Source organism: Ruditapes philippinarum, unplaced genomic scaffold (assembly GCF_026571515.1).
Source record: "Ruditapes philippinarum isolate M1 unplaced genomic scaffold, ASM2657151v2 ctg703_1_1_1_1, whole genome shotgun sequence".
NCBI lineage: Eukaryota > Metazoa > Mollusca > Bivalvia > Venerida > Veneridae > Ruditapes > Ruditapes philippinarum.
The window spans coordinates 28,059-136,980 of NW_026864166.1; the positions used below are offsets into that span (position 1 = coordinate 28,059).

Consider the following 108,922-nt stretch of genomic DNA (forward strand, 5'->3'; position numbering starts at 1 on the left):
ATAAGAAGCCGATGATATGCACAACTAGACTTGGTACTGATCCTTCCTGTAAAGTTTGGATGAAATTGTACCACAAAAAACACCTTTTTTTCAAGGGCCATAACACTCATTCAACCTGAAAACCCATGCAATATGCTCAAGGACTTGAGCTTCAGATCAATTGTGTTAAGTTTAAAAAATCCGGATAAACTTTAAAAATAAAAATTATACAAGAGCTGTCGGTAGGACAGCAACGCTCGACTATTTTAAGTGCTTGATAGTAAAGGAGCCTTGATAATGTAAAAAAATTTAAGTTTACAAAAGGGCAAAATTTTTCTTTAATTCCATGTTACAGTTATAGGCCTTGGAGAGAGTCCTATAATGCTCTCAAAGAAGAGTTTGATATTTCAACTTGTTTCAAAGCCAGATGTTAATAGAATATGAAAATAATCTGGGGTGGTATGCAAATTTGTACATAAATTCTAAGTTGAAAAAGGGCATAATTCTGTCTAAATACTTAATACAGTTACCTCCCTCTGTCTACAGATTGGGGTCATGATGGTGAACAAGTGTGCAAAGTTTCAAAGCCATATGTCAATGGACTTTGAAAATATTTGACGTATTACAAAAACTTTAACATAAGTGGTTACGCCGACGCGGACACCTACGCTCGGGTGACTACAATAGCTCTACTTATTCTTATCGAATAGTTGAGCTAAAAAGGGCAATAATCATTGGACCGGAAAATGCTAACAATATGCACAACTAGACTTGGTACTGATCATTCCTGTAAAGTTTGGATGAAATTGCACCAGTAGTTTATGAGGAGTAGTCTGGACAAGTTTTGTGACAGACAGACGGACAGACAACGGAATAATGATCCCTGTATGTCGCCACTACCAAAATAAAAACAAAACAAGGTATAGGCGGCAACAATTCTTTATTTCGCGTAGGCTGAAACAGGTCTCGTATGCAAGTAAAATGGATATTATAAAGAATTTCCTGAAAAACACATGTGAAGCGAAGTTTTTAGTTCGCCATATTGTCTGTACGCGTAACCGTAAAAGTCACGTGATTCCCTACCCTGAATATAAACGTCACGATTATCCAATGAAAAATGACGTTACAAACGTGCAGTATTATAAAGTCTTTTTATAATACTGCACGTTTGTAACGTCGCTTTTCATTGAATAATCGTGACGTTTATAGAGAATAATAGGTTGGTGCCGTGGATGGAGAAAGTTTATCTGGCGAGGCGGAGGAATTTATTGGGTGAGCCAATAAATAATAATGTGATGATGCACATTTTTTTACTTGAAGCTTATTCACCAAAAAAACGTAAATGACTTTTGTGAACCAATAATATTGAAAAATCTTGCTTTTGGAAAATATGCAAGGGGCTTTCGTCTTGTTTTTGCCCGTATCACCTTCATCACCTGACTGTATCTTGGAAGACGAGATAGTCTTCTCAAACAAAATGAATGAACACTATTTAATTATTCTATTTATTTTTGTAGCTACCCAAATTCCCCAACTCTCATACCAAAGCCCAATACCAGAATTTCTGTCACACTTTTCTTGCCAAATAATGTACATGTAGCATGCTTCAAAGTTTTGTTGTGGCCGTGTTAAACGATATTTGACTAAAATATTTTTAAGTACAAGAACACAATTATTTATCTTTTTTTCATTTATCTATTTAATTTTACAAATTCCAAATAGAAAAGAAAGTGTATCCGAAATTCATTTCAGCATCCTTTGCCGGGCAATACGCATCCTGTAAAATAATAATAAAATATTTGTAAACATGACCAAGATTATCTGATACCTACATAATTGTATAATTCAATATTAAAGCAGGAACAATGTTGAAATATCTTCTGGCAAATACTTATGTATATTGTTTAGAGATATATGCATATTAATTTTTTATGTTTATTTATATAATTATGCAGAGATATAGTTTTTCAAATGTTTTTATTTTATTTTTGGAGTTCTTTTTGTATGGAAGTCAAACTACTGATTTGTTTACATTTACCTCCTTTTATGACAAATAATTTCACAAACAGTATTACTTTCATTAGGTAATAGATAAGCATCTGTTTTAACTTGCCCTAAAAACCATTATTTGAACGTTATAAAACTGATTTTTGCCATTTCTAAAGACGCAATAATTTATTCCTTTTTGAGTCGTTATGTACCTTTAAACATATGTTTTTCTTCTTCTTTTATTCTCCACTATAAAAACAAAGCATGTATCAAATATTCCTAAATTAAGAGCTACAAGACTATACACGTGATATTCGGCTTTAAAATTGTCAATTATACAATATTATCAAATATGCCATGATTGACAACCAGTTTTTTAAGCAACACCATACACACAACACTACACGACAAACATTATTTTTTTTTACAATTTTATCTTATTTTTACTGAAAAAAGAGAGAAAACAAATTGTGTTAATAAACACTTAAAAAGTGTAATGCATACCTTATCAATTGAACTGTGAAGTTCACTTGCAGCGTAGATAGACAATATACCAAATGAACTCTCGGCGCCGAAGTCCTCAGCTTCCACAGTTACGTTTCCATTAGAAACTGCTTCAACGGATTTAGCCTGGATTTCTTCTTCATTCTCCTGGAGTTGAGCATTGTCGATGGGTTCCGAAAGCTGCTCGGCATAGGTCAAAGTAATTGACCTTGGTACAAATTCCTCTGCCTCTGCTCTTAAGTTAGAAACAATTGGTAATGGGACGTGTTGATGCGTGCCATAGATAGCCATAGCAACTTCCTGCCTGTTTCTAACATTCATTTTCTTCTCTATACTTTTCTTTTCACGATATTTCATCCATCTCTCCAACTGTTTCTGAGAATACTTCCTTTTCCGCTTTTTCTTTCCAATTTCATTCTTTCCGTTGTCTGTCACCTCGGGAACGGTATTGAAGTGTTCTTCGTCTGTAATAAGCTTTGTTTCATCCATATTTTAGCACATATCGCTTAAAAATTCTTTGCTGTTTAACTATGTATCACAAACTCGTTGCTAAGACGCAATTACTGCGCAGCGACGTCAATACAAACGTCACATGACGTCTACAATAACGAATCAAAGTTACCGTAACGTCCGAAGCTATTTGAAGTTAGTCAGTCAGAAAAAAAACGAGAACATCAGTGATATGATCCTGATTATTTCATTATTATTTTTAATATTACTGTTATTGTTGAAAAATATTATACAATTATACAGAGCCATATTATGTATTTCATAAAGAGATTTTAATTCCAGAAATACAAAATGCCCTGGTATTAGTACCAAACTTGCATTTGCATTTATTATTATTTTTATTGTTGTTGTTCTGTTACAAGAGCTTATTTGACTACATGTATTATATTCCCAGTGTTGTAACTCCGTTACAGCTTTAACCATATGTCGTCTTGATAGCTAATGAGAGCTCGGAGTAACATTTGCAACAAGCACAAGCACGCATTACACCTTAATTAGCTGCCTTGTTTTAAACATCTTTATTTAAGCCCGATTGCGAAACAAGTTCTTGCAACTTATATGAGTCCGCTTCCTGGAAGCAACCAGTATTGGTGTCATATGAAGAAACATGGTCGAACACCCGAATAGGACTCGAACCCATGATCTCTGGGTCCTAACCACTAGGCCACCACTCCCCTTAATTAGCTGCATTGGACATGAATTCAATAGAAATAGATAGTTTGGAAAATAATGCCGCCTTTCATAAAAAAGGATTTCTCAATCCAACGAGAGGCTTTAGTGCGCCAAAGACCGGGCGCAGTGAATTACTTAACAACACAATGTAATACAGCTGAACTCCAGTCAATTGGCATAAGTGTATCAGAGTAACGTCCCATGTGCTATGCAGCAGGCAGGAGATATACTGAAATGCACGTGTACATTGTGCTCAATATTATGTGAAAATTAGCTTGATCAAATGTATTTTGCCTTGAAAATATTTACACCACGTAATTCCATGTGGAAATATAATTATCATAAATTCCCGCGGAATTGACTTAAATATTAGGTGGATAATGTTGACTAACGATTGTCAACTTGATGAAATCACTCAAACGGCAAATATACCCCCTCTATACTATAAATAAACACAAGAAATGCAACGCCTTTTGCACACTCGATACAAATTTTATCTAATTACACACGTAGAAAATCAATGTAAACAAACAGGAGATTGACATTCTATCAATAATTGAAAAATATAAGCAAATTATTAAAAAATAACGGCAAATGTACCCCTCTATAATATCAGCGGTTTAAAATTTAATAAATGGAGGGCACTGTCCAAGGCTCTAGCAATGGACTTTGACAGAATTATGGCCCTTTCTGAACTTAGAAAATATTTGATTGAACATCAATATGAAAAAAATAGAGGTTATTCCTTTGAGACTTAAAACATGTTTTTGAGATCATAACAAGGTCACCCAATGTCCATGACTCTAGCACTGACTTTAACAAATTCTTGGTTGAGTTGTAGGCATCATTGATCTTCAAAACAATGTTTGCGCATTCATAATTGCAGCTCATTATCCAAGGCCCATAATCTAGTATGTATTTTGACTGAAATTATAGCACCACTTTTTGAGCTTCTTGGTTGAAGTATTGCATGCAACATCAATCTGCAAAATTTCAGAATGTATTCACATGAAACTTAACACTATATAATGCCCATATCTCTGACAGGGATTTTAACTGAATTATGCATGAAATCCCCAAAAGAGGCCATATAAAACATGAATTTGATTCAGTCTTGTAATAATTCTATAAAGATGGCCAAATCTTTCAGGTCAGTATGACACAGTGCACATTGTGTTTTTTTTCACCTCAAATATTAAATATAACAAGATCATAATTTATGGTTATTTATTTTGCATTTTTAATGAATAACAGTTTATTAAACATAATTGTGGAAAAATAATATTTGTTTTGGTTTATGCTAAGTCAATGTAGATAGATTCTCTTTCTATCAGCATATTAGAATGGAAATTATCAGATATCAATACTAAAATAATGCATGTTTTATTGTTCAAGTAATTTGTTTTTTTATCATTCAGGCCTACAAGTCTTCAAAATTATGTTAGTGTGCATTTTAACAATAAATCGGCATTAATCTGAAAAAAGCAACAAAAAAACAAGGACCGGTTGAACCGGGCGATGCTCCCCGAGAAGGTTCTGGACACAGGAAAGTATAAAAACAAGAGGGCCATGATGGCCCTGAGGTCGCTCACCTGTATATAGGCCCCCCCCCAACGTTGCAGGGCCAATTTAACCCAAGGGCTTTTATTTGCACAAACTTGGTAGACACCCATAAGAAGATGTTTCATGCTAAACATCTATGGCTGAGCTCTAGCTCATTGGGCTTTTTAAAAGAAGATTTTTTTAAAGTTTTTACTATATACATATAGTTAAAAACAATGACATCCCTGGGGCCGGGCCAGTTTTGACCCCAGGGCTTTTATTTGAACAAACTTTGTAGACACTTACTAGAAGATGTTTCATGCTTAATATCTAAACTCTACCTATTTGGGTTTTTTCAAAGAAGATTTTTTATGCTTTTGCCATACACATATAAAGAAAATCAATGACCCCCGGGGCGGGGCTAATTTTGACCCAAGGTCTTTTATTTGAACAAACTTTGTAGACACTCACTAAAAGATGTTTCATGCTTAATATCTTAACTCTAGCTATTTGGGTTTTTTCAAAGAAGATTTTTTATGTTTTTGCTATACACAACAACAAACTTTGTAGACACCTATTAGAACATGTTTGATGCTAAATATCTTAGCCATAGCTCTTTGAGTTCTTTAAAAGAAGATTTTTTAAGTTTTTTCTATATGCATATAGGGAAAATCAATGACCCCCTGGGGCGGGGCCAATTTTGACCCCAGGGCTTTTATTTGAACAAACTTGGTAGACACCTATTAGAACATGTTTGATGCTCAATATCTTAGCCATAGCTCTTTGAGTTCCTTAAAAGAAGATTTTTTAAGTTTTTACTATATGCATATAGGGAAAATCAATGACCCCCCGGGGCGGGGCCAATTTTGACCCCAGGGCTTTTATTTGAACAAACTTGGTAGACACCCATTAGAACATGTTTCATGCTAAATATCTTAGCTCTAGCTCTTTGGGTTCTTTAAAAGAAGATTTTTTAAGTTTTTACTATATGCATATAGGGAAAATCAATGACCCCCCGGGGCGGGGCCAATTTTGACCCCAGGGCTTTTATTTGAACAAACTTGGTAGACACTCAATAGAAGATGTTTCATGCCAAATATCTAAGCTCTAGCTCTTATGGTTTTTTAAAAGAAGATATTTAAAGTTTTTTCTTTCGGTTGCCATGGCAACCAGAGTTCTGAATTAAATTCTTTGAACAATTTTTAAAGGTGACCACCAAAGGAACATTCCTGTGAAGTTTGGATGAAATTGGCTTAGTGGTTTATGAGGAGATGTCATTTAAAGTAAAAGTTTACGGACGGACGATGGACGGACGCCGGACGAAAAGCGATCACAAAAACTCACCCTGTCACTTTGTGACAGGTGAGCTAAAAATGAACAAAGGGCAAAAAACTCCAAAATTAGGCAAAGTGGAGTTATGTTTTTTTGCACTGCACTTCTATTCAATGAGATCTATCTATCTATAAAGTTTCCTGATGATATCACAGTTATGTCCCGGGTAAAATTCAAAGTGTCAAAATGAACAAAGGGCAATAACTCCAAAATTAGACCAGGCTATGTTTAGGTTCTTTAAGCATTGCAGTTCTATCCAATTATATCTAGCTACCTACAAAGTTTCACTTTTAAAGTTATGTCACGGACAAAAGTCAAAAAAGTAAAAATAAACAAAGGGCAATTACTTCAAAATAAGGCAAGGCAGAGTAATGATTCTTAAGCACTGCACTTCCACCCAATGAGACCTATCTATCTACAAAGTTTCATGTTGATATCTCTTATAATTTTAGAGTAATGTCCCGGACAAAGTTCAAAGTGTCAAAATGAGCAAAGGGCAATAACTCCAAAAGTAGGCAAGACAGTGTTACAGTTCTTGTGCACTGCAAACTTACTCAATGAGATCTATCTTCCTACAAAGTTTCATGTTGATATCTTTTATACATTTAGAGTTATGTCCCGGACAAAGTTCAAAGTGTAAAAATAAACAAAGGGGGATAATTCAAAAATTAGGCAAGGCAGAGTTAAGGTTCTTGTTCACTGCACACCTAATCAATGAGATCTATCTACCTACAAAGTTTCATGTTGATACCTATTATAGTTTTAGAGTTATGTCCTGGACAAAGTTCAAAGTGTAAAATAAACAAAGGGGGATAATTCAAAAATTAGGCAATGCAGAGTTACGGTTCTTGTGCACTGCACACCTACTCAATGAGCTCTATCTACCTACAAAGTTTCATGTTGATACCTCTTATACTTTTAGAGTTATGTCCCGGACAAACTTCAAAGTGTAAAATAAACAAAGGGGGATAATTCAAAAATTAGGCAATGCAGAGTTACGGTTCTTGTGCACTGCACACCTACTCAATGAGATCTATCTACCTACAAAGTTTCATGTTGATACCTCTTATACTTTTAGAGTTATGTCCCGGACAAAGTTCAAAGTGTAAAAATAAACAAAGGGGAATAATTCAAAAATTAGGCAAGGCAGAGTTACGGTTCTTGTGCACTGCACACCTACTCAATGAGATCTATCTACCTACAAAGTTTCATGTTGATACCTCTTGTTGTTTCAAAGTTATGTCCCGGACAAGAAAAGGGGACGGACGGACGGACAAGGCGGCGACTATATGCTCCCCCGAAATTTTTTCGGGGAGCATAAAAACACTTGAAAATTGATATCTATTTGTGAAATCAAAAACTAATACCTATATCTTTTACAATTCACTTGGCCAAATGATCAAATTTTCACCTATTTTTATATCCCCTCTTACAGAGCAGTGACAACAATATAGGGATCACTTTGTCATCTGTCTGTCACAAAACATGTTTTGACTACTCCTCAGAAACTGCTGGTGCAATTTCATCCAAACTTTACAGCAATTATCATTATCAAGTCTAGTTTTGCATATCATCAGCATTTTCTGGTTCAATGATTTATATCAAAGTTATGGCTCTTTAAAGTTTTTTTATTTAATTTTTTGTTGCCAGCTCACATCTTTTCCATGCTACTCCTGAGAAAACTACTGGTGCAGTTTCAAGGATTTTTCTACAAATAGATTCACTGACAAGAAGTGCACATAGCAACAGTTCCTGGTCAGATCTGACCTGTTACCAGTTCCAAAGAATTTATGTTACTTTCAGTGTGAAGCCAATGAAAAATTTAAAGTTTGAATAAATTCTACAGAATATACATATGAAATGTTAACTATAACATAAATGCTCTGGATGGGGTATGCCCATTATTGAGAGATCAATATGTGTGACTTGAAGAGTATTCTAATTTATTTAAAACTTTTTTTTAAATAACTCCTACATTTGGTTATTTAAAAAAAAAAATTCAGTCTTTCTTGACATTAAAGACAGGAATAAAACTCACATGAATATCCAATAATAATTGCCTTATTACTCTTGTACAGAAATATTATTTCTAGCAGTAAATATCTTACTTTGTGGAATTATGGAATATACATGTAATAATGAAACCAGTTTCAAAACTTAAACTTGTACAGTGAAATGACCCTGTGTGCTGTTTTAGTATTTTTGCATAAGCCTAAATAATTAATACTGTTGAAACACTTGATTAGATCATATGAAATACAATTGTTTTTACATTAAAACATTATTTATTTCCACATTTTTATTATTTCAAAATATGAATTTTGTAATTAAACTAATGTGAACAAAAGCCCAAGACAATCTCCCAGGAAAGACAAAGAAAGGTCTGAAGCAGACTTTGTAAAATGAAATTGTTATTTAAGTAATCAGATAGATTTAAAACAAATTTATGATTTGAACAGTTTCTCTATTCATCAACAATACAAAGTGAACAATTCCAGGAAAAGCAGTACCTACATAAACTTGCTTTTTGGAGTTGAACTGATTGTGTTAAAATGAATGTAGGATATTGGTAGGTTTTGTGTTTGGACTTATGGAATCAAAATGTGTACACAATTTTGTGAAGGAAAATAAAATGTGATTCATTTTGTGAAAGAAAATAAAATGCAATTTATTTATTTTCTTAATATTATGAGCAACAGTCCACAAATTTGTGATGTTTTATCTATGGAAATTCCATCCAAAATTCCTGCCTTGGGGAGAATTGAAATTTCCATGTGGAATTTGCACATTAAATTCTGCCCCTTTTCTGTAAGGAAATTGTCATAAAGTTTTTTTTTCCCTTTTCTTATTTGATAACACCATTGAAAACACATGACACTTAAAATATATGTGTAAAGTTGATTTCTAACCAATGCAAAAAGCATGAAATATTAGAAAAATTATTGTTTTATTTTGCATGTAAGATTCAATTATGTTTTACATCTAGTGTTCACTCTGTGAAATATATCAAAATATGTTCCTTATGTCTGTATCATTTCATGGTAAAATCTGTTTATTAATATTTTTTTTATAGACCTCACCTGAAAATTGAGTACACATATAATTCAATTTGTCAATTATTGTCCACTGATTAAAACATTCATTACAAAATAAAATTGATTAAAAGATATAATTTTTATTACTTGGTCTATTAATTCTTAAAAACCCCAAGGGTACATTTTCTTAAAAACCCCAAGGGTACATATTTTGGTTGAATGGACCTTAGATGGAATTATTTCCTACTTTGCAGATTTCTGCTATTTTAACCACAATGTGCCTTAATAAGAGGAAAAATTTGCATATTTTAAGCTCTATTCTCCGTTAGGCCAGAAATACGCTTTATATTATACCAAGGCAGAAAGTGCTTATTCAATATTGAGAGGTCATCAAACAATTATGATTTATGTGAATTCACCTTTATACCAATATCATATCACAGAATAAACAAACTTAACATTTGTACATTGTATCAAGTATAACATTTTCAATCAAATATAACACATTATAACCTACTTTAATATTAAGCAATTAAAACAAGTCTTAAAGAATAAAATAACATTCATATATTGAAATGATAAACAAAGATAAACTCGAAATGTGTCCATAGGACACGGATGCCCCCACACACCACTGTTCTCTCAATCTTATGACTCTAGGTCAAATATTTTTTGGACTACATGTGCCAAAAGTTGAAAACTAAAAATCAACAAAGGGCCATAATTCTGTTAAATTTGGTTGCAGCAAAAATTCCTTCCTTTACTACCATCTACACATTAAGGTTGTTCATCCCTGGAAGTTTAAGCAAAATCTGCCATCCGGTTTAAGAGGAGTTGCGTTCACAAAATTTCCACATAGTATATAGTGAAAAAATCAACAAAGGGCCATAATTCTGTTAAATTTGGTGGCAGCAAAAATTCCTCCCTTTACTACCATCTGCACATTAAGGTTGTTCATCCCTGGAAGTTTAAGCCAAATCTGCCATCCGGTTTAAGAGGAGTTGCGTACACAAAATTTCTACATAGTATATAGTGAAAAAATCAACAAAGGGCCATAATTCTGTTAAATTTGGTTGCAGCAAAAATTCCTTCCTTTACTACCATCTACACATTAAGGTTGTTCATCCCTGGAAGTTTAAGCAAAATCTGCCATCCGGTTTAAGAGGAGTTGTGTTCACAAGATTTCGGGACGTACGGATGGACGGACAGACGGACAAGTGCAACGCTATATGCTCCCACTCTGTGGGGGCATAAAAATAGCTTGTAACATTATTTAAAGATGCTTATGATCATACAAATATAATTATTTATCACATGAACCGCAGTGCAGGAGTGTTATAAAGCCATCTTTTGAAAACGATATTACACTAGTGTAATAATGCTTTGATGAGACGTCATTTGCGTTATATATAAACAAAGCGTTAAGGTGCGCTAATGTTTAGTGTCACACTACAGGCATGTCAATGAAGAGTGACTTTTTTTACAGTTTATCATTCTTATTTATATATCTGATAAATAGAATATTATATTTGTGTAGATTCAATACTATATTTATTAAACTCGTTGAATAAAACAATTTGAAACAATGATTTTATTCAACTCATTTAATAAATTTTTGAGCATTAAATCTACACATATTCAATATCCTCTATATATTGTATGCACAATAATAGAACTCAAGTCTGACTTTCCATTAAATGTTAATAAAGCCTAAAGAATAGTTTCACATCTATAACAATTTAAATACAAGTTCTTTTTTTTTTAAGAACAACTAAATATTGAATGTATGGTTGCATTGTTACAATACAGTTCACAATCAAAACAAGAAACATGGCAATGCCATGAAACCAGGTTTTCAATTATCACCATTGTAGATAAATATGTTGTATTTGAAATACAAATACAAGCAACAAACAATGTAACTATGTGCAATGTAAAACATGAATAATGTAGGAGGAATTGCGCACAGAAGAAGTGTTCACTATATATATTCTGTATAAGGAAAAAAAACAAAGGGCCATAATTAGGTAAACAAGAACCGGTTGAACCGGGTGATGCTCCCCGAGAAGGTTCTGGACACAGGAAAGTATAAAAAAGTATAAAAAAAATGAACAAAGGGCAAAAACTCCAAAATTAGGCAAAGCGGAGTTATGTTTTTTTGCACTGCACTTCTATTCAATGAGATCTATCTATCTATAAAGTTTCCTGATGATATCAGAATTATGTCCCAGGTAAAAGTCAAAGTGTAAAAATGAACAAAGGGCAATAACTCCAAAATTAGACCAGGCTTTGTTTAGGTTCTTTAAGCATTGCAATTCTATCCAAATTATATCTAGCTACCTACAAAGTTTCATGTTGATATCTCTAATAGTTTTAAAGTATTGTCCAGGACAAAGTCAAAAAGTAAAAATAAACAAAGGGCAATTACTTCAAAATACGGCAAGGCAGAGTTACGGTTCTTGTGCATTGCACTTCCACCCAATGAGACCTATCTATCTACAAAGTTTCATGTTGATATCTCTTATAATTTTAGAGTAATGTCCCAGACAAAGTCAAAGTGTCAAAATGAACAAAGGGCAATAACTCCAAAAGTAGGCAAGGCAGAGTTACCGTTCTTGTGCACTGCACACCTACTCAATGAGATCTATCTACCTACAAAGTTTCATGTTGATACCTCTTATACTTTTAGAGTTATGTCCCGGACAAAGATCAAAGTGTAAAATAAACAAACGGGGATAATTCAAAAATAAGACAAGGCAGAGTTACCGTTCTTGTGCACTGCACACCTACTCACTGAGATCTATCTACCTACAAAGTTTCATGTTGATACCTCTTATACTTTTAGAGTTATGTCCCGGACAAATTTCAAAGTGTAAAATAAACAAAGGGGGGTAATTCAAAAATTAGGCAAGGCAGAGTTACAGTTCTTGTGCACTGCACACCTACTCAATGAGATCTATCTACCTACAAAGTTTCATGTTGATACCTCTTATACTTTTAAAGTTATGTCCCGGACAAAGTTCAAAGTGTAAAATAAACAAAGGGGGATAATTCAAAAATTAGGCAAGGCAGAGTTATGGTTCTTGTGCATTGCACACCTACTCAATGAGATCTATCTACCTACAAAGTTTCATGTTGATACCTCTTATACTTTTAGAGTTATGTCCCAGACAAAGTTCAAAGTGTAACAAGTTAAAATCATGTAAACAGGATTTTCAATGTTAATGTCACTGTGACCTTGACCTTGGAGCCAGCCATGCGGAACATGCGTTCTGCACGTCATCTTGATGTGCTAAACATTTGTCTGAAGTTTCATCAAAATTCTTCAAAGGGTTGAAGAGTTACAGAGCGGACAGGATTTTCAATGTTAATGTCACTGTGACCTTGACCTTGGAGCCAGCCATGCGGAACATGCGTTCTGCACGTCATCTTGATGTGGTAAACATTTGTCTGAAGTTTCATTAAAATTCTTCAAAGGGTTGAAGAGTTACAGAGCGGACACAATTTCGTTTGACGCCCGCCCGCCCATCCGCCCAGCCGCCCATCCGCCCATCCGCCCGCCATACCCCAATCTAATAACCAGGATTTTCAAAATTGAAAACCTGGTTAATAACCAACAGCATATTATCTGAACAAAACTGGTTCAATGCAGTAATTACATGGTTCAATAAAGTTGTGACATAAAATGTAATACTAAAACAACAAGACTATGACTTTTTTTCAGCAATAATAGATGGCTTTCCAACAATAGATAATGATAAAGAACAGTAACATTTCAACAGGAAAATGTATGACTTTAGTAACAAAATTACTGAACCTTTGGCAGTAAATAATTTCTGAGCAGCAGGTTTATTTTCATTCTGAATGTCAGTTCTATTAATTAGCCAGAAGAAAATCTACCACTGACTAACAAGTTAACAACAGAGAAACATTTCACCTAAGTATGAGCAGCAAGAAAATTGTTTATACTTCACAAACATTATCACAACAAAGTTAAATTTTCAAGATGTTTATCTATATTTAACGTTACAGTTAAAAATAAAGCAACATCACATTATCATAAGACACAAAAATGTACCATATTGATGGTTGAAAACTGAAATATTGAATGTAAACAATCTTTACTGTTCTTCTAACTGTCAGACCATATATATTACATGGAGCATATACTATCATAAACTTTAAATTAAGAAGAACACTTGACTAAATTTCTATCGATGACAGTCAATATTACAAAATTATTTGCGTATAGACTGCAAAATATTGCTTTTAATTAAGATAAGCTGTTCATTGATGCATTCTTAGCTTGTAGACACTTAGGTAATGAATGCTGGACAGGGGAAAAAAGGTGTGTGTTCTGTGTGCTTATCCATATATTCTGCAAAATGAATATATTCAATTCTCAAAGTCATAAAATTTTCTCTTTCCAGCAACTCGGTTTAGTGGACGAACATCCTGAAAGGAAACAGATGTATACAATGAAAATTAAAAAAAAAATCTTTTAGGAATAACTGGTTATTAAACATAATACTACCGATTTAAGTTTGTTACTTAAAGATTAATAACCACTTGCCCCTCACCGCTGTGGGTTTGAATCTCGACAGGGACTTTGCATTTGTTCATGTGAGGAAGCTATCCAGCTAGCTTACGGAATGTCGGTGGTTCTACTTGGGTACCATTTCGTGCCGGAAATAATGCACGAAAGGGCACCTGAGGTATTCCTCCACCAGTAAAGCTGGAACTGATATACTGATGGCTGAAAATAACAAAGGGCAATAACTGAAAAATAATTCAGGGTAGAGTTATCATTCTTGTGTGCTTCACTCCTCCTCAATGAGATCTATCCACCTATGAAGTTTCAAGTTGATACCTCTAACACTTTTTCAGATAAGCTCCTAACTTAAAGTATGAAAAATAACAAAGGGCAATAACTCAAAAATTATAAAGGATAGAGTTATCAATCTTGCGTACAGCATGCCTCCACAATAGGGCAATAACTGGAAAATTATGCAAGGTAGTGCAGTCATTCTTGTGCGCTGCACTCCTCCTCAATTAGATCTCTCCACCTATGAAGTTTCAAGTTGATACCTGTTAAGCTCCGAACAAAAAGTATGAAAAAAAAAACCCACAAAAACAGTCTATGCGAAAGACTTCAGAGTTTTACTGGACAGTAGGTCCTGTAAACTGAAAATTTTTACTGGACCAAACATGATTTTACTGGACCGAAAAAAAAACCTGACTGGTATAGCATTTTGAGTCACTTGATAAGTGTCAGCAGTCAAAAAATTTGTGTACAAAAAGAAAATTATATTATCAACGAAGTGAAGTTATCTTTTTTCACCGCAATCAAATTGTAAACATAAATATTGTTATACATGTATTCAATGGATTTTGCTATTTAAACTTTAATTCCATACAGACTATATACTAGCAAAATGAGAGGGTAAATTTCAGCAACAGTCTGGCATAATGTATGTAAACATAATTATATATATCGGTAATTTAGTTAAGTTGACAGATTTAATAATTGTTCAATGATTTTGGCACCTTCACAGTATAGTTTAATTTTTGTCAACATCTTGGACGATCTTTCATATCCGTAATTGGCTGCTAAACACCAGTTGAGCACATGTGTAATTTAGCATTACTCTAAGTCTGTGGATTAAAGACATAAATTGTTTCAATTAATACACTGACACTTTGAACTGTGTAAACAAGCTAATAGCGGGTGACCTTTCACATCTGGGCCGCTTATGTAATTTACGCAGCCGCTTATTGACTTTTAATTGTACTAGTTGTCGGATATTTTTATCTTACCTTGTTACATAAATTAGTTTGCATTATGAGAATGCATAACAGTTGACAAGCATTGCATGAGCTTACATTATCTAATGACAACATTTTGAATTTAGGTAAATGATCGGCCTTTGCAAAATGTTGACTGTAAGGTTTTTATAAAACCTTAATTTTTTACCGGACCGTTGGGCCGTCAATACATATATTTTTATCGGACCTTCTGATTTTTTACCGGTCAGGGCCGACGGTCCGACGGTCTTTCGGAAAGACTGCAAAAAGCGCAATAACTCAAAAATTATAAAGGGTAGAGTTATCATTCTTGTGCACAGCATTCCTCCTTATTAGATCTATCCACCTATGAAGTTTCATGTCGTGACATCTCAAAGTTTTTTGAGTTATGCTCCATTTAGGAAAAAAATAAGTATGAAAAATAACAAAGGGCAATAACTCAAACATTATGAAGGGTAGAGTAATCATTCTTGTGCACTGCACACCTGAGATCTATCCACCTATAAAGTTTCATGTTGGCATCTCAAATGCTTTTCAGTTATGCTCTGGACAAATATTAAGTTTGAAAAATAACAAAGAGCAATAACTGAAAAAAAAATTGCAAGGTAGAGTTATCACTCTTGTGTGTTGCACTCCTCAATGAGATCTATCCACCTATGAAGTTTCAAGTTGATAACTCTAACACTTTCTGAGATAAGCTCCTAACAAAAAGAATGAAAAATAACAAAGGGCAATAACGCAAAAATTATAAAAGGTAGAGTTATCATTCTTACACAAATCATTCCTTCTCAATAAGATCTATCCACCTATGAAGTTTCATGTTGACATCTCAAAGACTTTTGAATTATGCTCCACTCAGGTGAAAAATTAAGAATGAAAAATACAAAACAAAGGGCAATAACTCAAAAATTATGAAGAGTTGACTTATCATTCTTGTGCACTGCACTCCTCCTGAGTGAGATCTATCCAGATAAGAAGTTTCATGTTGATATCTCAAAGGCTTTTTGAGTTATGCTCTGGACAAAAATTAAGTTTGAAAAATAACAAAGGGGAAATAACTGAAAAATTATACAGGGTAAAGTTATCATTCTTGAGCACTGCACTCCTCAATATAATCTCTCCACCTATGAAGTTTCAAGTTGATACCTCAAATACTTTTTGAGATATGCTCCGAACAAAAATGTGGGACAGACAGACAGACGGAGACTATTTCTATATCCCCACCGAAAAGATTGCAGGCTCTTTGGAAAGAAAATTTATCAGGAACAGGAGGTGTCAGAATACAGCTTGATGTGTTATAAAAATTTTATATTACAAACTTGAAATTGCCATAAAGATAATCAGATTAGGTATTTAAAAAACAAAATTGTTGTGGAATCAAAATCATTTATTCTGGCCGACCTTGACCTCAGTGACATCAAACTCTATATGGTTATAAAAGGTTTGTGCAAGTTACCAATCTAAACAGTTTCTAAGATGTCAGCCAATGAATGGAGAATATGAGAAACCAGTAGAAGTTAAATCTATTTTATATAATAACCACATTGACCATGACCATGGCTGTAGAGATTGTTAGAGGTTCATGTAAGGTATATTTATAGCAAATACTTAAATATCTTTTGATATATAAAGTCTTTATGGTGGAAAGTAGAAATAACCTATTTCAACTCTTTCCTAGTATGTGTAAGCCTATGTACAACAAAGGACCCTTGGATCATACTTTTAATAATCTTGGTACAACAATGCCAAATATCTATTCTTTAGGCTTAAATGTTCTTGATAAGAAAATTTTTCATATTTCTTTTTCAATTTATTGCCAAGACAACCAAAGTTCTTCAAATAATGTAATGACATATTTAAAGATCTAGGACACATGGCTTCATGCATTGGAAACATTTTTCCCACAATCAGTATTTTATGCTGTTTCCATAGTTTAAAGGAATATACCTTGTATTAAAATATATTTTTTAATATCTTGTAAAACAATGCAATAATGGATTGAAAGACTGATCTATTGCTTCCTTATATACACTGACTCTCATGTTTGTTTAAAATAAATCTTTACCAAAAATGTTGACGGAAGAAAAGAATATTAAAAAAAACAAACTTACTTGAAACATTCTTTTAGAACTGACAAACTGATTATCCATATCTGCAAACATCTCAGTCAGATTTGAACTACAGTAAATATTTGACATCTCATATGTAGATTGATTATCTGAAAAATAAATCAAAATAGCACATGACATAATTATCACTGTGAAAGGTATAACAGTCATGACATAAGAAGAGATTTTGTAAAACATGAATGTCCCCTTAGTCAGAATGTCCCCAAGTTGCATGCAATGTTGTTTGTACACTGTTAAGGCATACAAGGTCAAAGTGACCTTGATCTTTGAGCCCCCTCACCCAAAATTCGAAAGGGGTCCTCTACTGCACAAAACTAATGCACCTGTGAAGTTTGTTTGAGCACCAAGGGCTCATTGGTTGGCAAGTAATTGGTCAAAAAAACATAATGACACTCACGGTCAATGTAACCTTGACTTTTGTTCCTGAGACAAATGAGGCCTAAGGACCACTGAAATTGTTGATTTATTGTTCAAACACCATTTTGACATATAAGGTAAATGTGACCTTGACCATTGACCCTGCAACCCCAAAATCAATAGGGGTTATCTTTTATGCACCTATGAATATTTGCACTTTCCTTCATTTATAATTTAAGCCATCAGAGCCACAGATGAATAGCTCTCAATATGATTATCATCCTGCAAAAAAATGATCAAAATAGAAAAATACATGAACATTTACATGACTACTGTTCTACAGAACAATTTTTTAAATTGTCAAATCAAAAATGATTTGACAATTTGAACAAGATACCTGACATTACTTATATAAACAAAGAAAAATATACATATATTATAAATAGTCATATATAGAAAACGAGCCTGAACTTTTCTATAACAAACTAATAAGTAAAACTGTAAACCGATTGTTAAAAAGTAATGAAATACTGATAGTTGTACATAAAATCTATAAAATAATGTAAACTGAGAGCGAAAAAGACAGGTTAAGAAACAATTGACAGTTACTGAAAATTCACAGTTCCAATCTACAAATATTCTTGTTTACTTATCTATTTCTTTGAAAGTATTTCATTGATTAAATTTATTTGGAAATCTATTACTCTGAAAGTATTTCAATGTTTAAATCTTAGTGTCTCAAAAATGTAAAATACTGACTAAAGTCACCTCTTCTTTCTGTTGATCTCCTCTGAGCATGAACTTGTCTTTGAATAAATATATCCGTAACAGAAAGTGAGGGTGATGAGTTAACACTGCTGTCATCTGACTGTAAGATTAAATGATCTTATTGTAGATATTGCAAATGCATCAAACATTACAATTATATGAAGATGATAAACATGGCAAAAAATTGTATTCAACTCTTTACAAGAGGAAAATAACAACATAGATTTTCAATCTATCTGACTCCAACTCAATTTTGTACAGATAATAAATGAAATGTGAATATTTTGGCTACTACTGATTATTTTCTATGTCACAAAAAGTTTTCGAATGTCCAAAAACAGAATTTTTCGTGCTGAAATATTTGCCAAAGTACCCTTTCCGGAACTCCCGTAATACATATATTAGCAAGCTTGTGATAACATATTTTGTTTCATCGTAGTCATTTTAAAAAATCATCATACGCTGACAGTATTTGCATTTGAAAATCTATGAAAATGTCAATACGGTGAGAGGTTTTCATCGATTGTCACATGATAATACCTGTATGAAAATAATTCTTTTGTTTTTGGTGATGTTATTGACATTATGGTTACTTTTAATAAATATAACAAACACATAACAAATCTGTTAGTGAAATAGATCTTAGAACAATCGCAATCAAACCATTTCACGCTCATTGGTAAATGAAATCTGTTGAAAAATTATAAAAAAAAAAAAAAAAAATTGATGAGAGTCAGAGATGTCAAACAATCTTTTCTCAATTGTGGCATTTAGGTAGTGAGCGTTACAGAGCGTATAAATGTACTTAGTGAATTCCTACATAGTGTAGTGTGTAAAATATAGACATGCTTAATGAAGCATATTGTATTTCTTTAGAAATATTATGTAAATGTTCAGTTCGACAATTTATTAGGAGTCTTTTTTCGATATTATTTGTGTGAAATATTAAAAGAACACTAAATCATGTTATATGTTTGTTTGTATTTAGCGAGATGTTATTTTCTAACTAGATATATTTACTAAGTAGCCAGTACACCGGTGTAATAGTAAAATGATGAATGGCCACCAAAGACTTTTACTCAAGTTGATGTATCTTTTGCGGGCCCAATTATTTGCGAATAATTTTGATTTGCAAAAATTGCAAATATTTCCACATCGCAAAATTTACCACCTAAAAAGTATTAAGTTAGTGATCTCTTCATGAGCTATTTATTCTTCAACCTTCAGAACAGCTAGTCTACCTTGATCCTGTATCTTAGCAACATAGGGATTCTTACCAATTTTTGTTTATCTATTGATAAAAACATATTCAAATCAAGTAAACTAAGTGATCCAAGGATGACACCAGTTTTGACCCTCATTTTTGAATTACATATATATTTGTTTTAATGTATCTCTTTTAGAGGGACATATCATGCCAAATATCTAAACTCTACAGACTTTTAAGAAGATTTATAAATGTTTTCTAACATGCCTTAAGTGTATGTTTTTTTAAAGAAGTGACCTGCTAGTCAGAGTCAAGAGAAGAATGATTTATCTAATTTTTAAAGAGGGCCTTAATGTGATGCTATATGCTCACCTCTGAGCACTGTATGCTCAGCAAAATGCATAACTTGTCTTCAGTAAACAGGTATATCTGCACTTATTGATGAACAAACAAAACTTAAATAAATTTTGCCTCATTTAGGGGAAAACAAAATACAAACTTACTCTTGAATCAGAAGCTGCCAACCACCTGCCTTTGGTTTCACTGAAAGCAAAAATCATCACAAAGGTTAAAGTGTCAATATAATTTCTAAAGATGAAAATGATCTAAAATTTGCGCTTACATTTTGAAGATGGGTGACTTTATTGGTGAAAAATGCACATATTTTAATTTAGATAATTTTCTTCTATGTGGATTTGTAGAGGCCTTGAAACACTGTTCATGATGATTTAAGTGCTATAATTCCATGACACCAGGGGTGGGCCAATTTTGACCTCAGTAGAATGCTTTACACAATTGTTTGGAGACATCAATTAAAGAAAGAAACTGATACATGCCAATATTAAAGGAGCTTGATCATGCTGTTTCACACATGAAGACAAGGGTCAGTTTTTATCTAAGAGGCATACTTTGACCAAGGTTATTATGCAGGTTAAAATAATATTTCTATCAAAAATAAATCTTTTAACCAAAGGTATCTTCAGTCCTATTATAAAGCTTATAAATTGAAATTTTATGACCAAGACTAAACTTACTTGAAGATAAAAAATTAAATAGGAAGAAAAACCCACTGAATACACAGAAAGACAACAAGCCCCTGATGTGTGTGGGTATATAAAATCTGTCCTATGTGTTTTATTTAACATACCTATGACTATCTTTCTGTTTCATGGATGATGTACTTTTCTCCTGCACTCTAAACCCTGGTCCCATAGAAGTTTCATCATGAAAATCAAAGATATCCTTTCTGCTCAAATTACTACACACATTTTTGGTTTCAGAAGAATTTGTCCATTCTTTACTACCACCTGATGTTATTTTTTCTACATGTTCAATTTCATTACCATGACTTTTCTCATTCAAAACAGTCTTCTCTTTGTTCTGTTTCATTGTGTTTCTTTTACCTTTATTTACTTTCATCTTTTTTCTTCCTGTTTTCTTTGTATCAGCTTTTACCTTCTTGCCAGACTGCTTCCTTGTCTTCTTCCTATTCACATACTGCAGACATTTATTGTTCCCAGAGTCACTTATAACTGAACTGATATCACCCGATACTTGAGGCATGTTATTGATACCCACTGATCTATTTCTAAGCACTCTTGCATTCACATTTTGATTATCTACTGCATTTACTGTATTGGTGACTGGTGTAAAACTACTTGAGCAAACTAAATCTTCATTTGTCTGTTTTCGCTGTGGAAGTACTGTTGCTATAGGAGAGGGATTAGTTCTACCGAACAATGCCCTACTGTTCCATGAAGTCCCTTTTGGAGGACGAGGTGACAACAAGCCTGGGCCATTCTTAAACATGGATGTGAAGCTTTTCTTTGAACAAGAATTGTTTTCTAGTGTACCACTGCCATTTTGTTGGAGATTAAAAACGTTCTGTAAAATGTAATTTACTGCATTCTCAGCATCATTCTTCGAGTTATTTTCTTTCTCCTGTGTTTCCTTATTCTTCTTTTGAATTTCAATTTCAGCTTCAAGTCTTTTTATCTCAGCCTGGTGATAATTGTGTAAATCATCTAATTTATCTTGTACAACTTTAGGAACAGTTTCATTCTGCCAGGGTCTTTTGTCTTCATTTCTAAGAGAATGTTCAATCTCTTTTAGGCAGTTTATGTTTTCTTTCTTTTGTCCAGCTTTGAAATCTTTCAAGGAGTCACATATTTCTTTATGGATTCTTTTTTGTTGTCTACCATAGGTATCCTAAAACAAAATATACATGTAAGAAGGTGAAAAAATAGCAATAAAATAATATCAATGATCATAACAAAGTAATCCTATGTTTTCCTAGATTACCAATGCAAGAAATCATGGTAGATGAGGTCAGGTCAAATTAAATTAATTTCATATACAGTCAAACGTAAGGGAAACTTATAATAAAGCATGATAAAAAAGTCAAAATTTATACATGACATCTTTCTTTTTCGGTGGGAATGTTTTTCAACTTCATTAATTATATAATGTATAATAATTAGAACGTTCTGATCATCTAAATGGATGCTAATATAAAAAATAACTTTCTGATATTTATTGAAAAACAGTTTTGATCCATTACGTACATGTCTGACATTTTTCCAGAATTTTTAAAGTTCTCCGTTGTTTTTCCTTGTCTACCACACAAAAACCCTAATAAGTGAAGATGCTTTTTGTTGTGCATTTTCATTTGAAATAAAGCAACTACATCTAATAGTAATAATTAAATTAATTGCTGATCAAGTTCAAGGTCAATTCAATGCAGTCTAAATATCAACAGCGAAGCGTATACACCATCTCAGTAGGGGCAGAGGGTTGCATTGTTTTATTGATATTGTTGGATAATACATGTCACGCGTATACTTTACTTCATTTGCATATGCTAAAACGGTTTGGGAAATAGAATTTTTCACACATTTATATATTGTGTTTTGATTGTTGACACTTGTGACATCACGAGGCGGAGTTCTCTAAAAACACAATTACTAAGTGACAGGTAAAAGTGGTCGTTTAATGAAAAGATTGATCTCAATTAGTTGACTAATTAGCGGTCTCTGGTCGCGTTGAGCAAAAGTCTCTTTATACATTATAAAGATATAGAGAGAAAATGATCGGGGGGAATTTTAAGTGGTCGTTTAAGACAAAAGTCGCTTAATACACATGGTCGCATGGGCAAGTTAGACTGTATAAATATATGTAGAATTAAATGACCACTGAAATTGAAATAATTCAAGCGCTGTTTCTTCCTATCTTCCTATGTAAGTAATTATATAAAACCAATCCTAAGAGTACCTTGACAATGGGCTAAAATTGACACAAATACACAGTAACTTGTTATCTCATCATCTTTCATACACTAACATACTGTTTCCAATAAAGTAAAACAACATATGTTAAATAATGCTTATATTCTCCAAAGTACCACAAAACATGAATTTGTAACAGAGTTACCAACGTCCCCCGCCTTGGGGAAGTTTTATATGAAGCGTAAAATTGTGCTATTTCAAAAGATTGAGGTATGGAGTCCAAAATTATGATCAATGCTTTATCTGCAAATGCAACAATAAATTTATGAAAGAAATAATAATGAAACACGATATTTAAAAATCTATCATGTTAAGTTTTGACCTCTAAGTGTGACCTTGACCTTGGAGGTAGGGATGCAGGTGTTGTGCATGACATATCGTCTTATTATTGTAACTATTTGTGCCAAGTATTTTCAAAATTCCTTGAACTATGACGAAGTTATAGATCAGACGCAAAATATACCCTATGACAGACTATGTTAATCTTTGACGTCTAAGTGCGACCTTGGAGGTAGGGACCCATGTTTTGTGCCTGACATATCGTCTTATTATCGTGATTATTTGTGCAAAGTATTTTTAAAATCCCTTGATCTATGAAAAAAGTATGGACTGGACACAAAATATACACTATAACAGACTATGTAAATCTTTGACCTCTAAGTGTGATCTTGACCTTGGAGGTAAGGACACAGGTGTTACACATGACGTATTATCTTATCACTGTGACTATTTGTGCCTAGCAGTGTTCGAAATTAGCAGTAGTCCTATAGCCCCTGACTACTAAATTTCTCCTCGGGCTACCAACTTGTCACTGTAACAAGCCCGACCAGGCTACTGTATTTTCAGAGGCAATATAAACAACTGTTTTGAACAAATGAATTATGCTAGTGAAATGTATTTTGGGCTAGTGAATATTCCAATCTGGTAGTCCGACCAGCCTAGTGGATTCAAATCCTAATTTCTTACACTGGCCTAGTATATTCAAAATCCCTTGATCTATGAAGAAGTTACGTACGGGACACAAAATATACCATATAACAGATTCTGTTAACATTTGACCTCTAAGTGTGACCTTGACCTTGGAGGTAGAGGTGCAGGTGTTGTACTTGACATATCCTCTTATTATTATGACAATTTGTTCCATAATCAGGAAGAAGTTCTAGATCGGACACAAAATATACCCTAAAACAGACTATGTTAATTTTTTACCTCTAAGTGTGACCTTGAACTTGGAGGTAGGAATGCAGGTGTTAAACATGACACATCATCTTATTATAGTGACTATTTGTGGCAAGTATTTACAAAATCCTTTGATCTATGAAAAAGTTATGGACTGGACACAAAATATACCTTTTAACAGACTATGTTAATCTTTGACCTCCAAATGTGACCTTGACCTTGGAGGTAGGTGACCGATTATTGCGCATGATACATTGTCTCATTATTGTGAACAATTGTGGCAAGTATTTACAAAATCCCTTCAAAGATAAGAAAGTTATAGACCGGACACGACATATACCCTCAAACAGACAATGTTGGCCTTGAATGAGCAAGTGCAACCTTGACCCTAGAGGTAGGGGTCTGAATGTTGTGCACGACACATTGTCTTATTATAACAAACATTTGTGCCAAGTTATTTCAGATTCCTTTGATAAATGACAAAGTTATGGACCGGACACGAAAGTGTGACAGACGGATGGACGGACAGAGCCTATTTCTATATCCCCCTTTTTTCTTCGAAAAGGCGGGGGACAACAAAGATAACCAAATTAGTTTTAGTTTCATCCATGGCTTAAAAAAAGAATGTTTAAACAATTGTTAAACCTGAGTCTCCTTTAGAATTTGTTTTGTCTGTTCTGTAGTCTGGAATTGTATGTAATTTTCTATATCTCTTTGCTGAGATTTACAGAAGGCTTTCAAGTCTGACTGCCATTTGCCAATAATTTCATCACTCTTGTGTGGAACTTGTCTCAATCCCTGCATCATACCTGCAAACATTATATCAAAAACTGTCAGAGGAGATAACCAGAGTATTCCCAAGTAAATACCCCAAGTCATGGCCGAGTGGTTAACACGTTGAACTAACAATCTAATGATTGCTAGCTGCATGGGTTTGTTTCCTTGAGCAAGAAACTTACTCAGTACTGAACGGATTCGTAAAGTGTGTCTATAAGCTTATAGCTTCCTACACAATCCAACTAAAATAAATTTCTATATAAACAAAGTCCTTTGGAGACAGATATTGCATTTTAAACATTAAGGGACTCCACTGAGGTTATCTTTTTACATAAAGGGATTGGAAATAATTTTTTTTTCAAGGCTTGGGTACCATTTGATGTAGGTTTGGACTTATAACTTGTGACAGTGTGCATATTTACAGATGATTTTCTAACTTTTTTTCCCCAGAAAAATTGTTTATATTGTGCCAAATGACAAAAAATTGCAACGTTTTTCACTCACATACCATACTAAAAATGGTAAAAAAAAAAAAAAAAATTCCATGTCCACACTGAATAGATTTCTTTTGCAGATTTTTTTCCATTTCAAGTGCATCATTTGATTCTATGTACAGGTTTAAAATTGTATGTTTTTTAGGCACTTTGTCCTCAGTGGAGCTCCTTCAGATACATTCCCAATTGGTCATAAAATTCAGTTAAAATTTATTTTAAGTTTGATGCTCAAAGACAGTGTGAAGTCATTCAAGTGAATGTTTTATGTGACCTATCAGATATGAATTTGTTTGCAAGATCTAAACCAAGTTCTATGCTGAGTCACAAGTAAACAGGACAGTCAAACTATTCTTTAAATAGTTATGATATGCGTTATTACAAATATTTCTTAGCTACTAAACCAAACTAAACCAAACTTCATATTATGATTTAATATGGAGATAAACAACTCATTCAAAAATTTGCAAACAGAAAATTCACAGAACAAGAGAACAAAACCTTTTTTCACACAATTTTACTTTAAAACAACTTAATTTGCTCCATGAAAAGAAACAAAAGGTGTGCATTCTTATGTTCTAGAAAGAAAAATAATGTACTTGGTATACAAGCTCTGAGATCTTACCTCTTTCAACATGTTGCTCAAGTGCAATTAAATGATCCGTATGAGCAGTGAGAATCTGATTTTTAAAGAAATCTTCAAAATCACATCTTTGGCGATCTAGGTCTTTCCTTATTCTACTAAGTTCATCAAGAAGCCTGACAAAAGAATATATTGGAACAAAGATTAGATTCTTATACATGTATATTTATTAATGCCAAATTTTATATATTACACTTAAAACTAGAGGTATCACTAATTTCTAAATGTGATTAATATCGCAAGACTGCTTCGGAAATGAGGAAGTTACTAGTAACAGAATACCTTGTAAAAAAACTGAAATAGAGTTAGGGTTGAGGGCAATTAGAGTTATGGTTGTGGGCAATTAAAGATAGTTGTGGTTCTTATATGCTGTATTTCCTTTCACTGTGGTTGACCATTGATACAGTTTTATTGAATTACTCTGTAATAAGTCATGATAGAGTTACGGTTCTTGAGCACTGTACTTCCTCTCATTGCACTTAACCATTGTATGAAGTTGCATTGAATTCCAACCATTAATTTTCCAAGGTATGCACTGGGCAATAAAATGAAACAAAGGGCAAAAAATCTAAAATGAGTCAAGAAAGAGTTATGATTCCTATGCATTGCGCTTCCTCTCAATATACTTAACCATTGTACAAACTTGTATTGAATTCCAACCTGTACATTCCATGTTATGCTCTGCGACAAGGAAAAGAAACAAACGGCAATCACTCTATAAATACTCTGGATATAGTTATGGTTCTTGTGCACTGCACTTTCTCATATTGTGCTTGACCATTGTATGAAGTTGTTTTGAATTCCAACCAGTAGTTATAAAGTTATGCTCCGGAAAAGGGAAAGTAACAAAGGGCAATAACTCTGTAATTAGTCAAAATGGAGTTATGGTTCTTGTGCACTGCACTTCCTCTCAATGTGCTTGATCATTGTATGAAGTTTTATTGACTTCCAGCCATAAGTCTTCAAGTTTTGCCCTGGACAAAGAAAATGCAACAGACCACTGGACCGACAGACCACTGGGCGACTCCTATATATCCCCAAAAACTTTGTTTCGGGGGTATAATGAGATTCAATTGAATATTTGAGCAACAGTACAAAAACAAGAAATGTGTTAAAATATTTTTTTTTTTCAGGATTCGTTACTGTCAGGTAAAACATATTGCTGAACTGTATCAAGATACATAAATAGATGTTTATCCACTTTGAAATTGAAAAGCTATCATTGGTTCATAATCAAGTCATAATAAGGAATTTTTACTAAATAAAGAAATAAAATTAAAATAGTTATAGGAAAAAAAATTGTTTAACAAAAAAACAACTAAACCTTTTCTCAACCGCCTGAGATTGCTGAGCATTAGCGTATTTGACATCTTTGTAATTTTTACTATTTACTTCATAAAAAAGCCTGTGACTGTTTCCTAGTTCTTCTGTTACTTTAAGCTGCTCTTGTGTACTTTCCTGGATTTTCTAATAACACATATATGAAGGTTTGAATTTTAACAATCCTCGCTAAAAATGAATAATACATTTTATCCACCTATGAATTGAGAAAAGTTATTCAAGATATTTGTTCCATCTACCGATTTTCAGGGAGATTGGTCTATACCATGTTTGTAAAACTAAAATTCAGCCAACTTGAATTTCAGAACAATCATTGACTTTGTATCCCAAACTCATGTTTTATTGAAAATAAGGACCTTTAGAAAAAAAAATATAGCATCAGAGGCAGGAACACAATTTCATACTGATTACTACCAAAATGTTTTTCAAAGTGAAAATATTGACATGTTTTCATTAATCAAATGTATTCCATACTGAACTTATTTATGTACATTTTACACTATTGTTTTCTGTATGAAGACAAGTCACTCTGGTACTCTTTGTTGAGCTTGTATTTTCTTTCAGAGATATTTCAAAGGAATTTAAGTCCTCAATTTTTCTGACAGCAAATAAATTTTTGAGAGATGAAAAAACATCAGAAAATAACCTGCTTAAGAACGTTTTCGGGAGTTTTCATACAGACAATATTATAGGCAAAATTAAAACTGTTCAATAGAATTTCTTTAAACTTGGCATGTTGTTAGATTATAATAACAGAAACATTTAAACAGAAAAAAAATTGGGGTCACCGTTCTCATTTTTGAGTTATCTGCCTTTGAATTGGACTTTTTCGTTAAATTCAAGGGCAGATAATTTACAACAAAGGGAAAAAAATAACAACTTTTTTTTCTTATTTTCATAAAGCTTACCTTTGTTTTAGTTGATATACAAAATTTCAAGAATGAATTTAGAGTGGATAGGTTTTTTTTCCACTTCTTTTAACAATGTGCATTTTTTCTTAAAAAATGGCCTATTTTTAAGTACCTTTATTTTCATTGAAAAAAATTAACAGGAGCAATATAAGCATGTTATTATGTATTGTACTCAACAATAAAAAGAAAAACATTATCCAGGAGTAAAAACTAGAATTCATTTAAGTATGTATAAATTTAAAACTGCCCTTAAAATGACCTCAAATAAGTAGAAAATTCTGATTCAGGGGCAGATAACTAAAAAATGAGAACGGTGACCCCAATTTTTTTTCCGCTTAAAATGTTGCTGTTATCATATTCTAACAACATGCCAAGTTTAGATAAAATCTATTTAACAGTTTTCATTTTGTCTATGTCTTTACGAAAACGTTCTTAATCTCATTATTGCAACTTATTACACATACATATTATACATATTTCATTATGATGACAGGACTGCTTAGGACAAACCTTTAGCTGTCTACAGTATAAATGCAAGGGGACTGATAACTGAAGGAAGGGTAAATTAAATAACTGCATGTAATACCATTCATAAAAGAATCTTACAAGTATTTTCAGTTCAGTTTCAGACTGTTGATCCAAGATAAATGTTTTCAAAGAATCAAGCATACTGCGTAAATCTCCATCACAATTTTGTTTCATCTGTAACAACTCCTGAATTCTTTCATCTCTCTGCATTTATTAAATAAAAAATAACAGTTATTAAGCAACATAGCATTACAAATATAAAGCCTTTATGCACATCAACAATACATGGGTATCAAATAACAAATATCAACGATACACCGATTCATCAATAATTACTTGTCTGTCATTCACTTTAAATGATTTCACTAAAATACATGTTCTGTTCAGTGTCTTGTTTATAAATGCCCATTGCATGATGATTTTCCTGGCCATTTTTTTTTCGTCATCATTGCTATGAAATATTTCCACTATGAAACATTACAACAGCATAGACACAGATGTCCGATTCCTTTAATGTTTTAGGTGAATTTTCATAATTTCTAAACATCTAATTAATTAGTCAAAATCATTGATTTTATGAAATGTGTATTGATTATTGATCAACAGAAAAATATCAATGATACATTGACATTGTTTCTATTGATGACAGCTCTACCTCTATGCCTAATATGGTTTCTGAAAGAGATTTTTAAGAATTTTTCTTTATAAATCTTTGTAAAAACAAGGGAAGGTTAAGACAAATGATAAATTTCTAATTTCAGAAAGAAAAGAATCATTTACCTGTTCAAGTTTTCTCTGTAGGGATGAAATAATACTTGAGTGTTCATCCTTCACTTCTATTGCTTTCAGAATATTTTTACTTGATTCTTGCAAGGACTCTGAAACTATATCATGAAAGGTATTTGTAAAGTAGAGCATTACATGTGCAACAAGACTTCACCAATGTTATCAAGGGTAGGCAAGATGAAAACCATCAAGGCATCCAATCTGTTGTTTGTGGATAGATTATAGACTACTTCCGCTCTTCAAAATGTATCTTTTACAATTTTGTAAAGGTAGGCATAAAAAACGAACTGGACATAATGACCCTTCATCTCTCACAAGAGTAATTAATGCTGGAATTAAATTTCAAACTTTATCTTTAATAGTTTCAGACCATTTTTTAGAACCTTTCATAAAATTTTCTACATTTACAAAAGGACACAATTTGTCACATTGCAATGAGTTGTGAAACCAGGGCCGGCAAAATCTGATTTTGACTTACTTGTCCGTTTTTATGTGAAACATTTTTTAACTTGTTCGTATGATATTAACATTGTTTATTCCTGAAAATTTTCACTTGTTCGTACAGGCTGTGGGACAACCTGGGCAATACGGACAATTGATTTTGCCGGCCCTGGAAACATGACAATGCTGATCTTAATGACCCTGCATATATATAAATTTCCGGAATAAGTTTCCAGACATAAAATTCCAGACAATTTCTGGGTTAAAAAGGCACATTACAAAGTCAAAATACATAAATTTTCAAGTTAGGAAACTTTCCCTGCTTCAGTGATCTGTCATATATCAAGTTAGAAATTAATGCCTGTACTGGTTTCAGAGATATTTAAGTAAATGTAAAATTTCAGGACATTTTCTTGGTAAAAAAAGGGGGGCTTAACATTGTGAAATGTAACAAACAGTTATGAAACTGAATTGCCAACTGAGCAATTTAGTGATTTTATTTGCATAGAATAAACATACATGCTCTAATAGATGACTGCAAAACATCTGCATTATCTGCTCCATTTGAACTTATACTTTTCATGCTTTGTTTCACCTGAAAATATAACATTGAAACTAGTCAATAAAAACCATCAACAAAAATCCTGTCAAATTTCAACATATTGAGAAACTTTAACTATCAAATTTAGATTTTAACCCTAACCCTACTTGACTCAAATAGTCTTTGCCTGAAGCATAGAGAAAGGCAAGCCTGCTTATCACTGCACTCTATGATTGGCTGATTGACTTCAAATTTTCATCTTGATATCCCCAAAATTGATAATGGACACTTCTAAAAATGGAAGCTAAGGAAAAGTTAATTTACAAAATTCAGCAGGTTAATAAGTAATAGAAAGAGCACCGAAACACGAGGCTATCTGATTTGTACGAGGGGGCGTAGCCCCCCCCCCCCCTGTATAAATCAGATTGCCGAGTGTTTTGGTGTTCTTTCTCTTTTGTATCATAGTCAAACATAAAAACACGTTCCCTGTTGTCACATTTTTAAACCCCGGGAAAAAGTAACCAATGATCGAGCATCTGAATATGATATTTCTGCCACTTTCCCTTCTCTGCCGTCACAATATGGAAACCCCAGCAAAAATGAGCCAATCAACGGGCATGACCTGGAGTGCGGGTAACTGATACCTGCACTCCAGTTACCGCACTGTGCATGTATATGTATACGATTTAACTCTGACACTTTTTCAAAGAAAGGTCCCCAAACTATGATACAAGGGTTAATATGTATGAACTAAAGTAGAAGAACTGAAAGAATACATCTTAAACACAGAGTAATATAATGTAATTTGGTTGTGGCATGGCAATTATGATAGTTTGATATGACCCTTGTCATAAGAAAAAGACTTTATTATCAATATTAAAAACTTACCTCCTCAGTGCATTCCTTAACCATACACACTATACTGTTAAGCAAGTCCCTGTAATTAGAAGAAAGAAAATATCAATAAATCCTTGTGAAACAATTTACTGACAAGTTGTTTTAAAAAGATAAGACCTACAATTGAAATTTGCTTTGACATTGCTCCAAATCAATGTGAGGTAGGGCTGTCACTGATCAAAATTTTGTATCGATATATTGAGAGACAAATATCAACGATCTATCGATATAACAACTTTGACAGTAGATACAATGCAAAATATGTATTATAAATTAGAATCATGGTGTTTTCCATGCTTGTATTAGACATAACAAGAGCGATCAGTGATCACATGTGTCGCCTCATAATGGCCAATTTCATGTTCGGACAAGTTTTGTGACAGACGGACAGTGCACAACTAGACTTGGTACTGATCATTCCTGTAAAGTTTGGATGAAATTGCACCAGTAGTTTATGAGGAGTAGTGGGGACAAACTTTTGTGTATCTGGCAACACATAGAAAAAAACACCTTTTTATCAAAGGGCCATAACTCAGCCAAACATCATTCAACCGGAAAACCCGTGCAATATGCGCAAGGACTTGAGCTACAGATCAATCCTGTAAAGTTTCATTGAAATTGCATTAGTGGTATAAGAGAACTAGTCCGGACAAACTTTAAAAATAAAAATTATTAAAGGGCCATAACTCTGACAAAAATCATTGAACCGGAAAATTCTGATAATATGCACAACTAGACTTGGTACTGATCATTCCTGTAAAGTTTGGATGAAATTGCACCAGTAGTTTATGAGGAGTAGTCCGGACAAGCTTTTGTGTATCTGGCAACACACAGAAAAAAACACCTTTTTATCAAAGGGCCATAACTCGGCCAAAAATCATTCAACCGGAAAACCCGTGCAATATGCACAAAGACTTGAGCTACAGATCAATCCTGTAAAGTTTCATTGAAATTGCATTAGTGGTATAAGAGAAGTAGTCCGGACAAACTTTAAAAATAAAAATTATTAAAGGGCCATATTTCTGACAAAAATCATTGAACCGGAAAATGCTGACAATATGCACAACTAGACTTGGTACTGATCATTCCTGTAAAGTTTGGATGAAATTGCACCAGTAGTTTATGAAGAGTAGTGGGGACAAGCTTTTGTGTATCTGGCAACACACAGAAAAAAACACCTTTTTATCAAAGGGCCATAACTCGGCCAAAAATCATTCAACCGGAAAACCCGTGCAATATGCGCAAGGACTTGAGTTACAGATAAATCCTGTAAAGTTTCATTGAAATTGCATTAGTGGTATAAGAGAACTAGTCCGGACAAACTTTAAAAATAAAAATTATTAAAGGGCCATAACTCTGACAAAAATCATTGAACCGGAAAATTCTGATAATATGCACAACTAGACTTGGTACTGATCATTCCTGTAAAGTTTGGATGAAATTGCACCAGTAGTTTATGAGGAGTAGTCCGGACAAGCTTTTGTGTATCTGGCAACACACAGAAAAAAACACCTTTTTTATCAAAGGGCCATAACTCGGCCAAAAATCATTCAACCGGAAAACCCGTGCAATATGCGCAAGGACTTGAGCTACAGATCAATCCTGTAAAATTTCATTGAAATTGCATTAGTGGTATAAGAGAAGTAGTCCGGACAAACTTTAAAAATAAAAATTATTAAAGGGCCATAACTCTGACAAAAATCATTGAACCGGAAAATGCTGACAATATGCACAACTAGACTTGGTACTGATCATTCCTGTAAAGTTTGGATGAAATTGCACCAGTAGTTTATGAGGAGTAGTCCGGACAAGTTTTGTGACGGACAGACAGAGACAGACAGACGGAGAAGTGATCCCTATATGTCGCCACTACTCCGTAGAGGCGACACAATAAAAACACCACAAACTAAGTTTGTTTTTTTCCTGCTTTTTTTGTCACTGACATTTGAAAACCGAGTTTAAAGTTCAAGTTAGCCAAGAAAACTGAAAAAGTGACTTCTCTTATTTGGCAAAATAGAGAGGTATATTCACAAAAAGATATAAATAAATTTAAGCTTGTATTGATATTTGAAAGTATGAATTGATATTGTATCGGATGATGAATATCAATGATTTATAGATATTGCGATAAGATTCAAGTCAAATTAAAAACCAATATTATTAACAAATTGTCTTAGTTGGAAACAAAACTAAGACAAAAAACTGCACCTTATCTTACAACTGCCTTGTGATGAAAATTAAGTATTCCAAGTTTCATGTTGACATCTTGATAGATTTCAAATCATTCTACTCAAAAAGCAATTTTGACAAAATTTCTAAGTTAAAAAAGGGGCATAACTCCAGAATAATGGCCAATTGTCTTACAACTGTGCCTTGTCATGGGCTACATCAAAAATCTTAATACAATGACCCGGGAAACATATAGTTCGACTTCTACTTTGAGTTAGTTTATGCATATTTATTATTTAAAGAAAAAAGAACAAAAACCTTTTTATGAGTTTACCTTTCATCTCTCTCTTTTGACTTAATCTTCTGTTTGGAAAGTTGTTGGGCATCATAAGATGCTAAAATGTTTGATCTGGTAGCATTTCTTATTTGATTCTCTTCTGGCTCTGTCCTGCTCAGCGCAGATATCCTACTCTGACTTTGATTTCGGAACAATGATGGTTTAAGTGGCATGTACTTGTCTATTGCAGGAGCTCTGATGCTTTGTGACTTAGGAAGACAGAAAAAATATTAGTTAAAACTACAAATAATCATAAATGCCTTTTCAACTATTTAATGTGAAATTATTTTCTGCTGAGGTTCAATCATCAGTAATTAAAACAGAGTGGTCATGACAACCTTAGTAAGAAATTAAGAATTAAGTTCTTTACCTTTAAACATTCAGATTAAATATTCACGTTTATATTAAATGGTTGCAGAGAATTCCATATTGAAAAACTCAGATTATTTCTCATTTGTTTTTAATTTTTAAGTTTTAACTACAAAGTTTCTTTCATTCAATAAAAGCAATAACCATATGTAGTTTGAATGCTTTGTACTCCAGTTGTACAGCAGATATGGTTTTCACATGCAATGACTATATGTGACATTAACTCTACATAGCTAAAAACTTAAAGGGGTTTTCCACTGAATGCTAAGAGGCTCTGTGTTGAATGATACACTAGTTATTGAGCAGAAAAAAAGGTGCTGTATCAGATGATAATCCACCAAACCAGGCAACTATCATTTACCAAACAATATACCCCTCTTCTTCAAACACAATCAAATGTTGAGCCAAAATGTAAAATAATGAGAAAAACCTAACCGGAACTCCTAGGATTTTTAAATTACTTTTCTATGCAACTGCGTCAAATAAATTTGCAATGCATGGACACCTGTATTCCCCATTATGCTTTGAAATAATAAACTTGTTTACCTGAGAATTAGAGCTTACTGAATTCTGCTCTTGAGAAAAGAAATCCTGAGAATGGGGCTGTGACATGTCAAACTGTGTGAACTGAACATGCTGAAGTTGGGAAAAGTCATTTTGGTGACTTTGCTCTTGTATACTGAAAATTAAAAAATAAAAAGATACAATATGCATCCTTAATTATGCATAGATCCCTGATCCGTGTCTTATTCTAATTATCAGATTAGTGGATACAACAAGAATTTCACCGCAACATACTCCTTATCAAAAGAGCACATGTCAATGTTTGTGGAGAAATCTATTGTTATTCAAATTAAAGGTCACACTAGGGATCATCTATGTGATGTTTGCTGACAATAAAGAATGCATTGAGTATTCTAACAAGAGCAAGGTTTGAGAAGCAAAACAGGAAGCCGCTGAATGTATCATATTAGCAACAGTTAGTGATGAGGAAAGTTTGTTTGTTGGGTTTTAAGTCACAACGACACTGTAGTGGTCATATGGTGACTTTCAAGCATAATGGGTAGAGAAAGCCCTCAGGTGCCTGACTTAGTGCATTGTTAATGGCACAAGCAGTAACTAACTTACTTGAGCAGAACCACTGATCTACCAGATGGGGAGAATACCTCCACTTCTGCAAAAATGGGCTGAATTAAAGATACATTTACTGACAACAAAAGCACATAGCCTATATACTAGAATCTGAAAAAAGATACACTGGACTACATGTATGTAACATTTATGTAATGACTTTGAAATTATAAACCAAATAATATTATACATGTAAATACAAATCAATGTTAAATCAGGTACAATGTCCATCTATTCTTTTAAATACTGGTGCAAAAATGAAATAAAAGACACAAATAAGAAAGAAAAAAGAAAACAAAATATTTTTAATATTCAAAAGAACAGATAAAAAAATACATTACAAAAAAAGGACAATTAGATAAAACATTACCAAAAAGAATAAAATTAACAAATATATGGTATTAAAAAATGCAGTGTTTAAAGCTTTAAAAGAGAGAAATTCACAAATATACAATGTACATACATTGTAACTGTTGTTAATTCATTCAATAATAATGCAAAATAACCCTTTATTTATGTTTCCCCAAGTCAGTAAGTACCATATGACCAAATTGTTATCATATCACAGTACATTTACAAGTTTTCAAAATTTCTAGAAAAACTAATAGCATGGCTCTTTAATTTTAAAGTGGATGCTACTGTATTGGAAATAAATGTCTTATTTAAGAATATTTGATCAATATATCATTAACTACCATTCAGAAATTTATTATTTGAATCTCACCTCTGACTCCCACTGAATAGTTCTCGGGTAACTATTTGATTAGGAAACATTTCACGTCTTGAAAGTGTCTTGTCTGAAAAAGATAAGAAGACTGTGATGGCCCTTATATTGCTCACTCAAGGTAAGATTGAGCACACCTTCTGGGGGTATTTTTACCATATCACCTGGGGCTAATAAAAAGCCCATTCCCACTCAAAAATAAGCCTATGCCTAAAAAAAAGCAAAAAGAGTAGCTGAAAAGTAAACTAGAAATGTGTCCATAGAACACAGTTTCCCCAACATTTCACTGTTTTGTCAATCTACTGACTCTAGGTCAAATTTTTTGGGCTACACATGACACAAGTTTATAGCTGAAAATCTTTTACTTAGTCAATGACAAAACTCTACAAATACTGAATAAATCCACAAGCCTACTGGGATCCTACATGTTTACCGGACAATCAGTTTACCGGACAAAATCTATTCCTGCCAAGTAAGGCTTTATTTTTGCTTTGATTAAAAAATCATATGGTCTGAATCGTACACACACTTTCTATTTCGAAGTAAATAACAACAAAACCACTCTCAGGCAAATATTGTTGATTCAGTTCTTTATTAACTAACATACCCTTTTGTTTACTAGTTATTCCATGACCTGGTCATGCGGGGGAATAATCTGTTCTGCGCATTCCCGAATATTGAGGCCCTAAATGGGTTATTTTAGATAGGTTTTACTTTTAATTCTTCTCAACAGACAATCGTCACATATTTTAATGATAAAAAGTAATTCTAAATTTCGTTCAAACAATATCTCGTTGTTGTCTTTTACAAAGAAATGCAAATTAAAAACATATAAGGAAACGGAACGCCCATGGGAGGAAACTCTACATGAAATGTACAAAAAAGAGATTTTATGGTTTTTGCAACATGCTACATGACGACCAAAAGGAAACTGTATGAGAAAGAACAGAATTCCATTTGAAAATGAAAATGTGTCATACGTTTAAGGATCATGAAGAATCAATATGTTAATTGAGTTAAAAGTGTTAATTTCAATTACACCCCTATATTGGCCTCTACGTTACAAGCATGGCTGCCGTGTCTATTTTAATGACACACTGTTTTTTTTTCCAGTATCTTAACATTGCCATTCAATAGTCGTAGTTTCCTTGCTTAATTTCAATTTATTATCAGACTTTAAAAACTAGAAATGTGTCATCATGCCACGGATGCCCCCGCATGCAGCCAAAATTTCAGATGGTGCATTAATTATTTTTTTCATTTTAAGTTCAAAGCCCTTAAAACTTTTCAATGTTAACACAAACCATTTTCATACAATGTTCAAGGCACTGAAATTATTCAGTCTAAACCTTTTAAAAATAGCATATTGCATATTTGTAGCCAAAATAATGGCTAAAAGTAAGAGTGCTGAAACTGAAAGTTCAAAATTTTTCCAACATTCAGGAAAGATAAGTTTGTCTTAAATCATTGAACTACAACCAAATTCAAACTTAAACTGCTTATTCCTAAGATGTATCTATATTATTTTCAAAGTGAAAGGGACATAACTCTGCCAAAAAATCATCAAACCATGACCAAATTCCAACTTGACCTGCCCATTTGTTTGACATATCCATATGTCAAATTTAAGTTGAATATGTAACACTGTTGGGTAGATAATGAACAGAAACTGTAAATTTCATATTATTTTCAAAGTAAAAGGGGCATTACTCTGCCAAAAATCATTGAACCATGACCAAACTCGAACTTGGCCTGGGCATTCCAAAAACATATCCATATGTCAAATTTGAGTTGAATGTGTTGCACCATTGGGGAGATAATAAACGGAAAATGAAAATTTCATATTACTTTCAAAGTGAAAGGGGCATAACTCTGACATTAATCATTGAACCATGACCAAATTTGAACTTGACCTGCACATTCCTTTGACGTATCAATATGTCAAGTTTGAGTTGAATGTGTTGTACCTTTGGGGAGATAATGAACGGAAACTGAAAATTTCATATTATTTTCAAAGTAAAAGGGGCATAACTCTGCCAAAAATCATCGAACCACGACCAAATTCGAACTTGACCTGTATTTTCTCATGACATATCCATATGTCAAGTTTGAGTTGAATGTGTTGTACCGTTGGGGAGATAATGAACGGAAACTGAAAATTTCATATTATTTTCAAAGTAAAAGGGGCATAACTCTGCCAAAAATCATCGAACCATGACCAAATTCGAACTTGACCTGTATTTTCTCATGACATATCCATATGTCAAATTTGAGTTGAATGTGTGCAACCGTTCTTAAGATAATGAACGGAAACTGATGATGACGGAATGACAGAATGACGGAAGGACGGAAGGACGGAAGGACGGAAGGATGGAAGGACGGAAGGACGGAAGGACGGAATGACGGAACAGGGTAACACTATATGCCCCGGCCATTACATGGCGGGGGCATAAAAATTGAAACACAATCTCTGAATGTCCGGTAAATTGAGTTGTCTACACGATTTTTTCCCTCTTTTAATGTCCTACTTTAAAGACACATCTCTACGGTCAAATGTTTAATTTTATGTTTGATAAAGGAATGTTTAGGTATATTAAGAACCCACAATTATTTGGGTAAAAGTTCATTCCTTTTTATTATTTTAATTAAAAGTTACAGCGAAAAAACATCATATTTTGTCCGGTAATATGTAGGATCCCAGTAAGGTGCATAACTACACATGCTGACCTGAACATTCTTGTATACTACGAGTCAAATACTTTTTGAGCTATGCATAAACAAGTCTATTATTTATATTAAGTCAAGGGCAATAACTATTAAAACTAAAAAAAATCTACATGCAAAACCCCAGCCTGTGCACAGCTTAATAGTGATGTTGATCATCATTACCCTGGTGCAAAACTACATATGCTGACGAACATACCTATAAAGTTTTATGACTCTAGGTCAAATACTTCCTGAGCCAAGTGTGACACAAATTGAAAATAAGAAAATTTTACTAAGTCAAGGGCAAATAACTCTGACAAAGCATAATTAATCCACAAGCAAAACACCAGGTGCATAACATCACAAACTGACCAACATTTTTTTAAGTTTCATGACTCTAGGTCAAATACTTTTTGAGCTTCGCAAGACACAGATTGAAAAATTTGCAATTCAGGGGCCATAACTCTGACAAAACAGAATTAATCCACAAGCAGAACATTAGGTGCACAACTTAACATCCTGAGCAACATTCCTGTAAAGTTTCATGACCCTAGGTCATATACTTTTGAGCCACATGCGACAAAGGTTGAAAATTGCAAATTTTTACAAAGTCAAGGGCAATAATTCTACAAAAACTGCATAAATTCATCTGTAAACACCCAGGCTAATGCTTAATCCTTTAAAGTTTCATGACTATTAGTCAAATACTTTTTGCGCTATGTGCGACACAAGTTGAAAATTGTAAATTTTCACTAAGTCAAGGGCAATAACACTACAAATACTTAAAAAATCCACATGCAAACACCCATGCGCACAACTTCACATGCTGACCAATATTCATGTAAAGTTTCATGGCTCTAGGTCAAATACTTTTGAGCTACGTGTGACACAAATGAGAACGGAAAGACAGATGGATGGATGGACGGACGGACATGCCACTTAAATGGACTAAAGGGCCATTTCTTTTGTTATTTTCTTTTGTTTAATAAAGGGCCATGGCCCCTTATTCTATTGTTACGGAATGAACTCTATTGTTCTCTTTTGTTCTGTTTACTGTTAGATGGCCCCCTTACCCTATTTGGTTGCTCCGATGGACGTTCTCACAGGACAGTAATTATGTGGCTACTCTATTGTTCTCTCTATTGTTCTTTTTCAGCCACACAAAAGAAAATAGCCACATAAAAGCATTACGGAATGAATGACATCAAAGAGAAAGAACAGTTACCTATTGTCCCTCTAGCCACATAATTACTGTCCTGTGAGTGCGGATGGATGGACAAGGGTAAATCTAGTCATGCCCCATGTTTTACAATGTTTTATACATACGCATTCGGAAAAGTTTTAACCTTTGCAATAAGGCCGATTCTGTAGCAAATTGCGCTTGAATTTGAATGAAATCAGTCAAAGATTATAATTTATATTAAAAGTATATAGATATTAAATAAAGCCAGTTATACTGATATAGAGCGGTAAATATTAAATTTAAGTCATGTGGTTTGCTTTTAAACTATTTTTGTCCATCAAAATGCAGGGCAAGGACATTTTGTGAAGACGGTCGGTGAGTAAATTTATAGGTCACTCGCACTGCAACCCTTGAAAAATTCTTCGAAGACTGCAAACCATACCGAGTTATCATATACTGAGATATGTTCAATTGTTTTTAAGGGTTTAGTCTGGAACCCCATTATCAGACTTCCTGAAAGTTGAAAAAAATTGTCAGACATTCGGTCTGACAAATCATGAAAATCTGTCGGACCGAAACGAAATCTGTCAGACCGAATAAATTGATCAAAATCAAAGAAAACTTGTGTTTTAATTTCTAAGACACTTTTTGGTTTTAATTTTTTCGCCGTAAAAATCGGCACATTCCGTACAGCCCATTTTGATCTCCTCCCTTTCATACACCAACGATTCATGGTCCTGCTTCCATTTTTCATTAAATTTTTTCTCAGGTCTATTCTTTTCATCCTTTTATTGCTGTTCTACGGGCTCCTCTGACGTAGATTTTCGTTATTTCCCAGGTTTGGCACCTTTAGCGACGTAATTTTGTATACATGCGGCATGGATAAAAGCCGGACAGTCGGACTGATCCGGAATAAAAAATTGTCGGACCTGATCAAAATTTATCGGACATGTCCGTCGGACCGTTGTATTTTGGGAAGTCTGTTGTATCAAGCTATTTACCCATACATGTAAATCACAACTGCAGTTAAAAAAATTAAATCTCCCTGAATCTTTATTTTGTATCATTTATTTTGATTCTTTTGTCATAATATTTACATGCAAAACATCACTGATATATAGTTTTTAGCATTGGAATATACAGATATTTACAGACATGTCAAACAGGTTGAAGAATTAGGTCACGCCATTATATTGATGCATAATGTGAGAATTGCTTAGTTAGTCAAAGATTGGAAAGCCTGACCCATCTTTATGCTGATTTATCAGTCAATTAGAATCAAAGATGTCAGTTTTAAAATGTCAGCATACATTTAGGAACTTTCAACAGACAGTTAATGTACTTTTAATAAGAACACACTACAGTTAAACTTTGTTCGCTCGAACTCGGATCGCTCGAATACCTCCTTTTGCTCGAACTCATCGTCCAGTCCCGGCAAAATTCCTATATAATATATATTGTTCTACCTCGGATCGCTCGAACACCTATCGCTCGAACTATCGAACATGATCTCTGGTAATATAGTGTAAATCACACCTTTTCGGTCAAACACAAACAGACAACAAAAGTTGCAGGTCGACATGTTCTAAATAATTGACAGTCGGTGACACATGTTTTTAACACATCGTGATCGTGACAAAGGCAATTAAGGTTAATTGATACAAAATAAAAGGTGTTGTAACCGATTTGTTTGTTATGATAAAATTGTATATTTGCCGTCTTTAGTAACGATAAAAAGAAAACAACTGAAATTCGCAAAAGTCAATAAATAAATGACGTTTACCCAGACGACTTTGATAACAACAGTGGTTCATGTATCGTGAATTGTCAGTGTAATCTATTTATAGAATGATACTTGTACGTGTTTATTTTAGTAAATGACTACAAATATATGCTGCTGTAAAATGTTATTTTTTATATTTAATTAATTCATTGTTTAAAATAAAATAAATTCCATAATAGACATATAAATATATTTTGAACATTGTTCACAGTTTGGATAATGATCGCCCAATCGAACTCAACAAATTACAATATGCATAAATATAGATTAACACACTTGTACCATTAATATTGTTTTCAATAGGATCATAATTCTTTATATGACGTATTCGACAAACAGATGTTCTAACAACAATTATATTGACATATTTATCATTTGACCTATGTAAGCTGGAAAACCTTTAGATATGTTTTCTATGTAATCGGTTGGCTCGAACTACCGATCTCTCGAACAAATTTTCACAGACCCTCCGAGTTCGAGCGAACGAAGTTCGACTGTATTTATAAGTCTATTTATATTTATTATTATGTACAAACGTAACAAAGTCTGACGGTGCTGGAAACATGTTTTTGATCATTTTTACGGCACAAAACAAATGTGAAAGATTTTCGTGGCACTGTTGTAAATGTAAACAATCAGTAGCTAGTGCATTTTGCAAAAAAATCGTAAGATTTGTAAGTAGATCAAAACAATGAATAGCACGATACAATGACCGGAGTTCCACTATACATAGTGTTTCCAGATCCACCGTGGGCGAAGTGATCAATAAACATCATCCGAACACAAATGACAATAACCATTATTTAGGGTTCAAAGTTTTTTCTCACTTTTTTAAAAGTTGATTTTGCGGGACATTATCGCTAAAATTTCTAATTTGGAAAGGAATAACCTGGTGAAAGTTTAGAATAGATTCTTTACTTTACTTTACTTTATCCAGCGTAGGGTCGCGAGATCAGAAATCTCTTATAACCCCCTCGAGGTCTGACACCCAATGATTATTATCCGGTATAACACCCAGCAGGCACATCAACGTTGTTTCAACGTTGAATTATGGTCAGATTTCAACGTTGAAATAAGGTTGGATTTATATTCGGATTTGAAAGTTGAAACAATGTTAAAATTTCAACGTTGATAAAACGTTGCAGCTTCAACGTTGGCACAACGTTGAAGTTTCAATGTCATTTCAACGTTGAAAACCCACCATACATTAATTTTAGGATATAAAGCAAAGTAACCAAGTTTAACAAAATATCAAGACAATATTAAATACTTCAGGTATTTTATTTCAAAAATACATTTCAAGTGCACCTTAAATTCACTTTAATAGTTTTAAAATTAAACTACAATATGTTCCAATCTTTTCTTCTAGATCTTTCTGGGTATGTCAAGTGTTTGAGTACTTCTTTGGCTGTCTCTTACTGCTTCTGCAAATAAAAATAAGAAGTTTGTAGTTAAAAGTGACTTGGTCAATCTCAAATTATACATATAATTACTCAACTTAGTGATTTGTTTTTATCTTAAAATGCTTTTCTCTAAGATTTACATCATAAAACAGCATAAAAATTGAAACATAGCTAAGTTTCATGTTGACAGCAAATACTGTATATATAAGACAACAAAATCTTCTAAAAAGAAGCTATTTAAAAGTCTCACCTATGATTGGTAAGACAAACTGCTCCCCGTCAGTTCCTTGCAGCATATTCCGAAGAAATTAACATTCTATGCTCTAGCTAAGACTATTTTATGCAGCATCCTGAAATCAACAAACATGTAAATTTTATATAAATAATGTTAAATTTTCCGAAAATAATATTTTTTAAGTCAAGATAAATATCCAGTAGAATCTAGATGAAAAATTTATACTTTGTATTTTAAAGAAATTCAAATATATAAATTAATAAGAATAAATTTCAATTTAACAAACCTGACAGTCCTTTTCATGTTGAATGTATGGTATACAGGCTACAGCTGCAATACTCTAAATTTCAACCAGGATCAGGATCTAGAATATAAAATTATATATAATAAAATAGAAATAGATTTATTATTCCCCATAAATTTACGACTATTAAACTTTAACACTCAATTTGTTATTTAACTTATTAATAATGTTTTTTTTTTCAAACTAATTAACACTGTATTATACTTTCACTAAAATATAAACATAATTATATATATTGACGAATCGTCTTGGGACGTAAATTATGTGGGCCAAACTACTTTATAGGTTTCAATTTTATAATTGATTAAATTCTATTTAGGATATAGTACAGACAATTGTTTAATAATATGAAAAATAAATTAAAGACAGACAATATTTGTAAAATCATAAATTGCCAAAGACATCAATATTTAACTTCATGCTTACAAGGCCTACCGAACCCAAATCTTTCAATTAGGTCGCGAAAACGTGTCAAATCAACTCAATCATGTGTTTTCATTTCTCATTTATATCATAAAGTAAATTAAAGTAGAATTTTAAGAATAAATAATAATATTTTAGAAAATAATCAGTAAACTAAAGTAAAACATTACAGTAATACCTTCGAAATCCAAATAAATTGCCAATCGTGTTGTTTTCAAATTTTCCAAACAGCGCCACCATTTGCACGAACGATAATCATAGACAACAAACAAAATCATAGACCGCAACAATTATTTCCCCTGACCAGCGTTATTTTATAAACGGGGTTTTGACTATAATATCAATTTATTAATTAATATTATTCATAAAGAACTAAAAAATAAAACAACAAACAATAAAACATATTAACTAATATTTAAAGCGTTAATTAAGAAAGTGAAAAATTATTTCCAACTTTATTTGTTTCAACACTAATTTTGAATATACGGAAAAAGATTGCAACGCAAATTTTTCTGACAAAAATCACTTACAGACTAATTCAATAAAGGAATAATAACACAAAATTAGTGGTATAAAGGTTTATATAATGATTAAACTAAATGTAAAACTTCGACCATAATCAACGTTGAATCAACGTTGTATATACATTCAAATGGCTATATATCCGTATGATCGTCCATAGTTGAATATTGGTTGAACAACGTCACGACCATATTTCAACGTTGTTTCAACGTTGAAACAACGTCGTGTGCCTGCTGGGCAGTATATAATTTGTTTATCATTACCTTATCAAGTCTGTTTTTTAGCGAATTCAGCATTGGTGAACATACTACAGTATCTGGTAATCTATTCCATTCTGGTACTACTCTTAATGAAAAAAAATGTTTTCTTATTTCCTTTTTACATGATTTAATTTTCAACCTCATGGAATTTCCTCTGATGTGATGATTATCAAGTTGTGCTTTTTCAAAAAATACATTATATTCTATATCTTCCTTCCCATTTAATAATTTCCATACTTGTATGATATCACCTCTAAATCTTCTGTAAGCCAAAGTAGGAATTTCCAGAATTTTTAATCTTTCTACATATGATAAATTTCTGATACATTGAACCATTTTTGTTGCTCTTTTTTGAACTCTTTCGACTGCTTCAATATCTTACTCCAAATTCAAGATGTGGTCTTATCAGTGTTTTATAAAGTTTTCGTTTGGAAAACTTAAAAACAAATCACTGGTTATAGGTGGGGGGAAAATCCCAGGATCACCTATAGAAAAGCCGGGACCCGGGATCGTATTAAACATAAAGTAATCCCAGGAATTGACCACCTACTCTAGAATTATTATTATTATTATTATCATCATAATTTGAATGTTTTTAATAAGTTTGATTTGTAGTAGTTATGAAAAATCTTTAAAAATAACGTATTTTTTCACGATTTTTGGGATAGTATTAAAAAAAAAGGATTCCGGAACTTATCCAGTCTAAGAAGATATTTTTCAGATAAGCCGGGATCGTATTAAAGCATATAGGGATCCCGGAAATTGGCCAGTTCAAGAATATTCTAAGTTTTCAGAAAAGCTGGGATCGTATTAAAACATAAAGGGATCCCGGGATTTGAACAATTCAAGAATATAGTCTTTAATTTTTCCAATTAATTAGGCATATAATTATAAGTATTGTGATTTCTGCATTTTAAGTTTGTTAATGAATAGCACTAAATATTTTTATATCCTAAGTTAATTTTATTTAACGTTCATAACATACAATAAAAATAAAAACTTAACGTTTAATCGCCTTTCATTACAAGAATAATCAACACAAATATAGTTCATTAGTTTTTCCTCTATATCTAATGATACGATCCCGGGCGTCCCGGATCCCGGGATTTTCCCCCCACCCTGGTTATAGGAATGTCTTTGAGAAATTATTGTTATAGTGGAACCCCATTGTATCGTGCTATTCATTGTATCAATCTATTTACAAATCTTTAGATTTTTTGCAAAATACGTCACGTCCTACTGATTGTTAACATTTACAACAGTGTCACGAAAATCTTTCGCATTTGTTTTTGTGCAGTAAAATGATCAAAAACATATTTCCAGTACCGTAAGACGTTGTAGATAATAAATAGACTTATAAATAATGTGTTCTTATTAAAAGTATATTTGCTGTCTGTTAAAAGTTCCTAAATTTATTCTGACATTTTAAAACAGACATCAATGTTTCTAATTGACTGAAATATCTAAAATAAAGATAAATAAGGCTTCCCAAACTTTGGCTAACTGAGCAATTCTCACAATGCATCGATATAATGGCGTGACCTAATTCATCAACCTGTTTGACATGTCTGTGAATATTCGTATGTTCCAAAGCTAAAAACTATATATCAGTGGTGTTTGCCATGTAAATATTATGGCAAAAGAATCAAAATAAATGATACAAAATAAATATTCAAGGAGATTTGAATTTTTTTAAAAGCAGTTGTGATTTATGGGTAAATAGATCGATACAACGGGGTTCCAGGCTAAAATAACAGTTAAAAAAAAAAGGGTTTTTGTTACAACTGACATGTCATAACAAAGCTATTTGAATTCCAACGAAAAAAATATCGATACAGTATACTGGTGCCTCATATTTCCGTGGTACTTAACTGTTTAACACAGACAACAAAAGTTAAGCGGATAAAATTCTGGAAAACAAAGTGAATATTGTAGGATAGACATGTCAATTGCATCATAGTTTATTCCATTTAATGTTTGCATGTAAGCAATTATGTATACAACATTGTAATTAACACCCATCTGCAGCCTAGTGAGTAAATTTGTGTTCTCATATTTCCAAGGCAATTACATTTTAACAGTTTCAAAAGCAAAACCAATAGAGCGGGTGTGGGTATTACCGAACACTTAAGGTGAAATAAGTAGTATTCGGTAATACACGCAGTAATCACGATTTTCAATTGACATTTGACGAATATGAGTTTTCCTTTACATTTACATGCAAGAAACACTTATCTACGCACATTATCTAAAGAGTTATGACATTTCATATATTAGACCTGACTGCTTCTATTACCGACCATATGCGTGTAATACCGAACACACATGCGTGTATTTCCGAACACTGCCAACTTTTTAAAAAAAAAACGTTAATCTTCACCTGAAATATAGATAAATTAAAAACAAATCATTTCACTATTGATGTAAGCATTAATGTTTCGCAAGTATTCACTATTGAACAATGTATTACCAGAGACATAGATAACATGTTATATTACGTGTTCAAATGTGTAAATATTAAATAATTTAAAGACAAATTAATTTTCATTCAATAACAGCTGACCATGTGATCTTAACAATATTTGTACTCAAAAGAGGTACTTGTCAGATACTCAGGTAATGTGAAATCTACGTAAATCTGTATCTTTTAACTCCTCCCTAAGGTAGTGTTTGAACTCAGAAAACAATCTTTTAATCTTTTCTGGGAAACAATCGATCTCTCTCTCTCTCTCTCTCCCCCTTTCTCTTTTCCAAGCATCAGTTCAGGGTTGCGGCGAAAGTAACCCTCCAGCCAAGATCTGCTAGGTTTGTTTTCACGAAAGCTGTTCAGGGACTTTCACCATAAAGTATTTTCAAGTTCAAGTGTGTGCAAGCTCTTGTCTTGTGCCTCCATAGCCGATAATTGAGACATGACGTGCATGACCAATTCTACAATACGTCTATCCTCAGACTTTAGTTAGAACTGGCCAACTTATGACCGGGACAGTATTGTGAGGGGTGGACTATGGAATCCCATCCTTTTTTTGATGCTTGGTTTCAACTAACAGAGTTTAAACGATCTAATTCAGCTACATGGTCAAGCATTTTAATTCTGCTCAATTACGCTCTCGTTTTGCGTTTTTCTCCCTGCTCATTCATAAAAAGAAATTGTCTATGTCTGTCTGATCATTTTTTTCTTTCTCTAGAGCTATTTATTTGTTTATCTATTCATTTGTTATTCTATTTTTATATTTACTTATTCATTTATTTATCTTTCTATATATCTTTTTGATTGGTTGAATGAAAGCATTAATTAATTAATTAATTAATTAATTAATTTATTTATTTATTTTAATCAATTGATTGATAATTGCTTAATTAATTAATTTATTTTATTTATTTAGATGTATGAAATTATTTATTTTGTATTTAGATAAATTTATAACGCTATAATAATGATAACTGTGTTGTTTTAATCAGTGTGAGCATTGCGTTCGGTAATACACACATGACAAAATTTAACTGCTTGTAATTCCGAACATGCAAATAACTCAGTAAATAAATATCTAAGTGACATTGAGTTATTTCCCATATCACAGTACATGTATTAGTTTCACAAATAACAAGAAACATGTGACTTATCAAAATCACGTGACCAGATAACCTTATGACGTCAAGTATCTAAAATTAGAATATTTGTAACGGAGTACATATCCTCGATTGATGTATATTCGCGGTATTAGGCACATTTGTGAGAAATAATGTGGAAAAAAGATATATAATAAATTATACACATAATGTTTGCTTACAATTGGCCTTTTTCAATTTCAAGTCAGTTCAAGTTTCACCAACTTACACTCGTATTTGTCAGTGGTAACTTTAAATAATAAGCGTCTGTCATGACCGCCGCCATATTGGAACTGTATGTTAATTCGCGGACGACTACAAATACGTCATTGTAGGTCAAATCAGTGCACATGACAAAAATTCCAGTCACTTTAAACTGAGAAAATATCAATTTTTCAGAATAATGTTAATTTTTTATATCTATTTCTTATTTGCAGTTTTATTTTGTAAACATGTAAGAAGTAGTAAAAAAACTAAAACAGCCGATAAATTCGATTTTCACCTCCCCATATGACCCTCATTTCTGGCAAAACATTTAAGTAGGTCAAGTGCTTGCACATTGTAATCTAAACAAGTGATTACATCTTAAAGTTTGATGATGACATAAAAGTTATTCTGTCAATTATATTTTGGTCAAATAGGCTTAAAGTTAGACCTAATTAATTTTTAAATGAAGGAAATGACTCTTTTTGCGTTAGCTGATATGGGTATCCAAAATCGGTCAGTAAATATATTCATAGCCTCGGTTTGGGAAAAAAAGCATGGCCGACTGACCTTCACATCTTGAAGAAATTTCCGGAACTGGGAATTGTTTGACAAACTTTTCTAATTTATATAAATGGATTACTTATAAGGTAGATAAGTGGGCATAAGTAAAATCATGTTTTTTTATACTTATTAGAAAATAAACAATAAACTGCCCATTTTTGTGTGATTTGTGATGGTTTGATACACGAAACATATGTAGACACATTTTGCGAGAAATATTACGTCATTGTGGGGCAGGTGCGACGAGATTTTACGAGATTATCCAAGTGTAAACAAAATCCGCGAATTTATATACACCGCGATTTTACATACATCGACGATATTTGTCAAGCGTAGTAGTAAATTAGTCTTGGAAATCTTTGCTTTGTCAAGTATCATGTTGGCAATATTACAGATATGTCGGGAAAGGAAGTGACATCATGTTTCTGATGTCACTGCCTTATAAGAAGAACATTAAGAAGGTTATGGTGGAAAAAAAATTGTGTTCGGAAATACACGCACGTTCGGTAATACCCACACCCGCTCTAGTAAACTTTATTTATTTGTACACCTATACCTAGGCTCATCTGTAAGGGGCGATTTTCTCTTTGGCATTTATCAAATACCTCAATGGTTCTTTAAGAAAGAAGATTTTTTTAAAAGGTATGAAATCTAAAAGAAAAATGGTGAAATATTAAATAACTTTGCTCTTAATCTGAATAAAATAATTTTTTTTAGTTCTAGATCTATATGTTACATTTCGATAAAAATACAATGAAATAGTAAAAGTAAAACTACTGGCAGGTTCATTAAGTCTAGGAGGCACTTTAAACTGTTTAAGCCATATACCTTGGAAATATGGGTACCTTGGAAATATGAGGCACCAGTAGCTTATATACCTTTAAAGCAGAACCGGCATTGCTTTGCAGACGACTCGTTTGATGATAGAAACAGGTTCGCAAATTTGACCGCAATGAGTTATATATGGTCCCAGTTATAATAATAGATTGAATTATTATACGGTACGTGATAAACAATTTCAAGCATATTTCATTTGTAAATCATGTTTATATAACATGAACACAGTATTACAATGAAACCATAAAGAGCACAAAATTTAGTTAAGAATAATCGGCTTTCCTTCATTCAAATACATCAAGTAAAGTATTTAGAATGTGTTACGGTCTGTAGATAAAGAGTTGTCGTTTGCGAATAATAAAATACAGACAGTCCAGTCATCATTCTGATTGGATACACTCAATAACTACGGTAAACAAATGTTGTGTACACAGACCAAATTTCATTTACATGGATACTATGACTTTTTGAAGCAGGATGTCAACTAAAATTCAAGGCAGTTGGGTTAGAATTTCAGATATATTTTTCACTGATGTGTGTTATGTTTAACTAGGTATCCCATGATGCATGGAATTAACGTCAATAATATTTGTTTTTTCAACGCCCAAAGTGGTGGGGCCATTGGTGGTCTACTTTATCATGTGAGCTAATTAATTATGAGAACTTTCCTTAAATCCACTTTCCATTATTCAGTAGCAGCAATAAATTATATATATAATTGGTTCATACATTTTATTACCCGAGTCAGACAACTACAGTATCCTAATTTAGGCCAAACCAAACATACAGATTTATGCATATACATGTACATGTAAATGATATATTTGCATGTACATATATAATATGAAAATAGGCAAAGCCTATAAACGGGGAAGTCGTTTAAAAAAATCCTTTTAATCTTTCCGTTTTAAAGTTGTCATTCGGTATTACATGCACCGCTTCCGTTTTCACTCGGAACACTCGACAATTATCATTTATCCGAAAAGTTGAGATTTGTTCCGTTATCGGAATACCCCGCCTATTATCATTGAGTTGCATTGTAAATGGCGGCGCACGACTAGAACTGACACTGAAAATTTCATTGATAGGTATAGAATTCTATATATTTTTTTAATTGTTTTTTATTTGATTTTCTTTTAAATATACACGTGTAGTCTATAGCCGGGCAAGCCAAAGCCCGGACCCGCTTCGCGGGCCCGGTCTTTGACTTCCCCGTATAACTTAAAAGCCATTATGTACATACAATCTACCTGGTATACATTGTCCTTAAATTTGTCCCTGTCTAAGAGTAAACAACATTTCTGTTTATTTCAGTTGTTCATTAAAAAAAGGAAACAATTGAATTGAACATTTTGCAAAGCCAATATAGAGTGGCCAGTCCAATGCTCGGCATAGACCCATGCTTCATGTAGTTCATGCAGTATTTCAGGCCGGAACATCGTCAAGGATGCTAAGCTGAGCTTCTTAGGCCATTTTGGAAGTGTTTTCCCTTCTTGTAAATTACATCCACTTCTTTTGTGACTCATATATTTTCAATGTTATTGAGAATGTTTAGCTCTATATCCTCAATTAGTTATATGCACTATATCAGTTTCTTTACATTTTTACTTAGATTTCATTTTATTTACACATAAAATATCTTTTAAAAACTACTATATGTGTATCTGTTAATTTATTATTTACCTATCATTTTAACTTCACTGGGTTTGGTAACAATTTACATGAAACTTATTCTGGCAATTTCACAGTTTATTTATCTTGTCTTAAATGAATTCAATGATGTAGCCTCAGGACTTAACGCATTCCAAGCATCCACAACTCTATGGCTGAAAGTCTTTTTCCTTGTGTTATTTCTTGCCATTGGCTTAAATATTTTAGACTTGTGACCTCTGGTTGTGGTTGTGGTGCAAACATAATGATTGAAAGAATATCTTACTATAAATTAAAAGATACTACAAAAAAAACAACATTTTACTTTCAGTTTATTATCCTTTCATCTGAAAGTTCATAACTTCATATTTATAATATGAAATTAGGCAAAGCCTATGAACGTTTTTCCGTTTAAAAGGTGTCATTAACATTCAGTATTATATGTACCCGCTTCCATTCAATCTCCTACGCAGTGATCTCCCCTTATCAGTGCAATTCTGCCGAGGGTGGTAATCACACTGAGAAGTTTGGCTTCTGATTTCACTCGGAACACTTGATGATAAGTAATAATCCTGTTTTAACAGGCACAGATAAAGCCTTATTTAGGTTATTAATTAAAAAAGTTTTAAAGAAATGTTGATAAATTTTTGAGTTTGTGAATTTGGTTAAAACCTTAAATTTTATAAATATTTTAATCTTAGATACAAGCAGTCCATTTCAGATGGCCTATGGTGCGCCAAGCATTGGTTTAGCTATACCTTAACATACCTAATTACAATGTTTCTTGTGTGTCATATGCAGGTATGAAGAATCGACTAGCAATCAATTAGACAGAAAGTACTGGGACTGTGCTTCTAACAAATCCTTTAGAGTCTTAAAGGGACTCCACTGAGGTTTTTTGACATGACGGGACTGGAAATACTTTTTTGAGATTATTACTCTATCTGATGAAGGTTTATACCAACAATTTATGTGCAAATTTTCAGATCATTAGCTCGCTCCGTTTTTCCAGAATAATTGTTTTAATTGTCAAAAATGACCTGAAATTGAAAAGCGTTTAAACGCTTTTCACTCAAATCGGACTGAGAATAACACAAAAATACGATTTTCAGTGTATTTCTAGGTATATTTCTTAGTTATCTTTTGTATATATTTCCGTTTTAGGTGCACCAGTTGATCTATGTGAGAAATTAAAATTTTATGGTTTTACGCTTATGAACCTCAGTGGAGTTCCTTTAAGAGAAAGCATTTTACTTAATTCTGCTAAAATGACCTGATTGTCCCTTAAAATTGTGTGTGTTGGAAATAACAATCATTTTCCAAATGTAGAAAAAATAATATTGTGTTAGAAAGGTAAATGACATGTCTGTTTCTATATGTTGTATTATGAAGAAAAATTTCATAAATGTTATTGCAGGTATGTTATGAAATGATACATTTATGTGTTTAAATAACATTACATCATCATGTTTATTCCATTATGAACAACACACTGTCATTAGTTTTGCAGATATTTTCAATGACAAAATAATGTTATATCTAATTATGTTATATTGTATGTTATATTAATGTAAATGAACATGTACACGTAGGCTTTCATTTCTTATTTCAGTTTCCAACTGGTTACTATGGTCATTTCAGAAGCAAATCACGCGCAGACTTTATATGTGAATACAGCAGCTTAGCTAGCCCCTGCACCTACAGACACGTTCTATCTGTCCGCCTCAATCGCGGTTTTGTCATTGCCTTTTACTCCCCGCATGTTGAACCTGTTATCACCAGGTCACTATAAAATGAGAATCTAGCCTTGTTTCTCAGAAACGGGTACTACAACCAATATAATTATGATCTTTTATTCTTATGAAAATGCCATAACGCTGAAATAACAAAAAATTGGATATATTCTGCCAAATACTAATCCTGAATTTGATCGCAAGTATATCATACATATATGACACTTGCTCTCGGATCTCCATCTAATTTTCTGCTCGTGCGTTTCCTTGCTGCCTTCTGACTGGCTATATAATTCAAATTCATTCTCTATATAATAACTGTACAGAAAGGCTAAAACAGTAAAAGTCTTTATTAAAAGTCACATGAAGAAGTAGTGACAGTTTGTTCATTATCAGTTTTGTCTTTAAGATATTTCTGTTTAAGGATTTATGCTTTGAATTTGGTAACCTGACCTGCATGATCATTTGTAGAAGTTATATAAACTCATTCATTTATTTCATTTATTAGCTTGACTATTCGAAGAATATGAGAGCTATTGTAGTCGCCCCGGCGTCGGTGTCCGCGTCTGCGTTGGTTAAAGTTTTTTTTAAAGTCAAATTTCTCAATTATTACTTGAGATATTCAATTGAAACTTACAATACTTATTTATAGTAACAAGGTACATCAGATTGACAAGTTGGATAACTCTGCCTACAATATTGACAGAATTATGCCCCTTATTAACTTAGAAATTTTGGTTAAAGTTTTTTGTAAAGTATTCAATTGAAACTTACAATACTTATTTATAGTAACAAGGTACATCAGATTGACAAGTTGGATAACTCTGCCTACAATATTGACAGAATTATGCCCCTTTTTAACTTAGAAATTTTGGTTAAAGTTCTTTGTAAAGTCAAATATCTCAATTATTGCTTGAGATATTCAATTGAAACTTACAATACTTATTTATAATAACAAGGTACATCAGATTGACAAGTTGGATAACTCTGCCTACAATATTGACAGAATTATGCCCCTTTTTAACTTAGAAATTTTGGTTAAAGTTTTTTGTAAAGTCAAATATCTCAATTATTGCTTGAGATATTCAATTGAAACTTACAATACTTATTTATAGTAACAAGGTTCATCAGATTGACAAGTTGGATAACTCTGCCTACAATATTGACAGAATTATGCCCCTTTTTATGCCCCCACAATGTGGGAGCATATAGCGTTGCACTTGTCCGTCCGTCCGTCAATCCGTCAGTCAGTCAGTCCGTCCGTCCGTACGTCCCGAAATTTTGTGAACGCAACTCCTCTTAATCCGGATGGCAGATTTTGCTTAAACTTACAGGGATGAACAACCTTAATGTGTAGATGGTAGTAAAGGAAGGAATTTTTTCTGCGACCAATTTTAACAGAATTATGGCCCTTTGTTGATTTTTTCACTATATACTATTTAGAAATTTTGTGAATGCAACTCCTCTTAAACCAGATGGCAGATTTTGTCTAAACTTCCAGGGATGAACAACCTTAATGTGTAGATGGCAGTAAGGGAAGGAATTTTTGCTCTAACCAAATTTAACAGAATTATGGCCCTTTGTTGATTTTTTCATTATATACTATGTAGAAATTTTGTGAACGCAACTCCTCTTAAACCGGATGGCAGATTTTGCTTAAACTTCCAGGGATTAACAACCTTAATGTGTAGATGGTAGTAAAGGAAGGAATTTTTGCTGCGACCAAATTTAACAGAATTATGGCCCTTTGTTGAATTTTAGTTTTCAACTTGTGGCACATGTAGTCCAAAAAATATTTGACCTAGAGTCATAGGATTGACAGAACAGTGGCGTGTGGGGGCATCAGTGTCCTATGGACACATTTCTAGTTAACTTAGAAATTTTGGTTAAAGTTTTTTGTAAAGTCAAATATCTCAATTATTGCTTGAGATATTCAATTGAAACTTACAATACTTATTTATAGTACCAAGGTACATCAGATTGACAAGTTGGATAACTCTGCCTACAATATTGACAGAATTATGCCCCTTTGGAACTTAGAAATTTTGGTTAAAGTTTTTTTGTAAAGTCAAATATCTCAATTATTGCTTGAGATATTCAATTGAAATTTAAATACTTTTTTATAGTAACAATGTACATCAGTTTGCAAAATTGCATAACTCTGCCTGCAATATTTGCAGAATTATTTGCCCCTTTGAAACTTAGAAATTTTGGTTAAAGGTTAAAGGTCTTCAAAGATATTTACTTGAAACTTTACACATGCACTTAGGGTCGTAATTTTAGGGTCATAATTGTATGTCACTGACCAAGTACCATAGCTCTATCTTGCATTAAAGCTGATTCATATCCCCTTTTCTACTTAGTCTCTTGGTTAATGTTTACATGCAAGTTTTACATATCTCAATAACTATTAAAGATATTTATTTAAAACTTCACATATGCATTTAGGGTCATAATTGTAGGTCACTGACAAAGATCCATAATTCTATCTTGCATTTAGGCTGATTTTTCTCCCCTTTTTCAACTTAGAAATTCATGGTAAAGTTTTGCTTACAAGTAAGCTGTTAACTACTGAAGGGTTTGTGCCTTTTTTGGGACAATTTTATGCATTCATAATAATAAAACATCTTAATAACAAGCCTTTGTACCTTTCCTGTCAAATTTATGTATTCATAGGTAATTAGTATTATTATACTTAATAAAACACCTTGTGACATTACTTCCGAATAAGTCAAGCCCAATCACTGTAATACCATTAGACTCTCTCTAACGGCCTACTACACATGAATTCTCATAAAACAAAAACTTCCAGCCCTTTTGTGAACTTAAAAATCTTAACATCCTAATCACGGCTCTTTAACTATCAACGCACTTTAGAATAGTCGAGCGCTGCCTGTCCTAATCCGAACGCCTCTTGTAATCGAATATAATTAGATACTGTTCCATTCTACTCTGTTAGTCAACATTACTATGTGCACCATCCACTGACGGGTTTTCAAAGTCAGAACTTTTAACCACTTTCAAAGTTTTGCCATGACTCTTATGTTCATCGATAGACATGTGTCCTCCATGTGCATCATTCTTTAGCCACCACAAGTGCGAGCCACTTAGGCCGTTTCGCACTTGTTGCTCGTCTCCGTAGTCGATCTTGTGAACCGCACACTCACTCTCTTATACCACCGGATTGGCAATTTTCGCTTAAACTTCCAGGGATGAACAACCTTAATGTGTAGATGGTAGTAAAGAAAGAAATTTTTGCTGCGACCAAATTTAACAGAATTATGGCCCTTTGGTGATTTTATCACTATATACCATATAATTATATGTTGTCAGTGGGGGCATCCGTGTCCTTTGGACACAGTTCTAGTTTCTTCTTCTTTTTCTATGTTCCACAAACATTAAAAACCATTTCATCTCTATAACTTCACAAGCATTTGACCTATACTCATCAATATCAGGATATATGTGTGGCTATATTGACAACATTACAATTTCTATTAGAATCACTATGCCATTGGTCAGCTTGATTGCAAATTGAATACTGATATATTTTCCAGTGAATAGCTTTAGTACTTTGAACCTGGCAGCCTTCAAACTTCATATCATTCATGTCTGTTTTAGCATGCTAGATGGCATTATTGTACTTGAGGTTAATCTGTCAAAAGACAAGTTCACTGATCTAAAACATTTACACTAATTACTAACAAATAATTTGAAAGCTATTTTAACAAATAGCAAAATGGTGATTTACTTCCTTGTTAACATGTCCCTTAGGGTCATGTGCTCCAGAAAGAGGATAGGTTTAGTACAAGAAGAAATTTAAGTTTTCCATGTTTATACTGTTTCAGGAGCCACCAAGAAAGCATGTATTTTCTCACCATGACAACAGACAAGCATTTCTCAATGATGCACTTATTTTCCAACAGGTAAGATAGATGATGCCATGTTTTACATTAAGCTTTACTTACTGCATTTCTTTGTTGGTTTGTACCATGTCATTCTGGTCCTGCATCAACATAACAAAACAACAAATAGGGTTTCAGAACTCTGCATAATATTAGGCAAAATTTACAAGCAGTTACATGTAGGAGGCATTTGCATAAGTGTGTTTATTTTTCATTCTGATTGTGTCTACAGAACATAAGCCAACAAATGTCATTGTGATTTAATATGATGCTCTATTAGCTCATGAAATTATTGCCCTGCCTTTACTCATTTGTAAACCAACAGATGGCCTGCATTTTTGGTCAGAATCACTGCTCATCTCAGACATTTGATGTATTTTGATCTAGTTCACACAAATTTATTTTAGTTTGATTGTGTTGGAAGCTATACGATTATTAAAACACTCTCAAATCCATACCTGGAACCAACCAATGAATGTAAAGTTTCTTGCTCAAGGAAACGATGGCTTGCCCATGACAGGGTTTGAATCCACTGGCGGCCAGCAATCCTTAGATTAATAGTATGAAGTGTTAACCACTCTGCCACAACACTATTTATTATTTTGGTTTGATGTTGAACAACCACACTTACATTATAAGGCTATCCAAATAAAGTAAGAGAGGTATTTTTTACATCAGATCAATCTAACTTAAATCAATCTTCATATAACCTGACTTAAAATAACTTTATAATATTATTATTTCAGTGTTTGAAGAAATTCAGATTTTCATAGGGTATTTGCCTATGGTTATTGTTTTTTTGGGGTCAAAGGTACTAATCGCAGTAATTTTCATAAGCTCTGCTCAACAGCTTGAAAAGATAAGACTTTGATATGCTGGAATTTATAATGAGATCAAGAAATTTCTATTATAAATTGATGAATTTGTTACAGCAAGGATATGACCTTGTTGGTTTCTTTGATACCCTAATAATCAAGGTCATGACAAATTATAGAAAAAAATGGTTATTGCTCAATATCTATTGCAAGAAATACAAAACATGTAAGAAATTGGGGTGTGGAGACATTTCATTTGTAAGTGTAAATGCATGATTTCAAATTTAAGTGTTGTTTCATATCTCCTGGGTAATGCCGCACCGTAAAATGGAAATTATTCATGTGCATTTGCTTTTTTAGGAGCATTTATGATGTTACAGTTAGTTTAAGTCTTGTTCCTTGTTTCAGGGTTTGGGTAGAAGGAGAGTTCCAAACAGCACTTACCAGTTTAAAAATGATTTTATAACCTGGATGCCAGAAAGGGAATTTATTGAAAAGTCCCGACCATTAGTTACTACTTACAAAGTAGATTTTATGAGTTCAGATGCTAAAACACAGCTTTTAACGAAACGTCCTAAAACATCATTTGAGGGAGTACCAACAACATCGTACAGATATGCTCATGGTAAAAGTGCTCCAAATAAGGGAGAAATTGATGCTATGAACAATGAAGGTCTAAAATTAAGTCTTTTAAATCGTAAAGAGAGAGCGATGTCTGCTGTAAGCACGGGGAGAGAATCAGTAGCTTCTTGTCTCACATGGACTTCATTTAAGCCAAAAGTTAAGAATGAGGAGACAATGAGACCTGTTATACCATCAGCAACTGTAACGTCCGAATTTGTACCTCATCCCCCTACAGCACCTAAACCACAGACAACCACGCTAGATTTTCAACCTCCGGTGCAGCAGGCCTGGCCAGCACCGGAACCGGCCGTCATCCAGCAGCAAACGGCTCAACTGCCGCATGCAGACATGCCAGTTTCTTCACAGCCTATGGCTGAGTGATAGTTGTTACTTGATAATTACTTGTAGTCAAAATTTTAGCAAAGCCCCCAAATATTATTGTTACATTTTTTCCAACATTGTTGTTGGAAATGAGAAAAATGAATAGACTAATACTTATTGTTTGTTTTAATAGATCTGATATAATAAATCTGTACATGATTATTGTTACTAATATGAAGGCATTGTTTAGTATATATATTTGCAATTTTAACTATTAACCTGATGGCTGCAACTGATCTTACCCATGCAAACTGTGCAAAAGTGAAACTGTACTCACAGATCATTGCACTGTTCAGTCAGTACTTATTTTAAATTTTTCTTAAAAATGTCCAGATTGAAAGATGGACAAGTCCATTTAAGATATTAAGTTTTTTTAAGGATTAAGTAAGTCAGGCTAGAAAACTTCTAGTTGCAGCGTTTATATAACAGTTTGGACACAATTGTTTTGAATCTTAATTGTCATAGTTTTACATATAAACTTGTTTGAGCTTTATCTCCAAATATTCAGATTTACGTTTTTAACTAGACAAATATAATGACTTTTGATTATGAAACAAATTCTCCACATACAAATCAGATAAACTTCAACCTTATAATTATGTTGTCTAAGACTGGATATAGATTAGGATTTAGTCAACAGAAAACTAAACATATCATAGGAAAGAACAATCATAGAAGTTAGCTTCACTAGAAATGCATTTCTGTGTTTCATGTGCAATACTTTGATGAATATACCAACATTTTTTACACAACCTTTTCAATTACTTTAAGCCTACAAAGTTAAGACTTTTTTTATCAAATGCAGCTATTAAACGCATGACTGTTTGATCATGGTTGAAATTCTTAAACTTGTGTTGTTATATTAGTCTATACGCTTGACTTATTCACACGTATTTGCCCTTCTGTCAAATTAACTCGGTGTACTGTCGTATTTCATGTAATAGAGGAAAGATAATTCAGTTTTGTTTATACTGATTTATTTTAGTTTGATCTTGTTGGAAGCTACAAGCTTATTGAAACACTCTCAATCTGTTCCTGGAACCAACTATAACTGAGCAATGAATGTAAAGTTTCTTGCTCAAGGAAACAGCAGCTTGACCATGAATGGGGTTTGAACCCATGCAGCCAGTAATCCTTAGCTTACTAGTTTAATGCTTTGACCACTTGGCCATGCTGCCACTCAAAGATAATTTGATATTGATGCATAAAAAAGAATTATTGGAAAGATGTTGCTGCAATATATAAATTTGATATAATACGATATATCTGATTTTCTATTTGTTAAAAATGTGAGCTTTGTATTTAAATTTTACTGGCATGGTTAATAATGATTGGACATGGTTATCTAATAAAGCACAATGTTGTCTGTGTACTTTTCAACAAATTATTACATAGTTTATGTGTTCTGATGCATTTTTTTTTATTGTACTGTACAATGTATTACAACAACTAGCCACTGCAGTCTTTGTCATGAATTACTGTATTGTACATTTTAATGTTAAAAGTATAAAACTGTGTATTTGGAACATGTCATGTAAATATTAGAATTGTAAGCATATATATTTCCTGGACAGACTATTATAAAGGGCAAATACAAGTTATAATTCAGCAGAGTTAAAAATCTAACAGAAACCATTACACTAAATGCCAATAAGTTACCAACAATCAGTTACACTTGTAAAACATCTCCAGATTTGTTTTAATTTTATCAAAATATATTACCTATAATTTGACAAAATATATAGAAGTATCTTTTGTTGATGATATAGTACATTCTATCATATTTTGCATAATATATTCGAAGTTTCCCCTTGATAATGAAATTTTATACATTTCTTGAATAATACATACATTTTCCTGAAGTTTAACACTTTGAAGATTTATTTACTCATTTGATGGCATGTTACTTTAAAAACTTACAAAGAATCAAATACATAGTTACATAGGTTTGTACTGATTTTAGAGATATTTATGATAATCAAATAAACATTGTATAAAGATACCTCAAGGCACAAAAGCTTTTACAACACATAATTATAATAAATGAATAAACTACATTTGTTCAGGTAAAGTCACATGAACAGTGAATACCTCAGTGCCAGCAGCACTTTGATCTTAAGAAACAGTTCCATAGCGGACATGTGTTCTGTTAGACATATTAGTTTAGTACATGTATGTTTATTTGTTAATACACAAAGTTATTAACTTTTCATTTGATCATTTTTGTACACTTAAAAAATATTACATTTTTAGAGCTCTAATCAGAGCACTATTACTCAAGATTAGCTATTGTCATCACTTAAAATCTGTCTGTCCATTGGCCCATCCATCTCCAATCCTTTAAACAACCAAAAGCATTTAGTATGGAAACTTCTAAGTTGATTTTATGTTCAGTGTCCCTCAAAGAATAGTATATACATTTTTTTGGACTTGGGTGTAATTCTTTGCCCTAGAAAGCAGAAATAGTATATCAAGATCTAGTTTGTTACAACATGCAGCTAATTAAGTCTGAAAATAGAGTAATTTTAAGAGGAGAAAAGTGACTTTTTTCTCCTGTTAAATGTTTGTAACAAAAAAACAACTGACTTTACTGTTTTTAATGTGTATGGTTTAACAGAAAATCAAATTATCCTTCACTTTCACACTATACTAAACTTTGACGACCAGACTAAGGCATGCTAGTTAAAGGCTAGCATACCAGCAAGAAACGTGACATTTGTCTTTCAGAGACATTGAATTTTCAGAAATCTCAACTGATTGATGATATACATTGTATAATTTTATGACATTTTATGATCTGTGATAAAACTATTAACCTGTGTTATCATATATTATAACCAATCTGTCTGTGCACTCATTTAGTATTTAGAAATACATATGTATATAACTATATAGTTCTTGTTTGTATAGAGGAAGCCAGGTTGTATGAGAATAGTTCTGTAGTTGAATCATAAATGATATAAAAACTGCTGAATTAATGATAGTTTATTATGTTTTTATTTTGTTATAACTTTGAAGTACTTAATTATCACTTTTTAGTCAAATTATAGTTTGGAACAGTTTGACTTCAGATGTTAGGACTGTATAGTGAGGAATGTGAAGAACTGATCTAATATATGATGTTGATAAGACAAATTTTACATTCTATGTTGTATTACACCAGAGATTTCTAATATGAAATAGTAGCTAGTATGATTGTTTAAGATTATTTATATATTTTGTAACATAGTGTCGGATGTGAACATTTCGTTTACTCAAAATGAGATAAACAAAGATTTCTTTTTAACATGAATTATCATATCCTGGATTAAGATATATATTATTTTTGATAAGGTTGTGCTTCATTGTCCTCACAGATGATTTGTTTTACATATACTTTAGTATCAAGTTTAACTCTGGAGTACTCAAGTATTTAGATAGATACTCAATGTGTTTAAAAAGAAAAACCCATAACAATATTATATAATGTCTTGTTGTAATATTTAACATTGTCTCATGATTTACCATTTAAGACAAGTCTTCCCCTAAAAAAATATGCACTTCTTCAACGTCTTGCTGTTGAAACTTGTTATGCCTTCCCATAGGCCACAGGCACATAATTTGGGTTCTGAAGCACAAGCTCTTATCTTGGCATTAGGATCTAGTTTCACAAGGCTTAGCTCCTTTTTTTCTCAGAGGTTGAAGATTATGCTTAGAGACAAATCGCTTTCGAAGTTTTTGTATGCAATGCTTCAATAAATTTATTATACAATATGTCACATTAGTGCAGTAACAGGTTGAGTCCTTCTTATTTTAATAGGAGTTAACCAGCCATTGCACTAAGAAGACATATGGTATATGCATTTTTCCTATTTTTTTTTTTCATTTTTTTTTTTTTTTTTTGTTGACTCATTTGACAGTTCTGTACATTTATATGGACAATAAGTAATATTTGATATTGACTTGTGTGTAATATTGTGTATTTCACATAAAATTAAAAAAAAGAATATTTTGGAATGTACATTAACAAGTATTTTACTTGTATCATGTAGTATTGTTATCATACAAAGGTGTAAAAGACATATTAAATATCATTTTATCACATATTTGTTTTTATCAAATCACCTGTGCTTGCTAGTTATATTTTGTTTTGTATATTTTATACATTATTATATTGCTTTATATTATATTTGCTTAAAAAGGAATGTTTGTGTCAAAGATTAAATAAAACAAGATATATATATAACAAGATATAATAAGATACAAGATTAAAAGATTAATGTTTTAATTGTAAATAGTTTATTATATCTATATTTTGCAAAGATTTCCTTAAAGGAAAGTGTTAAACTCTTATTTTACCAGATTTTATAGATGTTATGTTTATTTTACTAAACAGTATTAAAGTTTATCAGAGTACATTTAAATGGTACAGCTATTTCATAAAGGGTAGAAGTGGGAAGCATAATAATAGATTCTATCGTGTATTTGGTACAACTCGCTTTTTGTCAATTTTTACATTGTTAACCTTTAGCTGGCTGGGAGTGACCTCATTAACATTTGCATATAGTTTGATACCAGACCAAATGTCAAATAATCTCATCAGATGCCAGGGAGACACCCTTTTTCAATTTTTATTTAATTTCGAAAAATTGAAAAGTTTACAAAATCTAAAAACTCAGCTGACAATGTTTTAATATACAAATACTAAGGGTTATAGAGAAAGTAAGTAAGTAAGTAAAGTCTTTATTTACTGAGGCTACACATTTGCTTAACCAATTGTCCATGTGGGCCTCAATGTTAGATTGTGTTACATTGTGTGCAAGATTAGGATTAAAGATTTTGTTATCTAACTGAGACATAGACTATTTGTATTATCTAGTTGTGCAAAATTCCATGTTGTTTATGTTAAAACACAAAAATTTTGAGATATATAGTTTACATGTACTTATTTTGTTACATGCAGTATTATATGGAAATGGTTACATGTAGTATATTATATGGAAATGGTTACATGTAGTATATTATATGGAAATGGTTACATGTAGTATTATATGGAAATGGTTACATGCAGTATATTATATGGAAATGGTTACATGCAGTATATTATATGGAAATGGTTACATGTAGTATTATATGGAAATGGTTACATGTAGTATTATATGGAAATGGTTACATGTAGTATATTATATGGAAATGGTTACATGTAGTATATTATATGGAAATGGTTACATGTAGTATTATATGGAAATTGTTACATGTAGTATTATATGGAAATGGTGTATTTATCAAATTTAACCCTTATTCTTCTTAAATTTATTAAGTTTGGCCACCAGTCAAGCTAAAGGTCAACCTGTACGGCCATGCAGTTGACAAGGCTCTATACTGTTGGCTCACTGGCTTCAAATTTTCATCATTAGCTAGGCAAGTGAACTTGTCCATTTTATAATTCAGCAGAATAAGGGTAAAGGTGTGTCAATGTTTAACAAGTAAGATTTTTTTTTGAATGAGTTTATTATTTGGTATTCAGACAGGGAGGTGATATACCTGGACAAGCAACTCAAGATTTTGGCCGCATTATCATTTCAACGCATGCACTGCTTGTCTTGATTATTGTTGTGAAAAAGTTGTTTTTGTCAGAAGTAAACAGTGAAAATAAGAAAAATATAAGCCATATGGCTAAGATTTTAACTGTCCTTTGTATTTAAATAATCTTAACATGATTTTATTAGAATTAAACAATATTATTTTTGATAACAGTATGATTTAAAGTTTAAACACTACGCTTATCAATTGATCAGCTGTTTGGACGCCAGCATAACATTGCATATCTAATTGGAAGCTGCTTGTCCCGGTATATTATGTCCCAGATTCAGTATTGATTTAAAGTCATTGTGATTCACATTTATTATAGTTTGCAATAGATATATGTTTAGTTCTGAATTTTGTAAACGGAATCTGAACTTTTTGTTATTGCCTTTTTTAAAGAAGGTAAATTGTTCTGCTTATATATGTTGGCCTATTTCTCTCAATAAAAGTTGTGTCATGCATAGTTTCTCCCTAAAAGATCAGTCGATCTTGTATTTAGATCAAAAGAGAAAAGTCCAGGCCATAAGACCAGAAACTAAGGTTAGACGAAACTTATGTCTTTCCTTGAAATTGCTATCAATTCAGTAAAACCTGTTTACTTGTTTTTATTCAGAATGTTTGCTTTATTCACAAATGTTGTTGTTTTTTTGAGATAGCATAAAAAAATCCAAAAACAGATTGTCAAATAAGTTCAGATTTGTATGTTTTAATACTTTGTTTTGTTAAGCATTTGATATTTATACATGTTTAGTCTGGTACTTTATAGTTGTGTTAATTATATCTCTATTAGTTATTATTTTAATTCTAGTTGTTAATATACACTTTGCATCACTTACAAACAGTAATAAATAGAGTAATGCTATAAAGTTTCCTTTATTTTTCTCCAACAGAACAACATGGGACACATTTGTATGTCTTGGGCAAAAATCTTACACACCTGAGTTAGTATATGGGGTTTTCTTTTATAATGGGACATACATCTTACAGCCTCTAAATGTTAAAACCCAATTATCTGAAAAAGAAGGTTGATTAAATTGGAGTTGTTTGTTTGTGTTATCTTTCTACTAACAGCTAGAAAGACAATGTAAATGATGTTATGTCTGCCATTTGAGTTGTCCTTATTTACCTAAAAATATCCTCAAATGAATTATAAAGGAAGTTCAAAACAACTATTTTGTATGACTTCTAGTGATAGATACATGTATCATTCTGCATTTTAAAAAAAACAACTGGAATTTAATAATCACCATGGCCTGTAGCAAAATTGAAGAATATATGCAGAAATGCTTATTAGATTGTTGTTCTAGCATGCATGGGCATCCATTTGTCCACTATGTATAGGAAACGGTAAAAGATATTTATAAAACTTCATATCCTTGGACAGAAATGAAATGTCCATAATTTACATAAGGCTTATTTTGTTTTTGGTTGGGTTTACAGTATATGTCATACTGTTTATATTTTTCAGATTTTACTGGTGGAGGAAGACCTTGGGTCCCCCTCTGTTCATTATTTCAGGCATGAATGTGCACCTAAGTGGAATCTTAAACCTTCGTAAGCTGGTGGATACTTCCTCATTAGAAAAAACCAAAAGTCCCTGCTGGGATTAAAACCAATTATTATCATACATACCTTAAGTAGTTCATGGCTTTGTTATTTATAAGATGTAAGCATTATCAATGGTAATCAAACAAATGAATTGATCGATTACGAATTTGGTTAAAGTTTTACAAATTACAAAACCACTGAAACTTGACACTAGCTAAGGTCCATAACTCTTACATGGACTTTGACTTATCTATGGTCCTTTGTGATTAAAAAAGTTTTTTATGCAACATATATCAATCTTACATTTGCTCTGGGACATACGATTTTCGTATATCCCACTTGATATGTGTATTCACGATCATATTTGTATATCACTTTTCAAAGCCTGTTACTCTGTCATTCTATTTGACTCTTTTTGGGCCTTTAGTTTTGTTTTATACATGTATCAGGGGAGATGAATATAAGGGTAACAAAATGTTTTACTACAGGTCTAGGGATATATTTTTAAACTACATGTATGACTCAAAGATGAACTATTCAATATCAATCTCTAATACATTTGTAACATATCTTGAATATACTATTATTCATTATCTAAATGTGACTTGATTTATGGAATGAAAAAAAAAATCTCCGTCGTATCACAGATATATAAACAATTAACTCCATGGTCGTATTTAGTACTTTACAACCTATTATTTTACGTACGGTATAATTGCGACTTCAAACGGCAGTAAGACAGGTTTGCTGTAATCCAAAAATTGAACAAGCAAAAGCATGGGTTTCGATAAAAGAGACGTGTGTTTAGCCAAAGACGTCCTTCATTTTGTTAGAGAGAAAGTCAACAATCGGGATAATTGCGTATTCGATGTAAGCATTATCGATGGTAGTGGTAATCAATTTAATGAATTGATACCGATTCGCCACTCTGACGATTCGCCCTATAAGGATTCGTCCCATTAAAAACAATCATTTAATAGGTTATACGAAATTCAGAAATGATAAGATTAAATGTTTTGGTATATTTGAGAAATAAAATGTTCTCTGTATCTAACTTTAAGAACAGAAATTTATAATTTTATCTGTTAAGTCATTATATAAAAAGATGTGGTAGGCGTAACGCCCCGTACGAGCCGTCCTGTTACCTCAATAGGTAGAGCATAAGACTGTGAATCGGATTACCCAGGTTCGATTCTCGGACACTCATTGTCACAACTGAACTTGTGATTGATCAAGAAATCCTCTTATGGTCATTCTCACTGTACCTCTGTTGGCATGTTCAGTTCCTTGCAAAAGTGAAGGCAATAAGTACTGGTAAACTGCTTGACAGCCTGCTCAGGAACAATGCTGTGCTTGAACTGAGCTCTGATAAAGTCAATGTGGCTTACTGATGTAATCCTGGGTGAAAACTACTAACACCACAACCTTTACTGCTAGCCAAAAGTACTAAGGATTTCTGACCGCGTGGGTTCAAACCCTGTCAGGGGCAAGCCGTTGTTTCCTTGAGCAAGAAACTGTACATTTATTGCTTAGTACTGATTGGTTCCAGGAACGGATTCGAGATTGATTCAATAAGCTTATATATAGCTTCCAACACAATCAAACTAAAATAAATTTGTATAAACTTATAAATATTTCATATCTAACACTTTTAGCGGCCACTGAACATTTTAAGCTGGTTGTTAACTTACCATTAAAAGATGGAGCGCACCTGTTTTTCATGATTGCATATAAGAATGCTAATGAGTCAATCATGTACGGGTTTAATTGACATTAAAGTCAGTGGTTCAATTTCAAGTGGTAGTTATTTATGACAAAGTCCTTTTAATAATTATAAATAACACAGAATTTTCATCAGCTCACAAAAACTTTTTAATTAAAGGTGAATTTTATTTCTGATAGATCTAACGAATATCTTGTCAAAATGTAAATGGTCGCACATCATCCGTAAAATTAATTAGAAAAAAATATATATGTTCATTCTTTGTGAAAATGCAATAAGACGAGCAAGTGACTGACTGATTATGGACAATTATAGATGTAATACATTTGTAAATATTTTTTACAAATGTATTACATCTATAATTGTCCATAGAAATGATTTAATGATGTTCCAATTTATTTCTCTTTGTATTTTCACACTGAGACTTTAATTATTATGTAAAGCCCATGATTTTCAGAAGAAAAAATTCCAATCATCAAACGCTAAAAAAATTTATATATCTACATGAACCGGTGAAAAAGGTATTTGATAAAGTTTTCATGATATTCAATAAAGGAAACACAAGTTTGCATATTCATTATTGTTATACCCCCACCACAAAATGTGGGGAGGGGAGGGGCGATAATGGATTCACTTTGTCACGTTGGTCAGTCGGTCCGTCTCCATTTTCGTGTCCGCTCTATAACTCCTATACCAATTGAAGGATTTTCTTTAAACTTGGCTCAAATGTTCACCTCAACAAGGGGATGTGCAGGACCCATGTTGCCCATGTGTCAGCTCAAGGTCAAGGTCACAATTGAAGGTCAAATATCAAACACAATCAAATATTAGACAGTATGTCGTGTCCGCTCTGTAAGTCCTACACTAATTGAAAGATTTTCTTCAAATTGGCTCAATGTTCACCTCAACAAGGGGATGTGCTGAACCCATGTTGCCCATGTGTCAGCTCAAGGTCAAGGTCACAATTGAAGGTCAAATATCAAACACAATCAAATATTAGATAGTATTTCGTGTCCGTCTTTAAGTCCTACACTTATTGAAAGATTTTCTTCAATCTTGGCTCAATTGTTCACCTCAACAAGGTAATGTGCAGAACTCATGTCACCCTTTTGCCGGCTTAAGGTCAAGGTCACACTTGAAGTATCAAAAATTGCCTAAGAAAATATTCTTAAATTTTAACATTTATTTGAATATTTCTGAATCTAGAAAAGGTATTTGCTTGAAACTTAAAATATATATGAAATGTCACAATTAAGATATGCTGGTCAAGTTTCATAACTCTGTATTGCATTTTTACAAAGTTATGCCCCTTTTTAAGTCTTCAATTTTACAGTCAATCAAATATTAGACAATATGTCGTGTCCGCTCTATAAATCCTATACTAATGGAAGAATTTTCTTCAAACATTACTCAAATGTTCACCTCAACAAGGTTATGTGCAGAATCCATATCACCTTTGTGCTGGCTGAAGGTCAAGGTCACACTTGAAGGTCAAAAATTGACTTAGAAAATGTTCTTAAATTTTAACATGTACATGAATATTTCTGAAACTAGCACAGGTATTTGCTTGAAACTTAATAGATATATGAGGTGTCACAAATACGATATGCAGGTCAAGTTTCATAATTCTGTATTGCATTTTGACAAAGTTATGCCCCTTTTTAAGTATTTAAATTTACATACAATCAATACTAGACAATATGTTGTGTCTGCTCTATAAATTCTATACTAATGGAAGAATTTTCTTCAAACTTTACTCAAATGTTCACCCCATCTGGGCAATGTGCAAAACCCATCTTACCCTTGTGCCAGCTTAAGGTCAAGGCCACACTTGAATGTCAAAAATTGACTTATAAAATGTGTAGTACATTTGGAAAATGAAAGGTTATTTGTAACTGTTTCGAACATGATTTGATAATATATATTTATACTATTACCTGTACAATTAGTCTTTTTTTCACCAGAGATAATTTCTTTTTATGTATTTGGGCCACTTAAGTTATTCCCTTAACCACCTTTCAAAGTCGTCTTCTGTCAAGGACATTGGTGGGGGTATGAATTGTATTCAGCGATAGTTCTAGTTTTAGGTGCTTTATTTTAAAAATGCTGTACAGCTATTTCAACAGTGCATATACAGGAAGGCTATAGAGTCGAATGTGACTCACATATGGCTAGAACTTCTGGCTAGCAATATGGGCCTGTAGGGCCCCAGTCCAGTGACAATTCGCCACACTTCAATAATCATCACAGTACTATGTTCTTAATCATATTCCTTCAAAAAAGTTAAAGTTAGATTTATATTCTTTGCATTTAATAAAAAAGGTAAGTACTACCAGCTGGTGGTAATGCATCCAAATACTGCATCTTTTTCTAGTTCTAGAAAATACAACATATTTATATGTATAACAAATCTGCTTTAAGTAATGAATATTTATGTGTAAATCTCTAATTCATAATATAAATCTAATTTATTTATTACATCTCTGAAAGTTAAAAAATATATATATACAAATGAGACTAGTAATTCTTAGTTTTGTTAACTGATATTTTTCTTATTCTATCTCTAATTCAAATGCCATCAATAAAAAATATACCAAAAGCTATTAAATGCAAAAAAAATTCAATCCAAATGAATTAAAATAAATTTAATGTAAGGTGAGCGAATTGTCACAAAAGAGGGGCAAATAGTGGGTGATGTGGGGCAAGTCGTTATGGGGCATATTGTCAATGGGGCGAATTGTTATATTACCAAACAAATTGCATCACTATACAGATGGTTCACACAACTTTGTATTTACAATTATTATTGATTTGTTTTCAGATATTTATTTATATGGAGTCTATTGTTTTAGGGAAGATCATATCTATTCATCTTGTTATAGTGATGAAATTTTAAGTCTTAAGATATCCAGAGACTTATAATACAGCTCTGTGTGATAATTAATAGTTATGAATCACATTTGTCATTATGCCTTGAACAAGGCTTTAAGCTAAGTCCTTATTACATAAACATCTCATAAAATTTACTAAGATTCTCAGGGGCGATCATGGCCGAGTGGTTTACTTCAAACTACTTGCCTCTCACTGCTGTGGGTTCAAATCCCAACAGGGACTTAGGATTCTTTTATGTGAGGAAGCTATCCAGCTACCTTACGGAATGTCGATGGTTCTCCTCGGGTGCCCGTTTGTGCCTGAAATAATGCTCATATTTTATGTTGCAGGTACTTATTGCAAGCATATGGCTTACATTCCACTCTCTAGATGGAAATTTGTCAGGACCACACTTGAAGGACTTAATAGTTCTAGATAAGCAAATACAAACATTAAATAGTGATAGTGTTTATGAAAATAATTCAACAGAGACTAAGAATAAAATAGTTGATGAAATAGTAAACACTGGTCAACAGGATGACAAAAATAAAATACTTTACAACGAAGATGCTGGTAGAAATTTTGATGAGAACTCTGAAGATAAAATTGGAGGATTAAAAGACAAAAAGCCTGAAAGCAGTTTCCATAAACAAGATATTCAAGATAATTTTAGGCCAGGTGTTCAACAGTTAAATGTAGCCAAAGAAGCTAATGAGAAAAAAGGTGAAATTGTAAGTGTTGACACTGATGATGATGATGATGTTATCATAATTGAAAATGATGTTGTTACAATTCAGATTGATGATGATTTTGATGAGGATACTGGCAAAAACAAAGAATCAGTAGATAAGCATGACATCATAGAATTAAATGATCTACCATTTTACTCAGTTGAAGGTAATGAGTCTGCTGATTCAAACAAAGCAGAAGGTTTGATGTATGATGAAGAACACGAACATACTGAAAACAAGAATAATGCTTATAATAAATGTATTGACAGAAGAGAATCTAATGGAGCTTCTGGGTTAAAAATTACAAACGTAAGAGGCAGTTTGAAATTGTCCGAATGCTCAGTGGACATAATAAGAGACTCAGAACAAATTCAAGATTGTCAAGATGATATTGTTGTGTCTGATGTTGCTGATAATGAGTTTCTAGGTCAAGAGCCTTCTGAAAATGAAGAACAACAGGACATTTATAGATCAAAAAGATCAAATAGCCGATCATTACAACTGACACCAGAAGCAGATCATAAAATAGTGGCCACAGAGAAACCTACCGACCAGGCAAAACCAATAATGATTATGTCAAATATTTTCAATAGGTATATAGTTTTGTGTTTCATTTTCTAGTTAAAAAGATAAAGATTTCATTTTTCAAAACTTGGTATTTTGATAAGACATTTTAATTATCTGACATTGGTAATGTATATTATAAACTTTGACTTCAGACTTTTACTAAACAATAAAGGAATGATAAACTTTCACAGTCGGTGTTTGATTTTAAGGTTAGCCTCCTCACATGAAATAATCCAAAGTCTCTGGCATTATTTAAACTCATAGTGATTGGGTGTAAGTGATTTAAAGCCATAAACCTTTATGGTGTAGCCACAGAGGTCAGAGGTCCCATGTTTATGTGAAGAAGAGACTTGGCAGATTAGTGAGCACAAGTGTTCAACATTGTGAGGCATTCATGATTGTGTAGCACAAAATGTAGTTTTTATTCATGTTTGTTCATACAGCCTATTTATTTAGTGTCGTCTTGAAGGGTTAACAGTTATGATCTTTTTTTGCAGGGAAACACAGTCTAGTCAGTGGTGTGAGGGTGATAATTTTGTTGTTACACCTCAAAACTATGAAATACTGTTGGAGAACGATGCAGATGAAAGCCTTTATTATTCTGAGAATACTCAATTTGAACCAGCTTCCCACTATTCAGATCAAATGTGTATCAGCCAGGACAATTTGTGTTTTACTTTGAGTACAGATGTACCAACTACAAGCTCGTTCTCTTATCCTAGGTTTTCTTTTCTGACTGGTGCTACATACTTACCTTCAGGTCAAAACTCTAGGAATATTGAAAATAGAAGAGGAGAGTATGTGTTAAGTGGGAATGATATGGTTCAAGGAGAGCCCAGTAACTCTACAGATATGAAACAAACATCTCTCTTAATTGATGGACCAAAATCTAAAAAAGTAAAAGTAATTCATCCTTTTAAGTGTCCTCTGTCTGTCACAGGGAATCATTCTGTAAAAGGAGTTAAGTATGTGAGAGGTTATCAGTCTGTGAAAGGAAATCATTCGGTAAAAGGAAATCAATCAGTGAAACTGAAAGGAAACAAGTCTGTAAAAGGAAATCAGACTGAGAAGATAAATGGAAACAAGTCTGTAGAACTGAAAGGAAAGCAGTCTGTGAAAGGAAATCTGCATGTGAAAGGTATTCAGTCTAAATCAAGAAACTTGTTGACAAAAAAATCATATTCTGTTAAGACAACTCAAAGCACAAATAAATCACAGAATACTAAAGGAAGTTGTATTAAGGACAGAGGAGTGACAGCAATGTCATATGTAGGAAAGGCTAAAGTGGTAAAAAAGACAATGTTTATTAAAGAAGAAAATCTGAAAAGTTCAAAAAATGCTAAGTTAGAGGAGGAAAAAACAAGGCTTACTCGTTTAAGAAGTTTGAGACAGTATGATTTCAAATCATTAGACAAAACAAATACAGAAGACATCAAAGATGTAAAGCAGGCATATAAGGCAACCAAGATGAAAAAACAATGTTTAAGAAAGAGATAATTCTGAAGAGTTAGAACAATTTTTGCTGTATATTGAGTGACAGTGATGAATAAGCTGGTCAAGTGTAAAAAGCATGTTTATGGGTAGGGTAAATGTTGTCATCAATGTTGACAGTCTATATGAACTACGTAAATAACTGAGGTATACGGAGTGAAAAACTCAGGTTGTTTCGCTTATCTTTGAGTAAAATGGATATCTCTAATGCTAAAACAATACAAATTTTGCAAATTTCAAACCGCTAGTTTGGGGTGATATAATGTCCGATTTTTAGCTCACCTGAGGACAATGTCCTGAAGGTGAGCTTTTGTGATGGCCCATTCGTCCATTGGTCTGCTATTCTTGTCCGGGGCATAATTTTGAAACAATAAGAGGTATCAACATGAAACTTTGTAGGTAGATAGATGTCATTGAGTAGAAGTGCAGTGCAAAAGAACCATTACTCTGTCTTACCTAATTTTGGAGTTATTGCTCTTTGCTCATTTTTACACTTTGATCTTTGTCCGGGACATAACTCTAAAACTACAAGAGATATCAACATGAAACTTTGTAGGTAGTTAGATCTCATTAGGCAAAAGAACCATAACTCTTTTTTGCTTAATTTTGGTGTTCATTTTAACACTTTGAACTTTTTTTGTGACATAATTCTGACACTACAAGAAGTATACCTTCCTGTGTCCAAAACCTATTTGGGGAGCATCATCCGGTTCAACCGGTTCTTGTTTGATGTTAACCAGCAGTCCATCAAAAGCTATAGAAGATAATATTTGGGATTTTGGTTATTCTGATTTTTCTTTCCTTCATGTTTCTAATTGATTAAACAGTGAAGTGAATATTTTTTTTTGTTATTGTCCCCACGCCTTTTCGAAGAAAAAAGGGGGATAAAGAAATAGGCTCTGTCCATCTGTCCGAACCCAGAGGTACATTTTATTTGTACTAGTGTGACTTGGAGAACAATGGGTAACAGTAAATTCTCTTTGATCCTATTCATTCAGTTTTTATTTGTGTGTCTTTTTTTAGCTCACCTGAGCTTGCTCAGGGTGAGCTTTTAGGATCGGTGAATGTCCACCGTACGTCGTACGTCCACAATTGCTTGTGAACACTCTAGCGGTCGCATTTTTGCCTCAATCATCATCAAACTTGGTCAGGATGCTTATCTAGTTGAAAGCTCGGATGAGTTCGAACATGGCTCATCTTGGATGAGTTCGAACATGGCTCATCTCGGATGAAAAACTAGGTCACAAGAGCTAAAAATAGAAAACCTTGTGAACACTCTAGAGGTCACATTTTTGACCCAATCATCATCAAACTTGGTCAGGATGTTTGTCTAGGTGATAGCTCGGATGAGTTCGAATATGGGTCATCTCGGATGAAAAAGTAGGTCACAGGAGCTATAAATAGAAAAACCTTGTGAACGCTCTAGTGGTCACATTTTTGAACCAATCATCATCAAACTTGGTCAGAATGTTTGTCTAGTCAATTGCTTGGATGAGTTCGAACATGGGTCATCTCTGATGAAAAACTAGGTCACAGGAGCTAAAAATAGAAAAACCTTGTGAACACTCTAGTGGTCACATTTTTGACCCAATCATCATCAAACTTTGTCAGGATGCTTGTTTAGATAATAGCTCGGAGGAGTTCGAATATGGGTCATCTCGGATGAAAAACTAGGTCACTGGAGCTATAAATAGAAAAACCTTGTTAACACTCTAGCGGTCACATTTTTGCATCAATCATCATCAAACTTGGTCAGGATGCTTATCTAGTTGATAGCTTGAATGAGTTCGAACATGGGTCATCTCGGATGAAAAAGTAGGTCACTGGAGCTAAAAATAGAAAAACCTTGTTAACACTCTAGCGGTCACATTTTTGCATCAATCATCATCAAACTTGGTCAAGATGCTTGTTTTGATAGCTCGGATGAGTTCGAACATGGATCTCGGATGAAAACTAGGTCACAAGAGCTAAAAAAAAAATGAGGGTCACATTTTTGATCAGTCACTTGTCAAGATGGTCATAACTCGGATGAGTTTGAACATGGGATCTAAAAAGTAGGTCACCGGAACTAAAAATAGAAAAACCTTGTTAACACTCTAGCGGTCACATTTTTGCATCAATCATCATCAAACTTAATCAAGATGCTTGTCTAGGTGATAGCTCGGATGAGTTTGAACATGGGTCATCTCGGATGAAAAACTAGGTCACAGGAGCTAAAAATAGAAAAACCTTGTTAACACTCTAGTGGTCACAATTTTGACTCAATTGTCATCGAACTTGGTCAGGAAACTTGTCTAGGTCATTGCTGGGAATAAATTGAACATGGGACATCTCGGATGAAAAACAAGGTCACGGGAGCTAAAAATAGAAAAATCTTGTTAACACCCTAGTGGCTACTGTTGTGATCCAAATATTCTGTTAATTGGTCTGAAAGTTTGTTTTGATGATTTCTAAGTCAAGATCGAACATGGGTCATCTTGGATGAAAAACTAGGTCACACCGCCCAAATATGGAAAAACCTTGTTAACATTCTAGTGGTCACATTTTCGACTCAATTATCATCAAACTTGGTCAGGATGCTTGTCTAGGTAATTGCTTGGATGAGTTCGAAATCACATGTGAAACTAGGTCACCGGAGCTAAAAATAGAAAAATCTTGTTAACACTCTAGTTGCTACTGTTTTGATCCAAGTATCCTTCAAATTGGTCTGAAAGTTTGTTGTGATGATTTCTAGGTCAAGTTTGAATATGTGTCACCTGGGTAAAAAACTAGGTCGCACTGCTCAAATATGGATAATCCTTGTTAACACTGTAGTGGTCACATTTTTGACTCACCTGTCATGAGACTTGGTAAGAATGCTTGTCTAGGTAATTGTTTGGATGAGTTTGATAAGTCAGGTAAGCGATCTAGGGCCATCATGGCCCTCTTGTTTAAGACTAGTGTGACTAAAAATGGCCAAAAAGATCAAAGGAAAAGTCACATTAGAACCATTTTGTGAGTATGTCCGTCCATCCGTCACACTTTCATATCCGGTCTATAACTTTGTCATTTATCAAAGGAATTTGAAATAACTTGGCACAAATGTTTGTTATAATAAGAAGATGTGTCATGCGCAACAATCAGACCCCTACCTCCAAGGTCAAGGTCGCACTTGCTCATTCAAGGCCAACATTGTCTATTTGAGGGTATACGTCTTGTCCAGTCCATAACTTTCTTATCTTTTAAAGGATTTTGTAAATACTTGCCACAATTGTTCACAATAATGAGATGATGTGTCATGCGCAGAAACCGGTCACCTACCTCCAAGGTCAAGGTCACACTATAAGGTCAAATATTAACATAGTTCATGTCTGGTCCATAACTTTGTCATTTATCAAAGGAATTTGAAATGACTTGGCACAAATGTTTGTTATAATAAGACGATGTGTCATGCGCAACCATCAGGCCCCTACCTTGAAAGGTCAAGGTAGCACTTGCTCATTCAAGGTCAACATTGTCTATTTGAGGGTGTATGTCGTGTCCGGTCCATAACTTTTTTGTCCCCCACCTTTTCGAAGAAAAAAGCCGGATATAGAAATAGGCTCTGTCCGTCATACTTTCGTGTCCGGTCCATAACTTTGTCATTTATTGAAGGAATCTGCAATAACTTGGCACAAATGTTTGTTATAATAAGACGATGTGTTATGCGCAACAACCAGACCCGTACCTCCAGGGTCAAGGTCACACTTGCTCATTCAAGGTCAACATTGTCTATTTGAGGGTATATGTCGTGTCCGGTCCATAACTTTTTTATCTTTAAAGAGATTTTGTCAATACTTGCCACAATTGCTCACAATAATGAGAAGATGTGTTCCGCTTAACAACCGGTCACCTACCTCCAAGATCAAGGTCTCACTTGGAGGTCAAAGATTAACATAGTCTGTTACAGGGTATATTTCGTGTCCAGTCCATAACTTTGTCATTTATCAAAGGAATTTGAAATAACTTGGCAGAAAAGTTTGTTATAATAAGATGTGTCATGCGCACAACCAGACCCCTACCTCCAGGGTCAACGTCGCACTTGCTCATTCAAGGTCAACATTGTCTATTTGAGGGTATATCTCATGTCCGGTCTATAACTTTCTTATCATTGAAGGGATTTTGTAAATACTTACCACAATTGTTCACAACAATGAGATGATGTGTCATGCGCAACAATCGGTCACCAACCTCCAAGGTCAAGGTCACACTTTGAGGTCAAGGATTAACATAGTCTGTTATAGGGTATATTTTGTGTCTGGTCCATAACTTTTTTATATATCAAAGGATTTTGAAAATACTTGGCACAAATAGGCACTATAATAAGACGATGTGTCATGCCCAACACCTGCATCCCTACCTCCAAGATCAAGGTCACATTTTGAGGTCAGAAATTAACATAGTCTTTTGTCCAATGTAGAACTTCTTCATAGTTCAAGGGATTTTGAAATAACTTTGCACAAATAGTCACAATAATAAGATGATATGTCAAGTACAACACCTGCACCCTTACCATCAAGGTCAAGGTCACTCTTAGAGGTCAAAAGTGAGTCTGTTATATGGTATATTTTCTGTCCTGTCCATAACTTCTTCATAGATCAAGGGATTTTGAAAATACTTGGCACAAATAGTCACAATGATAAGATGATATGTCATGCGTAACACCAGTGTCCCTACCTCCAAGGTCAAGGTCACACGTAGAGGTCAAAGATTTACATGGTCTGTTATAGGGTATATTTTGTTTCCAGTCCATAAATTTTTCATAGATCAAGGGATTTTAAAAATACTTTGCACAAATAATCACAATAATAAAATGATATGTCAGGAGCAAAACATGGGTCCCTACCTCCAAGGTCACACTAAGAGGTCAAAGATTAACATAGTCTATTAGAGGGTATATTTTTTGTCCCATCTATAACTTCTTCATTATAGTTCAAGGGATCTTGAAAATACTTGGTACAAATAGTTACAATAATAAGACGATATTTCATGCACAACACCTGCACTCCTACCTCCAAGGTCAAGATCACACTAAGAGGTCAAAGCTTAACATGATAGATTTTTAAATTCAGTGTTTCATTTTATTTCTTTAATAAATTTATTGTTGCATTTGCAGATCTAGCATTGATCATAATTTTGGACTGAAAGTCCTTAGGTCCATACCTCAATCTTTTGAAATAGCACAATTTTATGCTTCATATAAAACTTCCCCGAGGCGGGGGACGTTGGTAACTCTGTTACAAATTCTTGTTAAAAAAGCAGGGTCATTTCAAACTTCAAATTTTTGTTTTGATTCATTTCTTGTCTAATCAAAGGGAATTATGAAAATTACTTTAATCTTTAACCTGCTGATTTGTGTGATGTATTTTCTCATTAGGAATAGTCTACTGTATAAGTGATTATGTAAGCAATGCCGAAATATTGGTGATTTTTTGCAAAATGACGAAAATTGCTAAAATTTCCTCTAGCGTATAAAATAATAACCAACCTATCATTAAATTCTACCCTTCCAGGATCGCTAATATTTTCTCATCTAAAAATGTTTGGAATTTCAATTTGCTAACTTTTTGACACCCAGAAATATAGAGTCTGGTCAGACTGCACAGAAATACAGACTGGCCTGGCTCTATACTTGTTGCCAACGCCAATTACTTTAATTTCCAGCAGGTTAAAGGTCAACTGTCCACAGATATTACTCTTATTTATAAAGCAATATACATCTCCACATGCCTTTAGTAATCAAAGGGCTGCAGCTCTATGGTATTTTCTGATCTTTGCAATCTAAATCATACTGACTATCTGTATGTACTTTCCTGTATAAGTTTATTTTTATATACTATAATTCATCTTACGCAGCGACAGCGTTTTGATTTTCTTCTATAACAGTGAGATTTACATATGGAATTTTGCATGAAAAAAAATAGAATTGCCTCGACTAGATTTGAACCATAGGTCTCTCACACCCTCAACGAGACCGCTTACCTCTGCACCACGGCGAAGTTATACATATGAACCTTGAATAAAAACAAATACATTATGTAATTCTAAATTGAGAATTTCCATCATTTCGTGTTTGTAATCCTTATTAATTTCGAGGTATTTTGTTCACGATAAACGTGTTGTTTAACACTGATGAAAATAATTTATCGAAAATCTTCTCGCCAAAACAGTCCGACATGTATATATTCCACTACTCGACGTGTACTACGCTCTGGAGTATTTGGTAATCGGCATAGCTAAAAATAGCATTTTCATTGATTAAAATGATATTCATGATAATCCGAAGCTTTACGGAAATAGCCGAACATTTTTCATTGGGTAAAAAAGATATTCATCCGCGAAATTTGTGATTGTAACCTCATATTTCTATTGACTAATCTAAACTTTTAATGCACTGTAATTCGTTAAATGCCTACATTAAAAATTATTTTTCTTTTAAATTGCTGGTTTTTAAGCAGTTTTGAGTGAGAACTACTTTGCGTTGTTAGGACTGTTAGGAAATTTTGTGTTAGACCGTGGATGTTAGCTATGTATTTACTGATCTTGAAAATACAAAAATGAATTATATGCCTTAAATTTATATTTTAACTTAAAACATATTATATTGCTGTACCAAAAATTAAATTTGTATATTTTGCCAAGTTCTTGTTGGTTTTGTCATTTATATCATATTTGTCCACATAGAAACATTTCCTTTTTCTACACATATGTCAGTTATATGTCTACATACAAATATTTCCATGTTCTATGTGATAAGTTTTTAGCTTGAGAAGATGAAGAAAAGTTAAACTACCTAAATGCTAACTAGAATGAGAGCATGACACTTCCATTAAAGTTTAATGTGACACATCTTGTACAACATCATATCTCATCAACCACTAAAGATACAAGTACTAGTAACTTACACATCTTTGAAATCATAATAGGTTGTCATTGTTCAAGGTCCATAACTCTAAACTTTGAATTTTTCTTACTCATTCTTTAACTTTCTTATTTCCCCATGAATTTACTTCAAATTTAAAACAGACATTTATTATTAAGACATACTTCATATGTGATTAGATTTATTTTTAAGACATAGGTTTCTATGGTTTTTTCATTTCAACTTGAAATTTACTTGAATTTTTCTTGTTATTTTCTTCTTTGTTACAATAATTCATTAATTGGTATATTTGAAAATTGTTTTTTTATGCCCCCACAGAGTGGGAGCATATAGCGTTGCACTTGTCCGTCGGAGTGTCCGTCCGTCCGTCCGTACGTCCCGAAATCTTGTGAACGCAACTCCTCTTGGATGGCAGATTTTGCCTAAACTTCCAGGAATGAACAACCTTAATGTGTAGATGGTAGTAAAGGAAGGAATTTTTGCTGCGACCAAATTTAACAGAATTATGGCCCTTTCTTGATTTTTTCACTATATACTATGTAGAAATTTTGTGAACGCAACTCCTCTTAAACCGGATGGCAGATTTTGCTTAAACTTCCAGGGATGAACAACCTTAATGTGTAGATGGTAGTAAAAGGGGGAATTTTTGCTGCGACCAAATTTAACAGAATTATGGCCCTTTGTTGATTTTTTCACTATATACTATATAGAAATTTTGTTAACGCAACTCCTCTTAAACCGATTGGCAGATTTTGCTTAAACTTCCAGGGATGAACAACCTTAATGTGTAGATGGTAGTAAAGGAAGGAATTTTTACTGCGACCAAATTTAAGAGAATTATGGCCCTTTGTTGATTTTTTCACTACATACTGTGTAGAAATTTTGTGAAAGCAACTCCTCTTAAACCGGATGGCAGATTTTGCATAAACTTCCAGGGAAGAATTAACAACCTTAATGTGTAGATGGTAGTAAAGGAAGGAATTTTTGCTGCGACCAAATTTAACAGAATTATGGCCCTTTCTTGATTTTTTCACTATATACTATGTAGAAATTTAGTGAACGCAACTCCTCTTAAACCGGATGGCAGATTTTGCTTAAACTTCCAGGGATGAACAACCTTAATGTGTAGATGGAAGTAAAGGATGGAATTTTTGCTGCAACCAAATTTAACAGAATTATGGCCCTTTGTTAATTTTTTCACTATATACCATATAGAAATTTTGAAAACGCAACTCCTCTTAAACCGGATGGCAGATTTTAATAAAAAGTTCCACATAAAAATCTTACATACAGATATGCATGCTCTTGTTTACGAGCACATCTGCACAGTGGGGGCATCTGTGTCCTTTGGACACAGTTCTAGTTTCTTTCATTTTTTGTTCCTTTCTGTTTCAAATGCCCTTTTTCAATGTCTTTTTTTGTAACAGAGGGACTATGTGAGCTCAAAAATGGCCCAAATAATGACTCAAATATCAGCTTCAAATGTCACTGTGAGTGCAAGCTTTAAATGCCACTTCATTCTTATTTCCTTCAAGAAATGTCCGCTTCCAATGTGACTGCGAGCTTTAAAATGTCTGTTTTAAATGCCTATATTACTGCATGCTTCAAATACCACATGTCAGCTTCAGATGTCACATAATGTCAACTTCAAATGTTACACAATATCAGTTTCAAATGTCACATAATGTCAGCTTCAAATCAATCAAATGTCACACAAAGCCAGCTTCAAATGTCACACAAAGGCAGCTTCAAATGTCACACAAAGGCAGCTTCAAATGTCACACAAGATCAGCAAGAATGTCACACAACTTTAAGTTCAGATTAATGTTACACACCATCAGCTTCTCATGTCACACAAAGTCAGCTTCAAATGTCACACAACATCAGCTTTTCAAGTCACACAATGTCAGTTTCAGATGTCACAATTTCAGCTTCAATTGTTGCACAATTTCAGCTTAAGATCTCAGACAATGTCACACAATGTCAGGTTTAAATGTAACACAATATCAGCTTAAGATGTCATACAATGTCAGCTTCAGATCATCAGATGTCACACAATATCAAGTTTTTATGTCACATAACATCAGCTTCAGGTGTCACACAATATCATCTTCAAATGTAACACAATATCAGCTTCAGATGTCACGAATATCAGCTTCAAATGTCTCAGAATGACAGCTTCATATGTTGCACAATGACAGCTCAAATGTCACAGAAAGTCGGCTTATTTAAATGCTGTTTTTTATTTCTTTTAACAAGCACGAAATGACACCTTTAAACTCACTTAATTCTTCTTGTCAAGAGATATCATCTTCATCAAAAATGTCACCAATGTCTGTGAAGATATCTAAACAATCCTGATGCAATTTGATTCTGATATTAACAGTTTCTAAATCTTCATAATCATCTAGCGTGATTTTCTTTGAAGGTATGAAATCGTTGGACACTGGCTTTTCATTTTGTTCAACGCTTTGATGATTTGATTTCAACTGGTTATGACTTAATGTATTAACTTGACTGTTATTTTCCAAACTTCTCTCTGTTTTCTTCTACAAAGATAATGATATTAATATAATTGGATGTATCATTTACTGATATCACCTCTGAAAATATACAATTTTATGAAATTTTAAAAATAATGTCAATTATGATAGTGAATTAGTACAATCACTGCAGAGCTGCCCTCTGTAGAACAATCACCTCTTTATAACAACAGTTCTATTAATTTTCAAACTTCATAATAAAATTAACCTCTGTAAAGCAACCACCTCTCAGCAGCAACCAAAACCGGTTTCTCCCTAAGGGTGACTTGCTCTACACAAGTTGTACTATGTACATACTTTATAAACATAAAAATGCATGAGTGGAGAGAGCTGCTTATTATATAGCATCGTAGTTAGCAAGACTTAATTGATAATTCCAAAACAAGAAATAACATTAACTGATTACCTTATAATTGTAAAGACTATCTGCCATGTATTGTATTGGATCTAAAGGTCTTTTATCAACAATTTCCACCAGTATTGGAGGCAGACATTCTTTCATCAATTTCTCTAAAGCCGTATTATAGTCAGTGTCAGCTTCTGTAAAATCAGGCCACATAAATCATGTTAAAACAAGTTATTTAGTAACAAAGCATAACAAAAAAAGTTTATGTAAGAAATTTCAGCTTCAGCAAGGTTTCGATAATTGTTAAATTTATTTACACCAGTATACATGAATACTGTGAAAATATATGGCATTAAGTTAAGTATCAAAATCCATTTTAATAGAGAATGTTTTAAAGAATGAGTGAAATTATGTAATCATTGCAATAATGAATTAACTTCATGGTGTTTATTATAGACCTAACGAATAATGAAATTAACCTATATTCATGTATTATATATATAATGGTTAATATGAATTAAACTTTGCAATTAATTTATCAAAGTACAATATTTTAAGTTCAAAAGAGAGAATAATTCCTTGTCATAGAAAAACAGAACTATTTTTTTAAAGTCATAAGTGTTATTTTGTTATAAAGAAGATACATGTACAATGTACCTTATAGAGTAAAAAATAATACTAAATAGCTCACCTGAACATACTACACAAAAGTTAATACTTATAAGTTATCCAGGAAAGCTGGTAAAATGGATAGAACAAATTGTGTACTATTGGTAATTTGTGTTTAAGTACATATGTGTTAATTAATTCTGATTAATGCAGCTTTTCATACATTTTTAATTCAGAATAATTTCCATTCACTTTAATAGAAAAATCTGTGTGATCTTTTGAAGTGTCTAATCGTGAATTATTATATTTCTTAGCCAAACAATTATGTAAGAATAATTATCTTAATCTGTTTCGAAGTGTCACATACAAAAGTTATGTGTTTCTTTAAATGTGGTCCGAATGTCCCAAATCTGGACCGAATTGTCCATGGTACGAAAAGCAAATAAGATTGAATAATATAAAATAATAACAATTCAAATGATATAATTTATATCATTACCATGGTCCATGACTATTGGAGTATGAGGTGTAGACCAGTTATGTTGTGATCCCTTGTCACCTGACTTGTACCTTAATACAGTTAATTAGTTTAACCCTGTATGATTGTTAATTAGTATATCGATAATTTGATTGGCTGTTGCTATAAATAGTAGGGACCAGTTCGTAAACTAAGCTTATAAATTGTACTGAATAACCTGGGGACTAATGAATAAATCTCATTTTAAATAACTTACTTTAGATTAATGAATATAAATTCGATATCTCTTGTTCTGCTATTATTGCGGTCAATTATTAGCTAATAATTATTGCTATTAATTGCAGTGCTGTTCTTGTTACCTCCCCTTGAATACTCTCTTGTATCTGACCATGAAAATGAAACTAGAATTTGTAGTATTATCATCGCTGTTTTTGTGTTCTTATTCGGAACTGACATGCTCAAACGAATCAGGACAAGATTGTGTAGAAGAAAATATTCAATCTGACGAAAAATCAAAGTATACAAAAGGTAAAAAACTAAACTAACTTTGACTGATTTGTGAGCAGAATAGGTGATGTGGTTTTATTTTATTGGTTGAAAAAATATATTATAAATGTGACATGATCACGTAAACCATTTAAATTTTATTTGATATAAATCATTTACTGTTGTAAGTTTTTTCATTTAAAATATAAATCTCGAGATTCATTACACTTCACAATAAATTGAAGACTCTTTCATGATGATACTATATGTCTATGTGTATATACATGTAGAGTGGTTGGACCAATGCTCGGTGCATACCAATGCTCGGCGTAAAAAATATATTTTTTTTAGAATTTCTGAAAATGTCTCGAGTTATATCCGATTTAGGTCACTGGTGCTTTTATTTACATCTTTCACCATTTTATCCTGGTGTGGTTCACTGCTGGTAAAGTCGCGTGACACTAAATGCTAATGGCTATATCCTGGATTAGACCCCGGGGTCTAAACCAGGAGTATATATAAGGTTCATTCCGTTTTTTTTAGTGTATTATATACGAGTTTTACTCCTGAAAAAATACATAGGGGTCTAAACCAGGAGATTGCCATGCTAATAGCAGACAAACAACCGTATGTAATCCGCAACATATAAATTATTAAAATCTTAACACTAGAGTTCTGGGGCTGTAAAATTTAAACTAAAAGTTGGGTACTTGTAAATGTATGAACCTAGTTTGTTGTTACAATTTATTCAATATGTTTTCTTCATAAGACAAAAAAGAGATTTTATTCGAAAAACAATCCTGCATAATGTAGTATTGTACGCCGAGCAATGGTACAATTTTACGCAAACCACTCTTGTTTATCCGGACTATCTATAGCTCCAACCATGCACATCATAATGTGATTAGCGAATTTTACACAATGGCTATTTAAAACAATATCATCGGTCTTGAAAATGGACATATAACATTGAGGTTAGTTGATGTTGATTTGAATTTGCCATATCAAATATAGTATTTTTACGCCGAGCGTTGGTCCACTCACTCTAGTATTATGGAAGTTCAAAGAGCTTTACTATAAATAATTCTGGAAGCCTCTGATGGATTACTCCTTCATCATCTGATACCCATTTTCTGATGTTCGGAAATTAGAGGTGATGCAGCATGGAGCGACAAGAATGATACCTGAGATTGGACGCTGCAGTAGTCTCAATATTTCGACTGCAAGACCAACCGATTTTATAATCTGATATTCCATAGATGGCGGTCTTTACTATTTCATAGATGTCGCAAAGGATGACCATCATCTATATAATAAAAAGCTCAAAAGCGCACAATTTGTTGGGCTAATGCTGCAGCAATTACAGTGGCCGATTCTTCCCAAGCGTTGGTAACCATGATGTACTGCATAGTTCCTAAATCCAACCTCACTGCCATCAGCTCTACAGGAGGCCATGGATTTCACTACCTGGTGCTGTGTCCTAGAACTCTGTGCTACCAGCACTTCTTCATCCCTGATACCATCTGCCTCTGGAATAACCTTTCCCGTTCAGTAGTCTACTTTACAACAATCAACAGCTTCAAGATGGACGTGCATTCTTTGACCCTCAGATAGACTCTAAATGGCCATTTAAATTCTTTTACATGCAATCACGTTTGTAAATAGACACTTAATTCTTACACTGCAATGAGCCAGTATGAGTATATGCTGGAATGTGTCTGTACGGAATGTGTCTGTACTTAATTGAAAGAAGATTACATTCCATGCTGACCTTTGGTTGCCCCATGGCAACCAAAATAAAAAGAACTTAAAAAATCTTCTTCTCAAAAACTGCAAGAGCTTTGTGTGGTTGGCAACCAAGTTGTTCAAATTATAGCCCTGGGGTTAAAATTTGCCCCACCCAGGTAGGTCATGGGGTTTCCTTACACCTTTGTACAAACTTATCAAGCCCCTTTCTGTCTGACTGTTTTGTATTTTTTCTTGTTTTAATTTTTTTTTTTTTTCAAATACAATTTTTTTTTTTAAAGTTCTCTTATGACACTGTCACATGCTATAGAAGAGATAAGTGCTCTGCCCTAAAAGACAACTGTTGTGTTACATATTGATAATATAGAATAGTGAACATTGATACAGGAGTAATGTAACATATTTCTATGAACTTTGATTAATTTTGACTCCTTTTGCAAGGTTTTATCTTCATTTATTCATTTATTTACATAGATCCCAATGTAAAATGGAAGAAATATTTGGACAAAATAGAGACAGCTGTTGCAAACTACAAAGACTGTGTGCAGGATGATTGCTCATGTCATTCAAGGTAATTTAAATTTGAAATATGCTTTAACCTGTAACCCACAAAATTTAAAAAATGGATTTGTCCGACTTTCATTTTTGGAACTGTCCATTACTAAATTTGGGATATCAAGAGGAAAATCTAACATTTGTCAGCTTACTGTGTAGAGCCTTGTCAGACTGCAATAATGTGCAGGCTGGCTTGGCTCAATACTGGTTGCAAAGGCTTATAACTTGAGGTTCCAGCAGACTAAAGATTGTTTTCTATACATACATGTTTAGTCAACAGTCTCTGGTTGCTGGAGATCTCTGAAACAATTTTGTCCACATCAACTTTGTTATAAACTTAAACATGACTTCTATTCACAAATACATTTGATGTCCTGTATGAACTGACTCGATATTGCTGGAACCACATACATGTACATGTGTATTTCTAAACTCTGGAACTTTAAATGCTTTTCTTAGAATTGACTTTATTAACATTAAATATTGCTTATTCATCTAACTTTTGAGTTTGTTTTCTAAAGTTCCAATAACGAAACAATTTATGATGTTTAAAAATCAAGTGATTCATAAGCTAAGTTATGATGGTTTCTAGTTAACAAATTAAAATGTCTAAATATGCTGACATAGCTATTATAAATACATCATGTATTTGTTCATTTAGAAGCTTAGGTTTGTGACTCCATTTTCGAACCTTTCAAAACATTTCAGGCTCATTAACACATAAACCTATACTTTAATCTTTATACAAAGTGATTTTATGACTATATTTGTAGTATTATAGACAATGACTTGGAGGTATGGAAGGATGGAATTTCTAAGGAGGAATTGGAGGCTGCAAAGCCTCGTGGAGCCCACTATCAAATAATCAATCATAAACTTTACAGAGAAGATTCCTGCATGTTTCCTGCCAGGTATTTTAAAATTATTTGTTACACAAATTCAGTTTTGATGATCATGTTCAGCATAAGGGTTCCGTAAACATTAATATAATAATTGTTGAGTAAATTCATTGAGCAATTTTAGTCCATGTATGATTATTCCTTTGCAAAACAAAATTTAATGTCTTGTCAGAACCAGCTCAAAATGTTTGTTATTATATAGTATATACTTTTCCTTAGTTAATCTTTATAACTATGTCAGAGGGATATTGTTAATATTTTATAAATGTCTTCAAACGGATTAAAATTTCAGTTTATTTCGTAGTTAATATCAGTTGTTTAGTTTGTACAGAATTTATTTAAGTTTGATTGTGAAGAAAGCTATGAGCATACAGAAATACACTTGTGATCTTTGTTGTGAGAAAAGCTATACAGCTAGCTTAACTGAACATCAGTAGTTCTACTCTGGTTCCTATTTATACCTTAAATGATACAACCAAAAAAAAAAAGACAGTAAAGTGAAGAAAAGAAAAATGAAGTTAAAAAAAGGCCTTCCTTTTGGCATTGGCTTTAGCTCGAGTTGACCTTTTTAGCTCGACTATTCGATAAGAATAAGTAGAGACCCGAGCGTCGGTGTCGGCGTAACCACTTATGTTAAAGTTTTTGTAATACCTCAGAAATTAATATTTTCAAAGTCCATTGACATATGGCTTTGAAACTTTGCACACTTGTTCACCATCATGACCCTAAGCTGTAGACAGGAGGAGGTAACTGTATCAAGCATTTTGACAGAATTATGCCCCTTTTTCGACTTAAAATTTACGTTAAAGTTTTTGTAATACCTCAAATATTTTCATAGTCCATTGACATAATTATGGCTTTGAAACTTTGCACACTTGTTCACCAACATGACCCTAAGCTGTAGACAGAAGGAGGTAATTGTATCAAGCATTTTGACTGAATTATGCCCCTTTTTCGACTTAGAATTTTCGTTAAAGTTTTTGTAATACCTCAAATAATTTCAAAGTCCATTGACATATGGCTTTGAAACTTTGCACACTTGTTCACCATCATAACCCTAACCTGTATTGTATCAAGCATTTTGACAGAATTATGCCCCTTTTTTGACTTAGAATTTACATTTTAATGTGCACCTGTTTATGATGTTATAACACTTTTTATTGCGTTTATTGTAATCTACATATCGAAATCTATTTAAAATAGAGAAACATACCTATTCTTGACCACTGATCTGAAACTGTGGTGGTTTTTTGATAAGACGGGCCCCAGAAGCCTAGTCAAAAGGTTAAAGTTGTTAACTTAGCAAATTTTCAAATGTAAATATGATATTTCAAAACATCATCCTTGGTAACCCAGGCTATTTACCGTATACATTAAATGTAGTATATACTTAAAGTGTAATGTGGGTTCCAACGATGACAAAATATTTACTTTACTGCTGTTTTGAATGTTTCAGATGTAGTGGAGTAGAGCACTTCATATTGGAGATTATTAAAAAGCTACCAGATATGGAGTTTATCTTGAACACACGTGACTGGCCACAATCCTCTAAATATCAAAAACCTTTACCAATCTTCTCATTTAGTAAAGTGGTAAGTTTGTAAAGGACCCATATTTTTTTTTATTAAAGCTTTCTCCATGGATAAAGTGGTAGTTTTATAAGTTTCTTATATGTTGGTTCACAGGAAACCAAAGTTTAAAACAAAAAAAAATGTTTCAACTAAACAAAAAATACCCCTTCTATATATAAAAAATAAATTCAGTTCAATTTTTGATACCATACAGTACACATGTATAGATATTTTGAGCTCTATTGTGTGCACATTATACATGTTATACACCCCTGATGAAGGCATAATACGCTGAAAATACTAAGGTATTTATACATAAGCACTGTATGAACGTTTATTTTCTCCCAAGTTATTGTTATTCTGTCTAAGTTCTTGTATCCTTGGGATCCATTGTTGTTTTAAACATATTTTGTAGATGTAAACATTTTCTCAAACCTAGAAAATAAATTAAATTTATAGAAAAGTGATTTTTTTTAAAACTTTTTTAGTAAGAAGGAAATTCTTCTTATTGTTTGATATTTTTCAGATTATTAGACAGTATCAGCAATAATATATTTAAAGCAAACAATTTACACATTTGTTTGATAATAAGCTTTTCCCTAAATGAGGATGATTAAATATGAATATTCAATGTAGACAGTATAATCCCTTGATATGATATAGAATGCTGACACATTACATAATAAAGTTATAAACAGGCTTTAAATTATTTATACAAAATCTGACAGTGACACAGTGTATATAACTCCTATACATGTTTATATATTTAAGACAAGTGCAAGTTGGGATATAATGTATCCAGCCTGGACGTTCTGGGAGGGTGGTCCAGCAGTGTGGCCTATATATCCTACTGGCCTTGGTAGATGGGATGAGCAGAGAGAAATCATTCCAAGGTAAGATCGTGCCATGAAACTGACTGTTTTAATGGTATTTTCTGGCAATAATCAGAGCATTTTAACAAAATTCTGAAATATTTGCATAGAATTATGGAATGTATGTTTAATACTGAAATGTAGCGGCATAAAGAATTACTAGCTCAATTTAATAACAGTACTTTTGATCCTAACATAGTACATCATTATTTACAAATACAAATGTTCGTACAATTTGGAAGTAGCTGAGTGGTTAGCATGTCAGACTAGTAATCCAAGGATTGCTGGCTATGTGGGTTCAAACCTCATCAGAGGCAAGCTATGGTGTCCTTGAGCAAGAATCTGTCATATTACGCTCAGTACTGTTTGGTTCTAGGAATAGATTGGAGAGTGTTTCTATAAGCTTCTAGCTTCCTCCTAAAATGAATTCAATGTAAACTGAAAATAACATTTCATTGGATTTTTCAGCCAGATTTTTAGCTCACCTGAGCATATGCTCAGGGTGAGCTATTAGGATCACTCTTCGTCCGTCGTCCGGTGTCCGTCGTACGTCGTCCGTTGTCCGTTCACACTTTTCAAACGACATCTCCTCTGAAACCATAAGGCAGATCATAATGAAACTTCACAGGGATGTTCCTTGTGTGAAGCCTTAACAAAGTTGTTCAAAGAATTCCATTCCATGCAGAACTCTGGTTGCCATGGCAACCAAAAGAAAAAACTTTAAACATCTTCTTCTAGAAAACCCAAAGAGCTAGAGCTTAGATATTTGGTATGAAACATCTTCTAGTGAGTGTCTACCAAGATTGTTCAAATAAAAGCCCTGGGGTCAAAATTGGCCCCGCCCCAGGGGGTCATTGATTTTCCCTATATGCATATAGTAAAAACTTTAAATAATCTTCTATTAAAGAACCCAAAGAGCTAGACCTAAGATATTAAGCATGAAACATCTTCTAATGAGTGTCTACCAAGATTGTTCAAATAAAAGCCCTGGGGTCAAAATTGGCCCCGCCCCAGGGGGTCATTGATTTTCCCTATATGCATATAGTAAAAACTTAAAAAAATCATCTTCTAAAAAACCCAAAGAGCTAGAGCTTAGATATTTGGCATTAAACATGTTCTAATGGATGTCTACCAAGTTTGTTCAAATAAAAGCCCTGGGGTCAAAATTGGCCCCGCCCCAGGGGGTCATTGATTTTCCCTATATGCATATAGTAAAAACTTAAAAAAATCTTCTTTTAAAGAACCAAAAGAGCGAGACCTAAGATATTAAGCATGAAACATCTTCTAATAAGTGTCTACCAAGATTGTTCAAATAAAAGCCCTAGGGTCAAAATTGGCCCCGCCCCAGGGGGTCATTGATTTTCCCTATATGCATATAGTAAAAACTTTAAAAAATCTTCTTTTAAAGAACCCAAAGAGCTAGACCTAAGATATTAAGCATGAAACATCTTCTAATGAGTGTCTACCAAGATTGTTCAAATAAAAGCCCTGGGGTCAAAATTGGCCCCGCCCCAGGGGGTCATTGATTTTCCTTATATGCATATAGTAAAAACTTAAAAAAATCATCTTCTAAAAAACCCAAAGAGCTAGAGCTTAGATATTTGGCATTAAACATGTTCTAATGGATGTCTACCAAGTTTGTTCAAATAAAAGCCCTGGGGTCCAAAATTGGCCCCGCCCCAGGGGGTAATTGATTTTCCCTATATGCATATAGTAAAAACTTTAAAAAATCGTCTTTTAAAGAACCAAAAGAGCTAGACCTAAGATATTAAGCATGAAACATCTTCTAATAAGTGTCTACCAAGATTGTTCAAATAAAAGCCCTGGGGTCAAAATTGGCCCCGCCCCAGGGGGTCATTGATTTTTCCTATATGCATATAGTAAAAACTTTAAAAAATCTTCTTTTAAAGAACCCAAAGAGCTAGACCTAAGATATTAAGCATAAAACATCTTCTAATAAGTGTCTACCAAGATTGTTCAAATAAAAGCCCTGGGGTCAAAATTGGCCCCGCCCCAGGGGGTCATTGATTTTCCCTATATGCATATAGTAAAAACTTAAAAAAATCTTCTTCTAAAAAACCCAAAGAGCTAGAGCTTAGATATTTAGTGTAAAACATGTTCTAATGGATGTCTACCAAGTTTGTTCATATAAAAGCCCTTGGGTCAAAATTGGCCCTGTCCCATGGGTTATTGATTTTCCCTATATGCATATAGTAAAAACTTAAAAAAATCTTCTCTTAAAGAACCCAAAGAGCTAGAGCTAAGATATTAAGCATGAAACATCTTCTTATCAGTGTCTACCAAGTTTGTTCAAATAAAAGCCCTGGGGTCAAAATTGGCCCCGCCCCAGGGGGTCATTGATTTTCCCTATATGCATATAGTAAAAACTTTAAAAAAATTCTTTTAAAGAACCCAAAGAGCTAGACCTAAGATATTTAGCATGAAACATGTTCTAATGGGTGTCTACCAAATTTGTTCAAATAAAAGCCCTGGGGTCAAAATTGGCCCTGTCCCAGGGGTTATTGATTTTCCCTATATACATAGAGTAAAAAGTTAAAAATCTTCTATTAAAGAACCAAAAGAGCTAGAGCTAAGATATTTAGCATGAAACATGTTCTAATGGATGTTTACCAAGTTTGTTCAAATAAAAGCCCTTGGGTCAAAATTGGCCCTGCCAGGGAGAGGGGGGGGGGGGCAAAAGTCATTGTTATTCATTATTTGTGTATAGTAAAAACTTAACATCATGAAATATCTTCTAATGGGTGTCTTCCAAGTTTGTTGAAATAAATGCCCTTTGGTTTAAACTGGCCCGGCCCTGGGGGCCTATGTTCAGGTGAGCGACCCCAGGGCCATCATGGCCCTCTTGTTTAATTTTCTTTCTGTTATGGTCTCTTTAATTTGTCTTAAACTAACATGCTTTGTGACTAATTTTAGGCTTTTTCTATTGTTAGAAGTATTTTTTGATATACATGTATTATCTTCCGATCGGTATGAGGGTGCTTGATTAAAAAAAAATGTCTCGATATGCGAACTGGAGAATTTCGCAATGCATGAAATAACCTTTTCCGTCTCTTCGTTTTTGTTTTATTTATCATTTTGCAGTACACAGTGGGTTATAATGGTATGTTAAAATAGAATGATGAGTTGATGACCTAAATGTTCCGAAAATCTATTTATAGAGGGATGTACTGCTATCGGTAATTCCCGGTCTCTCCCGGTCTATTTTGACTGGGATTTACTAGTGACCTGCGAATAGTATCACAGTCTCTCCCTCTTAAGAGGGGGTCTTCGCTAATAGCGATAACATAATAAGAGACAATTCCACAAGTGTGGTGTTGATCATGCTTTACACATATGGATTATAAATGATTGTATACATGTATATCCGTTGCTATTAATAATCACGATAATAAAGAAATAACAAGTAATATTCTAATCTCTAGCATGCCAATCAAAGTTCATAATGAACAATGTCTTTCGTCCGTTCATTCTGGTAAAAACAACTAAACCATTGAAAAGTTTATAAGAATATCTTGTCATCATATGTCTACTAGTTCATCTTCACTTTCTGCATTTCTTGCTTGGACGCCCTTTGATGCTTTGCATCAATGCTTTTCTTGTATCCAATTATAATAAACAATGTTAGCAGCCATTTTAGTGGTCACTTTAAATGGCCATTTCAATGGTCAAGATCAAGTTTTTCAGTTTGGTATCCACCTTTATCGGATATTCAGCATAACCCAAATGTGTAAAATATACCAAGAAACCAGTTGTACTACAAACTGCTTCAAGAATCTTATAGAGGGTCAATTTCTTAAGAGCAGTCCTGTCTATATATCAATAGCAGATTAGCGAAATATGTAGTAAATATATCTTTATAGAGGACCAAATTCTCAATATCAATCTTGTATGTTAGGTCCATTTGTGTACAAGTCAGAGATTTACATTTGTAGTCGTGGTTTCCCCTAATAAATGTTTTTGTACAGTAGCGATCAAAAATCATACTATAATAGTCATTCTACATGTATATGCAATTCTTTGAAAGTCAGCTGTATTAAAGGCACATAATGCCTCAGAAATCAATAATTGTTTAATTCTTTAGAAAGTCAGATATGTGTATAATAATATTTTGATAATGACTTTGGAGGAGCTGCTTAGATCTTAAAAAACTGCAGAAAGTAGCGTTAAATGTGCAGCCAGTAATGTGTTGTAAAGGTTGCAAAATGTAAAAAAGTAGTATTTTGACTTCCTTACAAAATACCAACTATAAAAATACCTTTGCCAACAAGCAAAAGACATTTAACAGTAATAAGATACCAAAATAAAAAGATTTTTAGAGATAGTAACCATAGCATTTCAGTGCCTTAATGTTTTTTAAATATTAAGATTTTCATTACCTATATGATGGTTGAAAACAAAGAATCTTCACAAATATTGTGGTAGCCTACTTTTGAAATATTTTTGCATTCAAGTTTTTGTTAAGATTTGTGATTGTAAATTTTGATCTTAGTTTACCTTTACATTATATTGTTCAGGGCAGCAAAGAAATGGCCATGGGAGGAGAAGCTTAATAAAGGATATTTCCGTGGTTCAAGAACTAGTGACGAAAGAGACCCTTTGATTAAACTGTCGAGAAATGAGCCAGATCTTGTTGATGCCCAGTACACTAAAAATCAAGCTTGGAAATCTAAAGCTGTATGTAACTTTCATCAAAATATCCTCATATTTGGTAACAGGTTGAATTGGTTTTCACAAGTTTGCACAAATTTTAAAGATAAAATAATATGTTCATTTGTTGATAATTACAGATAATGCAGTTTATAAACAAATATTGATGTCTTCTCTATTCTTCTTTGACATTATGAATTAATTATCAGTGAATTATTGTTTAAAATCTAACATTTTTAGATATTGGGCAGAACAATTTGAAAACACTTCTTGTTATGTTACAGGACACATTGGGAGCAGATCCAGCAAAAGAAATAAGACTTGAGGACCACTGTGATCACAAGTTAGTTTAATTTATCTAGCCCTTAATCTGCTGAATTTATAAAGTGACTTTTGCCCAGCTTTTAATTTACATTTTTAGCTCGACTATTCGATAAGAATAAGTAGAGCTATTGCAGTCACCCGAGCGTCGGCGTCGGCGTAACCACTTATGTTAAAGTTTTTGTAATAGTTCAAATATTTTCAAAGTCCATTGACATATGGCTTTGAAACTTTGCACACTTGTTCACCATCATGACCCCAACCTGTAGACAGGAGGAGGTAACTCTATCAAGCATTTTGACAGAATTATGCCCCTTTTTCGACTTAGAATTTACGTTAAAGTTTTTGTAATAGTTCAAATATTTTCAAAGTCCATTGACATATGGCTTTGAAACTTTGCACACTTGTTCACCATCATGACCCCAACCTGTAGACAGGAGGAGGTAACTCTATCAAGCATTTTGACAGAATTATGCCCCTTTTTCGACTTAGAATTTACGTTAAAGTTTTTGTAATAGTTCAAATATTTTCAAAGTCCATTGACATATGGCTTTGAAACTTTGCACACTTGTTCACCATCATGACCCCGACCTGTAGACAGGAGGAGGTAACTCTATCAAGCATTTTGACAGAATTATGCCCCTTTTTCGACTTAGAATTTACGTTAAAGTTTTTTGTAATAGTTCAAATATTTTCAAAGTCCATTGACATATGGCTTTAAAACTTTGCACACTTGTTCACCATCATGACCCCAACCTGTAGACAGGAGGAGGTAACTCTATCAAGCATTTTGACAGAATTATGCCCCTTTTTCGACTTAGAATTTACGTTAAAGTTTTTGTAATAGTTCAAATATTTTCAAAGTCCATTGACATATGGCTTTGAAACTTTGCACACTTGTTCAACATCATGACCCCAATCTGTAAACAGTAGGAGGTAACTCTATCAAGCATTTTGACAGAATTAAGCCCCTTTTTCGACTTAGAATTTACGTTTAAGTTTTTGTAATAGTTCAAATATTTTCAAAGTCCATTGGCATATGGCTTTGAAACTTTGCACACTTGTTCACCATCATGACCCCAACCTGTAAACAGGAGGAGGTAACTGTATCAAGCATTTTTTTTACTATCAAGCACTAAGAATAGTCGAGCGTTGCTGTCCTACCGACAGCTCTTGTGCTTTAAACAGGCCATTCAAATTTTAAGGAATTTCAGTATCAAAAGACAAAACTTGAGTTACAAACATTATAGAGTCTTGTTAAACTTCATAGGTAAACCGGCTGGCCTGGCTTTATACTGGTTCCTAAGGCTAATCTTTTTTTTGGGTTCAAACAGGGTGTGGATTAGGCAGATAGAAGACTCTGGAAAAGGAATGCCAAACTAAAAGATAAAAGATTGAATTAATTAATTGAATAAGTTATTTTTTGTAAGCAGTTTGCATAGGGAAGTGAAACTCTTGATTCAAGTGGTAACAAAACTATTTTTAAGTTGAAACAGAAATATGTGAAAAGTTCTCTCTTTGTTACTTTAATAAAAAAAATGTGCTAGGGCAATATGCATTAGAAGTGAATCTTTTAGTTTTACCATACAAGTGAGAATGATTGATCAAACTGAATTAGTTAAAGAGTTTAATAATTAAATGAGTCGGTACATAACTTTTATCATATTCAAGTTCATTTAGTGAAATGTATCCATGAATTTTGATTTCATGTTATTTTTATATTTCAGGTATTTGTTCAATTTTCGTGGAGTAGCAGCAAGTTTCCGGTTTAAACATTTGTTCCTATGTGACTCGGTGGTATTTCATGTAGGAGATGAGTGGCTGGAATTTTTCTATCCAGCTATGAAAGCCTGGGTTCATTATATACCAGTAAAACAAGATCTTACTGACGTCAAGTAAGAACGATAATATTTTAATACAGTTTACGTATTCAAACATACTATTCTTTTATAGTTATAAGTTTGTCACCTTTGTGCAGCAACAGACTAACTCCTATTGAATAACAATGAATAGAAGGAGTTAACCCATTATTGCACTAAGATGACAAGTTACGAGGAATTTTGGAGAGGTTATATGGCCGAGTATTAATGGATGTAAACTTTTTTACTGTGAATTCACTTAATTTCATTGACCTGAAATTTCGTGGTTTTGTCCCATAGAACATTTTTGTGGTTACTTAAATTCATGGACTGTTTATTTCATGAAAAGGTAAAATGTGAATAAGGTGGCAAAATAATTTTACTGCCGACAAAATGAAATTTTGTTAGATCTTGAATTTGTGGATTAACTTTTCCATGAAAATTAGTTGAAAAAAATGATCTTGCAGTAACTGGAGTCACTAAATGAATGTCATATTGTAAACAATCATTTATATAATATATATTCAACAAGTTGAAAATTAAAAGCACAATTTCTTTATTTGAAGAGGATGAAATATGTGATGTATATACTGTATACATTGTATTATGGTATTATAAATGTAACTAAAAGATATAAATAGGAGGAAAATGAAGAATTTGTATATGTCAACTTACATTATACTTACCTTCATGCCTAGTGTGCAACAATACTCTAAAGTTGATACACAGGGCTTTGGGCCCTACTTGGGTCACGATCATGTCTTTGTCTTTATTTTCGGAATTTCGTCACAACTTATCATGAACATGTGTAGGGGTTTTCACCAAAATTGTCTGCCAGTTTAGCTAAATAGGAAGGGCACTGCATTTGTAATAAGGGGTTGTCGACGAGGTGAAATTTGTCTGTGATAATTGATGGCAGATATTGAATCTAATGGTTAATTTTTTTCTCACTGCTCATTCAGAAATCATGCTATACACTTATAATCAATACAAATATTTGATGTAGGATTTTTATTTTGTGCATGAATGTATTAAAAATTATTGTTATTTTCAGAGAGTTACTACAGTTTGCACAAGAAAATGATGCTGTTGTACATGAAATTGCTAAAAGGTAAGTGTTAACATTATAAAAGGGAGATGGTATCAAATATTTATTTAAATGGAGACAATGTTAAAATAGCTGTTACAATTATATCACGATTTCTAGCCTTATCAATTTGGACTGCATACTTTCGTCAGACAGGATCGGTCTAGGTTTATACAGAATATATTTTAGTTTGGTTGTGTAGGAAGTTATAAGCTTACAGACACACTTTCGAATTCGTTCCTGCAACCAGCCAGTACTGAGAAATGAATGAAAAGTTTCTTGCTGAAGGATACAAGGACTTGGCCCTGACAGGGTTTGAACCCATGCGACTAGCGATCATCAGATTACTAGTTCAATGCATTAACCACTCGGCCATGCCACCAATAATGGCTGGGTCTTGACTACAAATATTTGTCAGATAAGATGATCTCTCATTTTGTCACAAAAATCTTCTTTTACAGCATGTATTGTATTCTTTTATTGACAGACATTTCAATGATTCTTGACTGTTAAAAATTTGTACAGCTAAAGTGTAAGGTTTCATGTTAAGAGGAAACATACATTTATGCTTTCAGAGGTAGACAGTTTATCTGGGACCATTTAAGAATGGAGGATGTATCATGTTATTGGCTTAAACTGCTGAAGAAATATGCCAAACTTCAATCATTTAAGCCTACCAGAGACAAGACATATAAACAAATTAAATCATAATTAAAGTTGTTTTTAGCTCACCTGTCAAAGTGACAGGGTGAGCTTTTGTGATCGCTTTTCGTCCGGCGTCCGTCCATCAGTCCGTCGTCCGTAAACTTTTTCTTTAAATGACATCTCCTCATAAACCACTAAGCCAATTTCATCCAAACTTCACAGGAATGTTCCTTTGGTGGTCACCTTTAAAAATTGTTCAAAGAATTTAATTCCATGCAGAACTCTGGTTGCCATGGCAACCGAAAGAAAAAACTTTAAATATCTTCTTTTAAAAAACCATAAGAGCTAGAGCTTAGATATTTGGCATGAAACATCTTCTAGTGAGTGTCTACCAAGTTTGTTCAAATAAAAGCCCTGGGGTCAAAATTGGCCCCGCCCCGGGGGGGTCATTGATTTTCCCTATATGCATATAGTAAAAAGTTAAAAAATCTTCTTTTAAAGAACCCAAAGAGCTAGAGCTAAGATATTTAGCATGAAACATGTTCTAATGGGTGTCTATCAAGTTTGTTCAAATAAAAGCCCTGGGGTCAAAATTGGCCCCGCCACGGGGGGTCATTGATTTTCCCTATATGCATATAGTAAAAACTTAAAAAATCTTCTTTTAAAGAACTCAAAGAGCTATGGCTAAGATATTTAGCATCAAACATGTTCTAATAGGTGTCTACCAAGTTTGTTCAAATAAAAGCCCTGGGGTCAAAATTGGCACCGCCCAGGGGGTCATTGATTTTCCTTATATGTGTATAGCAAAAACTTAAAAAATCTTCTTTGAAAAAACCCAAATAGCTAGAGTTAAGATATTAAGCATGAAACATCTTTTAGTGAGTGTCTACAAAGTTTGTTTAAATAAAAGACCTGGGGTCAAAATTGGCCCCGCCCCGGGGGTCATTGATTTTCTTTATATGTGTATAGCAAAAACTTAAAATCTTCTTTGAAAAAACTCAAATAGCTAGAGTTTAGATATTAAGCATGAAACATCTTCTAGTAAGTGTCTACAAAGTTTGTTCAAATAAAAGCCCTGGGGTCAAAACTGGCCCGGCCCCAGGGGTGTCATTGTTTTTAACTATATGTGTATAGTAAAAACTTTAAAAAAATCTTCTTTTAAAAAGACCAATGAGCTAGAGCTTAGATGTTTAGCATGAAACATCTTCTTATGGGTGTCTACCAAGTTTGTGCAAATAAAAGCCCTTGCAACATTGGGGGTTGGGGGGGGGGGGCCTATATACAGGTGAGCGACCTCAGGGCTATCATGGCCCTCTTGTTTGAATGATGATATAGTGAGCAATAAATCTAAACCATTGAATTACCAGTTGTGAACCAGATAACGTTTAGGACCATTGAATTACTAGTTGTGAACCAGATAACTTTTAGGACAAAAGAATTACTAGTTGATGAACCAGATAACTTTAAGGACAAAAGAATTACTAGTTGTGAACCAGATAACTTTATAGCATCATAGAATTACCAGTTGTGAACCAGATAACTTATAGGATCATTGAATTTCTAGTTGTGAACCAGATAACTTATAGGATCATTGAATTTCTAGTTGTGAACCAGATAACTTTAGGATCTTGAATTTCTAGTTGTGAACCAGATAACTTTAGGATCATTGAATTACTAGTTGTGAACCAGATAACTTTTAGGACCATTGAATTAATAGTTGAGAACCAGATAACTTTTTAAATCATTGAATTACTAGTTGTGAACCATTATTTATGTAACACATTTCCTACAAAACCGCCGGATCGGTTTTGACCAAACTTTACAGAAATGTCCATTTCCAGAATTCCTTGAAAAAAATATTATTTAGAATTACTGTTTTCTGTGACATGTTATACTAACTTTTAAATATATATATATATGTAAATATTATATGGTGCTTCCGAGGGTGAGTGGTTAAGGTTGCTGACTTCAAACCACTTGCCCATCACTGCTATGGGTTTGTATCCAGATGGAGACTTTGGATTTATTCACGTGAGGAAGCTATCCACCTTGTGGAAACATTGGTGGTTCTACTCGAGTGCACTTTCATGCCTGAAATAACACACGGATGGGCACCTAAGGGCTTCCTATAGTAGTAATGCAGGAATGTTGCCATATGACCTATTCTGTATAATCCCCCCTTCTCCCCAACCCCTCACCAAAAAAATAAATATATGTCATCTTTTGACAAGGCATAGCCAATATGTACCTGTAGAATTATTTTACACAGAAAGTTCTATATGCTTGATTGGCCAAGTCTTGACATAGTATGCATAAACAAAAAAATTAGTTGGATGCCATTGTGTAGAAATCTCATTCATTTAATTCCATGTTTTGACATTTGATGAAATGTTGTTTATGAAATGGTGTTTAATCAAAAAGATAAGATATTTATGTACTATGTTTCTGTTATGGAAATATGTATTTATCATTATGATGAGAAAAATCAAATATTTTGTACAAAGCACTCCTTTGTTTCTTTTGGTACAACCTTAAATTTGCAGATATTTTAATTTCTGATTAATCCTTACCACACTTAAAAATATCTAAAATGGACCTGTCCATCTTTCAATCACAGATGTGCAACCTGATCTTGTTCTGGACTGGTAGCATGGGTAAAATCTGTTTCTTGCCAGTAGACTAAATATTAAAGAAAGGTTCATATTTCATTGTCTTATTAAGTGGGGTATGATTACACGATTTACCAGCTCTCAAATTTAAATGAATATATGTAGCAGTATTGATGATGAATGTCATTATTTAATGTATCTCCATTTGTTAATCATTGAAAAAATAATTTTATATAGATATTTTTATAGAAATGGACCAAGTACATGTATGTTTAAATTGATAACTTTGCTCACATGTTAAAAAATAAAAATAAACTCGAGTTTTGTTGTTTTTCTTTTTATACCCCCAAAAACGAAGTTAAGGGGGGTATATAGGAGTCACCCGGTGGTCGGTCAGTCGGTCGGTCCAGCGGTCCGTTGCATTTTCCTTGTCCGGAGCATAACTTGAAAACTAATGGTTGGAAGTCAATATAACTTCATACAATGGTCAAGCACATTGAGGGGAAGTGCAGTGCACAAGAACCATAACTCCATCTTGACTAATTACAGTTATTGCCCTTTGTTACTTTTCCTTGTCCGGAGCATAACTTGAAAACTACTGGTTGGAATTCAAAACAACTTCATACAATTGTCAAGCACAATAAGGGGAAGTGCAGTGCACAAGAACCATAACTATCTAAAATAATTACAAAGGTTTTGCCCTTTGTTACTTTTCCATTGCTTTTTTTTTGTCCGGACCATAACTTGAAGACTAATGGTTGGAATTCAATATAATTTTATACAATGGTCAAGCACATTGAGAGGAAGTGCAGTGCACAAGAACCATAACTCCATCTTGACTAATTACAGAGTTACTGCCCTTTGTTACTTTTCCTTGTCCAGAGCATAACTTGAAAACTACTGGTTGGAATTCAAAACAACTTCATACAATTGTCAAGCACAATAAGGGGAAGTGCAGTGCACAAGAACCATAACTTCATCTTGACTAATTACAGAGTTATTGCCCTTTGTTACTTTTCCATTGCTTTTTTTTGTCCGGAGCATAACTTGAAGACAAATGGTTGGAATTCAATATAATTTCATACAATGGTCAAGCACAGTTAGAGGAAGTGCAGTGCACAAGAACCATAACTCCATCTTGACTAATTACAGAGTTATTGCCCTTTGTTACTTTTCCTTGTCCGGACCATTACTTGAAAACTACTGGTTGGAATTCAATACAACTTCATACAGTTGTCAAGCACATTAAGAGGAAGTGCAGTGCACAAGAACCATAACACCATTTTGACAAATTACAGAGTTATTGCCCTTTGATACTTTTCCTTGTCCAGAGCATAACTTAAAACGTACTGGTTGGAATTCAAAAAAACTTCATACAATGATCAAGCACAATAAGAGGAAGTGCAGTGCACAAGAACTATAACTCTGTCCAGAGTAATTATAGAGTTATTGCCCTTTGTTACTTTTCCATTGCTTTTTTCTTGTCCAGAGCATAACTTGAAAACTACTAGTTGGAATTCAATACTATTTCATACAATGGTCAAGTATATTGAGAGGAAGCACAGTGTACAGAAATCATAACTCTTTCTGGACTCATTTAAAAGTTTTTGCCCTTTGTTACTTTTTATTGTCCAGTGCATAACTTGAAAATTAATGGTTGGAATTCAATGAAACTTTATACAATGGTCAAGGGCAGTGAGATGAAGTGCAGTGCACAAGAACCATAACTCTATTTGGACTAATTACAGTTATTGCCCTTTGTTACTTTTTTGTCCTGTGCATAACTTGAAAACTTGTAGTTGGAATTCAATACAACTTCATACAATGGTCAAGTGCAATGAGAGGAAGTGCAGTGTACAATAACCATAACTCCATCTTCAGTATTTATAGAGTTATTGCCCTTTGTTCCTTTTCCTTGTCTTTCTGGACTTATTGCAGAGTAATTCAATAAAACTTCATCAATGGCCAACCACATTGAAAGGAAATGCAATAAACAAGAACCACAACTATCTTTGATTGCCCACAACCATAAATGTATTTCAATTGTTTTACAAGGTATTCTGTTACTAGTAACATCCTCATTTCCAAAGCAGTCTTGTGGGGGTATTAATCACATTTAGTGATAGTTTTTTTTTTTCTTATAATCAAATCATTGACATTTTACTTTTATTAGAAATATATTTATGAATATCCATCAGGACTTGCTTGCTAGAATAATTGTTGTTAAATTATCAAGTGGACAGTTATCCATTGCTCAGAATTTCATAGCTTTATTACATGCTATAAATGTAACCCTCGGATAACAATTTAAAATGAATATAACTGTAGTTCCCTTTGATATAATATGATAATCATAAAATCATCAAAAACTGAAAGATAAGCACATATGTTCTGGATGATGCTTGTATGTGCATGGGTATATGTGTTATTTAGCCCAAAAATACACAAAGTTACTTATATTGCAATGTAAAACTGCTTTATTATATGCCCGAAAAAATTTCGGACATATTAATAATATGTTATACCCCCTGGCGTCCGTCTATCTGTCAGTTAGCAATTTGGTTTCCGGAGCATAACTTAAGTTCCATTTGGCCCACAATATTCAAATTTCATAGTATGATTGTCCATATTGAGTAGAAGAGCCCTATTGATTTTTGGTCACAAGGTCAAGGTCACTATTACCTTAAATCTGAAGACAGTTACCGCTCAATAACTGAAGTATTAATCAACCTACAGCTGTAAAATTTTATAGGATGAACAGCCATGTCCCAATACATGACCCCTATTGATTTTAGGGTCATAAGGTCAAAGGTCAGGGTCACAATGATCTTTACACTGAAAATAGTGGTTTCTGGAGCATAACTTAAGTTCCATTTGGCTTACAGTGTTCAAACTTCATAGGATGATTGAATAAAAGATCCAGATATATATTGGGGTCACAAGGTCAAAGGTCAATATCAAATTACCTTAATATTGTTAACAGTTTTACAACTGTCAAACTTCATAGGATGATCACTTATATCGAGTACATTAATTATATGCCCAAAAAATTTGCTAATGTTATATCCCTGGCATATTTCCGTTATCCGTCGTAGCATTTTTACTTACAGATAACAACTTGATGGTGGTGCATTGGATATATATATATATTAAGGTTCTTTAGCTATAAAGGAGGATTGCTTTTTGAAGGAGGTTATACTTTAAAATAATGTGTTTATGTACCAATTTCTTTAATTTATGCAAACATTGTTTTTCCTTCATAAATGGGTACAATTAAAGATAGCTGTTTTACAGAAGTCACAATTTTTTTTGTTTATTCATTCAAGACTAACACTTTTCGGGCATATAATGCTCTGCCTAGCAGTGCTATTGTTGTTACTAGTATATATCGAAATCAATTCTTGCATTAGGACCTTGACTTCTGGACACATCAATTTTGTAGAATGGAAATAAAGAAAACAACTTTATGCAATGAATCATTTCATATGTTTATTATTGTATATCATATTGAAATATACATACATGTATATAATTCAACAGTTTTCACTCTATCCTATGTAATAGCTTCATGAAAAACAACAACAAAAAGTAACATAAAAATCTAAAATCTATAACAAAATTTAAAAAGAAAAAAAACAAGAGGGCCATGATGGCCCTGAAGTCGCTCACCTGTATATAGCCCCCCCCCCCCCACCCCTGGGCCAATTTTTACCCAAGGGCTTTTATTTGTTTATTTGAAACCCATAAGAAGATGTTTCATGCTAAACATCTAAGATCTAGCTCATTGGGTTTTTTAAAAGAAGATTTTTAAAGTTTTTACCATACACATATAGTTAAAAACAATGACACCCTTGGGGCAGGGCCAGTTTTGACCCCCGGGCTTTTATTTGAACAAACTTTGTAGATATTTACTTAAAGATGTTTCATGCTTAATATCTAAACTCTAGCTATTTGGGTTTTTTCAAAGAAGATTTTTAAGTTTTTGCTATACACATATAAGGAAAATCAATGACCCCCCCCCCCCCGGGCGGGGCCAGTTTTGACCCCAGGGCTTTTATTTGAACATACTTGGTAGACACCCATTAGAACATGTTTCATGCTAAATATCTTAGCTCTAGCTCTTTGAGTTCTTTAAAAGAAGATTTTTTTAAGTTTTTACTATATGCATATAGGGAAAATCAATGACCCCCTGGGGCGGGGCCAATTTTGACCCCAGGGCTTTTATTTGAACAAACTTGGTAGACACTCATTAGAAGATGTTTCATGCTAAATATCTTAGCTCTAGCTCTTTGGGTTCTTTAAAAGAAGATTTTTTTAAGTTTTTACTATATGGATATAGGGAAAATCTATGACCCCCTGGGGCGGGGTCAATTTTGACCCCAGGGCTTTTATTTGAACAAACTTGGTAGACATTCACTAGAAGATGTTTCATGCCAAATATCTAAGCTCTAGCTCTTATGGTTCTTTAAAAGAAGATTTTTTAAGATTTTAGTATATGCATATAGGGAAAATCAATGACCCCCCGGGGTGGGGCCAATTTTGACCACAGGGCTTTAATTTGAACAAACTTGGTAGACACTCACTAGAAGATGTTTCATGCTTTATATCTTAGCTCTAGCTCTTTGGGTTCTTTAAAAGAAGATTTTTTAAGTTTTTACTATATGCATATAGGGAAAATCAATGACCCCCTGGGGCGGGGCCAATTTGGACCCCAGGGCTTTTATTTGAACAAACTTGGTAGACATTCACTAGAAGATGTTTCATGCTTAATATCTAAGCTCTAGCTCTTACGGTTCTTTAAAAGAAGATTTTTAAGTTTTTACTATATGCATATAGGGAAAATCAATGACCCCCGGGCGGGGGCCAATTTTGACCCCAGGGCTTTTATTTGAACAAACTTGGTAGACACTCACTAGAAGATGTTTCATGCCAAATATCTTAGCTCTAGCTCTTTGGGTTCTTTAAAAGAAGATTTTTTAAGTTTTTACTATATGCATATAGGGAAAATCAATGACCCCCTGGGGCGGGGCCATTTTTGACCCCAGGGCTTTTATTTGAACAAACTTGGTAGACACTCACTAGAAGATGTTTCATGCCAAATATCTAAGCTCTAGCTCTTAGGGTTGTTTAAAAGAAGATATTTAAAGATTTTTCTTTTGGTTGCCATGGCAACCAGAGTTCTGCATGGAATTAAATTCTTTGAACAATTTTTAAAGGTGACCACCAAAGGAACATTCCTGTGAAGTTTGGATGAAATTGGCTCAGTGGTTTATGAGGAGATGTCATTTAAAGCAAAAGTTTACGGACGGACGCCGGACGGACGGACGGACGCCGGACGAAAAGCGATCACAAAAGCTCACCCTGTCACTTTGTGACAGATGAGCTAAAAACAACAAAGAATGTTTTTGTCTTAATTGACTTGCTTACAGAATCTGACAAGTATTTTTCAGTGAAGGAATCAAATTTGCAAACTATAACCAGTTCATGTTCATTCTTGAGTCTATTTCCCCCTTGGTGAACTCTATTTAAAGATCCTGTAACACAATTTTTTTTATGGTTTTATATCATAAATATGATGCTCAAATTAAGATTTATCAATATTGTAAGTTTCAAAAAGCATCATTTATAAAGATTATTACGGAATTTTACATTTCATGAGGTAATAAGAAATTTATTTTCTATAAAGTCTAAGTCAAATATTTCAATAAGAAATGAATGCATATATTTTAATGATTACATAAAATGTGCTCAAATATTTGCAGTACATATTTTACATATTCTTCGATGTTTGAAAATTGTTTTATAAGCATAATTATATACATATATATAATTTCACTTAAGTATGGTATACAACCTCAATTATAACATACAGGATCTTTAATAAATACTTATATTACTTCAGAAACAATTGGATTTTTTTTATAAATTTTCCTTAATGAAATAGCATACAAATCACTTGTAAACATTAGAAATACCACATTAGAAATAATATTTTGAAATAAATTTAGCACTTATTAAAACATTATGGATTTTATACAGTTGATCTACAAAAGTTATCTTTTTAATTAAATAACATTTTAAAAAAATCCTTTTGATTTAGTATGTATGTATTTAGCTTTTATAATGTACCTGTCAACAACACAATTTATTTCATGTACCTACATTGTTATGACACTGATTATACACTGTATAAATGGGCCTTTCCAGTGTTCACAGTTTTATGTAAATTGTCTAACTTGTTATCCAATCGCTACACTGAGATAATACATAGTCACTGGTTGACCTGGTTTGCACAAAAGAACACGTGCTTATGTTTGTGATACTGTTTGTGAGCAGTTGACCTGGCAATGAATGGAAAAGGTGTGGCTAAATGTTCCGCTACGAAAAACCAGAAAGGTCCATTCAATGCCTTCTGAATCTACCACTCCATGTGTAATATAAAATAATAATCTGGTACAAAAGTAAAGAATTTCATTACCCATACACACAATAGCAATCATAAAAGTTAGTGGTAACAAATAATTATATATATCATATAAAAAACAGCTTTTAACTTTTATGTAAAACCTGAAATTATAGTTGAAATCATTACATATAAATACAAATAAAAGAGGCATCAATGCCAGCACTTTTGGCAAGTACTGTAAATAATTATCATGAAAAAAATCTTGCATAACAAAGCAACAAACAATCCATTTTAAACTTAACATATATA

At 33.2% G+C, this 108,922-nt stretch overlaps 6 protein-coding genes and 2 long non-coding RNA genes across 8 annotated transcripts; 3 read left to right on the top strand and 5 right to left on the bottom strand.

Annotated features, from left to right (window-relative positions):
• Window positions 1-1,656: 1,656 nt before the first annotated feature.
• On the bottom strand, window positions 1,657-3,067 carry LOC132724686 (uncharacterized). Its single transcript, XM_060709617.1, has 2 exons — window positions 2,473-3,067; window positions 1,657-1,756 (listed from the first exon to the last, which is right to left on the bottom strand). The coding sequence occupies exons 1-2, from the start codon at window positions 2,959-2,961 to the stop codon at window positions 1,685-1,687; spliced, it is 561 nt and encodes a 186-aa protein (XP_060565600.1). The 5' UTR covers window positions 2,962-3,067; the 3' UTR covers window positions 1,657-1,684.
• A 1,901-nt stretch (window positions 3,068-4,968) lies between these two features.
• Window positions 4,969-13,177, bottom strand: LOC132724666 (uncharacterized). The gene is made up of 2 exons (XR_009624947.1): window positions 11,904-13,177; window positions 4,969-6,943 (listed from the first exon to the last, which is right to left on the bottom strand). It is a non-coding gene; the product is annotated as an uncharacterized LOC132724666 (long non-coding RNA).
• On the bottom strand, window positions 13,178-50,516 carry LOC132724664 (uncharacterized). The gene is made up of 16 exons (XM_060709597.1): window positions 50,450-50,516; window positions 36,379-36,451; window positions 35,070-35,202; window positions 34,152-34,363; window positions 31,640-31,688; window positions 30,730-30,805; window positions 29,764-29,867; window positions 29,062-29,187; window positions 27,528-27,670; window positions 26,186-26,319; window positions 24,938-25,101; window positions 20,977-22,037; window positions 20,333-20,372; window positions 18,623-18,722; window positions 17,480-17,586; window positions 13,178-14,018 (listed from the first exon to the last, which is right to left on the bottom strand). The coding sequence occupies exons 2-16, from the start codon at window positions 36,426-36,428 to the stop codon at window positions 13,959-13,961; spliced, it is 2,559 nt and encodes an 852-aa protein (XP_060565580.1). The 5' UTR covers window positions 36,429-36,451; window positions 50,450-50,516; the 3' UTR covers window positions 13,178-13,958.
• On the bottom strand, window positions 43,313-44,669 carry LOC132724681 (uncharacterized). The gene is made up of 4 exons (XR_009624951.1): window positions 44,594-44,669; window positions 43,975-44,052; window positions 43,704-43,803; window positions 43,313-43,474 (listed from the first exon to the last, which is right to left on the bottom strand). It is a non-coding gene; the product is annotated as an uncharacterized LOC132724681 (long non-coding RNA).
• A 7,095-nt stretch (window positions 50,517-57,611) lies between the features above and the next one.
• LOC132724665 (uncharacterized) lies at window positions 57,612-59,690 on the top strand. Its single transcript, XM_060709598.1, has 2 exons — window positions 57,612-57,717; window positions 58,920-59,690. Exons 1-2 carry the CDS (start codon window positions 57,622-57,624, stop codon window positions 59,514-59,516), a joined length of 693 nt encoding a protein of 230 aa, XP_060565581.1. The 5' UTR covers window positions 57,612-57,621; the 3' UTR covers window positions 59,517-59,690.
• Window positions 59,691-67,358: 7,668 nt separating this feature from the next.
• LOC132724667 (uncharacterized) lies at window positions 67,359-75,916 on the top strand. The gene is made up of 3 exons (XM_060709599.1): window positions 67,359-67,499; window positions 71,574-72,547; window positions 73,019-75,916. The coding sequence occupies exons 1-3, from the start codon at window positions 67,407-67,409 to the stop codon at window positions 74,016-74,018; spliced, it is 2,067 nt and encodes a 688-aa protein (XP_060565582.1). The 5' UTR covers window positions 67,359-67,406; the 3' UTR covers window positions 74,019-75,916.
• A 6,235-nt stretch (window positions 75,917-82,151) lies between these two features.
• On the bottom strand, window positions 82,152-85,110 carry LOC132724669 (uncharacterized). Its single transcript, XM_060709601.1, has 3 exons — window positions 84,911-85,110; window positions 83,863-83,996; window positions 82,152-83,462 (listed from the first exon to the last, which is right to left on the bottom strand). The coding sequence occupies exons 1-3, from the start codon at window positions 84,918-84,920 to the stop codon at window positions 83,211-83,213; spliced, it is 396 nt and encodes a 131-aa protein (XP_060565584.1). The 5' UTR covers window positions 84,921-85,110; the 3' UTR covers window positions 82,152-83,210.
• A 128-nt stretch (window positions 85,111-85,238) lies between these two features.
• Window positions 85,239-102,527, top strand: LOC132724668 (protein O-glucosyltransferase 1-like). Its single transcript, XM_060709600.1, has 10 exons — window positions 85,239-85,417; window positions 87,596-87,692; window positions 88,450-88,587; window positions 90,032-90,167; window positions 90,918-91,039; window positions 95,554-95,713; window positions 95,971-96,029; window positions 97,735-97,902; window positions 98,921-98,977; window positions 99,529-102,527. The coding sequence occupies exons 1-10, from the start codon at window positions 85,279-85,281 to the stop codon at window positions 99,662-99,664; spliced, it is 1,212 nt and encodes a 403-aa protein (XP_060565583.1). The 5' UTR covers window positions 85,239-85,278; the 3' UTR covers window positions 99,665-102,527.
• Window positions 102,528-108,922: the final 6,395 nt, after the last annotated feature.

Coding starts and splice junctions, on each gene's coding strand:
- LOC132724686 (XM_060709617.1), bottom strand. CDS start 2,961: ATGGATGAAACAAAGCTTATTACAGACGAAGAACACTTCAATACCGTT. Junction 1,757..2,472: donor TTCACAGTTCAATTGATAAG/GTATGCATTACA, acceptor ATTATTTTACAG/GATGCGTATTGCCCGGCAAA.
- LOC132724664 (XM_060709597.1), bottom strand. CDS start 36,428: ATGTTTCCTAATCAAATAGTTACCCGAGAACTATTCAGTGGGAGTCAG. Junction 27,671..29,061: donor AAACTGAACTGAAAATACTT/GTAAGATTCTTT, acceptor ATGTGTTATTAG/AAAATCCAGGAAAGTACACA. Junction 26,320..27,527: donor TCTCAGGCGGTTGAGAAAAG/GTTTAGTTGTTT, acceptor TTCTTTTGTCAG/GCTTCTTGATGAACTTAGTA.
- LOC132724665 (XM_060709598.1), top strand. CDS start 57,622: ATGTTTATACTGTTTCAGGAGCCACCAAGAAAGCATGTATTTTCTCAC. Junction 57,718..58,919: donor ATGCACTTATTTTCCAACAG/GTAAGATAGATG, acceptor TCCTTGTTTCAG/GGTTTGGGTAGAAGGAGAGT.
- LOC132724667 (XM_060709599.1), top strand. CDS start 67,407: ATGGGTTTCGATAAAAGAGACGTGTGTTTAGCCAAAGACGTCCTTCAT. Junction 67,500..71,573: donor GGGATAATTGCGTATTCGAT/GTAAGCATTATC, acceptor TTTATGTTGCAG/GTACTTATTGCAAGCATATG. Junction 72,548..73,018: donor ATGTCAAATATTTTCAATAG/GTATATAGTTTT, acceptor CTTTTTTTGCAG/GGAAACACAGTCTAGTCAGT.
- LOC132724669 (XM_060709601.1), bottom strand. Junction 83,463..83,862: donor ATAGTCTTTACAATTATAAG/GTAATCAGTTAA, acceptor TTATCTTTGTAG/AAGAAAACAGAGAGAAGTTT.
- LOC132724668 (XM_060709600.1), top strand. CDS start 85,279: ATGAAAATGAAACTAGAATTTGTAGTATTATCATCGCTGTTTTTGTGT. Junction 91,040..95,553: donor CAGAGAGAAATCATTCCAAG/GTAAGATCGTGC, acceptor TATATTGTTCAG/GGCAGCAAAGAAATGGCCAT. Junction 97,903..98,920: donor CAAGATCTTACTGACGTCAA/GTAAGAACGATA, acceptor TGTTATTTTCAG/AGAGTTACTACAGTTTGCAC.